Genomic DNA, 143633 nt, shown 5'->3' with positions numbered 1-143633 from the left:
TGTTTCCAGATTTTTAAATCGATAGGTGCTAAAGCTGCTACTACCATCGGTAGCTTACAAGACCGGGTGAGATTTATTTTCCACCTGTAATTAGATATCGTTCGTCTAGCTACCAGCCTAGGTGGGTAGCTTCGTAGCTAGTTAACACGACTAGCCAACACTCATAATTAATCAAACGTCGTTACGCAAGCTAGCAAGCACACGTTAAGTACTGCTTCAGCATGACGTGAAAAAATGTTTTTTTGTTTTTTAGCATACCTAACATTACTTATTTGTCTGTCACTATGCAGTTAGCTAACGTATTACTAGAGCACAGCGCATGAGGGAGGAATACCAACAACCTGCTAGTTAGCGCACCAGACTGTTAGCTAAACTAACGCTAGCTAACGTTGGCTAGCTTGATAGAGACTCGGGCCGCCAGTCAACAGAACTGACGGCAAAATATCTCGATAACTTATAAGGAAAACCAGCTCACGACTCAGCAAGTTCACGTCATCATGTTAATATCGTGGAAGTCACACAGGTGCCCACAGGTGTAGCACAAATATTTGACGCCATAAAAATAACAACCCACGCCACAAGCTACTCGCTCCGTACCTTCACAGTCCGCTGAAAATTCCCTTCCTTGAAATACGCATGCGTGGGTTTCCATGCAGACGGTGACTTGTTGGTCATGTTTGCCTACACAGAACTGAGGAGCTGAAGTTGCCGTGTTTCAAGTTACTCTAGAAAGGTTACAATTCCTGAAGAAATTGTGTGAGCTTGCTTTGCTGAAAATCATTACCAGAATACTTGAAGTAAGGATAAAGTAAGGAATAAAGTCTGCCACTGTCCTCAAGCCTCAATGCATTTCAATGAGGCCACATAGCTCAGAAAAAGTGCAATAGGAGCAAAATGATAAAAAGAAAAGCTTAGATATGAATATTAGTTTTTTTTTTTTTTTTTAGATTTGAATATGAGTGCAAGGAGGAGTTGATGAAGATTTGTGTGCGATTATGTGTAATTCCGTTGAAAATTGTGGCCTCTGTGACGATCTAAAAACGTGTATCAAAACTGTAAAATCACCAACTTCAGCTAGAGTGGGCAGCCCATTCATGTGTATGTGGAGCGTGACTGTCAAAAATGCCAATACTGAGAGACTGAAACATGTGATTCCAAAATTTTTTTTAGGTAGAGAGTAGACAAATAGCTAAACGTTTTGATGTCAGGGAGTGTCAAGTTAGAAAAGTGCAAAAATGCTGCAAAACCAAGTGCCACGCTCTAGGATCTGAACTTTCTACAATGCTTTCCTATGAGGAAAAATTTCTCACAAAAAGTTGAATATTTCAAATTTTTTTGAATATTTCAAAAAATCTGAATACAAGCAACAATGTCTGGAACTAGCCAGTAATTTTGGTGTAAAAAGTTTGAATGTAGTGCAAAAACTGTAGGACTAATTAGAGCTTGAAAAATTGGGCGGAAAGTGCAGATAATAAAACAAGACCAGGGTAAAACCTAGTATATGGTTGCTCTAAACACACGTGATCTGGCCAATGGTGTAACTTCATAACTTGGCCGACCAATGGTGTAACGTCATCACTCAGTCAGTCAGTCACTCACTCAGAGACATTTACGTTTGTAGAGCTGGCCGCGCTGTTGCGGTCCAGCCAAAAATATGAAAGATATCAAGAGTGGGCTTGCCTTGGAAAAGTAGGTTCTTTTCGGGTTTAGAGGGATTTCTTAATCACATTCTGAAGCTACATTATGTCAGAAATAGCTATGCATGCCATGAAGAATAAAAGTCTCAAGTTCACAATGTGCTATATTACAAACAATTACAAAAAAGAGGTAAAAGATCTTTTTAACTGATCAAATTAACAGCCGAGATGAACCACTAGGCTTCTAATTGGTGAAAGTATGGACCCATGGCCACTAAAACTAACCATTTGGTAGATAATGAAGAATTAAAAAACAAAGCAAATGACTATGAGCCAAACCTGCATTGTGTTAATATTTCCCTTAAATAAGTTTAATATTAAGATAAAAGGGGAAAAAAATCACCAGAATGCTGTTGGAGTTCTTCATCTCAGTGATTCTTTCTGACAATTGTTCCTCAACATACCATCACACATTAACTGACAATTTTCAAAATCCAGTCACAATCCATTATGGACAATGGTGAGACTTGCATTTAAACTTAAACCTTTGTATTTATATAGTTGTGCAGGATATATGTAGAACTGCATGCCTAAGCAATTTTCCTCAGTAAATCTACTTGCTCAGGTGTTTGCATGTGAGCTCTCCCTTGGCTGGACTGTGGAGTGACAGAACAAGCTTCAGAGCTCGGATCAAGCTTCAGTTGCATTAGATATACCTGCAGCTGCACGTGCCAAGTTCACATAAATACATAAAAAACCTTATACACAAAAAAGAGGTATACACTTACCTACACACAACCTTCATAGGCAGAACATAACGCCTTCATTAAATATTTATGTCAACGCAAACACTTGTGGCAGCTAACGCAGTACTATGTTACTATCTGTCAGGCGTCACTGTCATCCAAATGATAATGGCATGATAATTGTTGTGCACGATATGCCGATTAGTGCTTCTAATAGAAGCAGCTCTGTTTTCTTTGGGTGGATGCATAAACTGGGATTTTGTTGGACGAATTGCAGGTAACTGTTTAGGTACTATGTCTGGAAATAATTAGCTGCACCTCCATTTGTGTTGCTGGAGGCCAGAAGTTGAGAAACTAGCTCCCCACACTGACTGCAGCCACTGACTGCAGTAATGCCATCCTACCACCAGAGCGAGACAGAACATCACAAGGCTTCACCCTTCACAGATCTTTAGCACTACCAGTACATGTGCGACTGGAATGCTGTAAGGGTAACCTCCTCGTATTGTCCAATGTCTTTTTACTGGATGGACAGGGACCGATACATTGGCATCAGTCTTCTCGTACGAATCAGGGCAAGATAGCTAAAAAGCTCATTTCTCAGAAAGTGCCCTGGCTGTTGGCTTTGAAACGTCATAGCCAACTAATCTGCCAAAATAATTTTCTTATCCCCACCAGGGAACTGGTTGCACGTGATTACTACAGAAGCCACTTGAGGGCAGTGTTGGGATTGTTTTAAGATTCTTTCTAGGGCTAAAAATCCTTTACAATTACGAAGTAAACGAGATACATACCTACGTATTTTAGTATTTCGCCACTTATTGTTTTGTAGGTTCAGTGAAAACCTAAATAGCGCGATAAGTACAAAAATAGAGTGCAACACATTTTTTGTGCATGTTATGCACATATAGCGAGTGTACGCGTTCAAAAAGTGCCTACATCAGCCATTCTGTTTGCTTAAAGGTTTTAAAAACGCGTTCAATAGATCATACCTTATGGAACTGGAGGTTAATCTTGCTACTTTATGCTCCACAGTCCGAATCGTAAAATTGGTGCATTACAGCTAGCAATATATTATGAAAACACCCTCCTTAATTTTTATGTTGCTTTTAAATATTATACTTGGGCATATAAAATTAAGAAATTAGGCAGTAAAACCTATTTAAAATGCAATACGACGGATTCATATTCTAAAGAGTCGCTGACAGACCATTTATGCGCGTGCATTTAAGTTGCCTCTTCAGGAGCTCGGCGACTGTCATAACTCAGTCGCGAATCCTATTTCCCCGGTACTTATGCTAATCAACTGACTTGCACTCTTCCCATTGGAGAGAGACTGTTCGTCCCTCCTGTTACATCAGGCAAAGGGGCTTATAACGCTAAAGCGGAGCATATATGACGCAGTTACCAGACGCTTGGGTGAGGAGGAATGCAGTCCAGTACCTCTGCTGCGCAGAGCTGGCAAGTTGCTTTGTGAGCGAAAAGTCACATCAGCATTTTTCCCTCTTACAGCCTCCGTTTGCTGTTAAGGGGTCTTTTCCTTTATTTGGATCTGACGGGACTCTGCATAGGTTAAGCTACTTCAGCTGACGTGTTTCGCTGTCGGTTATTATACTGCTTGGGCATTGAAATAGTCATTGTGACGCAGGGATTCGTAGGGTATAAGATTTTAAAAGAGTTAAAAGAAAGATGACGACGGAACTCAACGTGGATCTGGGGCTGCAGAACAGCCATTTGGGACTGGGCTGCGTTAACAACTTTGACCTAATGAAGTTCGACGTGAAGAAGGAGTCTCTTGTCGGGCTGGAGCGTTCTTCTACGCGGGAGTGCAACCGACTTACGTCCACGGGCTCCGTGTCCTCCACCCCGGCCAGCACACCCTGCAGTTCGATACCTTCCTCGCCGAGCTTCAGTCCAACGGATCAGTCTACGCAGCTGGAGGAGCTGTACTGGATGCCCGGGGGCGGCTATAACCAGCATATTGATGCGCTGATGTTGGGTCTCACACCAGAGGACGCAGTGGAAGCTTTGTTTGGCGCCGGGGCCCACGGGCAGCTACCACCTGCCCACACCCAGCAGCACCTCCAGCGAGCGGATTTCGAAGGCTATAGAGTGGCAAGCAATCTCCACGGTCACGGCCATGCCCCACAGCACCACCAGCATCCGTATCTGGGGATTCCCAATCACTCAGACGTTCTGTCGGGTCACCCAGGCCAGCCTCACCCTCACCACAACCAGAGCCCCAACAGCCCTTCTCCAAGTTCACCCGAGCCGCTCCATCAGTTCCACCACCATCAGGGCCACGGCGGGGTCACTGATACCGGCCTGGATGATCGCTTCTCAGATGACCAGCTGGTGTCCATGACCGTGCGGGAGCTCAATCGGCAGCTGCGTGGATGCGCCAAAGATGAGGTTGCCCGTCTGAAGCAGAAGCGACGGACCCTGAAGAACCGGGGCTATGCGCAGTCCTGCCGCTTCAAGCGCGTGCGACAGAAGCATGTTCTGGAGCACGAGAAGACTAGCCTGGTAACTCAGGTGGAGCAGCTGAAGCAGGAGCTCACCCGGCTGGTCCACGAGAGAGACGCCTACAAACTCAAGTGCGAGAAACTGACCGGTGTGAACGAGTTTCGTGAGGCAGGGTCCACAAGTGACGACCCGTCCTCACCCGAGTTCTTTGTCTGAACACTTAGGCTATGTTTTTTGTCTGAACACGTTCGTTCAAAAAAGATTCAGAAGAGAATGATGATGATTATGACCGGTGCTAAGGTCAACTGTATTATCAGCAAATACTTTAAAATTAATAATCGCATATATTTTAATATCTCAATTCAGCTGTTATCTGGTATAGGCCCTGTCGTTGAAAACGTTCCATTAACAGCGGCGTATCCTTAGGTTATCGTTGCCCAGTGTGGAAAGAATGTTTATTTTTATCATTGGGCACATAATTAATATGGACCTGGACATTCGCATACCTGTGCAAGCCATTGGAAGCTGGGCGTGATGTTGGTCAAATTTCCCAAACAGAAAACAACGTGACTTGCACCGTCAGCGTCACTCTACATTTCCCTCCTAATACTACGGACTGCACATGTGCCTTGCTTGCAAATAGCTAGATGAATTTGGGATTTTTTTGTGGAATCTCGTTAGGTTTATAGGCCAAATCTTTAAATTGCGTTAACATACTAATCATGCATGCTGGACATGTATGGGGGAAAAAAACATATTTTGTATTAGTTTTATCATTTATCTGGAACGCATGCAAGTGTAGGCGAGTTGATCTCAGATCATATTGTGTCGGGGTTATAGAATTATATTTTAATCTTTGTTCATGTAGCTAGTAGGCCTATATGTAGCCTAGCTTGAAAATGTAGCCTACATTTTAAAGTGGGCAAACTCGTTTGTGGTCTGATATTTTTATTGCACCAAATTAGGCCAAGTCTGTATTGTTAGGCATATTAATACAAAATATATAGCCTATGCGGCGCTAAAAGATCAAATGCAGTTATATATGTATAGGTTATTGTCGCCACTTATAGCCTACATTTACGCTCCATAGACTGGAATGTTTTTTCTCTCTCTATCTCTCAAAACAGCTGATAGACTAAAAGAGCTGTTTCGTATATCCCAGTTTTGTTTGAGATATAGGCTATTTTAATTTAAACTTTTCTCTCATGACACATTGGTTAGACGCGGGGCGGTATATACCAATGAATTTTTTTCTGTCTGTAAGGACATTTACTGCGTAACGCATCTTTTGTTATAGAATCGTAGTGTCAGTATCCAGACCTCAAATTTCAAGGACATATCACTTGGTGAATTATCAGTAATACGAGCCTTGGTGTCAGTGCGGTTCGCAGTGAATGGTGAACAAAGCTCCCTTGGCTGAAGTTGAACACACAGACTAGGCTACTTCTTTTTATGTACAAGTATCGTTGTTCCCTTTTTCTGCTGGTCAGTTGGAAATGATTCTGTATTTGAAAGTCTGATATTAAAATATACATGACGTAGGCTTACGTTTATATTTTATGATTATTCTATTTGTTGTTTTATTACTCGGGGGTTCTGGTTCTGCTGGCCAGACACCTACAGTAGACTTATTTTTTATTTTTTATTTTTAATTTTTAAAAATGTTTTAAATGAACATATTTTCCAAGTATTGACGAGTTGTGTTTTTAACCATCACTGGTTTGCCACTGATTCAACTGTGTTGAAATCAGGTCTGAGCTGCAGCTGCGGTCGTTGTTTTTAATTCGATTTATTTTAAAAGGGAAGCAACTTGTGTTTTATATGAATGGGAAAGGGGATAATCGAACGTTGCTTGTGATGATTTATTGTGATTCAGACTGGTTTCTGTTGCATTTCATGTTTTATTGCTTTTTTTTTTGGGGGGGGGGGGATTTCACATTTTAAATATTAAAGCCATTGAAATGTCATTTGTCTGTCTGTTTGTATTTTTGTATTTTTGCTGTTCTTTCACTGGCATCATCGTGTCAGCCCGGAGAATTAACCAAGCTTTTCTGAACAATTGAATAGCCTAGTCAACCTCGCGCTGCTGGAAAGCTCACGAGTCCCCTGCCCCCACCATCGCACACGTGACACTAATATGCTGACAAAGACATTGGTTGCGGAAGCGTCAAGGGAAGCTACGCAGTTTTAAAGTAAGTTAAAGTTCAGCGATCACCGAGCCACACCAAGTACTGTTTCGCCTCGTGACGAGCGTCTATTTCAGCATGCTGCTGGACAGCATGAACGCGTTATAATACAGCCCGAGAAATCTTTCTGTATTACTGCGTTTCTGTATTACTGTATTATGTGCGTAATTTATTACTGACATTGTCCTTAAACCCTTAAATTTTTTCAGTTTAAATTTTCTTTACAGCATTTGGGACAATACATTTGTGGAAAGCCATAGTCATCCTCACACCACAGAAGTGAGCTGTTTTATGTTTCTTTATTACACAGAAGAGTAATAGTGTGCGTCCTCACATCACAATGGTAGCCTATTTGCTGAGCTGTAGATCCGCTCAGAAAGCACATCTGGCAAGCATATAGCCTATGACAGATCTCATGTCATACTCATTCTCAAACGCACTGTTTGGGGTTTATCTCACAAATATGTTATCTTATGTCACTTCAGATTAATCTGGTAATTTAAAATATATTCATAATTTCTTTATTTTACCCTTTTCAACAAGTTATGTCAACTAAGAACTCAATTATCATTTGGAGAATAACTGAGGGTAGGGAATGCATGGGATTGGGTAGTCATTCAGATATAGGAAAGGTGATTAGGTAGCCAGATGCACATAGCCAGTGTTAGGGGAATTTGAAAAGACAACTGGGTTTACTCTTTTGAAAAGTGTCATTGGGTCTTTAATAATTACAGTGAATCAGGACCTCATCTGATATTATTTGTGTCTGTCACTGCTTTGCTGTGTTGGTATAAATGCATATGCATGTACAGTATGTACATGTGTGTGTGGAAAAAGAAATACCCTTGTTTGATTAATGTATTGCTATTTATATTTTGAACTGTCAAAAATCTGCATCAAATTGAGATATTTACAATAAATAGTGAAAACGGGAGCAGAGTGTGTTTTTTCTGTATTACTTTTCTATATTACATTTATTGATATGTTTATCATTTTCTTGAAGACCTGGATCAAATATGTATTTGAAGAAGTTCAATCACATGATGGAAGTATATGTTCTGAATATTTAGTGAAAATAGATGTTTCTTTTAAGTGTCTTGTAATTAGGAATTTTGCTAGTGTCTAAAGGATTGAAGAATTTCAGATATATTATTTTGCAGTGGCACGTGTCCTATGAAGTCAAGTTTGTTCTGTGTGCGTGGTGCTTCTTCTCAAATGTGGTGGACCAGTTCCGCACGTTGCGCTCAGTTCCTGGTTTGGGCACGTGCCCTGCACTGGGCTGACTTGCAGAGGGTCCTGGGACTGTGACCTCATCTCTCTATAGTAGAGGTTGACAAACCCGCCAAGACCACTTCCCTACTCCCCTTGATTAATCCATCATACATTTTGTTTATTTTAATATTTTATTTAGGCACACATTAAGCATATTGTAGAAAGAGGATACTGTGTTAATACCCCTTAATCTATGTGTGAGAAAAACCCTGCCGGTGCTTATTTGCAGGGCTCCTGTCTAGCGTAGTGGAAAAAGGTTTGATCACCCCCTTCCCCCACCTATATTTTCCCATAGGCAGTTTAATAAAATATGTCCTTTATGTCCTTTCATGCATTCTGGTCTACTCTGCTTTAGCTTCACTTGTGTGAGTTTATCTGGTAATCATATATATATATATATATATATATATATATATATATATATATGTAGTGCACATGTGAACATGTCACTGTGTAACCCTGCTGGTTGCTCTAAGGTTGAGCACTGTTCAGAGTATAGAATGCATTATGTCCATTCTGCTTCCCAACCCTTGTTTTTATACTTTGAGAGGGTGTGGGGGTGGAACTTTCCGGACCACTGGGTGCTTTGCAGGGAGAGGCCAGGAGGTGGTGGAGGACATGGCTTCGTCAGTTAGGTGCCTTGGCCTATCCCAGTTCCCTCAGTCCTGTTAGCAGTAAATGTTCAGGCACATTTGGAGGCCCTTTCAGAGATTCCTTTGAAGAGTGCTTCCTCCTTTTATTTTTTACTTTTTTTACTGCAGGATGTAGTTGTGTGTCGCTGGGAGATGGTGACAGTAACATTGTGGTGGGGGACAGGATTCCTGGAAATGAGAATGTATGAGTGAAAGGTAACCAGCTGGAATAAATTCCACCCCACCCTCTCTCTCTCTCTCTCTCTCTCTCTCTCTCCTTCCTGTGTAAAAAACCTTTCAGCCCTTTCTGTCTCTCAGTTGTCAGCTGCGCCATGATGCTGAAAGTGCAGGAAAGACAGCAGCAGCTTGTGCACACAGTGTGAGTATTTATCCATATCTATCACATGGAATTACAGCCATGGCTTTTATGAAGGGTCATCATGGTAAACCCTGCCATCTGCTGTAAGTTGTGAGGGTTTTACCTCCCCACACACCAGAGAGAGCCCAGATAGGAGCACTTCCACAATAATAATGATTCTAAAGGTCCTCTTCCCGTCAAAAGCACGAAAGCAGGAAAGCAAAATGTATGAAAGCAGCAAAGACAAAAAAAAATGAAATGTGTGTGTGTGCGCACGCATGTGTGCATGTGCACATGTGTGGTCCTTGCTCAGATTCAATGCTGAAGTGTATCTGCAAGAGACGAGATCCAATAAATCCAAAGGAAATCTGAGGGCATTAATAAAATAAAGCTGTTGTTTGTTTGCTCACACTTGCACACACATACAAATACACTCACACATGCTCATACAAACACACATACCCATGTCAACACACACTTGCCCATACATGCACATAATGTAAACACACATACATACAGACACATCAATGTACATCCATACATACATGCATACAGTACATAGAGACATGCACACACCCTGTTTGAATCACCAGTGACTGGGTCACTCCTTTAAGGCTGAACTTTGACCCCATATGACAGCTTCCTTACTGTTTAACAGACAGCTGAACTGCGGGGGAGTGGCGAGGGAAAATAAGAATAAAGCATAGAGAAGGTAATATTGAGACAAAGAGGGGAGAGAAAGAAAGAAGGAGCAGAGGCAGAGAGAGAGGGAGTGAGGGAGGGAGAGATAGTCACTTATGTAAGGTAGCTGTGTAAAGCATATACATCTGTTAGCTGCGTCATGTGTAAAATTTCTCAGGCTAGAGATTTTCCAGGTGCAAAGAGAGAGATGTACTATAGGAGAAACAGTTGTACTTGTGCTATCAGTGTGCACTGACAAGGACAGGACAGTTTCACATTTACTTCTGAGCTATTTGCAAGAGACAGCATGTAGACATTGGCTTCATCTATCAAGTAAGTTCTCATTATTAATTGTTAATTTAATATGCAACATTCATCAACATTCTCATTACAAAGAAAATTGCAACAGTACCTGTCTTTAACATAGGTTTGTTGTTTTTCAGGACCTGGCTAATAACCCCTTATAAACACTTTCATAAATTATATTTTATTAAATTATATAACTTTTTAGAGTTTCATAAATTTTCTCGAACATCATAAACCATTAGTCCTACACTCATTTGCAAAGGCTAGTTGGTGTTTGCTTTAGAGCAGGGACTGCAGCATGTGTTACGGATTTGGTCATTGCTTAGTGGGCCTTTATTATATTAAGTTTATAAAAGTCCTATAGAAAATCTGAGGAAGAAGACATAGGTTGTGCCTTTGAGTACCCTGTGTTGCCTCACAGAGGAGAGGTCTGAGTGAGAGGAAGGCCAGTGATTCACAATTGCATGGTTTCCTGTTTCACTGCTGCATGGTTTCCTGTCCAGCTCTCATGATGATGTCATAAGACTCTTGCAGTTCCACACTGATTCACCGCTGCATGGTCTTCTGCTAAGATCCAGTGATAATAACATCAGAATGAGATGTTGGTGTCACTACATTTCCAGTAAAAAAAAAGAAAACAGAAAGCAACTCCACCAACAGAGTATATTTGTAGGAAGAAACAGAACAACCCCAACGGCGATGGGCGGATACTTTCTGACAATACATCTGGGAGCCCTTTTTTGATGAAGGGACTATAGCCAGAGCTTTTGCTCATAATATATACATTCTGGGGTTGATCATGTTATTACATAAATCAGTAATACAGTACAGGGAAATTCACTAAGAATTTAGACTGGAAAAAATTTCACCTAAAAATGGAAGGATTCTTACATAAATTCTTATATACATTGGCAGCGCAAGAGTGCCAAGTGACTCTCTGCCTCATTTTGAATATATATTTTTCTGTGGTCTGTACAGTAGTGTTTATTAGGAGTGCATTTCTTACCCAAGCCCTTAGTGATCAGTCTTAGAAATTCAAAAATCTTCCATTGCGTGCTGTATTTTATCAATAAATTTAGTTAAATTTCAATACCCATTTTTCTGTTTTCTTGGCCTTTGTGTCCATTTGCCATTAAAACAGTCTCCTAACATGAATCTATGATAAAATAACATACAGAGAAAGTTTGTACTGAAAAAAAAAATAACACCTGATGCATATATAGGTCTTATATAGTGGATTATAGGCCTACATATACAGTACTAAATAATAAAAATCAGAGGGCACTCAAAAAAAGTTTAGACCCCTGCAAAATTTCCTCATCTAATGGGTGCATCCCTGTTTTTATTGAAAGCTAAATTTTCATTATTTTACTTTTGTAAAGCAGTTCATGTTACAGCAGGACATGAATGGTGTCATATACTGTAAATGTTACTATATTTATTATAAGTAACAGGCCCAGATTGGATGTCTGATGTTGCACTGTGTAAATATGTGGCCCATGCATGCAAGTACAGCTTAGTGATGTGATGGACATCTAACCTACGACTGTAGGACCACTGTTCTGTGCCTGAAGGGAGGACATGAGTTTGGAGTAAAGACAGAATCTTATCTACTTCTTTGTCTTCTCAATCTATGTATAACTTCCTCTTTTTGGGTTTTATTCATTCTGCAAAACCAAGAAAGAGAGCGGAAAATTACAGAATCAAAACTCACTGCGGGTTTTTCCTCTTTCTCTTTTCTGTTGAAAGAAAGAAACGCAAGCCTGCTTTTTGACTCATCAAACACGGGTTACTCTTGAACTCTGAAAGCGGCCCCTGCCACACTCAGAATTGTATGGAAAGGGTGTTGAAGCAGAAATATGAAGAAAATGCGGGATGCATTGTTTAATGATTGCCATCAATGTGTCAGCTGTGAGATAGTGGAACCAACTGATGCATTTTTTTGCAATAAACTCTTTATTGTAGATTTTGTCAGGGGTGCATAGATACAACAAAAAAGCAGGTAGAAGTCCATGTCTCATTTAAATTATAAAGTATAAAAGTACAATAATATCATTGTTTCTGTGCCATAATGCATAGTTCTGCACCCTCTCATATATTTCCCACCCACCCCTCTGCCCTCATAATATACCCACTTAAAAAATACATAATTCAGCCAATGCACAAATGTACCTGTATAGCTCAACACACCAAATCCACAATGTTAAAGTACCATACAAAACTATACACAAACATTAGAAATAAAATTTTATATATACTAGAATAAGTTTGATAACATAATCACAAGTGTAATTAATGTGTATGCAAGTATGTGTACACGAGGAGAACAAAAAACTAAAGGGGAGGAGCCCATAACATAAGGAAGACTTCAGACTTTTACAGAAACATGCAACAACCAAAAATGAACAAAACAACAAAAGGTAAGAAGAAATTGAGAGGAATTGAGTAGATAGATATCCTCCCCATTTCAGAGAGAATTACTCTGTCTAATGGAGAAGACTAAAAGCAAGTCTCTCATTGGCTGCAATTCTGCTGAGCAAGATACCACTGTCTCAAATAGGGTGCCTGATCTGTCTTCCATAGTTGGTTAAGTAGCCTCCTATGCAATATAATCACGGTAATTATGTCTTTGGACTCCAAGCACAAAATGCATGACAATATGCCAGTGAGAATGTACATTGTGATTCCATAAAACTCTTTGAATACACATCTTATACAGTATATGTTTTTTCCTGCCGAATTAGACTCCCTCTACACCACATCACACTCTAACTCTCCCTAAATACTCTGTGATTTAATGATTCTGCTAGCAATCTGACTATTGCCTGAGTGATTTAGTTGTTTATATAAGGATGACTCTACTTACTGTAATACTCAGTGATTCACTTTGGACTCTCGATTGTCCTAAGACTCAATGATTCAGTGGGGACTCAAATTTACCATTGGTGCATTATTGCATATTTATTAAAGCTGCATATTTACCTTTGGTGCACAATTGCATATTTATTAAGGCTGCATATTTACCTTTGGCCCAGTAATTTTCCCCTGGCAGGGCAGGACCAGCTGGAACTGTCTGTTTTCTTTTCCTGTCAGTTCATGCACTCCAGTAGTCCAAAGCTACTTCCTCTTTCACTTCTGGTCAACTGACCATTTGCAAATCTTACAGATTTGGGGGGGCTGGGGGTGCATTTTTTAAACTCATGATATTAGGCCTGGCCTGTGCCAGAGTTTCGATAGCACGGAAAGGTTGTGACTAATGCAGTGGTTTGGTGGCTCTGACGTTACTGCGGCTCTATGGTGTTGCAATGGGGTGGAGGTGGGTGGAGGGGGTGTAGGCGCGGGTGCTGGGGGGAAGGCAGGGGTGGGTGCATGTGTGTCAGAATTGGTGAGGGTGTATGGACCAGACTTCCGGCCCACCCGCATCACATGAGGCTTACGAAATCAGACCACAGTGTGCATGGCGTATGATCTCTGACAGGACTTGTAATTGACCATACACGGCCTCTTAAACATCAAGCTTGGGTCCCTGTCCCTGGTCCTGGAGAGTCTAATGGTCTGCTTCTGGTTTTCATTTTCACCTGTGTCAGAGCAACCCCATGTTTACCTCATATTTACCCAGAGCAGGACAACTCGGCATATGCAGAATGAGCTTTACAACTGATGGTTCCAGCACCCACATCTGTAAATCTGGGCCCCTATTAGTGTAACTGGTGGTTATTTTTCATCAGTGGCTCTGTACTGAATAATTCCCTCATGGATGTCTCACTCGGATAGCAGTTCCATGGCAGTGGTCCCCAGGCCAGAGGAGAATAAAGGTGCTGTGAAGTGAGAGGTTTGGATGATCCATGAAGCAGGTGTTTGGATTATCTGTGGAGCAGGTGTTTGGATGAACTGTGAAGCACATGTTTGGATGATCTATGTAGTGAGTGTTTGGTGATCTGTGAAGTGGGTGTTTTGATGACATACCCTTACCTGACCACTGCCACTTTTACACAGACACACAGGGGGGTTGCAAGGGACCCCTTTCCATGGCAAAATAAGACTGTTGCAGCCACCTTGAAAGCCAGCTCACTGCACTCTGTTTTCAGATCCTTTATGGAAATGTACCCAGCAACAACAAAATGTCAATTTTTTGTAGAATACGACAATATTATCTGTATATTTGCCCAAAGATTTTTAAGTGTTGCATAATGGTTTCCAAAATCTGATAATATTCCAAATATTGTATCCGTAAATATCGTTGCAAATTTTAATAATTAAAGAGCTTAGTTTATTTGCAGGTGTTTTTGATGAGATTGGAAGAAGGTAACGCAGAACAGATATCTCCCTGTGGTGATTTTGAGAGTTGCTGTTCTCATTTTGTCATTTTCCAGAGTGTTCTCTTACTTTCCTGGCCCCTCCCCCTGCAAGAAACAGCCAATACCTGAAAGTATCTCAGCTGTTTGATCTGTGACTCACCAGTGCTACCAATGCATACAGCGATATCTGACTAGACAGGAGGAGCCAATCAAATCTACTAACATAGCCAGAGGGTGCAGGTGAAGACTGCTTAAATGTAAATCTCTCTGTCAACCCAACAGCCTGTAAATGCATGCAAGGATTTTCCCACATTTTGTAGAGTCCCGAGGCCCTGAAATCCTTCCAGCCCAGACATGACTCCCTGCTTGGCTCACTCTTGGTTCTAGGTCAAATGAAGGCCTGTGATCTCTGGATTTCCTGGATGTCCACTGAACATTATGGTGCCTTTTTTATTGAAATAAATAAACAAATACACACACACATATACATACATACATACATACATTCATAAATGAATCAGAATCATGAATTGTCATTTATTTTGGCTTTACTGGAAAAGCTCTCAATGTTCAATGGATATGCCATTCCAGCACTTGCATTTTGAACTACTTTCAGAAACTTGTTTTGAACATACATTTTTCATGTTTTTCTCATGACTAAATGATCCTGGACCCAATATCCTGGGTGTGTTAGGTTGGATATTCTTGTGAAGAGTCATGGATTTTGGACTGTGGTTAGCATGTGTCTCTGGTGGTGTTCTAAAAGCACACCTTCTAGCTCCTTTTTCTCCCTGAGCTGTGGATGACCTAGTGCTATCATCGCCCAACACCAGCACTGGAACAGTATGTTTGATCACCGACTGCCAGGGTTTGATAAGAAAACCACAAAAAGTGTTTTTATCACTCCTTCAGTCTGTCTTAAAGTTCAGCCAGATTACAGCCAGTGGACTTTGGAGGCACAGCAAAGTCCCTGGAGAGAAGTTTACCCACATCAAATAGCACACCCAGCTAGAGCCTCTTATAACATACGTAATTAACTGGGAACACTTCAGGAACATTGGGGGGCACTGGTGGTTGATAATGTTATGACAAGAACATTCCACAATTTTGAGAACCTTGAGAATTTATTGTTCCAAACAAGTTCTGTTAAAGTCACATAAAATTTTACCTTGGGGTGATGCAGACAAGTGCCTTTACAAGCGTTAAAAACAGCCACTAAGACCAGCTTTTCTAAAATTTACAGGATAGTGATATCACTGAACATGCCACATAGTATTCAACCAGTGACAACTTACATAATTATTGAAATGCAAGTGGTTTAGGATGCATTTCAAATTATGATACTTTCCATTTGGCTTAATCCATATTTAGATAAGTTCAATTGAATTCTCCCCATGCCGTCAGCTTTGTAAAAGCAGGAAAATAAGTGTCCAGCTCCCACATCGTCAGGAATATTTAAGCCCTCGGTGCCAGCTGTCAGCCCTCCAGAGTTCCATTCAGGTAATCTCAGCGACGCCCCACAGCAAGAAAGCACCTATCAGACCACCGCTACTGCCAGCTGTCAGTTCTCCAGATTTTTAAAAATGGCACTACAGCAGCCTGCTAGTGGCTGGGCCACAACGTGGGTTTTGTAGAGGTGATTTGTTGAATGTTGGAGGAACAACAGCTATGCCTAGGGGGCTGCTAGTTGTCACTATATGTTTGCTGGTTGGGCTGGCATGAAAGTAGAAAAAATATGCCTTTACTAAGATGCAGACAGTTGAAACCATTGACCCTCTTGGGCATAAAAGTGGTGTTTAAGACCATTCTCATGTGATAATCTAACAATAGATAACCGAAGACCATCCTACTGCACAGGCTCAATGATACCTGCATCATCCACTCAAACAGTGCTCTTCTCTGGAGTCTCTATCAACAAAGCACACCCATTGGCCTGTCAAATCATAGCCCTGTTTTCCCATGATCAGCCAATCATCAGCATTCATAAGCTAGCCCAGGCAGAGGCAGCTCTAGTTCGTCAGGACCTAAAGGTGGAGACAGCACAATTTGACCTGGTGCCCTCTCAGAGCAGTCTGGATAAGCCACACATGGCCTGGGAGAGTAGACTCAGTGTAGGTGTGCTCAGGCTGGCTGCTGTGTAATACGCATCTGGTGAGTTTGATGTTCTAGGCGAGTTTGGCTCTACCTGTGAGGAACCCTGTCCTGCTGGGGATAAATGTTCTAACTCAACCACCATCACATGCAGCATCCACCTGAGTGAGGCATAGCAGCTACTTTAACCTGAACACTCATCATAAAATAATAATAATGAAAGGGTGGGTGCCGGTTCTGCATTGAGAACAATGAGGACCTGGATGAGTCAGTCATGACTGACCACATTTTAGAGAGGCCTATGATCATAATGGCTGGCCAGTGGAAGCCCCCTGCAGGTTGACAGGTAGACAACCACACATGTCCATTCAAGGTACAGCCAATCACAGTATTGCTTTATGTTGCCAGATAATTTGGCATTCACAGTAATCACTTCTGCAGAAAGCATATGTCATCATTATATGTAGCTCTGTCAGTATGTCTTCAGACCCCATAGACAAGTTTATAGAGAGTCTGCTCAAACTCAATAAATACCTATTTTTCCTGGCTTTCTCTTATCTTTGATGTTCACAGCACTCATTAGTGCAGAACAGAATGTGAGACTCTGAAGATGACCACACACTTTCTTCCCTTGCTTTGATGGTTCCATCTTCACTGCCTCTGACCCAGTTTCCAACAACCTGGCTGATCATAGACATTCACAGAGGTAGTACAGAGAATCACAGAACCAGAAGAAATGATCATAGAACCTGGCCGAAGGAGATTATCACAGAACAAGGCCAGAGGAGATGATCACAAAGTCAGGGTCATCTGATTAAGGTCACACAAGCAAACATTTTATTGCTTTACAATGGGCTTGATCCTGACCCAAACAGTAAGGAAAGTTCCAAACAGGTCCACTCCATTGTTTCTCTCTGAATCTCTTTCTCTCTTTTCACCCTATTTCTCTGTCTGTTTTATTCAATTTCTAAATGTTCTAAAGCCCAGACTATGCAACCTATCCAGAGACAAAGGTAGATGAATCTAGCAGACCACACCACTGCTGGCAACTGGTGGAGGAATCTGTACAAATTCCCAAGCCAAAGAGCTGTGGGGTACGGCAACAGACACTTCTCTGTGAAGGATTGCAAACTAACAGGCACATGGCACTAGGGTGGCAGTGACATTCCAGTTTGTTTTTTCAGTGGTTCAGTGAAGGAGCATCATTCATCAGTCAAAAGCTGTCTCTTTCTCTTTTTCTTACCCATTTCTCTCTCTCTCTCTCTCTCTCTCTCTCTCTCTCTCTCTCTGATTATTTGATTTGGTTTGACTTCTTTGGATTCTGTTGGTGTTTGGTCTTGCCAAGATAGTTGAATTGTGGGTTTCGTTTTCTTTTTATTGTTCAATAAAGGACCATTAAAAGTTTCACTTCTTCACTCATGCTGTCTTGCTCTGTCCTGCTTTTTTCTTGCTTGGGTCTGGTCTGTGCAAATCTGGACAGTGGGGGAATTCCTAGCGGTGCGTCCCATCTGTGTTCATTGGAATTTGCCAGGATGTTGACTCAGTTTCCCCTGCTCTCTCTCTTCCTCTCTCTTGCTCTCTCTCTCTCTCTCTCTTTCCTGCTCTCTCTTTTTCTCTCATTCTCTCCAAAGACACTAGTACGTAGCAGGATTAACCCCTCCCCACAGCAATTTCCTCAGAGGAAAGTGTCCAGCAACAGTGAGCTGTTATGAGCCCAGAGAACTCAGTCTGCCAGAAGATAAAGCACACAACGGCAGAAACAAGACAGAGGTTAGACATGTATTTCTGTACTCAAGCACAAACCTTCAGAATAAAGTTTTGTTAAAGTTCACAATTTGTTTAATAATGTTTTTATAAAGCATCAAAAATAGTAACATACATGCATGCAAGAATTAATAATTGAGTTTGTTAACATTTCTCCTTTAAAACATTAGGAAGTTACATTTTCATTGAGGTATTTAGCAGACACTCATATCCAGAGTGATTTACATAAGTGCATACATATAGTTTGAGACAACATGTCTGTGTTGATGCTAAGCCAATACAAATTTATAAATTGATACATTAATAAAGCATTAAAGAAACTGACAGTACCTTAGTCCATGTAACATGCACTGTATATCAAATTCATGTTATTTCAGGCACCCTGATTCTGCAGCGTTACTAAGCTATGTATAGGTGGCAGTCTGACATGGCTGTTAAGCTGCAGGTTCAAATCCCAGGTGGGGTACTGCCTCTGTACCATTGAACAAGGTGCTTTACTTGAAGTATATTAGGCAACTTTATATATGGATAATATATAAAAGCAATTAAAAACAACTTACCAAAGTAATGTGCCAGGAGGATTTGAGTTTGTTCCAGTTTTAAATGGAATATTTTTAACATCCATGCACATGTTTTCAGCACATTGTCACAAATATGATACTGAAAAGTTCAGTTAAAAAAAAAACATGAATTTACATATCCAAAATTCCTATAGAAAATGGGAAATGTGTCATGCGAAAGACACGCCTGACAGTATTCACAGAAATCCAAAAAAAGAACCGCCCGGTTGCATGCTGTTCTCATGTTAAATAGCAGTGGTATCATACGTGTCAAAGATTATAAAAACCTTCAAACTGGAAAATTGCGTACACACTAAAGTCATTGGGACAACCTGTAGCCACAACCTGGGTCAAGGTACTGGATCAAGGGTCATGCAGGGTCAAGAGAATGCAGAGATCGAGATCTCATTAGCAGACAGAGGCGAAGCAGAACCCATAACATACTTTAGCCCTAAAACTAGAGCATGCTGCAGCCCTGAACATAAAATACACGGTATCTCTGAACTGAAAACACACTGAAACTCTAAATCCAGAACTAAAGACCTCTGAGATCGCCATGAAAAAAAAAAAAAAAACAATTAACAGATTCTGGGGAATCTAATAAAAAGGCTTTTGGCTAATTAAATTCCGGAGAGGGAGTGTATTTAAATCGCCTGCTCCTCGCTGAAGGTTGGCTCATTGCTGTGCTGCAGCTTTCATTTGCTTATTCTTATTCATTTTTATTGAATTCACCACATGCCAAATTTCACAAGCACACCCTGAAGTATATGCTTCCAGTGAACTGTCACTCTTAGACACTAGTGCTGCACATAGTGATCCAGCTAAAAGAGCTGGAAGAGTGATGAGAGGGTTGTGGGTAATAATGACAGAGACTCTGGGTGATTTGTAAGAATGTGTTAAAAATGTACATTTGAGGATACTAATTTTTTAAGGGTTTTCGTTTGTAAAGCTCTAAAATTCCCTCCATACAAAAATAAAACTGTGTAAGGAGCTCCCAGAGAAGGGGTGTCAGAAGGAAAGTTACATCATTTAATTTTATTTATATTTATATTCACACAAATTAGCATGACTATCTCATTAAACTTTCTGATTTTAATTCCTATATGTAATTTACACTCATAAATTGTTACACATCTGATCTTGTAATATCAGGGAATGATAGCATTTAAGCTGACAGACTAACCAGGCCCCCTTCAAATTGGCAGGTCCTGTACCCCGAAAATAATAGCAGAGATCCTGAATTAGATGTTTTTCCTCTTGAGTAGAGAGCGAAGCTTACAGTTCAAATCTCAGATATTTACTGACTCTGGGGTTCATGGGGATGAGTGCACACTATTATATGTTTCCTGTTCACGTGAAAGTTGCTCTGGCTGATAGAGATTGCACTGCACTCTTACCCTGTCTGAAGGATAGGTGACGTCTGGCCTCGGTGATCCAAAGGGCATGAGAGCAGGCTGATAATGATTGTTTTGGGTTGGACTGTGAAGCTTGGTTTGGGAGTTTGAGTTCGGTATGCCATGTGTTCTCTCCCTACAAAAGCCAGCAGCCAGAAGGCTGACGGGCCCTTTTAAATGGTTTCCCCTGAGGAAAGTTTGAAAAGCAAAAAAATATCCCAGAGCATTATATATGAGGTAATAATCTGTTATGAATATGACAGTTATTAATATAACATAACGCATTTTATACTTCTCTTTACTTTTAAAACTTACCCATTTTTATTACATCTATGTTACCTTTAATTTGAGAACTTAAATATTAGAACTGATGATAAATCAGTTTGCTTTAATATGTAGGGAACCAGTGTGATTTGTACAGTTTCAGTATTTAACATTGTGCAACCAGGATTACTAAAAAAAGATTTCAAATTACTATGAAGCTTTCCAGTGGACATGTTCCTGAACGGCACAGTTGAGTAATGGGGTAATGTTCAGGAAGATGAGACTCATTAATTTATTTTTGCCTTTCGGGGAAAAATGTACTTTTTCAGCCTCTAAGGGCGAGATGTATGAACATGCGGGAATTGAAATGCTGAAATAAAAAAAGACAACCAGTCACAGACATAGGTCTCATTTCAGGTGTGTGAATAGAGCACAGATGCATGCTTGTGTTTTTTCTCTTTTTTGGGGGGGAAGGGGGGGGGGGGAGAGAAGTGTAGAATCTCATCACTTTGTTACTTAAAAACTGAGGTTGTATTAAGGTTCTCCTTTCAAAAAAAGGGCCTTGCCCATATAAAAACTTTCAATAAAATTGCACAGCCCTGACTTCAGGTTAGAAGTGCTTAAGCAGGTGTTAAGCAGAATTCTATTGCTTTATGAATAGTTACTGGAATCATGTAAATACTTCAGGGGGTTTCAGTATCTCCTTAATTGAGAAACTGGCACAAGGCCTGTTGATAAATCAATAAAAAAAACAGTCAATACAGAGATTACACTGATTGGGTGACTTCGAAAAAACATACCCAGAGCACAATATTTTTGGAAAGTTCTGATGAATCCATTCAAAATACACTTATCAGACCAACAAGAACTGTCAGTAGATATAAATATATACTCTTGTGCTCAGCTCTGATTACTGGGCTTATTCAATCAAAACATAGGAGACATTTTCAGACAATCCCTTACATACCCTTACCTAAACTTGCCAGGCTAGTTTCCCACAGGGCATAATCCATGTGCCTCCTATCCCTCAGCTGTTACCTCTCATCAGTCAGCTACAGTATCTCCACCTTTATTTTCGGTGTTACTCCATTTTAACTTGTCTTCTCTTCCTTATTTCATAAATGTCCAAATGGGGAGGGGGTTCAACATCATCGGCCAATGGCCAGGTGTGGTTCCCTCTCCAGACTCCGAGCCCAAGATAAATTAAATCAGATGTACAAATGCAATTAGCAGCATTTAATAAAACCCCTTTATATCTGCATACCCATTGTATGGAAATTGGTTCTGCCAAAGCCGGGTTAAATAGCATTGAGCCAGGAGCCAATGACAGGCTCACCAGGCCAGTGGACATGTATTTGACAGTCCCGCAGGGCTAAAAAAATATTGCCAACTTTGTTATTCTATGCAGAAAATATTTTGTTCACAAGACACTGTACAAGCTGAAGAGAAAGCATAATTTTTGCAGGTCTGCGCTCCCTGATTTCTGCCCTGAGTGGCACGTGTTCTGTTCAGGCTTGTGCAGGCTGAGTGGTTAACCACTCAAGGTTGAGGCCCATCTGCTTTTCAAAGGCTCTACGCATTGGTCCAACCTGTTTGTTTGAGTGAGGTAAGCCATATTTCTCTTTTAAATAGGAGCTTTCACCAAGCCAGTGTAACATAGTTACTATGCTGTGCATCATGCCAAACAGCATCCTTTAGATGTGACTATATGAGTAATATATCATGTCTGTGTAAACTCTGGCTGTAATGTGGCTCAGACCTAAGGGATAATCGGTAATGCCTAGGGGCAAAGAGGAAAGCACAAAAGGACAAGGTGGGGAACTCCCAGTTAGTGCAGTCAGGTTTGTCTTCAGTGCCTGAAGCGGGGGCGGTTGGGGGGTGGGGGTGGGGGGGGGGGTTGGATACATCCATGACTCTCAGGTTCCCAGCCTAGAGCCATGAAACTTTTCTTCTGACTATCAGTTAGAAAAACACACACATATACACATGCACACACACACATGCACGCGAACACCCACACATGCACGCGCACACACACACGCACACATGCACACACACACACACACACAAAGCTGTTTCTCATATGAGGATAGGAATATTAACGCAAGTGACATGATGACAAGGGAACACTTACTGAAACTGCACTGTTTATGTTTCTGTTCTTAATCTTTCTTTTGGAAAGGAGATGAATGCAATTCTTCATGTTTCCCCACAAAATAAGCCGTTTCCACAATGAAACAGCTTCCACACCCCAGAAGAGTGGTCATGTGATCCTCACAAATGAGATCTGACCCAATACCTGTTGAGCTTCATTTGACACAAAATCATGGAGGACCTAGAGAAATTAAAGACGATGATGTGTACTTTATGTGGCAAATCCCACTTATCAAATGCTCAATGAAGTATTGCAATATTTCAGTCAGGACAACTCACATATTTAGATGAAATGTTTTAATGATATGTGAGCTCATTTTTTATTTTGGTTATAAATGGATCTGCTTCAGGTATTAGGATACACGCACCACTGTGCACTACCCTATCTAACAGGGAGCACAATACATCACCCATACTAAACTACATCTGCTGGCTTTCCTCAATGGTCTTTGGGATAATATATTTCAACAAGAGTTGAGGGAGCCAGCAGTCATACTACGTTGTTTTTGTGGACAATGTCAGTGTCCACCAGTCTGCTGTGGTGCACTGACAATCCTAGATTCTGTGATCTGTTTCTTTTCCTAACTACTAAACCTCATAGCGGAGTGTTTCTCAGCATGGGGGTGGAAGATATATGAAAGAAAATCATATGAATGGGAAGACTAGGCAATGGATGAGGCCTGTGGGGACATTACTGTGGAGCCTTGCTAGGGGTGGATAGAGCATATGAAGGGGCACTTCCCCCACTGCCTGGCCAGGGCTAACATTGCCTGTGATGTAGGCGAAAACCTCTGGTCTGACTCAGCCCAATGGCAGGATGCTGAGGCAGAGTGAATGTAACCTTTTTAACAATAGATATCCTGTATTTCACTTGAATAGTTTGCAATTATTTCTACTTTAAGTAAAAAAAATGTGTGTAAGCAGTTGTGAAAAATTGCAATATAGGAATGCCAATACCATAACAATCATTGATGGATACACAGTATAATAATAAAATATCCCATTATCACATCAAATGACAATAATTTTGATGAGTTTAAATCAGTTGATGCACCATCTTTTTGAAAGCAAACATATGAATGATCACATTAACCCTGAAGAATGCATCACCACTCTTATCCAGAGTCACTTACATAAGTGCACACTAAAAGATTAAAGCAGTGAAGAGCTGCTTCCATATCATTAGGGTCGCATACTGAGTGCACTGAAGTAAATACTTCTCTCTCTGGCCTGCAGTCAGTACTCCTGGTCTGAGCTGCAGTCTGGAGGAGGAGAGCAGAGCAGACAGTGCAGGACAGAGAGGAAATCAAACCCAGACTACTTCCCTTCCATGGAATAATAGGGAGAAATACATACGCACATATACATGCAGAGGTGTTCTCTCTCTCTCATCACTTCAGCCCAAAGTCCCTGAATGGTTGCCAATCCTAAAATCTCCGACAGTTTGCTAGGATACCACTCATGAGCAGAGCCCGCTATTATGGCAACATCTGGTATGAAGGCAAATCATTACATGAAACACTTAAAACAGCCCTACCAATGGGGTCACACCAGAAAACAGTATATCCTAAATCAGGTCATGGTTAGACAAAGAGGGTGAATATATTTATTGACCATATTTTACCCCTTTTTTCAAGAAGGGTGGGGCGGGTTACAAAAAAACTGTATTTTCTCATTAGGTGAGTCTCAGGGTCTGAATTCTTGGAAGTCCTGGTTCACAGACACACCGGGTACTGTAAATACCTTCTTCTATCAATGTGGTGAGTTTGCGCTCTGCACGACATTTACTTATGCAATGCACTTAAGAGGTGTTGTCAAGAAAACAAGTGAAGTTCCCCAGATTTAGAACTGCAACTTTCTGACAATAGCCTTCTATACCCCAGCCACTAGGGGGAAATCTATTACCAAATGCGCACAGGTCTATGTTAAGACATTTTGGCATAATGGTTTCAGAAACCAGTACATTACTTGTATGCAGGTATGTTTTTCTTCTAAACAAAAAACATATATAACTTTAAACATTTGCCCAAGTTGTACAGCTTGGAGCCAAAACAACAATGAACACAAGATGTGGTAGAACACAATCATGTTCAACAATTGTAAAAATGATCTTTGTTGGTATTTCATGCCAACTTCTGTTCTCAATTATTTAATTAGCCCCAATCATTTACTTAAACTGACATGATGTCACAAGCTACACCTGACCTCTTCATGCTTCATAAAAATGTGCAATATTTAAAAGTAATTTCTTTATCTCTCTATCTGGTGGTGCTCCATATTAAATCACCTGTCAGACACACAAGCCTTTTCTCAGGGATGCCTGTGAGTCTCCACACTCTCTTGTCACAAACTAGACATAAGTTTGACACACTGTGAATATGTAAGTCACACCGCAGCTCACACACACTCATATCTGTATACATACATGACACACGCACATTTCACAAGCCCATGCACACATACACACACGCACACACACACACATATTTCACAAGCCCATGCACACACACACACACACGCACATTTCACAAGCCCATGCACACATACACACACACGCACACACACTTACACACACAAATTTCACAAGCTTGTACACACAGATATGCATACACACAGATTGCAGGGAGCAGTGTACAGTTAACACAGGATTCTGATTTGTGGTGGTTTATAAGCTCTGAGTTTGGGATTTTTTCCCAGTTAGCTCACCTGACAGGGCCTGAATAAGCCAATCAGAGAGCAGCACAAAATCCAAAACAGAACTAAGTAAAAATGCATAATCAAACAAAACTAGACCAGAAAGTAAAAACAAAAACAAATTGCATAATCAAACATATCCATACAATCTAGCATGTACTTACTCAAGAGGCAGAGAAAAAGACAGAGACAGAAACAACTTTGTAAAAGCTGACAAAGCCCTTTAAACTCATCCTGCAAACAGTATATATGCAAGGAGTGAATGCCAGACAGGAAAATGTGCATCCAATTCCTAACATAGCCTCGTGCACCCTATGCTGGAAAAAACGGTCTCCACAGCAACACGTATTGATAAGGTGCAGGCCACATCGATTTCCTGTAGCCACTTTGCTAACACGCAGGAGGGCGCAAAGACCATTTCCTGAAAGAGGACACAGTGCAGGTCAATATCAGAATGCAGAAAAAAGATGCACAAGAGAAGATTTGCATATGGCCACAGATGCATCTTTTCTGGAGAATAGAGAGAGCCATCAGGTCAGAATAGACTATAGACTGTAAAAGAAAAAACATTTGGTACAATTAGGAACAATTAATTTTCTTAAATTGAATGCACTGAATAACACTGCCAACTCAGGAAAAGGAAACAGAAGAGCACAACGAGGCAAGCAGTTTCTCTGTGTCAATGAGCAGCATGAAACCCTGAATAAGTCATCCAGGAAAGAGTTAAATGCTTTCTCCACGTTTTCAGGGCTAATGAATTGCAGTTCTTTAGATTATGACTTGGCTGAGCTCTCCACAGGAAAATGGAGAGAGCATCTGAGTCTTGGCTAGATGTGGCTTTAGACAGCCCTGCCAAGCCCATTTTGGCAGCAGTGCAAGTAAAAAAAAAAGCTCTGCCATAATGGCTACTGTTAACTGCACTTCAGAAAAAAAACTTTCCCACTTGTTTAATGGTTTTTGTGTGAGAGCTGATGACACAGCTGTAATAACGGGTTATGTCCCAATGACTTATATCCTGTGCTGTTACCAAAACGCTTTATGACCCTCTATCACAAACACACAACACACACGTACATGCACATACATGCATGCACACACGTACATACACACACAATGCTGTCACACACGCACATACACAACACAGACGCAAAAATGAATGTATGCATTATTCATAATGAATGGTGTCTGAATTGAATAGCATGAAATCAAAGAAAAAAAAAGCCTAGTGCAATAATTTCATACAGAGCAATAATAGTTGCACTGATGGGGATGGGCGGGGAAATGGCTTTCTGGTTAGTGTAAATTAATTTAAAGGCCTGTTGCCCTGAGCTATGGTTCCAAGAATTGCGGTGTCTGAAATAAACCACTGATCTCAGCAAATTCACAATTTACAGTCTTCAGCTGTCCCCCCATCTCTCTCTCTCTCTCTCTCTCTCTCTCTCTATCTATCTCATATTTCAAAAATAATATTTACTTTACTTCAAATATGCATTTAATATACCACATCCATTATAAAATTTGTGTTCAGCTGATCTATATGGAATCCTCTGTACCACTGTTCGTTATGACAGGCAGCTCCATAATATGTATTAAAATGTGAATTGTTCATATACAGAATTATATATCATTATGACAGGCAGCTTAATATTCTTTAAATATTTTGCTGTTGTTTGGTTTACTTTGCTCATACCCTGAGGATTGTTGAGATTCTAGCAGAACTGACTCAATTTCCTCTGCATCTGAACTACGTGGAGAACTTCTTACTCAGAAAACCTGCAGTCTGCGTTATCACTGGCACAAACCAAGATCCTGTCAGATCTTAAGATCTATAGGATCCTGAAGGACCATAGGACCTTTGTAGGATCCTGTAGGATCATAAAACCCTTGCAGGAACCTGTAGGATCTTAGGACTGTTGTGTATTTAAATTCTGACCCAGGGACTTGAATGAAGATTTTACAAAGAGTCTGTGCCCAGTCTTGTGCTTCACAGGTCAACTCGTGTACAGTGCAGTATTTATCCATCATTCACACTGCCGCATCACCGTGTCTGGAGCGTTCGTAGCACACTTACATCAAAAATCTTAATTTATATTACATTAACAATTCATATCCCAGTCAATTTAACCAGTATTCAGAAGAAAATTCATCTTTTGTATAATTGCAGAATTTGGACAGTACCATGCTTAGATGTAATTTTCAGGAATCAGCAGTCTTTTCAAATGCCTGAAACAAAAAAATGCACAAATAACAGTACCCTCATCACCTCTTCATGAGCAGATGTCTGGTTGCTCTTCCTGCTAAATAATATTCATACAGGCTACTGAAGCAGGCTCAGTCTGTTACCCTGCAGCCTCCCCATCCTAAATTAACCTCCAGCTCCACATCCTAAATCAGTCTCCATTGATCCACATGCCCGTTTCCTCCCAGCATTGATCTCTTTGGCTCTCAGGGTCCTTTCAAACAATTCTACAGAGCATCCACATACAGGTAGTCCTACCATTCCCTTTCTCTTTCGGCTGTGCAGGTTTTACCTGGGAGGACTTCACTGACAGTATGGCTTTGCTAAAAAGCTAGCGCTAGTGCATGGTGCGGTGCCTTCCCTCCCTTCACCTCCCTCCCACCTTTTGCTGCTGCTCACACTTCCAGTTGTTACAGAACAGATGAGTGATGGGTCAGTAAGTAGGCCTACCGTTAGCTAGTGATAACTAAATAGCTTTCAAGCTTAGATATGTGGAATCAAAGGCTTTGTTTATTCGGAGTTTGAGACCGCTGTCCAGTCTAATGTTAGTGTACAGCAGTTCAGTGCTACAGTATTATTACGCATTGAATAATCAGCAGGTTTATCTATATGATGGTGACGCCTAGCTTATGTTGCTCTCTTTCGTGTTGTCTGGTAATCTAATGTTAACTCATTGCATGGGCCAACCTGCACTAACCTAGCGATGAGGAATGAATATTAATGAGAGCAGGAAACACGCCCACCCTGTCCTTATCTGCTGAACAGGCCACGATAATCCAATAGTGTTTATTACAAATGAATGGTTAGAACTGGGATAAAAACTTGTAATAAATATTAAGACAATCAATTGTCACTTCGGGGGAATATAACCACAATTTGAATTCAGTTTCCTGGACCTTTAATAACAACGCCGAAGAGAGATGACCGATCACTCTCAGCTCTTTGTAAGGGGACCCGGCTGCCCCCTTGCGCATGACAACTCATGGGACACTGTGTCGGAGGAGTGCGCACACGACAGTCTGTAAAGATGACGCAGCCATATTAAAGTGTAGTTTTCACCAATCTCTTCCTTCTCCACTCATGCAGAGAAAGAGAGAGAGAGAGAGTCACGGGGGCTGACCGCGGGCTGGTTTCCTCACCGTATGCTGAAAGCACACATTAACAGAGAGAGAAGCACAAATCCACCAGAGTCAGCGTTTCCCAAGGCCCTGAGAACAGGCTGCAGCTGCAACGAAGTGACCGTGACACACGCTCCTCACTCATACACACACAGCAAAACCCCCAATTCCCATAACGTACACACACACACACACACACACACACACACAGGTCTAGCAAGTCTTCTCAAGTCCACTCCACTAAGACTGCCCTGTTCTTCACATATTTATGCATAATTCCATGTCACTTCTGAACGCCCTTCACTGGCTTCTGCTGGCTCTCCGTACTAAATTAAATCTATTTTATTTTTATTTTAGTGGCCTGGGGCGACAACAAGGTCACACAGACAGCAGACACTGACCTGTAGTTCACCCCTTAGACTCCTGCACAGTCCTGATGCTGCCTTGTCCCATGTGTCAGTGTAAGAGTTTTCTACCTCTGTGTCTTGAGTTCACATCACTATATCCTGTTAAAGGTCTGTGTTGTTTCATGTAGCCATGCCAAGGACCATAACCACAGAGAGCAGGGTATATGCTGTGGGGATAGGGGGGGTGGGGGGGTGGGGGGGGGGGGCAGTCTCCAGTGAGCTTCATTACTGAGGTCTCTCCAGACATCACTGCCTCTGGCTCACTGTAAAACATCAGTGGTCAAAGGTCAGTATGGGGGTACAAACAAATCACTTTCACTGGTCCAAACTCCATTCTCTACTACCCTTTCTCCCTCTCTGACTATCTTGCCTTCTTTCCCTCCCCCTTGCTCTTAAACAAATGAATATCCATGTTCTACTGAATATGTGTTCACCTGTATACATTTCTCTTAGTCTTGGTCTTTCAAGGCACTTAGCTCATGTTCATAGATCTACCTCTGCTTATTCCACACATTTGCTATGTAGAATATTAACTTTTTTGTAGCAACAGCTACAAATCTTACACATTCTAAAGTGAAACACCTGCCCATGCTGCCAGTACCATTAGCTAGTGACATACCCGTTCAGATTGACCAATTAGGCTGATCGGCTTATTCACCAATTAGAAGCCTGAAAGGCGCCAAGTGGAAAGATTGATGAATAAGAGGAGAGATTGCTTTGATAATTAACAAATGGAGAAATCATTAAGTGAACTTATTAACCGTAAAAACGTGCCCCCTCTCCTGGGAAAACAGATAGAAGTCTATTCCAACATGATTGTCGTCATCATCACCACCAAGAGAGTAAGCCAATGAACCTTCTCTTTCTTTCTTTTTTATATTGTTCAGTTTTACTGTATGTTTTTGAGTGGTCAGGGTTTTTATGAAGACTTACTGGCCTTACAATGGCAAGTATCAGCTCCACACCTATTACCAGAATACAGAGATTTCTACCTGTCTTTAGTTTAGTGTATCTCATTTTTTAACTGTGTAGGGCAGTTGTGTCAGGGACAAAGCACCACCAGAAGAGATACAGCTCAGGCAGAGAGAAACAGCACAATCAAAAAGATACAGAACAAGTAGAGGGACAACACAGCCAGACGGACACTGCACGAGCAGGCACAGCACAGACAGGGAGAAACTGCATGAGCAGGGACAGCACAGACAGGGAGAAACTGCATGAGCAGGGACAGCACAGACAGGGAGAAACTGCACCAGCAGGAACCGCACAGACAGGAGAAATGGCACAAGCAGAGCACAGCAGCAGCAGCAGAGACAAAACAGATGCAGCAGTGGCAGTGAGGTGGCACAGGATCCTGCAGACCCAGCAGGTTTCCGGGACTTTCCATCCCGGATGGTTTCCAGCAGAAGTCAGCAGATCCGCCGTCCTGCTCCAATGTGTGTGCACCCTCAGGGCTGGGGGGAGGTCACACTCAAACGCACACGCACATACACACATAATCTCAAGCAAACAGCACACACACTTGCACATACACACAGACAAACACAAACACAAAACTGAGCGTGTGTATACAATGTATCCAATGACTATAACCAAACTATAACTTAACCAAATCTATAACTTAAACCATAATCATAAGTGAACTGTAACCAAAACCAAACAGAAACTCATGCCTCGCACATGAGTAGCGTTGGAGCAGGATCCAATAATCTGGCACTGGGCTGTCAAAGAAAATTTTCTTTGTTTTTCTCCCATATAAACACAAACGGACGTACCCCTGACTAGCCTTGGACAAAAGGCTGAAAACCCTCAGGGATGGGGGAGACTCAGATGCAATTCACGGGAAGGATTAGCCAGGGCACTCGGGCCAAATACGCCCACAGGGACTACTGTGAGTGGAACAGCGATTGTATTTTGCTCGTTTTGTGGTTTCTCAAGCAGCGTAACAACAGATAAAGTCACGCTGGTCAGCAGGTCCTCTGAGTGTGACTCACTGGCCCATTTACCTTAAGTCAATGTCATCACTGCCAGCTGGCACAACAACAGAGCAGTAATCAGCCAGCAATGTACACCGGCAGACCGCCAATCTACAGCCTACAGTATAATATACACAATCAGGCCATCAATCTTGGTGTGTGGTAGAGATTATGCCACAGGTGTGTGCGTGTGTATGTGTGCATGTGTGTGCATGTGTATACTTATGTCTGTCTATAGAATAATAATAATATTAATACTAATGATAGCATCAAATGTCATCAGATTATATTTAAACAGTGCTTTTATCTCAATAGGACTTGGTAGACAGCATGGAAGACTCACCTCACCTTCCATCGATGCGTAGCCCCTTCAGTCCCCATCGTGACCTGATGGAATTCAGTAGCACTCCCCGGCTCTGACGAAAGTGATTTAAGAGGCCACATTTTGATTTTCAGGGGTAGCTCAGGGACATTGCCAATAGGCATTCTTCAGATGGTGAGTCAGTGGTTAAATTAACACCATTGAGGGGGCAGAATACACTCCATGATAGGACATATATGTGAGCAAAATAAATCATTTGGCAAGAATTTTTGAAGGGCGGGGAGTTGATTTTATTGACATCGAATGGGTATTAAAAACTGTGATTGATTGGAACACACTCAGCTCCATAGTGGAGAACCATTGGATGCACAGAATTTGTATGGATTCGCCTATTTGCACAATGGGCCTATTTCATATTTCCAGGTTGCCAAAGTGGAAGGAACGGAAAGACATTACTTTCTTCTGACAGCTTAGTGTTGCTTAGTTAAGCTTCTTGAGGGAGAACACAACACAAAAAGCTTGCAGTGCTCCTCGCTACTCAATCTCCAAAAGGAAACAACCCTTTCAGTCCTTTTTAGTCTTAACATTTTCAAAATACTAAATATTGTATTTTATTTTGAAACACTTTGGAGCCAGCATTATGTAGTTTATATTGATGCATATATTTTACTTCTGGATTATTTTGTATTATATGTCAAAGTACATTCTGTGTTTTTACCTGTCTGTTTACCCCATACAGGCCACACATTACTACAAGAGTAGAATCACATCTCTCACTGAGTACAGCTACTACCCAGTAGGTGCCTGGTGGAAAACCTACAGAGCTGATTAGATAACGGATATCTCCCTGACCTGCTTTAACCTATCTTACTCCAGGTAGATAAAGCAAACTGTGTATATCTGTTGCAGGATACTGGTCATAGCCAGCTTATATCATAGCGTAGACTCCCAGCCAGCCCTGTATAGGTCGCAGGGCATTCAGACCAACTGAAACATTCTGAAGCCACACAAACTTCTTTTTATTTTACCCACTCCCTCTTTCTTTCTCTTCCCTTCTCTCTTGCCATCCTCTCTCCTCTGCTTTCTCTTCCCTCTCTCAGGCTGTTCCTGTATTTTCAGCATGTAAAAACATCAGGGCTGTTTTGCAGTTCTCCTCAGGCCAAATCCAGATCAGATTCCTAGGCCTCACTGAGATGTGAGGGCAGCATTCTCCTGATTAACTTTCATGAGATGGCTGATCATTTTGGGAGCGGTATGTGACAGCCCTAGCTGTTATCTGACTTGAGGTCAAGGGAGGCCTATGTGTCACCCGAGCTGAACCTGTTTTTATTAGCAGAATGGCTCTGAGATATCTTTCAATTTTATAGCAGGCCTGATAAAGTACAAACTTAATTTTCAAGATTTAGTAGAGTAATGCAAGATTTAACCCAAAGATACATAAGCACATCAGATTAACTCTCTCTCCCTCTCTCTCTCTCTCTGTCTCTGTCTCTCTCTCTCTCTCTCTCTTTCACACACACACACACACACTCTCTGTCTCTCTTTCAGGCACACACATGCACACACACACACACACACACAAACACAAGATATCTGTGTGATAACTCCACTATGCTAAGCTCACAATTATAACCTCACTGTGCTAACACCACTGGGCTAACCTCACTGTGGTAACCCTTTCTGTACAAACTCCACTGTGCTACCACTGCTGCGATAAACCCTATGAACTCACTGCGCTAACCATACAGAATGGAGAACAGGACCAGCTAAACACCACTCCCCTTGCTGAAACTACTTCATCTCCCTGAAACACTGATGTCGCGTGCTGCCTCCTTAGACTGCAGCTCTAGGATCATCTATCCAGAGCCAGATCTGTGCATGAAATATACACATTCTTAGCCCCCAAATTATAGCCAGATGTCTGAGGGGGCCAGTGGGCTGTATCTTCCAGACAGTCACAGACTTCGTTTTTAAAACTGTGCTGACGTTCACCTGGTGCATAACCCGAAACAAAATGAAAAACATACCACAACTACTAAAATAAAATAACACGATAATTACGGCACTGAGAAAAACAAGTCAGCTCACGCCACAGGACGACAGTTCTTCTCTGGATATAATTTACCAAGAATGTGAGCAACTGTTAGTGATCTGAGCGAGCAATATGCCAATTTGGGGAGAGGGCTCGCTGAAAACAGCAAACCCACATCCTGCTCACACTCAAACTTCCCCCATTTCCCAGAATATGGATGAGATCCTGCACTCCAAAAGCCACGCCCATTCTCCCCAGACCCTGAGTGACCTCTGCTGTTCTGTAGCATTGCTCTTGTAGAGCATTTTTAGGCCGGAAAGGATGATATGAGTCGTGAATGCAGCACTTGTACGTTGTATCTTATTATATTGTTACATATTACATAGATGCAATTTCCATCATGTGTCATTTTGCAGATACTCTTAAAGGCAGTTCATTCTTTAAGATATATTATTTAGCAAAATGGCAGAATACTGGTCTTGATTGCTGTCAAAGCTGGCGTCAGTACCGGCGCTGATGCAGTTAGATTTTGTAAACATGAGCTTTCACAGCTGGACATACTGTACGCAGCTGGTGTTTACTGAAGCAATTTCAGTAAATTGCATTGGTCAAGGGTATAATGGCAGTGCCACAATTTATTGCCATTTTGAATTTTTTTTTTTTTTGTTTTTACTGGTTCACTTGTTGCCTGCAAGCCAGCGAGCTTTGGAGCCAGCTGTGTGTAGTGTGTGCAGCTGGATGGGCTTAATCACTGGGAGGTGAATCATACACATTTCAATAAAATCAATGGTATATAACATGCACCCCCCCCCCCCCCCACCTCCCCCGAGCATGTAGAGGTGCGGCTGAGGCCCAACTGGGCCAAACACAGTTTCTGAGCACTGTCGGCTCAGCATGAGCTGGGCATGAGCAACGACTGAACAATCAGCACTGTGTGTGCGTGTGTGTGTGCGTGTGCGTGTGTGCATGTGTGTGTGTATGTTTGTGTATGTGTGTGTGTGCGTATGTATGTATGTGTGTGCGTGAGTGCGTGTGTGTGTGCGTGTGCGTGTGTGTGTGTGTGTGCGCGTGTATGTGTGCCTGGGTGCATGAGTGTGTGCGTATTTATGTATGTGTGTGTGTGTGTGTGTGTGTGCGTGTGTGTGCGTGTGCGTGTGTATGTATGGGTGGAGTTGCCTTTAAGCATTACTCTATGAAAAAAAATTATGTAGAATTACTCAGACTTTCCTATATTACATGCATTCAAATGAATGCACCCACATTGCCAGAAATGTTGATCTGATATAGTGAGATACAGTTCTGTGGTAATAGCACAGTAACTACATTTGTAAGTAGTGTGATTGCTAGGCAGGTTACATTGTTACATGGTACTAACCACTATAAAAACCTATTTGTGGATTTATTGGAGGTATTGTTTTCTGCTGCAGGTATAAGTAAATCCCCACATCACAATCATGAGCATTTGCAAGGTAATTGCTTGTTAATATGCCCACAATCATCAGATAAATGGTCTATTTCAAACATGCTGGGTTCAACATTCAAATGTTGAAATACAGTTTGTTAGTGTGCGTGTGTGTGGGCCTGTGACTGTGTTTGTGTATGTGTTTTGATAGATGTGTATGTGAATGTTCTCTCAATGAATATCACACACAGAAAACAGGTAATAATCTGAAACAAAGGGACGTACCACATAGTGAGGATATTTCAGATCGTATCATGTGCTGTCCTCGATAATTTGCACTTTTAATGGCTCCCATTTCCAACATTTCTGACAGAACATAATCAATACCTGAGCTTGATGCTGGCTGCCAAGCTATGCCCATCTATTCATTTCAAACAAGTGCACTTAGCAGGAGTCTGGCAAGGAAATGCATTACAAAATGGATGACATGTACACTAGGCTGGATTCATTTTTAATGTTCTCTTCTCTCTCTCTTTAAAGCTGAGTTGGAGATGTTGTATGTCATCATGTAGAAGTAACCACCTAAATCATTTATCTTGTTTCTCTCCATGATTGCTTACTTCTACTGAGAAGACAATTGTTTGTGTCACACAAGGCTTTGTTACATAGACCTTCACTAGCTTCACCATGACTGCAATTTCAGCAGTTGTACAGTTTCTCTGTAACTACTCTGTTTGTGCTACAGCAGTGCAGCTTCAATAATAGCCACATAGCTTTTCCTGTTCTCACTCTAGGAGCCAAGGCGCATGTGGTTACCATTAGCAAAAAAAAAAAAAACTTGTCTATGTGTTCTGTCCCAGAGTGCATGAGATCACTCTATGACAGCTCACCTAGCAGTTATAATCTGTCATACAATCAGCCAATCCATCAATCACTTTGTCAGTCAACCAATTGATCAATGATAAATCAGCCATCCAGTTAATCCACCAATCTTTATTTTCTGTACAACAGCATTTATAAACAGAAAAAAAATTTTGCACACATATGGACCTACTTGTATATACACACACATACCATCCCCCAAGCTGCCATACTATGTCTCATACATGGGTGGGATTTTCAGTAACAGAGCTTCTGATTGGCCAGTCAATTTCCACAATGATACCAAGAGCACGTGATACATGTCTAACTGCAGCCTCATGAATACTGAAGACAAGGAAAAGGGAGGAATTAAAAGTTGAAGTGGGAGATATAGGGGGAGGGGAGGGCTGCTGATGCAGCAGTTGAAGAAAACTATTAATAACATGCAGGTAGCACAGAATACTGCCTCCTTACCCTCAGCTTGCATCGTCTCTTCTCTGCCTCTGCTGGAACTAAATATTCACACATCATCCTACTGATAAAATAAGCGGAAAACCCTTATCCAAGAAAACTCACAAACCTTGCGTTACTCCCTCTCCGTTTTGATGTCTGATGATGATGATGATGATGATGATGAGTAGTAGTAGTTGTGGTGGAAATATTTTTATTATAAAGGAGATAAATCAAACACAGATGATTGCAAATGAGAAAGATGCTGTGAACAACATATCTGAAAGACACTGGCTGATGCATATTTCTACATTTACATGACATTTATATGGCAGATGCTTTTTTCCAAAGTAACGTACAATACGTGCATACCAAAGGTCATTGGAACAACTACAAGACACTGGTCCAATAACGTACAATACTCATTTCATAATGGTTATTCATAGCCATGAACTCATTAAGTCCAGTTCACAGAGTAAACATTATCCTCTGACCTAGCCTATGCTAAGTCAAACTAGGAGGCCTGACAACATCAAGATAATGATACAAAGTACAATATAAGTGCTGGATGGAGATACATGGAACAAGAAAGTGGCACAGGACGAAGGCCCCAATACAGATCCCTGTGGGACTCCTGTAACAATGGGATGAGGAGCAGAGACAGACCCCATCTGCAAGGTAAGAAGCAAACCAAGAGAGGTCAGTCCCAGAAACACCCGTCTCAGCCAAAGTGGAGATGAGTAGTTTGTGCCTGACCGTGTCAAGTGCCTCTGTCACAGGCAGTCTCTGTTGAGTGCCTGGATTGGAAGCCAGGCTGGTGAGGGTCAAGCAGGTTGTTATGAGAGAGAAAAGAGGATAGTTATTTAAGTACTGCTTGTTCAAGCATTTGGATATGCAATATTTTGGAAATCTAACTTTTGGATGACCTCTTTCCATTTTTTCAGCTTTATTATTTTGTTCTTATTTTCTCAGAAAACACCATGTTAAACACACAGATCAGCACACAGATCAGGAAATGACGTGCTTGCAGTACTGGGAAAGCTGGGTAGAAAGCGCCCTCTGCTGGCTGAGGGTGCCTGGGGCTGGGGAGAGCCATAGTGCAAAAGACTGCGGTTGTGCAATAAAAATACAAGCTAAAACACAAACAGACAGGGTTGAACAAAGGAAGCATTTATTTTTGGGGTTTGAAGGAATTTAAAAAATGGACTGGAAGGTTAACTCTGCATAGGGATTCATAGAAAGTGCAAAATTCACATATGAAGAATAATGTATAACCCTGTTTCAGAGGCTGCTTCCTCTTCAACTTTGCCCTCATCGTAAGTGGCCAGCTAAGCTGTTTATCACTCCATGAACAAAATCCACAACCAACAGACTGAAGTCTTAGTCCAATTCCAGTGCAGGAGCTCAAGCTCCATTCAGGTAATCCGCCTAAAAAAAGGTCTGCACCAAAAACAGGTCTCTTCTCCTCTGGTTATCTTTCTCTGCACCCACTATCCACCCTTACCCAAACTGGTACTCACAGCGAGAGAATTCACCTGCACTCTTCCCATGGGGTGATGTGCAATACCCCCAGTTAACCAGTGGATAGAGCCAACAAGACATACTGCCCCTCAAACGGCAGTCCACTGTACACAATACATACAGCGCCCTCCCGAAGTATGGGAAAGGCAGAGTGAAATGTATTCTTTTTGGTAAGGCATTTGGATTTGAGATCAAAATATTAATGAGACAAAAGTACATACAATCAGGTTTTCATTTTATCTAGTACCATGTGTATGTTTTGTCATTTTACAGAAACAGCTGCTGTTGAGTTGAGTTCCCCCATTTTCAGCAGTGTAAATTTACATTGGATGACTCATAAGTGTTAACTGTTGCTCAGGTGTTTCTCTTTGCATGTATTGTTCACACATAGTCTTGGCTTTAGCCTTTGTTTTCATCTATGGAGATTGCATTTGGAGTCAGAGGCATACACCATCAGGAAGACCGGAGGACTAACTATGGCTGAAAAACAACTAATTTGAAAAGCTGAAAAATAAACACTGTACAGTTTGGCCAAAGAGGACAAATGCAGTTGATGAATCCTAAGAACTGTGAAGAGAAACCCTGAAACAACGGTCAGTGACATCACCAGCAGGCTCCAGGGAGCAGGGGTATAAATGCCACAAGCCACCACAAGTAGAAGGCTTCAATAGCAGAATTATAGAGGCCACGCTGCGAGATGCAAACCTCTTATCAGCAACAAGAATTCAAAAGCCAGATTAGAATTTGCCAAAAATAATACAGAGATGGGGCTGAAGAGTTCTGGAACAAAGTATTATGGACTGATGAGACCAAAATAAACCTTCACTAAAGCAATGGATGGCTAAAAGATAGGAAGGAAGGAACAGCCCATGATCCAAAGCATACTAGATCATCCGTGAAACCTGGAGGAGGTAGTGTCATGGCTCAATAGAGTAGATCTGTAACAACATGCACTTACTTCTGTTCGTTAGTGAACATTGCATGGATCCCCAGGATTGTGTGCGATTCAGATGAAACGGATGGGTGATTTGAGATCCATCCATTCATCCATTATCTATACCACTTGTCCTGGTCAGGGTTGCGCGGTGTTGGGGGGGCTGGAAGCTATCCAGTGATTTGGGATACAAGACTAAGGATGCAGAGGAATCCTCTTTACTCATGTTGGCACAGGTGTGAAGCCTGATGTTACACCTGCAGCTGCTCAACAGCACTGCAGGCAAGGTTGGGCCAATGTCTATGCAGCTCCGGGGTCACAGTGTACAAAGTTAAGAAGCACAGATCCAGGTCCAGGTTCACTGCCTGCTGTGTCTCACTGCCAGTGCAGCAGGACACCATCGCAACCTTGAGGAAGTTTAAACTCATAACTCGCCCACGCCCTTGTGATCTGACACCTGGTTGTTCTGTACCAAGGCAAAACAACCCCACTTCTCTTTATCAAGTCGTCCAGGCACCAGTAACACGTGAATGGCAACATACATGCTATAATTAATCACGAGAGCCCAACCTCCATCAATAAATATATCCTGCACCAAAACACACACACAGATGATAAACTGCTCAAACGAACAGATTGATTTTCCTGTAGATTAATTAAGTAATTATTAGTCTACCATGTTTTCAATGGTCTCTAATGAAGAGTGGCCCCACCACCTTGATTGACTGTCCTTTTGAAAAGGTTTCGTTAAATGATTGCTGAACAGCCTGGTCATCACTTACACATTTTATTATCCTTTTTTAAATCACAATTTTTTCAAGCTTGGCATGATAAAATCTCTCTGATGAGATTTAAAGACATGACATGACAATTAACACATTTTGATTGAGGTTCCAAAAACACAAACATTTTTTGGAAAAGCTTGTCATTAAACGTGATGAGTAAAATCTCTCAAAAACCTGCACCCACCCAGATGTGACCAGTCTCTCGCCACTGCCAAACAGTTCCAAATTTTGTAGTGTGACAATATAATTCTTTATATTCCAACATCCATATGTACAGAACAGCATCTCAGAACAGGGGCAGCTTTACAGACTGAGAGAGAGAAGAAAAAAACAAAAATATAAAGCACCACCACACATAGTACAGAGTTGAGAAGTAATACACAGCAGAGTTGACAAAACAGCATTGCTCTTAAACCATTAGTACACTGTTTGTGCTTTCTTTTCTCCTGCCACTCTTATATTTACAGAATACAGAAATTAGATTTGAGGTTAAAAATCCTGGGAGGTCGAATAAAATGTAAAACAAAAAGAGTTTTTAAAAATAATAAAAATAAGATAAAAAAACAAAACAAAAACATTTGCACGCTTACCTCATTGTTAGGTTTTCCAAGACCAAAATGGTTCTGTTTATGTTTGGTTTAAGTAAAGTGCACAGCACACACACTGGTGTAACAGCAGGAAGATAGAGTTACATTATAATCCCACCCCTTTAAACAGCAGCCAAGCTGGGAGGAGGCAGAGGAATAATGCCAACGGTAAATACAGTGCAGTGTTCCATGTCACGTTAGGCACTAGTGAATGACTCAACACCAGTTACACAAGGACCTGATGGGGCTCCATCCAGACCTGAGTCAAAAAATAACACGAAATGCTTTAATCCTTTAAACACAAAATTTCCTGCAGGTTACTTGCCTTTTTTCCTAGAAACATCTATTTTCACCCAATATTCAGAACAAATTCTTATTTCGTATGACTGTGCGCTTTTGGTTAGTGACACGCCCCTATTGAAAATTCTCGCTGACCTTACGGGAAAATTTTCACGTTTCACCAGCATGTCACCAAGCGTTGGTGTGGGGGTGCGGTTCTCACTGGAGACAGCGCTGGCGTCTCCAGGGGTTCATGAGCGTGCCGTCTATGCCCATGGGCAGGTTGGCTGAGTGGTCCGGCGGCTGGCCCTTGCGAGCGCGGTGCAGGCGTGGGCTGAGTGCCAGGTTGGTGAGGTCCACCAGCTCGCGCCGGTGGGACAGCAGCGCCACCATGTGGTCCAGCTTCGTGCGGATGGTGGTGTAATGGAACTGCCGCTCCTTGGTCAGCTTGTGGAAGCAGTCCCGCAGGTTACCGTCAGGGGGCGGCGGCTGCCGGACGGGCAGGCGTGGCTGGGTGTTAGGGGCGCAGCCAGCGTCGCTCCGGGCAACGGCACCAGGGGAAGGGAAGGGCAGACGAGGGCGTTTGGGCGGTGCTTCCGGGTCAGTCTGCATGCAGTGGTCGGCCGTGTGAGTGCAGGTCTGCGTGGAGGTGTGGCAGGAGGGGGGGGCCGGGACATCCAACACAGGAGGCTCCTCCCCTTCCATGAGCGTGTCCATGGGCATGGCAGCAGGGATCCCATCAACCAGCACCTCCCTCATGTGCTCCTGCTCCATCCAGTCCTCGCCGAGGGTGGAGGAGTCCGACAGAGCGCTGCTCTTCCGGCTGCGCCCCTCAGTCCCGCTGCTGTGCACCTGCACCCGGTTGGGGGTGCTGGTCAGCCTGCTGAGCTCGGGCTGCAGCTCCAGGGGAATGGGGGGCGGAGCCGCGGCAGGCGGTTTGAGGAGGAGGTGCTCGTAGATGCCGCTGTTCCGGGCGCTTCCGTGGCTCGCCCGTGCGCTGATGGGCAGCGACTGGGCGTAGAGAATGCGGAATTCCTCGTCAAAGTGCTCCGTGACCTGACCCGACAGCTCGATCAGATTACTGCTGTTCAGTTTACCGTCTGTCCAGTTAAACCTAAAGGCAGGAGTGATACGGCATGGGCACATGGTTTTTAAATGTAGTTTTTTTCCCCCAATAGATTTTACTTTTTATATTCTGTGTTTATAAGAACATAAGGATAGATAATTATGAGAACAGGCCATTCAGCCCCTCGAGGCTCATAATTTACCTAAAGACAAGAGAGTTTGCTGCTAAATAAATGTCATGTATTGAACATAATGTATATATAGTAAGTTACCATTTTCTGGTATGTTTGGTGATCCACCTCAACCCATTCCCAAACCCACCAGGGGGTCTTTACCCTCAATTTTGGAAACCTACAGGTTAAATCCCATCATTGCACATTATCCAAACTGAAACCTCACCTAATGGGCAGCACTTTGTGGTTGAATAGCCAGGAAGCTGTCCTGTGTACTGCACACATTTTGCAGTTGTAAATTCTGCTTCAAAGCATTAAAGTCATTATTGTGCGTACCTGTACGAGCCTGTGGCCACCCGGTTTCCGTCAATGAGCATGAACCGCTCGTGCACCTTCCCCGTGATCCTGGCTCCGGAGCGTAAGAAGTAGGTGGCCCCAGTTATGGTGCGCACCCGCATTTGCTGCAGTAGAGTAATTCAGCATTAAAACACAGGTTCATTGCCACATAAAAGCAGCACCAGGCACACTTCAGCCCAGCTCTAGCAGAAAGGGACAGACGCATACACAAATACACTACGTGGTCACCGAAGAAACAACATTTCATCTAAAATTATGAGCATTAATATGGAGTTGGTCCACCTATTGCAGCCATAACAACTTCTTCTGGGGAAGCTTTATACTAGATGTTGGTGCATTGCTGCAGGGATTTCTTTCCATTTGGTCAGAAGAGCATTAGTGAGGTCGGGCACTGATTGGGCAATTTGGCGATTAGCCCTGGCTCGCAGTTGGCTTTCCAATGAATCCCAAAGGTTTTGGATGGGGTTGAGGTCAGGGCTCTGTGCAGGCCAGTCACGTTTTTCCACACCGTTCTCAACATAGCCATTTATATATGGACCACGCTGTGTGCTTGGGGGCATTGTCATGCTAAAATAGGAAAGGGCCTTCCCCAAACTGTTGAGGAAGCACAGGATCATCTAGAATGTGACTGTATGCTGTAGCATTAAGATGTGCCTTCACTGGAACTAAGGGCATAGCCCAAACCACAAAAAACAGACCCAGACCAAGGGGTGTCTACATACTTTGGGTCATATAGTGTAATCCTTAACTGGCTAACTTCAAAAAAAGGACTAACCCAAAGAACTGAGCACTCAGGCACATGAATGAGGCAAGACAATCATTCACTCTCTCTCCCTCTAAGGACTCCTTTCATACAGGTTTTCACAAGTCTTAACTTTAGAAATGGAAAGAGGAAACAGCCTACATACTACTCCCATAGATTCACTTCTTTGCTAACTCGGACAGCGTTTCCCTCCCCATCTTGGTGAAGATAACTGCAGGCTGATGCATAGGTTGACCCACATTTCAGCACAAAATAAAAGGAATGAGGCGTGCTGAAGAGTTGCATGCAGGCAGGATCTCTTTGCACCTTTGCTTCCTATCACTGAGCTCGCATGTAGCCCAAGCCCTGCATCTACAGATGTGCAGATGTGTAGGCGACTGTTCCACATTTGCTTGGGATACAGTAGATCAACACTGGCAGTGTGAAAAGTTATCATGAAATGCTAGCAGCCACGTGGTCAGTCAGGTATCTGTGTCCACGTGACTGCCACTGAATACCTGAATAAAGCACCCAAGCTGAATTTCTGCAGTAAGGAGGCCACCCATGAAGGTAGAGTGTGTGAAATTGAAGCCGTGTAAGTCAGCTTTGATGCATTGGTGGATGTAGGTGAGTACAGTTCAGTGTGAAGATGAGCACAGGTGGATGTAGGTGAGTACAGTTCAGTGTGAAGATGAGCACAGGTGGATGTAGGTGAGTACAGTTCAGTGTGAAGATGAGCACAGGTGGATGTAGGTGAGTACAGTTCAGTGTGAAGATGAGCACAGGTGGATGTAGGTGAGTACAGTTCAGTGTGAAGATGAGCACAGGTGGATGTAGGTGAGTACAGTTCAGTGTGAAGATGAGCACAGGTGGATGTAGGTGAGTACAGTTCAGTGTGAAGATGAGCACAGGTGGATGTAGGTGAGTACAGGAGGGCACAGATGAGTAAAGGCGAGTCTGCTCATACCCGCATTTCATCCAGGTGCAGATTGAGGTTCTGGCACATCTGCAGGAAGGAGGGGACACAGGATTGGTCTAGCAGGATGTACACGGGAACCCTGCGCTGGGTACAGGCCTCCCGCAAGTCCCTGAAGATGTCCAGGTCTGTGAGGGAGTCTGTCACCACGGCGATCACCTGCAAACATTTCCCAGGTAGCCTGTCAACTACAGAGCTTTTATGTAGTTGTAGTCCTGTGTGGTTTCAGCCATCAGGGCCTGAATTCAAACAGATCTATGATATTCAAGTGCGTAGCACACACAGGTGTAAAAACAGAGTTACATTGCAACCCTACACCATTAAAGGGAAATTCCACTGTAGTATGAACTTTTACTTGCAGAAGAGTAGCTTTTCTGTTGATTAACAAGAGTTCTCAGCCAGCTCTCTATCTGTAGTTAGTGCAGAGATTTAGCCCCAAACTACCAAGCATGCTCCAGGTACCTGCTTTACTAAAGACTACAACAGCCAGGCACTTACAGTCCATGGTGGGTGTCAGACAACGTTTACCAGTCACAGGTTACCACTCCTACTGAATACAAACAGAGAGGGTAACGTCACTTGCTACCAAGCTAGCCACTAAAGAAAGAAAATCTAACTAGGTTTGTGTGTTCAGTTTCAGTTTACTTTACCGCCTTAAGTTCTACTGAAAAGAAAATACCGCTGCAGTGGGGCAAACTGCATGGGTTTAATACGATTAACTGATATATGCAGATGACCCAGTGAGCACAAGCCCTAATATAAATGGAATCTAGACGTCTAGAGGGGTGTAAATCTAGGTTGAGAGATGTTTTGACATGCTTTGATGCCCGGAGGTCTAGTTGTGCCAAAGGCCAAGACCAAGACCTATGGGGAAGCTGCCTTCAGTGTTTATGGTCCTTGTCTTTGGAACAGTGCGCCAGAAGATCTGAGGACATCAATTCATTGACATTTAAATGAAATCTTTAAAGTTATCCTACGTAGGATTTTGCCTTTCCGTGTAGACTCCGTGTTTGTAAACCCCACTCACACCTCCTTAGTCCTCAACCCCACCCACACCTCCATTGAAGACACACCCTCAAGCGCTTCAAGCAAAATGTCAAGCAAAAAGGTGAGGTGGTCAGAGCTATTCACAATACCATTTTTAGCAACATGAATGATTCCATATAGATGGTAACAGTAATTATGCAGTGTTATAGCGACCCTTACACTGAGTGCACCCCTTAGCGCGTAGGACCATCCTATGGTAGCCTAGCTACTCAGTGGGCCGGTGCAGCTATTTTCTGTTTTTCCTTGTTTGGTATTTAGCTATTCTATACCCTTTTTCACGAAGCAGGATTGCCTGCTTACGAGTTAGATGGATAACTGCACTGACTAAAACTCGGAACCCTCGCAAATCTTGAACACGAAATGAAAAATAGAGCTGTTCTGGGTTTTACTCCACTCAGTTATCCAGCTAACCCGGCAATCCTGCTTCATGACAATGAAATCAGATGCAAGTACAGTCCCATCTCTGCCTCCACCGTGATGAATCACACCATATTTTAGAGTTCAGGTGAATTACAGCCTCTGATTGGGATGGCTATATTTGAGAAATGAAGAGCGTGTTGGCGCGAGTTCGTGGATACATTTTCTGTTGCTGGGGGCTTTATTTTTATTTTCTTTTTTTCCTAAAACACGTTCTTGTCATTCCTGAGGTTAGCCTTTGCAGCACCGCAGCTCTGGCAGTGAGGGCTTTGTACCGTAATTGAGTTACGTTTTATTTTTTATACAGCACATGAATGTCAGCAGTTATCGAATGGGCTCACTTCACTGACCGTCGACCCCCTCTCCCCCCGAATCCCCTGTACTGAGAGGCAGTTGAGCGAACTCCAGCTCAGCGGTTCGTCACTCGACTACTTGCAGATACTTGTGCGTGATCACAAGCAAAACATTTCACCCTCAGGGAGTTTTATCTACATTGAGTTGGAATTTACTTTTGGGCAATGGGGCGTGTTTTTCTGTAGGAAACAACAAGATTGACGTATTCAGCTGACTCATCTACGAAAATTCTATCAAGGGCAGGACTCGTGTGGCCGCATACTGTAGCTACATTTAAACTTTGTACATTGCCTTTTTCAAATAGGGATATATAGCTTCCTGGTGCTTTTTAAATTATATATATATATATATATATATATATATATATATAATATATATATATATATATTGTTTTAACATATCTCTTCGATTAGGTCATAGTTTTTTGCATGCAATCAGGGTAAGTAGCCTACGCTGCTCGAGCGTTGCAACGTGTCCAAACTGTGAACCTAAGCCAGACTTCCTCACCATCACGTTACACCGAGTGATCTCTGTTGTGGTCAAATGAGACAACGATTCGTCTTCATATCATTATCGGAAATAGCAAATAGTAGCCTACGGTGATATGATATAGCTACATATGTTGAGTTGTGGATAGATTTTTAGATTTGTGCAATGCCTGCTCACGCGCACACACACAAACAATATTCACATTTTAATTCTAAACAGATAAATCGGCTACCATAAATTGGCAAATAAATTCGCTTATTTAGAAGGCAAAATAAAAATTAACATAATTCAGTCCATTTCATCTCTTACCTCTTTTGCACTTTTGATCATTCTTCTCGCAGCTTCCTTGCAGCTGTAAATGCACTCGCCGTAGCTAGGCTGAAAGTGGGCAACAACCCTGGTGACTCCCCGGTAAGAACCTGCGGTGAACGCCGGCCATCCTATTTCCAGAAGCGGCGGCTCAACGTCCGACACCTCGGGGAAGTAAGTGACGGAGGAGCAATCCATCGAGCTAGTCATGGATTGTTCCAACCCGGTGTCCTCCCCCAACAGAGACACGCATCGTGGCACCACCGCAGCGATACTGATGCGTTGAATTTCCTCGTCGGAGAGAAAATTGGGTATCCTCTCCTTTTTTAAGAAATCTAAGTAAGCGTTTACCCCACCTGCGACCAGCTCCTCCAAAGCAAGCCGGTGCCGTTCGTTGTACAGCTCCTGAATGTTAATGTCACCTCGCATAAACGCCCTTAACCCTGGCGAATCATCCAAGCACTGCGATAAAGCCATTGCACTACACCGATAAACGCGTCCCTCACGCCACAAGAATATCCTGTTTTATGAATTCTGACACAGGAAAAATGCAGCTAACTAAAGCATTTGTATTTTGCGTCCCATTCAGCACCGTCACACGGGTAGTCCGTATTGGCTGACATAAAACTGACAGGATGAATCTGCCACGCCTGCGACCGCCCCGTCCGCACACCGGCGAATCTTATTGGGCCACAGTTTGAATTTGGATGCAAACAAACCAGGGCTCCTCCTTTAGTTTGCCGAATATCGGTGGGTTTGCCTTACCTGAAATAACTCGTTGTATTTTCAGTTTAACGTATAATACTCAGGTAAGGCGTTATATGACGCAATACTGTTTTCAAATATTTTTTATTGTTCTTTATTTCCCTGTCATGGCTAGACTACATCGTTGTTTGCGCTTTTCCTCCGACGAGCTAATATGCAATTTATCAGCGTGAACAAGTTTAAACTGTAAATCTGCATATATTGCAGATACATGGGTAGGAACAGTGAAGTTAGCCATTTTTTCTACATACTTAAGGCGTTCAGATTTGAGATCAAATGATAGATATGACCAAAAAAAGTACAAACTGGTTTAGTTGCTTCGTGTTCACATGAGTATATGTTGTACTATTTCTTTTTTACAGAAACAGCCGTTTTTGTGTTACGTTACGTTGTGTTAACTCACAAAGGTGAGTTAAAATTTAGTCTAAATGTTAGTTGCATAGCCCTTAAATGCAATAACTGCATCGTGTCAATAACCCATTGACAAATTGTTTGGTATCTTCTTTGGAAATGATTTTCCAGGTCTTCACTGCAGTCCCTTGCAGTTGACCCTTAGGAGGGTTTCTGTCTTCGGTCTACTCTTCAGCAAGTGAAATGCAGGTTCAATTGGACTTAAATCAGGTGACTGACATAGCCATTCCAATACTTTCCACTTTTTCCCATTGATGCTTTTGTTGCATAGGCAGTGCATTTGGGGTTAATGTCTTGCCGCTGGGGGCAGCACTGGCCCATGACATTGTAAGAATTTCTTTATGTATAGCCAGACAAAATCTGTTCACTTCCGAATTCATCCTACTACAGCCATCCTCAATAAAGATGACTGAGCCTGTTCCTGAAGCAGCCAAACATGCCCAAGCCATGACACTACATTCTCCATATTTCACAGATGAGGGAGGGTTTTTTGGATCACAGGCTGTTCCTTCCATTCTCCACACTTTCATCTTTCCTTCACTTTGGTAAAGGTTTATTTTGGTCTCATAAATAATACATCTCATAATATAATTTTGTTCCAGAGCTCCTTTAGCAAAAAATACAAATCTGGCCTTTCTATCCTTGCTGCTGATGAGGTTTGCAACTTAAAATCATTTGAAGAAATGGGAACTTAGTCATAGAAAGTCAATGTACCTAATTGTATGTACTTGTATGACATTTGGAAATGCATTCAACCTTAGAACTGTGCATTTGCAATACAGAGCTCTTATGTTAAACTGTAGTAATGTAATTGAAACATTTTGTTGGTTTACCAAGCTCTGTATAGTCTGCTTCAAGGTGTTATAAAATGTTGAAGGCTGAAAATTTAATTGAGGCAAAAAGATTTAACATGAAATTGATGGCAATGTGGTCACAATCTCAAATATTGGTCAATACATTAGAGAAGCTAAAGGAAAGGATAAGCAATTTAAAGGGGCAGTTCACCCAAAATATGTATATACATACACAAACACAGTTGCAAGAAACATTGTGAACTAGTATACATCCAGGAACTTTTCACATACTCAAAATGAACATTACACAGAAATACGACACTCATTTTACATCACAATTAAAATAAAACGGGTTGCCTCAGCAAGGTCTTTTGAGATTGCTGGCGCCGCAAGGCTAGCCTGTGAAGCAACCAAAAGCGATGGAGAGCATAGCAGGATAACCAATCAGATTAAAGATCTGCCATGCAAATTGTCCCCCATTCCAATTTTGTTTTCCCATTCCATAGTTCTGTCAAGGAGGACTCATTATTGCAGTCTTGAGATTTCCAATATATACAATTTAAATACATTTAAAAACAGTGTCAGAAATTGAAAACCGATTGTGGAACAAGGGAGCAGTGGCAACTACTGTGACACTGGAAAATAGCATCCATCTGGGAGTTCATAAAAATATTCTTTCACCACCAAAAATTTGTATTCGGTCATAGCAAGATGAAGCCAACAGGAGCCTGAAGGTAGGCCAATACAGCTGGGAAAAACCACTGCTCACTGAATAGCAAAATAATTGTGTAATTATACCACGTCATTCTATCACTATCTGCAACTAAATATGGAATATACAAATCCTACTTTTAGTTTTACACAAAGATGTTCCCTTCAAGATTCTGTGGTCATGTGTTAAACCAGTGGTGTCAAACTCGTGCCATGGAGGGCCGTGTGGATGCAGGTTTTCATTCCAGCCTCAGATCTTGATTATACAATTAGTTAAATTATTTGCTGAATTAGGGATGCAGGTTTGTGCACAACGGTGACCCGACCTCTATGGTGACCCGCATTGTCTAAATAATTCTTATATTCTGTGCTTCAATGCAGTTACACATATGGCTGAATGAGTAATTGGACTCAATTAAGGCAGCATTAATTGGTTGGAATGAAAACCTGCATACACACGGCCCTCCATGGCACGAGTTTGACACCACTGTGTTAAACAATCCATTTGTGAATTACATTTAGATGTGTACCACCTTGAAAAATGCAAAACTGTTGTGACAGTGATCAATGCAGAAATGCATGAACATGTGGTAGAAGCAACATACGGAGTAGTGTTTGCAAGAAGGCAAATAGGGCAGGTGAAGGCTTAAAAACCAGAGTAACAAGACTTCGATGCATTTATTTTAAAAACACCAGCAGTACAAATGATAGACATGGCTCACCTTCTCTCCCCCTGTTCCTACTGACTCAAATAGTTGAGCTAATCAGTTGCACCTGGTTACAATCAAGTTACATTAAACAACTAATTAAATTAGTAATTAAACTGAATCAATTAAACAATTAAACGAGTGAAGGGCCACTCCTTCACATTTCCTCCCCCCTCTCCAGTCTTGCAAACTGGTTTGCAAGAGGGGCAGGTGCTTCCCAAGCAGTCAATTTAAAACATTGCATTCCACCAAGAATTGTCCATAAGGAGGAGAAAAAAAAAAAAAAAACTGGGTAGCTCCTCCCAGATTGTCGAGGATAGCCCTCCGATTAGGGACACCTGGTAGCTCCTCCCTCTGGCATCAATCATTCTGCAGGGCCAGGACACCACCTCCCATTGGGCTATGGGCTCCTCATACTGGTTTTCAGAGTTACGGTCCCACAGGACTCCAGACCATTACCTGTTCCGACAGAGGCAGCCACAGCTCCCCACCCAATCATTGCTCTGTCTGGGGTCTCCCTGGTCCATCTTCAGCCCCACCTGGATCCTCCCTCGGAACACCTCGATGTGAAATGCAGCGCCCTGCTTCTCGGTATAACAGCTCAGTATAAAAATCTTTTAAAAGCAGGTCACCCCACAGGGATAGGGCCTAAATCCAACTTCTGACCCCAAATGTAAAAAAAGACTTAAACAACTGAGTAAAGCAAGACTTGTAAAAAGGACTAAATTTATTTTAAAAACACCAGCAGTACACATGTTAGTGGCTCACCTTCCTTCCCCCCTCTCCCTACTGACACTCTTAAATAGTTGAGCCAATCAGTTGCACCTGGTTACAATCACAAATTAAATTAAACAATTAAATAATCAATTAAACAATAAATACACAATCAATTAAAATTAAATTGAATCAATTAAACAATTAACAAACTAGTGAAGGGCCTCTCCTTCACAGGGCACTCTAGAATACTGGTAACCCAGGAGACGATACCTTCTGAATATGTGCAGGCGCAGCACGTACAAAAAAATCCCAATGCCTACTCACATAGCTATGCCCAGAACACACCCAGCAATACATGACATCTAAAAATTAATAGCCTACAGAATAATAATAATAGCCTACATAAACATGATTAATAAAATGCCAAACACAGAAATCGGAGTGAAACTCAAAAATACATTTTATTTCTGACACTGCACATATCTGTAATTTGTTATGTTGAGGACGATTACCCCATGACTGCATACATGTAAATCAGCGGTTACTTGAGAATATCTTTCACATAACTGTGAAAACAAAGTGTAACTTAGCTATGCGAGATGTAGCCATTGGCCATTCTTATTTAAATGCTGACACACAGATGGCTATCTGTATATTTACGGTTTCAAAATCAAGTGATAAAAATAAAACGTTTAGCAGCTCCGGATAGATGAATCGAAACTCCTTGATGTAGGATAGCCTACATAACCGCTTGCTCAACGACAGAGCGGGCTCCTTTGGAAATGAATTTACTCTGCTGCCTTGTGACCCTGTTTCACTTGGTTTTAAAAATGCGTTTCGGTGATCTGAACACAAGTGGACAGCCGAGACATATCGCTGTTCACACCTGTGTCTATCATGCGTCTCCAAGGTGTCCAGCTGACCACTTGTGTTCAGATTTCGTTACTGCCTACGTCACTTCCGCTAGAAGGTCAAAAGTAGAGACTAGTCTGTCGCCAGACAAGCACCAGATTTGTTTCGCACGGGCTAGCTAAGAAAACAAAAATGTTTCAAAAACTAATATACATGTACGGGCTATTCCAACTGTTGAGCTTGGCAGGACAAAGTCCTGTTTTTTTTACAAAGTCCTGCCAAGCTCATGCATTGATGACGTATTTTCCTGTTGCGTCCTTGTCGGGAACGCATCAGGACGCATTAGCGTTTACACTACAAAAGTGGTCAAATGCGTCCCAAATAACCTCGGCAAATGGTTTGAGTGATCGGGTCACAATGCGTCTTGGTGGTCGTTTACACTTGTATTTAGCGCTGTCCACTTGTGATCCGATCGCCCAAGACGCATTTTAAAACCAAGTGTAAACAGGGTCTCTGTCATATCCCGGATCCTGCCGGTGATAATGACATCGTTGACTACCCTGTAAACCCAATCAGGACGGTGAACCCAAAGAAACAGAATTGATACTTAAATACCTGGTCTTTCCACGAGGCATAGGTCTTGAAGGCTGTCCTCCACGGCGACTGCTTCTCTCCCCGCTAAGAACGGTTCTTATGGCATAATAGACCTACAAAATTCTCCTTTTCAAATCCTGAAAAACATTGCTGGCTGATCCGCTGTTTGTCTTCTTCCGTTTCTTGTTATTTCCGTTGTTTCTTAAAACTGCAGAAATAATATATGCTAGCTCATATTCGCAGTGATTTTACCATAGAGTGGCAGCCAATAGCAACGTGATTGTGTGCATTGCACGGACGATAACTGGGGCCCAACCTCACGTAGGCCTAACAGCCAATCAGAAAACACGCTGTTCGTGCTCTCATCCAACAATAAGTGTTCATTCTTAGATTCCGTTGGTATTTATCGCTACTCTTGCCCTTGAAACATAAAAGCTTGGAAACGTAACAGCGCCACCCTGAGTCGGAATATTGAATGTTTTGTTTTATGGATAAACGTGGAGAATCTCTTACCCCGATTGACCTTCCCGCTCTCGACCAGATCTCTGTGTGTGTGCGCTTGGGCACAATGTGCGATTATTACTTAATACGCTCCAATTTGGTGGCTGAGAAATACCATTGTCATGTATGCTGTCGACATCAGTTTAAATTGAAGGACCTGTTACGCCAATATATATGCCTATATATGCAGAGGCACATGATTAATTATCAGATTGTCTAATAGGGAAAATGATAGCGACTGAAAGTTCTGAATTGGCCACAACTAAAACATTTTACATGCGTTACGAAACAGCTAGTGAGAAGGCCTATATTCGACTATTTCCGAAATTGCGGCGCCTTCGTTTCCAGGATGATAAGCTTAAATAAAAGTTGCCTATTGCGCGGGACAGCTCCCTCTACATAAATATTAGGAAATGAATCAATTGAGAAACCCCTTGCACCAAACGGAAACGGAATGTAGACTATCAGGATTTCAGAACTATTGGCAAGACATAATTATTTTGAGGTTGGCTACCTGTCTTCAGTTAAAATGCGGTAAAGCAATGAAACGAGTGCTAAAAAAGCACTATAGATACCTTAAAACATCCATATATTAGTTTTTACCAACGAGACAGACAAGAGGGATGGGATGAAATGATTGTGTGCGTTTTCAGCTCCCATTTGTCAGTAACAAGGCAAACGCTAATCGCTTTCGTAGGCTATTTATAGGCCTACATTAATAGCCTACGGACATACGAAAATATTAACGTAATAATGTGGCATAATGTAGCGAAAGGAGGACTGCTGTGTTTATTGTATTCATCATGTCGTACATTTTAAGATAGAAGGGAACACCCCCCCCCCCCCCCCCCGTGACGTCAAACTATGTACATCTGGGATGTGTTTGCGTGACATGACCACAGGACGACCACTATTGTAAGCGGTTGAAACTGAAACAGTCATTCAAAGACAATAGCAAAAAAAGTGGTATCTGTAGCGGTATGGCTTAATCACAGGTTGACTGCGGCACAACGCTAACGGCCATTAGTACCCCGATATCCAAACGAAAAGACACGAGAAAGTGATAACCACTGGAAGTGGTGCTATTGTGGTGGGAGTGCTGAAACGCGTCCCAAGCCCACACAAGCTTTCACTGGCGGTGACGCTTTGGATCACGTGGTCCTGGATACGCACGCCGTATATCTTTTCCGTTCTCGTTCGGCTGGTCATGTCGACTCGACATAAACAAGACCAAAGGGGCCATTGTACTGGTTGTGGTCACTGCCGAGTTTATACCAGTGCAGCCGGCGCAGTCGGAGAAACAGGTTCGACTTTCTGGTCGCAACAGGCATTGATTGGAGTTTCTTACTGATGTTATTTACATGCATATTTATTGTGGATGGTTTAAAACATTTTCGGTCCCAGATCATCTAGCTACAAGGTAAGCGTACTTTTCTAGTTGTTCATTCCGTGTGCCCACATTGTGTAGCGACTGCGTCTCTTCTCAAAGTTGCTTTAGCTGCTTGGCCAGCTAGCTGCCCTATCCTGTTTACCTATACGACGCAGCAGACAGACAGGGCAGTTTACATGAAGTCGCCAATGTATAAAATGGCGACAGTAGTTGGGGGGCGCGGAGTAAAAAATTTGGGGGAGGCGAGTAGTCTTTCCCTGTTCTTGAGATATATCGCAGTGCCATCAAGACTAGCCAACAAGTCCAGAAGCAAGTGACTTGGTAGTGGAATCTGCCAGGAAAGGGTTAACGTACCAGTTTTGTTACAGTTTCACGAATTTACACAGGCTTCTATTTGCTTTGTTGCACACCGCCTCGTGCTGTTTCAGTGGTTACAAAATTTCATTTTTAACGTCAGAGGGGTCCCCGACCAGTCCTGCATCCCCGGAATTGAATGTAAATTGTCTTTATGTTCAATAGATTTTTATGTTCAATAGATTTCAGAAATAAACATTTGGTACGGCGGGGTGATTTGGAGCAGAATGGTGATTACTGAACTAGGTAGCCCGACCGTGTCGATAAAACCCAAAGCCTCTAGCAAGCGATTTTGTGTACCAACTTGAAGGTGCGGAGTGACCCTTTTTACTTACAATCTTGTAACCGTTAGTTAATGTAACGGCTTTACTTTCGCCACAATGTCTTCTGATCCTTCGGATACCAAATCCCACGCTTCTCTTATTTTGTGCGATGCATTCTGCTGGTATAGGTACTTGACCAGCGTTTTTGTTGGAAATTTTTTTAAATACCGAAGACATCTCTGAAGTTTATGATAAATAGCTTTAGCGTCTGGTATGGTTGATTTGATTTTGTGTTCTGGGAAACCAGCGGTAACATTCATGAGAACACATAGTTTCCCGAAGCGGGTGGATATTCGCAGCTTTACTCTCAGCCATGCAGTGAACCCTGAGAGCTCAGTGTTATAAAATCAATCTCCTCCAATAGCTTTTTAAAGTATTGGTGTCGAAGATTAACAGTAGTTCTGTACCTGGGTTATTTTGGAGGTTGCAACAAAAATATGAATCACAGTATGTGAATTTTCCGAATACGAGTTTCCCCAAGTCTCTAACATTTTTCCAAGAACCGTTGCCGCCTTTTGTGAATGTTTAAAAAAAAAAGAAAAGAAAAAAAAAACCATTGGAGCTCCTGCAATCGCGCTTGGCACTAAGCCAACTCGACGCTACTGTTCAACACGCATATATGTATGTAGTGATCCGGTCCCCCTTCTTCTCTTATGAGATAGCCATGACGGATCTGCCACTATACACCCCTGCCCAAGGCGCAGTAACCACCCACCCCCTCCCCGCCCCATTTGGAGTTCTTAATTTTGCCTTGCTTTACTGTGCACAGGTTGTTTTTTTGGGGGGTGGGGGGTGGGAGGGGTATTGAAAGGCAGGCTGAGTTCCACTGGGCTTTGGACACCGTTTCCCAAAGAACATGTTCCTCCTTGCTTCTTTTTTGAGGTAAAGGAAGATGGCCAGGTCTGCTTGCCTTTTATCTGCATATGCCCAGAACCAGAGTAATGCACAGTGCAGTTTGTGGCAACAGCCAAGCCTGTTTGCATGCATGGCAACAGCCCCAAAGCCCCAGAGACTGGAGGGCATTCTGTGTCTTAGAGATCATAGTCACAAAGTTTGCCTTTACATTGGTAAAGTCCACACACCGTGAGTTAGTTCTGAGGAATTTGTCCTTTGTCATCTTTTTTGTGTAGTCTTTACTCTGGGTCGACACGGACAGAGTAGAATTTTGCAGAATCCCGGCCATTTAATGCCAACTAGATCCCTTTCCCGGCAGTCAAGAACAGCATCACGAAGGCACGCCTGATCAATGGTGTGACCGAGCTTTGTATTTGTGAGAATGTTTAATCTGTGTGTTCGCTTTTCAGTCTTATTTCTTTTTTTGTAGCTTAACTTTCACTCTGTCATTTATCTCTGCAGTTTTAATTGGAATGAGGGGTGGGTGTTGTTCTTGCACAGTATTTGCCCCCCCACACACGCAAACACACACACACGCGCGCGCGCACCCACACACACACACACACACACACACACACACACATACACCCCAGCTGTAATTTCAGTGCAAAACCCTTCACTGAAGTAGAAGAAAAGAAAGGGGGCGGGCTGCCCCCCCAGGCCCTGCAGGAGTTTGGCATAGTGGTGCTTCAGTGGGTAAGAGGCTGTGATGTCAGCCATTTTAGGTTGGACAGCAAAATGTGTGGTGCGTCGCCATTTTTCTTTCTTTCTCTTTCTTTCTCTCTTTCTCCCTTTTTTATTATTTTTTTTTCCTGTTCTCATTTTAACAACTGTGCTGAGGGCCTGGCGAGCTGGGTAAAGAAGGGGTACTCTTCTCATCCGATGCTACTTTGCGAAGAGGCTTGGCTTTTGTACCTCGGATTTCAGCCGGTCGGATAAAGATTTAAAATAAAGGACGAAGGCCTTGATTAAATGAGTAGGTATTCTGGCAGTGTTTGGGTGAAGGGAGAGGGGAAGGGAGAGAAAGTGAGAGAGAGAGAGAGTGAGTGAGTGCGTGTGTTAATCTGATGTGCTTATGTATCTTTGGATTCAATCTTGCATTGCTTTGATGCCCCTTGTATTAGAACGTCTTAGAATAGTCCATTCGTTATGCAGGAATATCGAAATAAAATAAAAGTTAAAAAAACAATATCCAGTGTCAAACCAAAAACGGCAACAAAATAAATAAACCCTAGTCACAAATCATCAGCACAATTCCTTTGATTGACCTCAACCCCCCACCCTCCATCATGGAAATGAGGGAGAGATTTTTAAGTATGGTGGTATGGAGAGGAATGGCAGGGGTGGAAGCCTGCCCTTTTGGGCCCCACACACTCAGGGAGCCTCTTGTCCAGGGCCCACAGTCCAGGAGTCTGGAATTGTCCAGCAGTGACCACGCCTTGAAGGTGTGTGTAAACGGCATTTCCACCTGTCTTTGTAAAGAGCTGGTTCATTATACTCTTCCCTACAGTATAGCGGGCACTAGACTGGCTCATTATACCATTTCCGACAGTACAGCTGGAACCCGGCCTGCACATTATACCCTTTCCTACAGTATAGCTGGCACCAAACTGGCTCATTATACCCTTTCTTACAGTATAGGTGGCACCAGGCTGGTTCATTATACCCTTTCCTACTGTAGAGCTAGAACCAGGCTGGCTCATTATACCACTCTAGAGCTTGAACAAGACTGCTTCATCATATTCTGTTCCACAGTAAAGCTGGAACCCTGATTAAAGGTCTTTAAACAAATTACATTTGAAGAGGGACTCTGAGCATTTCAGTCTCTAATCTGAGTTTAATTTCAGCCAGGATATTAAGAGAGAGTTTTTACTAAAGTATTTATGATTCAGAAAGTGATTAACAAGACCTAGTTTAAATTGACTGTGTCTGGACAGAGAGCAGAAGTGGAAATGATTAGAAGTATGTTTCTCTCTGGTTCTGGAAGGTTCTGCTGTCCACTGAAAGAGGCTCATGCATGGGGTCAGGATTAGCTCTACCACAATCTACCTTTTTAGTAATTTTATGAGTTCCTGAAAGACCAGGAACTCCATAGAATTTGTAGCTGGTTGTCCCCTAAGGCCATGCTCAGGGACAGTGGCTTTGAGTCCCCAAGGTTGTGTTTAACCTTGCTTCTCAGTCACCTGCGATCTTCTGCACCTGTTGTACTTGAAACGTACCCAATTGCCCTGAGCTGTCACACAGGGAAAGATGGGTGTACAGACTAGCGGTGGACATGGGTTAAAGATGCTTTACTTCAAAGGGCCGCTGTGTAAGTGCTTTGCTAATGAGCAATGTCTAAATAAAGGGAAGCTGTACAGATGGGTATCTTATGGGAACACATGCACATAGTTGTAAGGGTAATCAGGCATTGAGGAAAAATAAAATGATGTCAAATAGCAGGACTGTGGATATGTAGCATGGCCACTTTCCTGTCATTATCTCCGCCAGGTGAGAGCCTGGAGGGGATTATGCGTTTGGTCGCGTGTGTGTGCGTGTGTGTATCTATCTGCAGCTAATCTCGCATACTACTGGGTCGATCAGCCTAATACTTGTTGTGCATGCTGACAGCAGGCCAAGGACCTGAATTCTCGAATATTTTGCAAATCGGTCAACGACAAGTATTTTATTTGAATTAATTTCCATAATTGTCCATTGAAATACATTGAGTGCTAACTCCTCACTCCTCCTAACCGGCCGGTAGGGGCCGCAAGTGATCAACAACTGCTTCCGTTTGGAATGAAAGACCAGCAATGTAAAAAGTCAATTTCAACGTTAAAATGGACGTTAATGTTTGAAGCTGTGGCAATTATTTTGTTGGCATTTTCACACTGAAATTGATATTTTACATCGCTGGTCTTTTGGAATTGTTCCTGTTCAGATTTGAAACGAAAGTGCAAGAGTATAACGTCAACGTTAGCTCTGTCTAACACATCGTGGCTGATATGAACGAAATTAGCTAACATGTCACCACCTTTTCGCGTTACTTCACTGAATCGGCGTTTTTGGGATTTTCAGTGGCACATGGTAAAAACTGGTAGGTATTGTATTTGTCTGGTTGCATTGATTGTGCAGCCTCTATTGTTGGATCAGCAAAGCTAACCTGGGGGAGATCCTGACTCTACTGAGTGCACTCTTCTAGTTGAGTAAAGCGGTTATTTCATTGTTCTTGTTAAGAGCAGCAACTCTATTTGCCAACATGGGGGGAAAAAACTTCAGCATTCAGTTTGGCTGATCCTCATTGCTGTAATCTGTGTAATGGACACATCTGACATGTCTCATATTACTGCAGTAGGCTTTGTGATTATTTTGTCTCTGTTGGCTTTTTTTTTTTTTTTGGTCCACATTATTAAATAGTCTGTCAGGCTTTGTTATATACCCCCTGCTGACTGTCACTTTTACAGTTATTTTTAAATTCATAACCTGTCTGTGTTTTGTGAGAAATAGTGTCTGTACAACTATCTGAGTATGTGGCAGCGTCAGTCTGAAAGAGTGTCTGTGTTTGATGTGAGAAGAGAATCTGTCCATCCTTTCCTCTGTTGGTGCACACACTCTTACAACCTAGTATCCCACAATCCCACAGTTTTGGAAGGGCTGGGTTTAGGTGCTGTCCCTGTAAATGCAGAAACTTAAGCAGCCTGTGGCTTAAAACTGAATTGGGCATTTCAGCCTTGGACCTTTTCAAATATCAGACAGTGGAGTGTGTTACGTATTTATTGAAACTGCTGTTTTAAATGCCTTTTCCCCTGACCAGCCAGGACTAATTGGAGTTTTGAGAGCACTAATTTTTAATAAGCCAAGTTAAATTAGGAGAAGAGAGGGGTGCGTGCTTCAGCTCCAAGGCCGTCCAGTTTCCACGGAAACAACTTGCACCACTCAAGCAGATAAATTATTCAACCAAGGAAGGGTGGTGCTTTTTGTGTGCCTGTGTGTCCTATTAAACATCCAGCTCCGTTTTTCTGTGCACAGCACAGTTTCATGCATACAGGTTATGTGTAATTCCATGCTTTATTCAGCCTATATTTATCATCCGTGGATCATTAACGATTTTTCGCGTCGGCATTTTTCCCACAGAATGAGTGGCACGTTTGTGCTGCCACTGTCCAGACTCCACCAGCAGTTGTGCACTGACGAATGTCTTGAGTGTGGCTTTGACAGTGAGCTGCCGCTTTATTGCCGTGCTGAAACCAAAGTGAAAAACATCGCTACTTGTTTAGCCAAGTAGCCTACGCGGACGCAAAGTAAAACCTCACCCTGGATTTATCGCCTATCCCTAAAGCACAGATTTACTTCTAACGTCAACCGGAGCACATGGAACCCGAATGAACACCGTTCACTCGTAGCCTATTTTTCTTCTTTGCATCGGGGCCTCCCAGATTTTCCAAACCGGCCTTTTATCTTCGAGACGATTAATTTTTATTTAAAAAAATAATAAAACATTTTCGTAGCATTTATTTATTAACCATAATTCTAAAATCACACAGCTTTTAAATATTCAACGTTTTTTAATCTTAGTTATTCAGGACAAGTACACAATTAAACTATATAAAGGAGCCACAGAGCTCTGTGGTGTTTTTTTCCTGTTCCTGTTGCTAACAGTGTAGTTCAGTTACTCGATATGAGATGTGTTCAAATTTCAAATTTGTTGACATGCGTGTGCATACATTATGGGTAAAAGGAGCTTTCAAAACTATGCGCTATCCATTTCTTAAGATCTGAGAAGAAACGTAGTGTTGCACGTTGATTTTCGGCGTCTGTAGTTTGTACTGTAAGGTTCGCATACCATAGCTCCTCGGTCACGGCTCTCCCGCAGCCGACTAGTTCAAACGGGACTTTGGGTTGGCTGAAAGGGGCAGATGCAGGGCTGGTGACGTGAGACGGCTTTTGTTCAAACCTTGGACGGAAATACGAGGTCTTATTGAAACGCCGCTGCATTCAGCTCGTCCCCGGAGCATCGCCGTCTCGTGTTCAACCACGTCTGGCGCGCCGATAAAGCGTTCTCTTTTCAGAACATGACCTCGTTCTATTTCTCAGCAAGTTGGACGTTTATTATTCGAAACTAGATGTGCAGACAAGGAGATCCTATTAGTGCAACCTCAGTGTTTTGGCTGTTTGGTCTTTTTTTTGACGCTGCCGCACCAGATACCCGTGGGTTGAGCGGAGTAAAATAGGCCCACTAAATACGCGTTAACGCTGACTGGATCTGTTGGGATTATTCGAGTACTTCTTGTACTGTGGGATAGTTCAACTATCATTATATAAAATTAAAAAAACATAAAATATAGAAATTAGTAATAAATAGTGGAGATCAGTGTTGTTAATGTATAGTCATTTTTGATAACATCAATGTAAGGTACGCTGGGAACATGAAACCATTTCATGTGTACTGTGGCAGTGCACTTCACTCCCCTCCCCTTCAGAAAAAAAAGAAAAACCGTCAGCCAGTCTGTGTCACACATGCAGTATTTTGATGGACTTCAGATGAGGCTTTTGTTTAACAGGCACTCTGGAGCGGTCAAACATCCTTGCACAATAATGAATGCATTCAGAGTAAGGGACTGTGTTGGATAGGTGCAAAGTAAGGGACCGTGTGTAACTGTGCAGCCTACCCTCAAGTCCAGAGTACAGTGCAGTAATCTCGGTCTTGCACGTGTCCATAACGGCAGCACTGATGCGGAAGATCCTACCTGAGTGAACACATTAAGGGGACGCATGGACACGCATTATATCATGCATGCTGTCACATATATATATGCAATCACTTTGTGTGTGTGTGTAGACACGTACCCAAACATGCGTTGGTGCACGCTCATGTTCCCCCACACTCAAACGGCAGTTACCTCTGGGTTCGGACAACTGGACGAGGCCTTACCGTGACCCCTCCTCAGTACACACCCCGGCGCGGCCATCCAGGATTAGCGCGTAAGATGGCGCTGACCTACATTTTTGAGCAGAGGAGTGGCACTGGAGGCTGACTCATTAGCACAGAATTTATGAGTTTAAAATCCTACCCCCCCTCCCCCCCCCATAGTGGTGGTGGAACCTGGCCCTTAACCTGATGTGCTCAGGATTCAGTCAATGGTGTGGTTGGGCTTCAATGTCATTCCAAAAGTGCATGTAGGAAGGTACGCCCATATTAACCAGGCACAGACCAACGGACAGTAGTGTGGTTATGTATAGGAAAGGTTTTTGTTTGGTTGCCATTCTCAAAAAACCCATTCTGGCAGGGACCTTGGTCAGGGTGAGTGGAAGTGGCGTCCGTTCCCTAGAGCAGTGCGCCACTCCTGAAGTACTTCTCAATACATGCAGATGTGCGAAAGGACAAAATGTGATTCGCACAAAACGCCCTAAAATGAGCACACAAAAATAATGATTCACTGCTGTTGCTGTGATTTTGGGTGTCTGTCTGTCTGTGTTTGAAAGAGTGAACAAAGCTGCACCCTGGTAGAGCACATGATGGTGATACCTCTTATTTTTTCTTTTCTCTCTGGCAAAGGCTTGGGGATGCTTCAAAACTGGACAAATAACCAAAGTGTACAATGCTCACTTGCCCAGTTAATCTTTGTTGTGAAGTACCTGAATGAAAAGACAATTTTGTGCACACTGACCAACTACATTTTTAGGCAAGCTGGAAGCATTTCACAAACAGCAATGTGAAGTTGGAGAAGGAATGCTGCAAGGTAACCAAATAGTAGCCAAAAAGGTGCTGTTTGCAAAGAGGAGGAAGTGCAAATATATCAAGAAGGAGGATTAAGTTTGCCAGTCAAAAATATGAGAAGGTAAACTGGCAAACAAGTGGGAGTGCAAGGCACTCTTAATGGTGAGGTTAAAAGCCTTTATTTTAAGATGGCAGGAAGAATTAAAATAAAAATGTGCTGGACCTATATGTTGCAGCTCTCAAAATTACGGTCAGTGTTTTCTCTAAAAATAGAGGTATGGAGATTGCATTCATGATCCTTATGTAATTCTCAAATTAATAAAAGTTTATTTCAGAAAGATTATATTCATATTCATCATTGCTAAATAAAATGTGTAGGGCGCATACTGCTCACCACAGGAAGTTGTCCAAAGCTTCAAGTCCTTCATCTATAGTCCTTTGTATAAGGAGACTCAACATCCATAGCAACCAAAAAACAGTCCCTGATATTCCTGAGGTCTTCCATCTTATTTGATACATACGTAGGGTCCTGAAAGTAAGAATGTGAAGTTGAAACAAAATGATTTATACAAAAAAGTCAACAAATTGAGATGCTGGTTCTGATTTGGAATAACAATAATACAGTAAATATTAATATGGTTCTGATGTTGAGAACAGTGATGGTGGCAATGGAGCAGGATCCATCCTGAAGAATGAAGTCTGGTGTACACATTGTACTGAAACATGAGAAGTTATTGATTTTATTAATTTTTTCAAAGCTGTTCTTCAGTGGCTTTTTGAGCGCTGCTCTCTCTCTCTCTCTCTCTCTCTCACTCACTGTCTCTATGTCTATCTCTCTCTCTCACCTGTGATTTGTAGCCCCACACAGGGCTTGTAAACAGCAGGTATAAAATCGTATTACAGGCAGAGCGCAGTGGAGCTGGGCTCCCCAGGGTTGTTTACTGCAGAATGTAAATGGATAAGGAGAAACGAGCATGGCGTTATCCCAAGGCCAGCATTAGATTCAACCTGATTTTGGGCAGCTGGATACCACCATATTTGCATAGACCAATTTTAGGGTCAGGGTATCATTGTTTATAACATCAACATGTTTTGTCATTGTTTTATTCAGTAAATTATTAGAAATGCTCCATTTTTATTGCTATTGTCACCTGTAGGTTTTGATGATCATTTGCCCAGTCGAATCCTCATTACTTGTTTGAACATTCAGGCCCACTCTTTGCTAATTTTCATATTTTCCTGGGAAGCATGTTTGTGTCTCTGTAAAAGGTGTTTTGTAAATGAAATAACTGATTAGAATTTATTTTCTTTTTTAAATCTCATGCATAGGTTTCCAGTCAGCTGCTAAAATCATCCCTTGCGCAGTGGAGGGTGTCCCCAAAAAGTCAAGGAGGAGCATGAGTCACTTGGGTCACTGCAACCTCATCACTGCTGTTCATCACACCTGAGGCCCCCCTTCAACCTGGCAGTCACCCCGTGCACATTTTAACCTCTCCAGTCATGGCCAGCAAGAGGAAATCCACAATCCCATGCATGATCCCCCCAAAAACCACACGTCCCCCCCAGGACCGGGACTCCAGCCCCACCGACCCTCCGCCACCCACTACCAAAAATGGGGCATCCCGGGAAGGGAGGGAGGAGGAGGAAGAGGCCATACCCGCTGCTGTAACCACCATCGTGAGAGTGCCGGGCTCAAAGGAGTGCAGCCAGTCCTCCTGGCCTGAAGAGGATGCTGTTCCGCAACAGGGAGGGGACTCCTACACCTGCCCGCCTTGTCGCTTTGAGTCCCGGGACCTCAACCTGTTCCTGGACCACGTGTACAGTGGCCACCCCGAATTCCGCGCCGACCCCACCTTCCACTGCACAAACTGTGGAGTTTCCTGTCCTAAATTTGAGGGGCTTGCACTGCACAATGCACGAGCGCACCCCACCTTGGGCGCAGCGGGCAGCCCCACTAGCGCTGCCCTGCAGGTGAGGCGACAGGAGCGGCGAATTCGGGTGGAGCAGAGCCTGATCACCGGGGAGGGGACAAGGGAGGCGGAGATCTCCATCACAAAAACGCCGATCATGAAGAGGCTGAGGGGGAAGTCGGAGCACAAGCGCATCGTGGTGTCCCACATGGGGGCAGCGGAGGAGCCGGGCCCAGAGGTAGGGAGAAAGGACCCCCAAATGACCATGCCCCCCCCTGCCATCCTGACCTCCCCTACCAGCGTCACTCACAATGGGACGGTCCCCAAGGCCCTGCCCCCTCTCCCGTCAGCCATACAGATCGTGAATGGCTCGAGCGCACTGCCCCTGCTCAAGACGGCCATCAGCCAGGTGGTGACGGTGGTGCAGAACCGCACCCCGCACCAGTCTGCCCCCATCACCGTCTCCTCCTCTTCGTCTTCCTCCTCCTCCAGCCCCTCCTCCAGGAACCTGCCCAAAGTGATGATCCCGCTTAGCAGCATCCCCACCTACAACGCCGCCATGGACTCCAGCAGTTTCCTCAAGACCTCCTTCAGCAAGTTCCCGTACCCGACCAAGGCGGAGCTCTGCTACCTGACCGTGGTCACAAAGTACCCTGAGGAGCAGATAAAGATCTGGTTCACTGCCCAGCGGCTCAAGCAGGGCATCAGCTGGTCCCCGGAGGAGATTGAGGACTCCCGTCGCAAGATGTTCAACACCATCATCCAGGCGCCATCCGCTGGCCAATCGCAGTCTCCGCAGGCGCGCCACACCCACCAGGGCCCTTCCCACCACACTATCACTGTCCTGCCCACGGCGCTAGGTTCAGGGGGGGTCCCCCATATCCTGCAGGGCAGCCTGGTGGGGCAGGGGGGTATGATAGTCACCCAGCCCATGATCACTAATGGCCTGCAGGTGAGCAGCGCCCCTGTGACCCTGGCCGTGACGCCCCGCCCCCAGCCCCGTCCCCAGACACAGGCCCGGCCGGCCACAGCAGTGGGGGCTGATAAGAGTGGAGCTGTAGGGAGCAGCAGTCGGGTCCCTGGATCAGCCGTTACCAGTGGCAACAGCATCACCAGCAGCAATAGCCTTAACAGCATCATCACCAGCAGCATCTGCAGTAACAGCACCAGCAACGGTAGCACCAGCAACAGTAGCACTGGCAGTGGGAGTGCCAGCAACAACACTAGCAATGCCAGCAAAGCCAGCGAAAACACTGCCGCCAGTAAAAGCAATGGCGATGGCTGCAGCAAAACGGGCGACTCGGCAGCCATGGTTCCAGCTGCACCCATCCTCAGGGGGGCACCCAGCTCTCGAACCCTCCCCAGCAGCTTCCTGGACCCCAGCTTCTACAAGAGCAAGAAGTCTGCAGAGCAGCTGGGGACGCTGAAGCAGAGCTTTGTGCGCTGCGAGTTCCCCGGGCAGGACGAAGTGGAGCGGCTCACCAAGCTCACCGGCCTGACCGTGCGCGAGGTGCGCAAGTGGTTCAGCGACCGCCGCTATCACAACCGCAACCTGAAGGGCCCGCGGTCAAGCACGGGAGGGGTGCCCTTCACTGGGGGCACCCTCCTCGACCTCACTGACAGCCCCTCCTCCTCTGGGAGCCCCCAGTCGCCCCTAGCGACGGCGACTGTGGCCACAGCGAGTGCGGCGCGGCGGGCGCCACCATCTCAGATGGCGGATTTTACTGCCGTGCGCTACAAGGAGCGGGACCCCCAGCAGGTGCGCGCCCTGGAGGCGAGCTACGCCCTGGACCCCCTGCCGTCCACTGAGGAGGTGGACCGACTGCGCGCCGAAACCAAGATGACCCGGCGTGAGATCGACGGCTGGTTCTCTGAACGCCGCAAGAGGGCCACGCCAAAAAGCAAGAGTGGGGAGGGAGAGCAGGAGGAGGAGGAGGATGAAGAAGAGGATGATGATGATGGGGGAGAAGGGAAGAGCGACCCGGACGACCCCTTGCTGGGGACGTCATCACAGCAGTGCACCAAGGAGAATGAGCTCAAGGTCAACCCCAAGGTCAACCCCATCAAAATCAATCTAAAGATGCTGAAGGTAGGCAGAGAAACTGAAACTTATCACAGTAAATATCATGATTTTAAAATTTGAATTTTAACCTTAAACATTCTGAAGATACAAATTGTCTTCAAGTAGTGATTTAACGTGATATGAAGACTTTTTCGGAAAGTTATAGTTCTATTTTATTACCCGTAGACACAAAATGGGGGGAAGTGTGCAATAATAGATGTGTGTGTACTCTTATGCTAGTTAAGCATTTGTTATTATAAGTCCATTGCATGAATAATAGTGTCCAATAACTACTAGCTTATATGACTGTAAGATCACATGTAGCTAGATTGTCAAGTATTACCTTAACTTGGGTTGTTAAGTGTCAACAGTGTTATCTTGCAATGGAATAAAATTGCCATGATATTTGTTTTGTATTCAATCAAACAAGACTTGAAGCACTTCAATATGGAAAAATCCAGGTAACAGAAGACTGAATACTGTGGTGCCTGGGCTGGAGGCAGGAGCTTTTTTTAAAGAGCAGAACTTACCCTTTTAAATATTTTCACAATAATCACTAGTTAGTTCTTTTAATACAACTAATGAAATATGGTCAATAAGTTTTAAAGGAAATACGTTTTAAAATAATTTAATGAATAGAGGAATATCATGGTGGAAGGTTTTTAGAATGAAACATCTCAATAATGTAGTTCTTTCCCAGTGCTATCTTAATATTTTGGGCATCTGGTATGTATAAAACGTTTTATGTAATAATGAAGGACAGAGATAAACATCGGTAAGTCATATAAGCAGTTCAGAGTAAACACTATTTCAACTGCAAGCAGTAGAATTAACCATCCAAAATTTTTTTGTTACAGTATTCCAGACAATAAATTAATAACTTAGCAGGTATTTGGTGGTGTTCTGATGTGTTGAATGATTATTTTTTTACAGACATCATGCATATAGTACTGTAGCTTTGTAAAACTACAGTACAATATGCATGATGAATTTTTGAAATGATTAACAATGTTGCCTCCGCTTCCTGAAGAAGACATGTACAGTCAACCAAAAGTTTCTTCATTCAGACTTGCGTTCATTCTGGCTTTCTTTAAGGTCTTGTTGCACAACATACCTTTTTACCCTGAATTCAAGTTGCTCACCTCATATTGCGTTAAAGGAAAGAAACCCATAAATCAGTGGACCGGCAAGTACTAGAATGTTGATGCATAATTTAACATTTCTATATAATACTGAAACGATAAGACACCCTTGACACAGGTTTTCCTGCCAATTCGTATTTGTTGGAATGAAACCTAAACCTCAGCATTCAAACTGCAGTCCATATTTGGATTTCATGTTCACAGTTTCAGTTGTTTTGGCTCTGAACTCCACCACGTTGATTGTGAAATGAAATGGGTATGTGGTTAACGTGGTCCGTTTTCCTGTGCTTCCTGAAGGTGACCAAGCCCGAGCCCGAGTCTGGAGCGCACTCCGAGCGCGAGTCCGACAGCCCTAAATCTCCGCCCCCGTTCACTTCCGGCCGCGGGAAGAAGACGGCGGAGCAGCTGCACCTGCTCCGGCAGGTCTTCGCGCGCACCCATTGGCCGAGCAGCCTGCAGTACGACCAGCTGATCGCCCGCACCGGCCTGCCACGCCCCGAGGTGGTGCGCTGGTTCGGAGACAGCCGCTACGTCTACAAGAACGGCCAGCTGAAGTGGCTGGAGAGCTACCAGCGTGCAGCAGCCGCTGAAGAGAAAGAGGGGGAGGAGAAGAACGACAAGGAGGAGGAGGAAGGAGAGGAGGAGGGAAAGGGAGACACTACAGCACCGAAGGACCGGGGGAAGCCGAATAAGGAGGAGGCCCCGGGAGCAGAGGGACTGGTGGAGTCCAGCAGACCTGGCACAGAGGGGCGGAGCCAGCGGGTGCACCAGGCACAGGAGAGCAGGAGGGCTGAGGAGGAGGAGGAGGAGCTGGAGGAAGAGGAGGAGCAGGACCAAGGTGCTGTGAAGAAGGAAGGGGAGCAGACCAGGAGCAGTCCAGCCTGTGAGGAGGGGGAGAAGGGGTCTGCTTCGGTCCCTGTGGTCCAGTTTGCCAAGCCCAGCCCCAATGGCTCTTCACGGGACGGGTCCCCAGGAAAAGCCCGCCCACCAGAACCCGAACCACGAGCTGAATCTTACGGTGTGTGAAGGCGGTGCAGGCAGAGGGCACTGCGAATAACCCATGAAAAGTGACCCAGAACTCTGCCTACACTGTGCCTCTACATTACATTTAGAGTTAGAGGGACAGGGGAGGGAGGAGGCCGGGTGATTTCACAGCTGTAACACTTTCATATTCAAACAGTTCTTATCCAGCATTACAGACATTATAGATGGAATGACCTGTGGGAGCTTGAGGCAAGGGAAGCACAGAAATCACTGTGTGCACACAACGTCTGTCTTTCACAATGACGTTGAAAAGATAGGAACATAATATTAACATGTTAAATTGCTTGATTGACAAGGACAAGTATACGCACGTAGATAATGACATGGTTCTTGTGCATGGATGCCAATGTTCATATACTTTATTTTTCCACTTAGTCATAAGGAGTAAATTATCAACTTTTAGGAGTGTTGTTGGCAAGTTGTTGTATCATGCTATGAGTGCTCGCCTTTCCATTATCTTCAGGTAGTAAAAGTACCATATTGTTATTTTTGGGTGTATTTTTCCTTTAAAGCAGACTTATGAGAAAAATCTGTTTTTGTGTTATTTTACTGTTAACCTGGACTGTAGTCTTCTTTTCGCTTATAGGTTAAAATAGGTGTTCAGATAAAAATAATTAAAAGAAAGGCTTTCAAAAATGATCTTAATGCCTCATGATTTTTAACTGGCTTCATTTTAAAATAATTGTGATGTACTGTATATATTTATTGATCATGGGGGGGATTAGCAGTTTCCTTATATTTATGCCTTGCTGTAATACTATTGTTCTATGCCTGTGTTATGCCTAATTTAACGTTGCTCACTTTTACAGTTTGTGCGCATCTGTGTTTCAGGACTCTGAGGTGAGGACGGAGTGTGGCCGGATGACGCTGGTTGCCAGGGAAACGAGGGGCGGCTGGTTTTCTGAAAGCATCGGGGGCTGGAGGGGGGGTGTTTAATATGACAGCAGCTGTGCATGTGATGGGATTCGTAGACTGACTTAAATCCCGAAAGAAAAAAAAGCCCCTCCCTCACCATCCTTCCCACCATCATCTGCCCAAAAAAGCTGGGGGAAAAAAACAAACAGGAAAAAATAGAAGCAGGGCACCGAGCTCTGTTGACGATTGGGGTGGCTTTTGTCAGACCAAGCCAACATTTGGGAGCACATGGAAAGGGGGAAGCCAGCCTACATGAAAGAGAATACACGCACACACGTCGTATGAATCTTGCCAGTCACATCAGTGCTGCCCAAGGGATTATGGGAAATGATGTTGGGATGTGGACCTCTGGTTAGAAGATGTGATAGGAAATGTAGCGCTACAGAGAAGGGGGGCGTGAGTAAAGGAAAGAGCGAGAAGACGTTTTGTTTGTTGTATTTCTTACTTTTATAGCAAACAGTACATCAGCACAGCCTTGAATTCTATTTCTTCTATTTCTCTTATCTCAGATTTGTAAAGATTTAGGTTTATAACGTTTTTCCTTCTGTAATCAATTACTGTCAGTCCAGATATATTTGTGTATGTATTTAGCGGATCACTCCATCAGTATCGATTTTTGCACTATGTACCCAGTGGGACGGTTATGCTGAAATCGCGTTAACCGAAGGGAGCCTTTGATTGTACACTAAACAAGCGGCAGGCGATCAGTGTTACACTGTTACAGAGGTCACTCACCAATGCACACTCACACACATCACCTTATAACCAGCCATCCAGCTGTCATAAAAACGATTAGACTAACACAGACGTAGAGACGTTTTGAATAGTGTATTTAACACATACGAGTGATAAAACGTGTTACTCCAGCAAACTGGCAATGCGGAATAACGTATTGCAGATGCAGAATCAAGGACACGATGGTCAAGCAAAGCCAACTAGCGGCTAATGACCTGCATTCTGTCAACTAATCGAGAGCTAACATTAAACCGCTTTTTCATCAACAGCCAAACAAATTCAGTAAATCAGCATTTTTCAGTTTCTTCTGAAAATTGTGAAACTATTACACTTGAAACAGAAGGAGCTTTGCTGTCAACACCATGCATCAAGTGGCCTTTAAAAAAACTGAGCATGTTGGAGCTAAAATGCTCACTGTTTCTGTCTGGTTCGCAAAATTTGCAAATATTCCTGGACTTACAGAACTCTTATAACTGTGTAAGACAATTTGTCAAACTGCAGTTTTACCAGAATTATTCATACCTAGCCGTGCTTTTTCATTTTTTCGTCTGGATCTTTGCAAAATAAATGAAATGCAACAATTTTGTCACTGTGTGCACTACAGTATTTTAGATATCCTTTGTTTGTCTTTGCCTGCACCCAACACCTTAAAATATTTGTGTAGCTTTTGAACAGCACAAAAATAGAAACCACATGGGGAGTAACGTACTGAGCAACACTTTGCTAACTTAGAGAGGGGGGGTGGAAACAGCAGCGGTAATGTAAATACAGGCCTAAATGAAATGGACACAAATAGTATCCTAGTACCAAGTACAACTGGAATTCCTTACTGTTGAGATCCAGTTATATACCCTGAATCATTCGGATAGACATACAACAGAGCGATTTGCATAAATCATTAGGATGTAAATGAGCCCCACCCCCCTTTGAACAGAGTATGCCAGTCTTCTGTTGGGTTCATTATCTGAAGATGAGGTTTAGGAAGAAAACAGTTCCTTCGCCCACGTCTTCCGATAATTCACCTTGGCATCTAGCTTAATTTGTCACATTAATTAATAATCACATATTCAATTGCACTCAAACCCGCAACACTACGATGTAAAATTTGCTTTTACGTTCTTTCATAAATTATGATTGAGTATGGGGACATCTGTTGGCCGAAGACCGCATGTGCTCTTTTCGTCGTATAAAGATCACGAATGTCAAATCCGCGTCTTATCCAGCAAGTCCAAACAAGTCCACAGTATAAAGGACAAAAGTTTCTTTTTCCCTCGATTTATTTCCGTTATAACAACTAACATTGTGCATGGAACTAGTGCAGCTTTTAATTTGAGTTCAAGTCAGTTTGCCAGGTTTCTCGCGACTCATCTCAGCCCTCCAGAATTCAGTAGCAAAATTAGGAAAACGTCAGTTAGCAGCAAAGCAACTATCAAACATATGAAACTGATCGAGGTCCACAACGAGCGTGAATCCACTGAGCAAGATCGTAGTCTTCCTCACGCAACAGGAAAACTCATTCAGGTTGAAATACACAAAGAGTCAACACATCAGAAGTTGTAGGGTTTTATTCTTAAATAACCTACAAGGAGAAATAAAGAAAAAAATAAAAACAAATTAAAATATTGGAAGCTATGGCAGGAGAGGTTGATAAACTGGTAAAAGTATGTTCAATGAAATGCAGGATCAACACTTGCCCACGCTAAGAATCCTTCCAACAAAAAAGGGGGGGGGGGGGAGGGGGGTTAAGAGGAGAAAAAATAAAATGTGATATTTCCCTCAATCTTTACAGTTACAAAAAAGTCCTAAAATGGTAACATTTAATTTTTTTCTCCATTTTTTGGCAAAAGTTTATATCCTCCAATAGGTTTCATCTGACCTTTTGTAAGAAAAAAAAAGTTTCTTCACTCCTACCCAACAGTACATTAACTTAGCAATTTCTTCAAGTAACAGATATGGGAGTTCATTCCGCTTGAAAAAGTCAAAAATAAAAGGGTTGAAACTGAATGGAGATTCCAAACTATGCAGAAGGACGATCACAGGATTTGGGCTACACAAAGTACAAATATTGGTTCACATTTACACCGAAGGAAAAAAAGTCCCTGATAGAAACTGCAGAACAAAACAAATGAAAATTCACATTCTTTCTGCCAAGAGTAATATAAATATGGTTTTACCATCTTCTACATCCCAGCATCCTCATTCATCTCATGGACTGAACTCCACACAATTCAAAGTTTAGATAAAATGAACATTTCTTACCTTTATTTCATTTTTAAACACATCACGCGCTCAGCCAAACACACAGCGTTTACGGTCAGTTCATCACTGAGTGGGGCTCGAATCTTGCTTTCTTACAAGGCGTGGGTGTATCGTAAGGACATCATTAATTTACCACTTTTCTATTAAAATATAGAATCCATCAGTAATCGGAAGGGCTAAAAATGGAGAATAAAATCATAAAACGATTAAAAAATAAAAGCAGTTTTGTTGACTACAGTAGCTACAGGACCACAGAGTTCAAAGGTGGCAGGGACAGCATCAGGTCCCAGAGGGGTCAGTCATAATGTGGGGGAGGGGACAGAGACCACTGTACAGTGACACGGTAACCTCTCTCCTTTGTTTTTTAAACCCCTTTTTACTCCTCCATCTCTGTCCTTCAGGCTCGCTCGCCACTGGAATCAGTTATGCGCTAAAAAAATATTAAAATTCAATGGAAAGAATTAAAATCGCAAATGGGGTTTAGAACTCGTAATCTTCCTCTGCCATGTCAATGGCCCAGGCAAACTTCTCCCTCTGTGTTTTGTTGTAGATTTTCTCAATGGGAACATTCCACTTTTTACACCTGAAAAAAAGGGGAGAGAGAGGGAGGGAGCGTAAATGATAGATTTTCCACGAGAGGTTGTAAGGTCGACAGCTTGCCAAGGCACAATCTATAACCACTTCAACTGAGCTTTAGTGTCAAACTGCTGCTGGTGTGGGGTCCTGGAAACTGCACTCTGTGGGTAAATGGCTGTCAGCACAAACGCAGTACAAAAGAAGAGCTCACTCATTTCAATTTGACCTAAACCCAGAATTTCCAGTTAATGGGAAACATTTAAGGATGTCATCTTTTTTTCCAAAGATGAATTCAGAACCGCAAATGTCTCTGGGACCCACAAATGTTTGGCTTTCTTGCTGGACATCTTCTGCTATCAGCTGTGTGTGCCTACGACATACACTAGTCCTCTACCTCGGGATGAGACAGGTTCTGAAAATGTATTTACACATTCAGTGCGAGTCCTGGAGTATTTTTAGGCACAACATGAAGCAAAACCTCCTAGCTGTGCCAATACGATAGAAGACAGGTTTGAGTCCCAGATCACTTCTATGAAAAGGGAACCATCCACACTTATCCCATTAGAGAAGCAAGTCAAGTCCATCTTAGGTTAACATTTAAAAAAAAAAAATGAATGGACAACAAGGTGTGTCCTTCAGCCAGTTAAATGTATTCAATCAAACAGAAAGCGGTTTCCAAGCATAGCCAGAATTGGCACACATGGTTACCCTCTCCACTCTTACCAGGCCACGGAGATGCGGGGGTCCAGGTAGTTGAGTTTGGAGGTGCCCAGGGCAATCTGCTTGTTCTCCTCGCGATCGGTGGCTTGCACCTCCAGCTTCATCAGCTGCTCCTCTATCCTCTGCACAGCCTTCTTCTTAGACTCTACCATTCTGCGGGGGTGGGGGGGTTTACATTTCAGAATTTCAGACAGGGGCCCTCAGCTCAGGGCCAGCTTGGGGGGGGGGTGGGGGGCAGGGGGGCTGTGCCATTAACTGCTTCAAGTGATTCACAATAACAATTAAAGGCAGCAGACTCTGCCAGGTCTCCAGGACCAGGGTGCTGGTGAAAAGGAATCCCTGATGAAGATGGCACCGAGAATGATGACATCCTGGCTATTAATACTTTGTAACAAGACAATTATAAAAGTAAAAAAAATAAATATATAAACATATTTTCTGAGAGTTGACAAGGGTGGCCTCTAAACTGATTGACGGTACTCATATTGGCGTGTAATTGGCTCAGTCATCTTTTAGCCAGGCCTCGCCCCCACCCCCTCCTGGCCGGTTACTCACTTTTTGGACTTCTCGTCTCTCCGTACTTTGGCGTCCGCCTTGGCACTCTTCAGCTCCCGCTTGGCATCAAGTAGCTGGTGCTTCTTGGCGTCAATCTGAACGCGATTGGGAATGGGCAAGGGGGGGGGGGGCATAATATAGTCCCTTAAAACCAGCTTGCACAGCAGTGTGAATGCAAAGAGCTACAACCATGTGACACCTCAAACCTTAGTCTGCAGGTTCTGCATGGACTTCTCGAAGGTCTTGGGAGGGGCCCTCTGGTGGTTGCACAGGATGGCCACGGCGCGGTTAGCTCGGTTATAGGACAGGATTTTAGCCGGGATGTTCTCTTCGGCTGGAGACCAGGGGGAATCAACAATGCTCTGTTAAAACCAGCTTTCTATGCCTGCCTTGGGGTTAGCAACACTACAACATATTGAAAGTTGTCCACTTAACAGAGAATGCGTTTATAAACGAAAGTTTAAATTTGCTCGCCTACAAAAACTGAGATAGTTCAAGTTTTCATTTGCTTTGTGAGAGAGCAATGATTCTCAAGCTCTTATTGTTATTTTCTTCTTCCATAATATTTCCTTATTTTAACATGACACTGGTTTGGTTCTTTACTATGGTGTCCCTCCGTTTTGAGGTGTCCATATTTTCAGCAATGGACCCCCCTGATTTTACCAGTCTAAAATGCAAGCTTGCAGAGGCTCCCTGCGATAGTTAGAAATGCACCGTCAGAGTCTTCAAAGCAAATGATTGCTTAGAAAAAGTGACAGTGTGCATATGGTAGCTCCACCCACTTTTAATTTTATGGAGAATACAAGGGCGCATGCAATCTGTAAGTCAATGATTTCAACCAATCCTTGTGCACTGGCTGTGGACACGTTTAATGGTGACTGCCAACTTACAGCAGCTCCCCCTCATTTTTTAGCTGGTGAAGCCACAGTCTGCACCCCTAGCCTGAAGCCCTGTGCGAAGCATCGACGTGCCGAACTGAGGCTAGCGTCTTTGACTCACGGCTGGTCAGCTCTTTCAGCTGCTGCTGCAGGGTGATGGAGGCGTTGTAGGTACGGAACACTTTGGCCGTCAGCCCGTCCATCAGCTCCTGGAGGTGCTTGTTCAGGATGGAGGTCTGAATGAGGGGGAGAGGGGGTTGGGGGGCAGGATATGGGAACAGGGTCACCAATCAGGGTCACAGTGTATTTTAAAAGAGAAGGCTCGAGGTCAGTTTGCAGTAGGTCATCCACTGCATAAAAAAGTAGATATATATGCAATTTTTTCTGTATATCATGGATTTGCATTAGAGACAAATTATGACCAACTTCATTAAAAGGTGAAATACCTGATGTGCATTCTTTTGTTTGACAATTTGTCTGAAATATAGCCAAGTGCCACAGGAATATGATTGTTTGAGAACGTGGCAAGTATTTTTTATTCAAATATATAATTATAGCTGCAAATATCATATTTCCTAATAGTTGAAATCTACTCCCCGTCCCCCCATTTTCTGAAATGCTAAGTATTTCTGAGCAGACGTTCACTGAAATGTTTTTCTCCATTATGTTAGACAGGAAAATGAGTAATATCAATGACTCGTCTCTTATTTTACATGACATTAAGCTGTTCTTTCATATTCAAATATTTCATATTCAGCACTGAACATTTGCCATTTGAACTGTCAATTTTTTTGTCAGCGCGTATGCGTAGTGAATATCCTGGGAGAACATGGCTGCCATTCAACATCCACCTGGGTGCTACAAACTGTGGTGGTGATTACGGTGAGCATCTCCCATTCTACAGGGCTTAGAGACCGTAAATGCCACCACACGCACATACATACATGCCTGAATGGCTGTGATGTCAGGGTGGCACATATGAAAGCTTGTGTTGAAAGTGTTCCATCTGAATGCCATTTAGGTGGCAGTGGGACATTTAGAGACTCACATTGAGGCGGTCAAACAGGTCATCCTCCGGTTGCTTGTTCTCCATGAACAGCTGTAGGTTTTTAAAGACCTATGGGACAAGAACAAGAAACAAGATCAGCCCGTCCTCGACTGTGACCGAGATTTCCCCACAAGTGGCGAAACAAAATGTCCCCCTGTATTCTGCTGACCCAGGAACAAATGTGAACCAAGAATGTTGACTCTCTGTATTGAGCCAGAGAAGAGTAGCACAAATCTAAGACAACAGTAACACAGCATTAGCCGTCTAATCACAGTGTTGGAAGAATAACAGCTTAGTATAGCAAAGAACATGCAGTTGTACAGTGCTGCAATACTGCAAAAGATGCTTTTTTGATGCTTTAAAAAATGTGACCAGAATTGCCATATTAACAGTGATGACTTGTTTTAACCAATCAAGGTTTTGCTGCTGGACTAGTCCGTTTGAATGATTAAAAAGATTCTGTGATTAACATTCCACTGGATGCGTGAACTTCAGCCACAGAAAGCCCTCACTAAAAATGGACGCTCTGAACGGAGAGCCTGATCTCTCACCCTCTTCTCCACCGGGACCTTGTTGTAGTAACGGATGGAGTCCTTTCCCAGGAAGTCGAACTCCACCACGAACTCCTGGCCGTCCTTCTCGGGGTAGAGTTTGATGTGCTCCACGCGCAGCGAGCAGCAGCCCACAGTGTCGGCGGTCTCGCCCTCCTCCTTCTCGTTTCCGGCTCTCAGGGCCAGCTGAATGAGAACGCGAACGTGTTCAGGAACGACGACCGCCAAGAGAAGCGCAACTGCCGACTTTTACATTCAGGCAATTAAGCACAAACACTTATCCAGAGCAACACGGTGCGGTTTTCAAGTTTTACATGCAACCCATTTATACAGCTGGATATTCACTGAAGCGATTCAGGTGAAGCATCTTACCCAAGGGGACAGCAGCATTGCCCCACCTGAGAATCAAACCTGCAACCTTTGAGTCACAAGCTCGAGGGTCTCTATTCTTTTAAACAGTATATCATGGGCATCTAGAAGACACTTTTCCAGAGCAAACCACAGTGCAAACAGAAGTGCAAAGGTCAAGGATCCAAGTGCAGTAATTCCAGAGACTATAGTATCCCCCTCTTGGGAGAGATGGAAATGCAAGAAGTTCAGACTGACTGACAGCTGAATTACCCTTTAGAACATCAAGCGATGCTACGCTATATGAACAGAGGCAGAGACTGCCAGGCTCCCAAAAACAGAAAAAAGAAGTCACACCTAATCGGGTGATATGGCCAGTCCCACACGGTATTGCCCGTACACTTCCTTCTATTCAGTGTCCCATAACACCTGTGTAGGTGTAACTAAAATAAACTATTTTCTTTTCCAGCTATTACGCTGTCATTCAACACCGGTGATATGGGGTCCCGTTTGAGTTACAGATACAGAACACGCGTTTCCGTCCCTGCTGACCTAGCTGCCAATGAGCACATATACTGAAACACAACCCTGGCAGACAGAGCACGCTGCCTTCCATTCATCATCGACCCAATCATTTTATGTATCCACAATAATTAAGGTTGTGAAACATGTTTTGTAATATGTTTTATTATTATTCTAGAATTTTCCAAATGAGCTGGGCTCCAAGCACCGGCATGCAGTTGTAGACACGCAGACAGCCTCACCTTGTCGATGAAGTACAGAGCGACGGACCTCTGCCTGATCCGCATCTCTTTGGATTTCCAGTCTTCCCGGTACTGCGCCCGGATCTGGCTCACACTCTTCTTCAGCCTCCGTGCCGTCTCGTACTTCTGCCAGTCCTTCTCTCCCTGTGGCACACGCACACGAACACACCCGCAGGAATGTGAATCGCAGGCAGACAGGATTGTGAGGTGTGCTACGGTGCCGCTGGTCAGATTTGCCAGATTACTACACAGCAGAAAAACCCCACTCTGCCCCCCCAACCCCCTGCAGACAGCCGTGCCCACCTTGATGCGGGAGCTGGGGTTCAGCATGATGTACTTGATGGATCCCTGGATGTTTTCTGTCCAGGACACCAGCCATGTCACCTTGTTGTCATGGCGAACCTCTTTCCACTTTGTACCTGGCGGTGGCTTGGGGTGTTTGGAGTCCCTGGTGGGGGGTGGAGGTGGCATTTGGTGTTAAAGTTGAACACCCGTTCACAGAACACATGCTTTTCAATACCTGGCCTCTCACACGCATACGCACCACTTACTGCTTAATACTTCTATGTTTTTGTCCTCTCCAGCACAAAACGTTGCAATGTCTTGTAATTTGAGATGTGGCCCTCCGCGCACACATACAAGCATGCTAGCACACACGCTAATCATAGCCAATGAGCGTGGTAAGCGTGAAAGCCTAAACCAATCGTCGGAGGCCAGCTCATCGGCGTGCCCGGTGCGATAGCTGATCTGGGCTCGGCGCGTGGGGCTCACTTGCTGCAGTTGATGATGATGTCCTCGGGCCGGATGCGGCGTTTGAGCATGCCCATTTTGGGGTGGTCCCCCCGGCCGCGGAACAGGCCCGGCGGCTCGATGCGGAAGTTGGCGATGCGCTCCTTGTGGTTGTCCATCACGCAGAACCCGTACTCCTGCAGGAGCCGCTCGTTCTCCTCCTTCAATCTCTGCCCAGGACAGGAAGCCAGGGCGGAAAATGTTCAAATGATCAATCCACTTCCTGTCAGTCACACTACGCAAACCGGGTCCAAGAAAATGTCCCTGACTGGGAAGAGTGACTTGGCGAACAACAAAAGAAGCTGGCAAACCCACATAATGAGGAGCTTTACCACAGGCTAGGAAAACAACAATAAAATTAACAGATTAAGTTATTTTATGGAGTAATTTGACAAAATGTGTAATTACCACCATAAAACCCTGACTAATCTTTGGTCCTGAAATTCAGTTATCTTATTGGATTCGTCAGCCGCACTGCTCGCAACCCCCTCCTCACTGAAGGAGGTGTGGCCTCATGCTGGCCAATAGGATTGCAGAATTTTCTGAGGTAGAAAATCCAAGTTCAGAAAGTAAAAGTCCTCCCCAGTATTTAGTTCCAGTCCCCTGGATTTGCCAATTAGCACAATTCATCAGCCAGAAGATAAAACTATGGGTGAAAGAAACACGTGGCAGGACTTTTACTTTCTGACCCCTGGACTTCCCACCTCTGAGCACTCATGTGGTGGGTGGGGTCAGACTCACCAGCTTCTGCTCTTTGGACATCTGCTTCCTGGCCTCCGACTGCACTTTGAAGTAGTCGTTCAACTCGTTGAAATCACACTTGTTCAGGTCTGTAATTTTTCCCTTTTCCTCTGATGTCATTTCCTGTTGGGGGGGGGGGGGGGGCAGACAATATTTGTGAAGCTGCCCTTGAGATCATGTCAACAGGTATAGAGAATAATGAAAATGGCAGTCAGGGGAAGGGGAGCCAGCGCTGGCCAGGGAGCCTACCTTCCTCCAGTCTTTGAAGAAGTTTTTGCGGAAGATGTCCTTGGTGGTGTACTCGTGGTCCAGCATTTTGGCGAAGAAGGTAGCTACTTCCTCTGCCTTCTCACTCAGTTTGAAGTGCTTTCCTGGGGGGAAGATGGGTTCAGACAGAGGTCAATAAACCAGTCCACAACAGGCCAATCACATTTGCTCTAGGGCTGCAGGGTAGAACAGGTAAAATTAAAACTGCTGAGAAGCCAGCACACCTTAATGCCCTATCCTGACCTGGAAGTAGCCCTGTTCTGTGGAGTGACAACATGAGGTTTCCTGACATAAAGCAGGGGAGGAAAATTTAAAAAAGAAAGAAAAAAAAAAAAAACAGCCGATTTTGTTCAATATGTGCACCCTACCCTCTCCGCTGGTCTCCATCTGCCAGACCCCATAATAATCAGATTCTGGTGCAGTACTGCTTTTCCACAAAATGTTTTTGCATCTATACTGATGCTATCCAACCTAACTGAGCACATTGCAGAGCACCTTGTATGTGTTGCTTCAGAAAAAATACATTTAAAATGGAGAAAACGGGCATCGCTGGACCAGAACATGCCAAGACAGACAGTTTCATCAGCCCTCAGGACTTACCATCGTAGTAAAATTTGACTTTGCTAGGCAGGGGCTCATAGGGTGGGGCGAAGACAGGACCTTTGTGCTCCAAGAACCTCCATTTAGAGCCATCAGTATACCTTTCTTCCTCCCACCTGCACAGAGAGGGAGAGAAAGAGGGAGAAAGAGAGGACAGGAGGTCAGTTCCGTGCATTCTCTATTTACAACTTTGTATTTATCATATAGGTCCATAACCTTGACTTACAATTTAATGCAACCCTTGCACGTTTCCTCAGTTTGATGAGTTGATTTTAGTGATCACTGAACTCAAACAGTTTTTGAAGAAATAAATGAGTCCTCAAACCTACATCACAAATCCCAGCTTCAGCATAAAGCCCTGTTCCATACAAGTTACTCCATCAGGACCTGAATGTCAAAATCACGTTCTGGTGTAGGAGGCAATAGCTATACAGCAGGGGTGCATGACTCTGGGCCTGAGGGCCGGTCTGCATGCATGGAGTTTCAGCTTTCGGAAAGCTCTATGAACTACGCAGTTTCACTCCTGTACTTAAAATCTTTAGGATACACTTGCAGTCTGTGGCTGTAGCTTGTGCTCGAATTGCATTCATATCGAACCGTCATTTGACAGCCCTATTGTACACCACTGACCTAAAGCCTAAAGGTGGCTAAGTGGTTAACCCTGGTGAGAACTGGTGGTTAAATGGTTAAGCAGTTATCACTGGTGAGATTTTGAGGCCGCGGAGAAAATCTACAGTTATATTGTTAAACCCCAGAAAGATTCAGCCCCCTGTGCAGGAGGTGCGACAAACTCCTCACCATTTCCACTTCTCCTCTGGCTCCTTCTTGCCTTTTTTCTTTCCATCGGCCACATCCCCTTTCTTATCTTTCCTTTTCTTCTTGGGTTTGATGTCCTGTGACAAAGTCAGTCAGACAGCAGACAATTAAAAAAGAACAGGGATCAGCAAAAGAACAGAGGAAAAGAAAAGTCTCGCCTCTCACCTCTTCATCCTCCAGTTTCCTCTTCTTTGCCTTCTTGTCATTTTCTACTTTGATTTTTTTGGGTGTGAACTCCAAACTGAAAAAAGACCACCAGGGAGAAAAATTGAAAGTACTCCACCTGAAGCTCAGGGTGAGAAACACTAAACCCAAAACATTAAACTCAAACTGCTTGGTGGCGGTAATCTCTGGTCCTACAACACCAGACACACTAAAGGCACTCCAAACATTTTGGCAATTGATTCAATGCCAAGACGGGGGGCATTCACTTAACAAGCCGGAGAGAGACCAAATGCAGATGCAATCTGTTTACAGACTGAGGCCTGAATAAACATACAGGTTACACACACTGGCTCATTCTCTAAGACAAAAGGAACGCGGTGCTCAGCAGACAAGCACCAAGTGAGAAGTGAGAGCACAAGCATGGAGCTCCATTTTCAGGCCGTATGACTAAATCCTAAATTACACTGACACATTCCCAGACGCCAGGCTTGTATCAGATGAGGACGGGCCTGTTAGTTAAGAGTGAACAATTTCTAAAGAAACGGGAACTTCTGTCAAAACAACATGGCCACATTTCCCTATTACACAATGTTAAAATCTACAGATGATAAACAAGAATTCATTTAAAATATTGCAAAACACTGTAGATAAAAACATTGTAATCCTGGGTCTTCCTTTATGTATTTGATAACTTAATAAATGTAAATATGTAAACATGTAACAATAAACCTTAGCATGTATAAATATCAATTAGCCTTCAGAATATGCAACTGACAACCTATGAACTGCATGTTGCTGCTGGCGAGACATCTTATTCAGCATCATCACTAAAAAAATCTTTACTTAAGAGCTTTGCAGCCTGTTCCCAAAAGACCTGGGAAGGGCTGTGATGTCAGCTTTAGCAAAAGCATGCACCGCACTAAACCACAGCTCTTAAATACCCTTAATACATTAAACAGGACATTAACAAGCCACTCAGCAAATGCCGTTGGTACACTCCCTTTTGTGACACGCATGCCGATACCCAGGGCATCTCAGGAGCGCCACATGTGGGAGAGGCACAAGGGAGAGGATTGGGGAAGGACTGAGAAAGATCCGGAAGGACCCAGAAGGATCCGGATGTACTCACTCATTGTCATCCCTTTCCCGCTTCAGCAGCTTTTCGTGTTTTGGGGAGTGGTAGAAGCCGTCGTTGTCTGGTTCTGATTTTACGCGGGGAGGACTGGTGTCAGAGAGAAGGGAGAGGAGAGGGATAAACGGTTTGAATTGTGGAAGCGTGTAATCTGTGAAATCACTGTGCCATGAAGGAACTGCACAAAACCCCAGTTTACTGAAGCCCCACAATGCTGGATCCACTGGGGCCCTAATGGGCATGTATGATATGGAATTCCTAGGGCCAATATCAATAACCGATTTTTGACTGGTCATATTGGCAGATACCTTGCTAGCTGTTTTACACCATAGCACAGATGCAAACTGAATCCAAGTTTCCACATTCATGGAAGAAGCAGAAGAGCGCAGACAATTTAGGAAGAAATAATGCAACAAAGTTAATTTTATAACAAATTACTTCAGCTAGCTTACATTTTTTACTAAGTAGAGGGTATGGGTTTAGAGGCTCGCTATAGGCTTGCTTGTGAGATTAACTGGATAAAATGATAAATAAAAAATAAATAGCAGCAAATCATTGCCTCTGTCATATGCATGTAGCATCATCATATCAGCCATAATCTGAACTTCGGAGCAACAACGATACGTTCGTTTAAAGACAATATTGGCCAATACTGATAAGACACCCATACTACTGTGCATCCCTAACCTCCAACCCTGGTCCTGGGGAGCCAGTCTTTTTGCTTTTACCTTAAAACCAGCCAAGAAACCAGGTAAGCTAACTGAATCTAACATTCTATTTATTGATAAATTCAGCTGTCAGTAAAAACCAGCAGGCTTTCAAAGACCAGGGCTCCGAACCCCAGGAAGAGACCATGTGGTGACGTTTGGCACAGTAAGAACTGGTATTATGTGACAATGGAAACAACAGCCACCTGGCAAAGCCGTTCTCCTTTTCTTTCTTGGGTTTTCCATCGAGGGACCGCATCTGTGGAAGAGGAAGAGATGGTGAGGATCTTCAGCTTCATCACCATGCTTTCCTTTCACATACAGGCTCTAAAACATCACTGCAAGTGGATGGGTTCATTAGAGGATCTGTCTTACATTTTTTCAGCTATGCAACATGTTGAGCACAGTGTTGATCTTACACTTACAGTGTTGATATTTACTGTATTATCTTAGTACATTTATTTTCCTCTAAGGCTGTGAGCCTAATGGTTCACAATGTGTTAGTTTGTCAAAATGAACATTTACAATGATTTCTAAAAAGTATATGTTTGCATGCTAAAATGGAAGTTAATGTCATAAAGTGTATATTACCCTTGCATAGAATTGTACTAGCATGATAAAATGTGAAAATACTGGAAATATGTACGCCAGCTTGTTTTCAAGTACGGTAGCATGATAAAAAGTATATTAACATGTTAGCATGTAAACTGTATGTGACCCACCTTTTCCTCTTTCCTCCTTTCTTTGTCTTTGTGTCTGTCCACTCCATCTTTCTGCTTCACTTTCTCTTTGTCTCTGTGCTTCTTTTCCAATAAGTCCTTGTGTTCGCTGGAGAAAAAAAAAGAAAAAAAAAAAGGAAAACGCGTACAGTCAGTTCACTTGAATGCATTCAGATCATATGAGCACATCAAAGTGTGCTACCAGCTCCTGCAGCAGACATGCCACCAAACACTGTGCTTGTTTTTACTGTGCCACCCCATCCCCCCATCTCCGCCCCAACACACACACACAAGAGGGGCGGGCTGATCCCCGATGGTCCCCAAATATTCTATTTCACTTGGGCTGCGCTGGTCCGAGCCAAGACACACAGGCAGCCGCTCGGCACAGAGAAGACCGAAGGCAAATTGTTTGCAGATGTTCTTTCAACAAAGAGGCGTAACTCTGTTTCAGGAGGGTCCTGGGACAGACCGGACCCGCAGGGCACAGGGGCCCCAAAGCACACTGCTGCCCATCGTGACCGGAAACATCACCCGCACACACGCATGCGCACACACACACCTACCTGTTGCTGTACTTTGATCTCTCCCTCTCCTTCTCCTTCTTGTGGTCTTTGTGCCGGTGTTCTTTGTCCTTGTGTTTGTCTTTGTGTTTGTGTGCATCTGTGGAAGGAAATGCACACAGTTTACACAACGCAAATCACCAGTAAATGTACGAAGAGGCGGGGACACAAAAACTACATCAGCAGAGCCGTGGTCTGAAACTGAGAACAAGCTCTCATTTCCTACGATAGTCTGGTGGGCAAAGGCACCAAACTCCACAACTCAGCTTGTCCACAACTCAGTGCACACGGCAGGTTTGGGAAAGACTGGAGAAATGAGCCAGCACAGTAAATAAAGTCAGGCAGTGCAATGCAGCCAAAGCCTGTGGCTGAGGGTCAATGGAAATCCAGATTAAAAGGGACTGGGGAAAGGGCGTGGTCCTGAGTGAGAAAAAGAGCGAGTGAGTGAGAGAAGGAGTGAGTAAGGACGGAGGAGAGGCTGCAAAGGGGTTTCTCCCGGTATAGAGCCTCATAGAGGAGAATCCAGGCCCTCCTGGGAGTGTGCGTGTGTAGGTGTGTGTGCACATGAATACCTGTGCTATTTTCTGTGCATGGGCCTACATATACATGCAACAATGTATGTGCATGCATCTGTACATGTATGTGTGTGTGTGTGCGGATGGCAGTGTAAGTGCAGTATAATGGGTAAGGAGTAATCTTGTAACCTAAAGGTCACAGGTTCGATTCCCAGGACACTGCTGTGTACCCTTGGGCAAATACTTAACCTGCATTGCTTCAGTATATGTCCAGCTGAATGAATGGATGCTATGTTAAAAAAGCTGTGTAAGTGGCTCTAGATATGAGCGTGTGCTAAATGCTCCAAATGTAATGTAGATATGTGGTGTATGTGCAGATATGCGCATACTACCATAGATGTCAGCAGATCCAACAGTGGACACAGTACTCATGCCCAAACAAGTGTTACAAACATAAGAAAAGCACACACTGTGCAGTACAGAGCAAACACACAATGGGCGTCAAAACAGCAAAACTGAAGTGTTTTCGGAGGGTGCTTCAATTGATGGGTGAAACTGACAAGCAGTCAGCGCTCCAAATGACCACAGGTAGCACGCCTGCGCATGCTAACAGGCACACGCAAGGGAGCGCGCCCAAAAAGCGCCGCTTCCCCTTTCCGCAGAACTCGCACACACCTGCACATACAAGCAGGTACACGCCATTGCTGTCCCACAAAATGCAAATTCACCAGAGCCCACCCGTTTCAACTCCTACGACTGCACAACAACCATGCAACCTTGAAATATCAGGACCACGCCCGAAAGAGCAGGGAGCCAGACCCTTTCAACAATAACCAAACTACTGCCAGCTCTTCAGTAAAAGCAGCCAGCCGTCACCACAAATCCATTGACAAAGCTTGATTTTCTTATTGAAGTAATTCTGGTTAAGTACCTTGCCCAAGGAGCCTAAGTTAACAGCACTCCACACCACCTGGGATTTGAGCTTGCAAACTCCTGAGTTGGAGGCCCAGTCTCTTTAAGCATTACAGTACACTGCTACCTTGAGATAAAGGTCTAGTTCAGGAACCACTGTACTGCAGCCCTGAGTGAGAAGCCCAGTTCCATAACCGATAAACTACATTGCAGCGAAGTTACAGGTCTAGTTCCCTAATCTCTGTGTTACATCGCTGCCACACAGAGCTAGACAGGGAGAGCTGAGAAGCACCTTGTGCTGCACACGGTGGCAAACCATCTGACGCTCCCCAGCATCATCAGCCGTGCAATGCTGTGCCCTGCTGTGCCGTTAGTGTGCGGCACTCAGTTCAGGACTGACAGCCGTGAGATGGCCGCTGGCTGCGTTGGGGAAGCAGCCCGGCCTGTAGGCCGAGCCTGGTGTGGAAGTGCCGGGCCTGGCTGTAGTCATAGTAGCCACAGTGCTACCTGGACACGACACACTCACGGCATGTGAGCATTTCCCTGCAGAATTCACCACGGCCAGACTGTCTGGCACACTCATGAAATGCTCTCCTAAAGGCTGTGTCCCCGACTCAGAACACGCTGTTCACGTACACACGCACACAGACACACACCATGGGCGTCAACCGATGCAAACCAACAGACAACCAGGGCAGGAGACCCAAAGAAACAATGGCAACTGTTACCAACACAGCCACACAAAAGTCCAGATCCCTTTAGCAAGATTCCACATAACCAGTAAGAGGAGCTATTTCAAACCAAATCTAAACACAACCTCAGCACAGCATCCCAACCATGTGACCCCTCCCCCAGTGGCTCAAATGCAGGGAGAGAGAGAAAATACTGCCCGTGGTCTACGTCCGAAGCTGCCGCACTACACTCTCACAGGAAGCAACGTTAAAACACACACATGCGCTACACAAGGCGCTCGTCAAATCCACAGCACAGCTTTTTACCCTTCAGTGGGTGGCAAGGTTTGGGACACTGTGACTGGAAAGAGTGGGTGGATTAGAGTAAGAATGAAAACTACAAGTTGTTCCTGTTTTACCAGCGAGAGAAAGAAACTGGAAAAAATCACAGCCAGCCTAAAGCTTCGAAGAACCACAGGACTCAGTCATGTGTGGATGAGTTTGGACCACAATGCTATTCCTACACAAGAACAAAATGATCTTCCACAGCCAAAATCCATATCTATTATACACCCGACTGCTCACTGCATTTAAGACTTACCTACACTCCAACTCCATTAAGTCAAGGGTAACATGCCTCTGCCCTGATGATAGCAAATAACTCCTAACCTCTGCACATCTGTAACATATCCACTACAACCAAGTCAAGGGAGCTGCCCAGTGCCTTACATGAGTGGGTGCCTATACTTCAACCACTTCACTGCAGGTTACACAGTAGGGCTCACAGACATCTCAATCTGTTGGACGAAGGCTGAAGAATGTTTCCTTTGTAAGACAGTAGACTTTCCTTTTTGGATGACAACCAGTTCTTCACTGGGAACATAAATGAAAAAAGGGCCAGAAAACTGCTTATTCTGGAGAGCAGGGGTGCATGAGTAAAGCCACAGAAATGTACGACGGAGAGACTCATCCGCCGGTCATATGAACTGCGCAGATTCATGTTCAAAGGGTATACATTATTTATAGTATAGAGAGAGACATTTTTTAAAAAGCCAAATGTATGATTACATGGAGTTAAGGGGGCGTACACGGCATTGCTCATGTTCTGCAAAGATCACACATGGTTTTCTTTCACAGTTACCATCAGAATAAGTAGCTGAAAGTGCAGCCGAGTATGTGTGTGTGTGTGTGTGTGTGTGTGTGAGAACACAGACGGTCACATTTCATTTTACATGACATTGCAGCACTGAGTGCAAGACAAAGGACAGCAAATGTAAAATGATCAAAAGCAGGGCGCTCTCGACTCCTTCAGGGTTAATGTCTACAGGTTTTAGAAGTTTCCTTTCTTTTCAATTAGCGGTCCATCCAGACCTTGCAAAACCAAGTCAGTGCGACTCGTTAGCCAATCGGTGACTAAAACTAAACACCAAGTGCTGAAATACTGAAACCGAGCAGACATGTTCCATGCCTGTATATCCCATAGACTAACATTAGGAGAAAACCACAAGTGAAAAGATAATACTGACCCAAGATCAGGGCCCGTATTCAGTGTCGAAAGTGCTGATCTAAGATCACTTTGGCCTTTAGGCACCTAATGGATAGGGTTAGAATATAGACAGGAAAAGCCTATTCCTGGATCAGCACTCTCGCTCCGAGATGCTTTATGAATACAGGCTGCGTACATTTGTGGGGAAAAAAATAACTAAAGGTTGTGTACCGACTTCCTGCCGCTGGACACCACACCCATATGATGATACTGGGGCCTGCGTCAGGGGGATTCAAATATTTTGTAATCCATGAAGGGAAAACATAGAAACCTTACCATTCAGCTATGAAGGAAGGAAGGAAGAGCATCGAGACAGGTGCCAACCATGTTACACCATCATATATGCCATAAAGCAATAGGGGGTGTCAGTAGAGGGGCCACTCCAATCACTCAAATGTTCCTCCACATAGACAGAGGAGCCTTTACTGCTTCAGGGAGAGACGTCCCTCTTCTCACCTGCCCCAGCAGCATGGAACTGTACCAGCCTATCGCAGTTAGAGAAACTCCCAGTGAGTCATTCCATGGGACATGGACTAGGCTGCTGGGCCTGTTCCTCAGAAACCCTTCATTTTTAACATACATACTCCTTATTTATCAGTAAAAAGACTAAAACTGAAGGTGCAACTCCACAGACCAAATAGTTATTGAGAAATAAATGATTAATGATTATCCAAAATCACCACCTGTTTTCTGAGACACCATTTTCAAATGTCTGTATCTCTATGAAAAATAGGGATAAGATCCTTATTCTATTTGTAAGATTACAAGGGCCACCAAAATAAGTTGTACATACCACAGAAAACTAATCTATGCAGACCAATGGTTTAAATTAAATATGTGGAAATGTATATCACCCTTAGATAATTATTTCATATTAAAACATTAAATTAAGTTTTATACTCTTATAATGTCTACTAGAATGTAATATATAGTATTTGACCAACTGAGTTCGCACTCAATTCTGGTTCAGAAAACAGAACAGAAAACAGAAAAACCATACTGGTGCAAAGGACTGCCCTGTTAATAAAAAATATATTTTAAAAAAAGCTCTTTCATATATAATTGTTTTGGGGATGGGAAAAAAAAAACCTCAGTATGCAAGATTACATTTCCTAGGGCCAACAGTTGTGAAATGTCAGCCTGTTGCCTGTGTCCAAAGAGTGTATTGCATCAAGATATGGTCCTTAATCAGGATTAAGAATACATTGATTTTCACCATGAATGAATTCCATAAAGATGATAATCTGGTGCACATAAACATTATATCACTGCGTTAATTGTGAATGTGTCATGAGTGTATAATTATACCCATATATGACTTCTCATTCTTAAATATTTTTGTTGATCTAATTTTCATATGCACTACATTCATAATTGGGACAAAATTGTACTTGTGTACTTTGCATTCTGTACAGGTTACTATAAATGAATTCAGATTTGTATTTCATTCATATCCTTACATAAATTTAGATAAGTGCTAACCCCCCAAAACAGGAGCCATTTTGGCACATCTTTAGACTCTTGTATCTGTCAAACTATGCATGATACCATGTCTAATATTCAGTTTTATTCATTTTAATACACAAAGACTGCCTGCAGGAAGTATGAGGAAAACTGGAACCATAAGCCTGTACTATACCGAAACCCTGGCTGAATTTTGATGGAGACCTGTGTGCGCGTAAACTACCAATGTTAAACATGATATTCCAGTGCTATACTTGCTTTAACATGCACACACTACACCTGTGTGTGCGTGTGTGTGTGTGTGCGCGCGCGTCCATAAAACTCTGTCCTGATACTGGCCTTCTCAACACTCCACAGGTATACTGCCTGTTGACAAACCACATCTAATCTAATTATTTGAATATAAAAATACATTTTTATTAGGTATAAATTCTAAAAACAAAGTGCTGCTTTTTCATTTCTTGAAACCAGTTCTTAAACACTTTCTACAGCAATTCTCAAACCATAATCTAAAATGAAATTCTTCCATCAGCCTACAGTAAACTAAGGCTGCAGAAAATTAATAACATTTGTAAAGAGGAAAACTGTTATCCATCTGTTCAAACCAATTTTCATAACTTCAATACCATCAGCATATGGCTCTAAGGTTTGATCTCTTAAACCATTTACTGGATATAGTGCTCCATATTTTAATTTATTTTTTAAATTATGCCAATTTATGCGCAAGGCTATTCTTTCTTGAAAGGCTCGTCTGGTAGTTATTTATGATGAAAAATGAATGAAAGGACTGTTCACCAGTAAGTATGTGCAAAGTTGTTAACCTGGGGAAATTGCTGGCTTCAGCCATCCTCTCATGACCTGTCCCTAGGCCTCAAGAGCCTAATGAAGTTGGAATCAGTCTACACTAGTCAAATGTACATTACAGATAACAAACAGCACCCCCATAAAAAGTATACATTTAGAAATTCTGTTAATCTAGCGGGGATATTTACAATTTCCACATAAAAGCTTTATTAAAATAAAACTTGTTACGAATTCTGAATGACTGAGGTGGTGCTACATTTTACATTTGAACCACCCCCACTTCCTCTCAAAAGAATAAATAAAAATTTTGAAGAGAAAAGAACTTAAATAATTAGTTCTGAGAAATAAAACGAAGTCTAAAAATATACATGTAACCTAACCGGGATGTAGTGTACGGTTTGCCCGATAAGAATTTTCTACATATTGATCAATTAAATGCTACATGCCTGTCTGTCAAAACAATAACGTGTATCTGGAACGCTATATCTTTGTTTTTTACAGTCAAAGAGAACACTGACCCTGTTCACACCCTGCCACAGGCAGACGTATCGGATCTCCCAGCTTCTCCATGCGTCGCCTCCATATCACGGCGATCTGCACTTTGTGTTCTCGGCACTCAGACTGCCAGGCGGAGAAAAAGAAAATGGCGCAGAGACTAAGTCCTCAACCCCCAAACCCCTACTTTTGGTACCAAATTACACCCATTTGGCCCCCTCCGCAAAGCGATCGAGTGCCGTTTTGGGAAAAATAATCTACGGCTCTATCGGAATCTGCATCCAACACGTAAATCGGAACAATTTAAGTACCATTTAAAAGCCCTTCATTTGAACAATAGGCGCTTGTGAGCGAGCGAGAAGGGACTTAGTCTCTGGGACGCCATTTCTGTCCTTAAAAACTAACTAGGTAGCTCGACTGCTTTCCACATAAGAGATCCGTATTGGGAGTGAAACACAAATATATTACCACTTTTATACAGAACAATGTCGGGCCCACGATAGACTTACCATTAACCCGAGATCCAGACTCGATCTGCAAAAGAAGAAGGTTAAACGTGTTTGTATTTTAACTAACCCAATGTAGCCAGCTAGCTACTTTAACTTTCAACTATCAAAGGTTTAGAAAATGGCTTTTCAGTAATAGTCCTAGAAGAAAATTCCATCAAACTACGTATAAAGTTATTGGAATACCGGCGCGATCTGAAACAAATGTTGCTATTTTGATCGCGTGCTTCAAACAATTCTAGCGTTTTGTTACATTTTCACTGGGTAGCCTACATAGCCCTACTGCTTGGGTGGCAATTTATACAAACTACAGATATCGCTGGATAAAGCGAGAGCTTACCAACCATGACACAAAACAATATCATTACTGTTACCTGTGAATCGTTGTGGGTATGGTCCCCACTCATTTCCGAGTTCCTTATTTTTGAAACAAAGTATGAAATTTTTAGGAGAAAATGCCGGCAAGGAGATATAACCAGAATGGAGACGGGAAGCAGTTGTGTAACAGACCAAGTCCCACTTTTTGTCTAGTACGCATGCTCCTGTTAGTTTAAATGGGTAAAAGAAATACGTATTGGCCTATTTAGTCCCTCCCCTTCCAAAGCGCACAGTTCCACACTGGGCCGTCTCGAGCGTGGGAGCTACTGCAAGCCATGTGGCGACAAAAGACTGTCCGCGTCTCTGTGCGTGGGGTCAACGCGAGTGACCGCATTGTTGCGCGTGGGGGTTTCCAAGAATCTTTCTTCTTTCGAAGAAGACCAGACAGAAGTAAAATGATTTTATGGTATATATAATAATGAATCATAATAAACTTCGTTGTTTAAAAACTAATGTTGATATTTTCTACCGTCCTGGCAGAACAACAGAAAAGGACAGCAACAAACATGTTAAAGATACATAGCACTTTTCTTTCTTTATGCTACAGCAAGAAATAGCCAAGCATAAGTAAAATATGTCTTCAATAGACTGTCCTTCCTTCATATCTTATTTTGCTGTTTTTTTTAAGGAAATGTACCGAACTTTAAATGCTATTTCTTTCTTTATAGCATGTGTTGCCTATTTGTACAGTACACTACATTGTATTGTGTCTGCTGCTTTTCTCTTTTCTCTTTTTGAAAAGCACTTTGAGTATGTGAAAGCACTGTATTAATAAAGTTATTACTGGTAATAGTATTAGTATTATCGAGAATGTAATTTATATAGTAATCAAAAGCTTCAAATCAGTAACCTAATATTTTCTGTGCTCTCCCTGTTTCAGAAAAAACAAAATTAACGCCAATCAGGTCAGCACTATTGGTTTGTTTTGTCATACGGATTAGATGGCGTTTCACTTGTAGGGATGAACTCCTTTTCTTTGGGGTGAAAGTATTGTCTTTAATAGGCCTACGAAAACGCAAAAACGAGGATAGCGCACAGAAACCGGAACTGTACTCTTGCTACTCTGTTCTGTACTCGCTTCTCACAAGTTTGAACTCTCGCTTCTCTGTTCTGTGTGCTCTGACTTCTCATGCTCGATTTACAGCGGATCATGTCGATGTCTGAATCTCATTCACTGGACTTGCGGACTCGTGGATTTATAGGCGCGTTTCTGTCGAGTTCATGAGGGTTTTAGGCTGTCTCATTGTCAAAATTGCTTTTTTTGCGAGGGCTCTTACACGGACGTCTACCTAATCTCTTATTAAATCCGCATCATTACAGTCTTAAACCGAGGGAATTACCCAAATTCAGTTCAGAACAATGACGTAGGACGTACCTGGAATTTATTGTAGGTAAGCAAGGGGCATAATTTGCATATAAAACTAAGAAAATATCCTTTCCGCGATGGACCGAATTGAGTAAATGCACCAGCTATCTCACCCGTTAGCCAAGTAGCGGCAACTGAAAACTTCAAGCACTTGCTGCTGTCAATACAGTTGGCATGTTATTTCAATCATTTCCCAGTGCTGTGCATGATATATTGCTTAATTTACTACATAGATTTTTTAAAAACACATGATCCGTAATCTTTTCCGTTTTTCGTGATTTTCAAAAGCTTTGCTATGATTGCTCGATTTTCATACTGTAGGCTAATTTCACGACACTGCTGAACCCACGATTAAAAAACAACATATTTACTTTCTTCACACTCGCACCCCTCTCATGTTATTTTCCTTTCAAAGGTCATGAGAATATATTTATGCTAGCTGTTCTGTAAAAAAAAAAAAAACTATATATATATATATATATATATATATATATATATATATATATATATATATGTTGGAAACACTCCTCGGTGCACCGTCTGGCAATTTACAGTTCCTACGTTCCCGGTTCAGGTCACAGGACTGAATTAGAACCTATATACGTTCGTATACGGTTCTGTGGTTCAGGTTGTGGATGTATAGAGGACCAACATGCCGGTATATATCTAGCTGTTTATTAATTTATTTATGTATAATTAGAGCTTTTTTCTGGTCCTCCATAGTGGATGACTCGCCTCTTTCTCTCGTCATATAAATTTGAGTAAGGCTGCAACTCCGTCTCACAGCAATGTGTCACGTATTGGGTGATTCCGGAAGTATTATAGTCTTATTTCACCCTTGTGTATACCCGTATACCCCCTCAAGCCCTTATCACTCGTGGACTCACCTGTTCCCGGAATAGGCCTCACCATTAAATCCCAGAGTCCAGATGGCTCCGTTTGGGGGCCGATATCACATTGTAAATTATACTGGTAGGATCCGACAGCGTCCTAGAGTCACAAAATGGAAACCCAATCATCTTACAGAGTGGGCGTTCACTTTATTTAGGCTTTTCCCATTCTTTTCCAGACGAAAATGAGTGAGTAGTAGCCAACCTAACTCTTACTAAAGAAAATTTTAAATAAAAAAATTATTGTCCTTGTCTGATAAATTTTGATAACAGTGCTGACAGTGGTGACATAGACAAAACAATCTCCAGCCATGCAATTTATTTATGTTTAGGTCCTTGTGCAAATTACTGGAGTCATCGTTTCAATATATTAACCTCTAATGTATCTTGAGCATGAAAGGAAATGTGGAAGTTCAATTGCAGTTCCACCAATAGCAACATTTTGACTGCAGGGAATATCAGCGAAAAGTAGCGAAAAAGCAAGCGATGAAACCGAATCGAACAATTCAATTTATTGGTTCTGGAGACCAACCACTGAGGACACGTATGTGAAGTTTGTTTTGTATTATATTTTTGCGTCTTTCACTCTAGCTCCCATTGTTTAAAATTTTCTAGGTCCCAGGCCGGACACCCATATACCCTACATTTAAATGATCTGAAGTATCACATCCTTTCTGGATTAAGTATTCTGGCTTTACAATTCGTTTCTTCATGAGGTAGTTTTTTGTTTTGCCTCTATGGACATATCCCATTGTTGCAAACCATTTGGCCAGTCACTTGGAAATTCAATTAACATGTGTAGAATGTACTTGAAACCAGTATAATTTTTAATTTGTGTGAGGCTTTTTAAGACTGGCCAAAGTAAATTGACGTTTTTTATTAGAAAGAAACAATACCCGTTAAGTAGGAATTTTTAGACATCAACACTTTTAATAGCAGGCCTAGATTTACAAGTTGGAATTAATGAATTAAAGCACACAGTGCTTTGTGTGTGTGAGAGTGACTTGGCCTTTTTGTAATTTTAAAACATGTTTTCTTCAGATATGATTTATTTTTTGTTATGAGTAAGTGATAATAGTAATGCATATAAATGTGGGCTATGAGAGACACATAAATACATGCAAACACACATACGTTCTAGCTGAAAGACACATAGGCATGAATTCAGTCATTTTTCATTTACTATGAATGACATAAATTAAAGTGTTTGGACTTGGTCAAGGCTTCAAGGGTTAGGCAGCTAAAGTTAATAGCCCAATGCTGCAGAAAGGCACATATGCTAATATTTTAATATAGAAATATATATAGATTCCCATTAAATTACAAACAAAAATTCACAAAGAAAATAGATTAATATTTTCCTAAGACAGAGGGATACAGGATTCCATTTCCTGTAGGCCCACAGCTTTGCCCCAGGCCTGTCTCATCAGCCATGTGTGTGAGCAGAAGTACTGTAGAACAGTGGGTCCCAACCTCGGTCCTGGAGTACCCCTGTGTATGCTGGTTTTTGTTCCAACCACAAATGCAATTCCAGAATTATAACAAGTTGTAAATTTTCCTTAATTATGTGCTTAATTTACCCTCTTCAACCACATTATGTCAGAAATAGCTAAGCATTCCATGAAGAATAAAATCCCCATGTTCACACTGTGCTTATTGTGCTATATTGCAAACAATGACATTAAAAGGTAAATTATTTTTAACTGATCAAATTAAAGACTGAAGTGAGTCAATAGGCTTCTAATTGGTCAAAGTGTGGACACCTGGCCACTAAAACTAATCATCTGGAAGATAATGAAGAGTTTAAAGACAAAGCAAATGATAACGAGCCAAACCTGCATTGTATCAATAAATTTCAGAAAATTAAACATGTTCCGCTACATGTTCAATAAGCTATTGATTAATCTCAGTCTTTCAATTGGTCAAAAAAGTTTGTTACCTCTTCTGTGTAATTGTTTGCAATAAAGCACAATAAGCACAATATGAACATGGTAACTTCATTGTTTATGGCTATTTTTGATGTGGCTTAAGTGGGTTAATAATCCCTCTAAACATAAAAAGAACCTAATTAAGAAAAATGCACAACTTGTTAAAATTTTGGTATTGCAGTTGTGGTTGGAACGAAAACCAGCATACACAGGGGCACTCCAGGGCTGAGGTTGGGAACCACTGCTGTAGAACAACTCAGCTGCAGTAAACATCTGCCGCCACAAGAGGGCCCTAATGATGCACCGGCTGTGCTCAAGAGATGCAGGTTCAGGTCCCCCTCACGCATGACAGGCAGGTGATAATGTATATGTCTCCCCAAAGCCCAACCCGTACATTATCACAGCATTAATCTCTGTTATCAGCTAATTATGGACTCAACTCTCTCATTCATGCAGTGTTCTGTCTGTGACTGAGAAGAATCTCATGTGACCGCTGTAATCATGTGTCTTTGGTTCTACTTCAGTTCAATAGGATATGTTTATCAACTGCAATCCTGCCCCTGCTAAACCATGTGAGGACACTGGGGTGTGAAACAAAACTTGTTTTACAAGAATAACATGACCATGGTTGTGATCAACTACCTTGCTGTAGCTGGGCAAGTATGCAAGGAATTTGGAACTGATTCTGAGGACAGAGAGGGGTATGTGTGTGTGTGTGTGTGTTGGGGGGAATGGTTTCACCCTTTGACACCACAGTACAAATAATTCCAAGAGTACAGGTTTCTGTTTCTGAAACACGATCACTGCCGTCACCTGAGATTCTACTGAGAGTCAAAGACCAAGCGTTTCATGACTAAGAGTTCAGCTCATAATTAACTTATAACAGAGATCCTGCATAGTTGTAAAGATTTTCCATTCCTGTGTTCTAGCATTTAATGTTAGACCCTGGGATATGACATAGTGAAAAACGAGCAGGACGATGCTAGAGATGGTTAAAAACTGAGGCTGCACTATCAAGAAACCCAGCAGGTTGCATTTTGTAATAGATTTGTGGTGCAAGCAGCATCTTTCTCATGTTTTATGTTGTGCAAGACACATTCCCTCAATAAGTTTACAAGCTAATTATCTTTGCTGTTCCTGCTTTAGAGCAGTCAGACTTACACAGACAAAAGGAGTTCATATGTAGGAGGGCTTTTGGCCTTATATTCTTAAGCATTATGTGTTTAGCTTTCTGACTGCCTGTGATGAAGGGGTATGGTCAGTCATTATTTATTTGGGGCAAAGTCTGTACATAATCGCCCATGATCTTTTGCAAGGTGCTGCCCACCTGGTGAGGGAAGAGGCAATGCCTTGCATGCAGAACAGCCAAGCCTCACAGACAGACACCTCTTAATCAATGCCCGTCAATTTCCCCACTGCTGCAGGTTAAAGAAGGCTTTTAGGTTTGAGGACAAATCCCTCACATCAACTGCTTCTGCCAGCATCCCCAAGCAAACGGCCTGCAATAACCAAAACAAACCATTTCCTCTGGGATTCCCAATCCATCAGCCAGGAACCGAGTAGTGCCCCAAAAGGAAAGGTGAGATCAGTAAGGTGAAGCCAAGCTGAACACGAACACTCACTCCAGATATTAGTGGGTATATGTTTTTAATCTTCAACAACAAAAATCCAGTTGCTCTCATCGTTAGTGTACATAGACTCAATCACACTTAAATATACCCAGAAACCCTCAGCTAAATTACAGTCATCAACAAGTGACAGACCGTGTACTGGCAATGATAAATGATAAAATCATTTGAGTAGAGGAAGGTAATCGGTTTATGACAAGAGCAGGGGAGAATGCAGCACATTTCCTGTCATCTTCATTTTACTTATTAAATCTTCTTTATTTCATCCTGCAAGCTGCAATACTGTACTAACCTTCATTTGTATAATTGGGCTATTCAACAGTCTTCATCTAATGAAAGAAAAATGTCACATTATTGTGGATATAGTGCATGTTTTTAACATTAACATCATACTGTCCTTCATCATTATTTTTGCATACCCTGTTTCAGTGTTTGAGCTAAAGCATAGATTCAGAGACACAAATCAGTGGAAAAGAGGGATGGCCAAGGAGGAGGCAAAGGAGTGCAGAGAACAGATCTCTTCAAAGGGTTAAAATTCATTTAAAGTTCACATTACAGTGAATGAGTTGTGGAACAAATGGCCGTGCTGCCCCCCACACATGCTGATTAGAGTGTGATCAGCTGGCCTTGGCTGACCGTGAGGGGGTGAGCATGCTGCTATCTGTGTCTCCTTCATCTGCTTTGGCATGACCAGCTCAGGCACGGCTAAAACACGCAGTTCCCAAAACAGTGGTGTGACTGATGGTGCTGACACGCAGCAACGTTGCCACAAGGTCACAGCACCATTGCCGCAGGAACGCTCTGCCCTGGCTGCGGGGGAGGGGGGTGGTCGTTGCAACAGATTGACCTTCACTTTGAGCGATCACTATAAGCACACATCAGCAAGTCTAACATTATTTTGTGGAATCATACCCAATACTTCTCATTAATCTCAGTGAGCATTGAACTAGTGATATTTTAAATATTGGGAAAAGGAAATCATTTTAATTTGTTACTCAAAGTTAAAGAACCAAGGACCATGTTTTAATTGGGAGGGGGACTGGTTAAGTCCATCGGAAAAAAGGGACTATTTTTCTGTTAAGAAACGTGTAAAGTCAGAGTAAAAGCAGACATTGTTTGTGGTTATACTGACTGGAGAGTTATCTGTGCCGGTGATGTTTGGCAATTTGGTATGGTCATCTGTGATGGAGCAATTTGGTGATCTGGCAGGGTCATCTTTGCTGGTAATGTTTGGTAATTTGGCACTGTTATCTGTGCTGGTGATGTCTGGTGATTTGACATGGTTATTTGTGCCGGTGATGTTCGGCGATTTGGCATGGTCACCTGTGATGGAGCCATTTGGTGATTTGGCAAGGTCACCTTTGCTGATGATGTTTTGTGATTTGGCATGGTTATCTGTGCTGGTGTTATTTGGCAATTTGGCTTGGCCACCTGTGATGGAAGCATTTGGTGATCTGGCAGGGTTATCTGTGCTGGCGATGTTAGGCGATTTGGTATGGTTATCTGTGCTGGTGATGTTTGTGGATTTGGTATGGTTATCTGTGCTGGGGATGTTTGGTGATTTGGTATGGTTATCTGTGCTGGGGATGTTTGGCGATTTGGTATGGTTATCTGTGCTGGGGATGTTTGGCGATTTGGTATGGTTATCTGTGCTGGTGATGTTTGGCGATTTGGTATGGTTATCTGTGCTGGGGATGTTTGATGATTTGGCATGGTTATCTGTGCTGGTGATGTTTGGTGATTTGGCACCGCCCTCTGTGCTGATAGGCGCTGATACAGGCACATGTAGGAGTCCTGCAGGAGCCTCTTCACCAGATCACCAGTGTTGCTGTGGTCAATAGCGAGGTCCTCCTCTGGCCGTGACAGGAAGTCACCCACTTCTGGGCATGCCTTCACCTCTGGAACACTGTAGCCATTCTGGTCATCACCTGAGGAGAGGAAAGAGGAATCCTGTAGTAGACTGCATGCACAACTACAAACTCCGTCTGTTTAAAAAACTTAAAAGGCTGTGTAAATAGGACTGTCTGAATGTTGTATGTTTAGAATGAATACCATTCATTCTTGACCTCCGTTTAGAATGACTGCTATGGACTCGGGGGTGGAATGGGGCAGGGGGAGGGGGAGGGACCTGGTGTCTCACCACAGCGGTCTGCCATGCTGTCGAAGAAGAGCCAGGAGCGGGGGGCGGGGCCAAACTTGACGAAGGAGACGTAGTGGCTAGTGTTGATACAGAGCACAGCGAACAGCTCCAGCACCTGCCTAGGAGTGGGGTCACCTGCAGGCAAGTCCGCTGGCACTGCCAGCTTCCTGGGGGTGTGGTCCTGCCGCAGAGGGTGGGAGTGCACCTGGGGTGGGGGGGAGGATGAGACGGGGGTGAGGGCTTATAGTTTAACCCGATGAACTTACACAAAATCCTTTCTGCCAGTAGCTGCTGTAGTTTTACCTACATGCTACAAGTGTAGTTTGAGCTGTTCTGCAGCTGTAGTTTTAGCTGTATTTTGAAGGTATAGTTTTAGCTTGTGTTCTGCAGCTGTGGTTTGTTGTGCAGGTGTAGTTTTTGCTGTGTTTTCTAAGTATAGTTTTCGCTATGTGCTGCAGGTGTAACTTTATCTGAATTGTGTAGTGTAGTGTGGTTTTACCTGTGTGCTGCAAGTGATGCAGTACTGTTTGATTCTGCCCGGTTGTAGTTTTCGATCCCTTAAGCACCCAACACACTCCACCTCTGCCCTCCTACCACAAAGGAAACACTCCCGAGTAGCTGAGAGAGAGAGAGAGAGAGAGAGAGAGGGTGTGTGTTCACTAAATATCAGCTCTCACTTACCTCTCAAACAGGGACTACACCCAACACATGAGGCACCTGTCTGAGAATAACAGCTGTAACACTTGTCCCTTACGGAATACACTTGCCTGATGTCCACTGTACCTATTTTTGTGTTTGCATTTAAAACAACCCTATACTCATATCTACTGTAAGCAGCATTTAGTTTAAAAAAATCCTAATACACCTAAAATTCCAGCAGTGTGTACCGTTATGCAGGAGGTCTGTAATATCCAGTTCTGTAGAGGGAAGGATTTGGGGGAACATTTTGTACCCTTTCCCAAATCTGGGCATCTGGACCATCAAACAGGCTGGGACCTGTGTCAGAAAGACAAAGGGATGAGTCTGTTCTTTCAATCTTTATACCTTCTGGCCATCTCTGTGTGTACAGGGAGCCTACTCTTCCAAGCGTTAAACCTTCTCTCTCTTGTACAGGAAGTGTGCTCTTCCAAACATTGAAGCTGCTCAGCAGGTGAAGTACTGCCTTTATACCTGGAGAAAAGTACTTAGCCTGAATCGCTTCAATAGGCATCCATCCGTAAAAGTTGACTGTATGTTGGTACTAATTGCCTAAAAAGTAAATGTAATATACATACAGTATATTAAATGTATAATGTAACATACAACACTTGCGGTCTTGCAGAACGTTATGATGAATGAAACTGAAGATGGAAGATGGTATAGGCTAGGTTTTGGGAAATACTGGGGGTAGAATAAAATAATAAAACATTTTAAACATTGAACAAGAAAACAACAAAAAAGTGATCAACAAAAAAGCATGCGATATCAGAGGCACTTAGTAAGTACACACTTTGAACAATACTGCGTTCTTATCTCTGATACGCAACCTGAAGCGGCCCCTCAGCCAAAAGCAGTCAAACACAAATAATAGCAGCTTGTTGCCTGGATGGAATTCACACCCAGTTTGTTCTCTTTTAATTAAAAAATATTGTCTACTGACGCATTAAGTGAATACATGTGCCGTGGCTTAATGTTTGGTCACAGGATGTGGATTTGTGTCGAAAGACATGCCATAGCACGACCTTGCATTAAACGTAGACTTCCTGTATAGGAGCATCCTGTGGTGACAAACCCACCTCTTCAAACTTGAGGTCACATGAGAGGAAGGAGGATTCCAGCAGCTGTTGCACTGTGGGTAGGGGGCCCATCTGCTCTTTCTCCAGAATGATCTGGAAGGTATAGGCATCCTGGGTTGTCTTGCTGCCCGACCTGCAGCGGAAAACATACCAACAATGCCTTCTCTACTTTCTACTTTCATTCTCAATTTGGGGTCTCGACTTGTATATGTAGGCAAGTAAAACCTCTTTTTACTCTGTGTTTCATTTATGCGTTCCACTTGAGACTACACCCGCATTCTATGCTGCAGTACACTTCGCTGAGAAATACACTCAAATCAGCCATGTGATTTTGTTCAGACTGTGTCGAAGGGGCGTGGCTTATCCGTGGAGGCCGCATGCAAGCAGCTTCATATCCCTCGGTCGCAAAGGAACTGTGTTCTCAGTACAGTTCAGTACTCAGTGAATTCAGTTCATTATACATTTCTTAATGAATACAGACATTTGCTCATATGAAGAGACGCGATGAGCACTGTGGGAGGTCAGAGGAGTGAAAAGACGCAGTGAGGAACAATGAGGAACAATGAAGAGGATGAGGAGCAGTGAGGAACAATGAAGAGGATGAGGAGCAGTGAGGAACAATGAAGAGGATGAGGAGCAGTCAGGAACAATGAAGAGGATGAGGAGCAGTGAGGAACAATGAAGAGGGTGAGGAGTGTAGTGAGCAGAAGACGGATGAGATGTAGTACAGTGAGGAGCAGTGAGGAGCAGTGAGGAACAATGAAGAGGCTGAGGAGTGTAGTGAGCAGAAGACGGATGAGATGTAGTACAGTGAGGAGCAGTGAGGAACAATGAGGAGCAATGATGAGTGTAAGGAGGACTGATCAGACCTTATTTTTAGGAGTGGCTCCACGTGAAGCACTTGCTGTAGAAGAAGAGTGATGAACTCTTCTGGGTCTGCAGGAAGGAGAAACAAACCGTGAGACTTTCCCAAAGAATAAAATCATAAAATCGATAACAATGAATTCAGGTTAAAATAATTCCACTTCCTGCTGTTCTCATAAATAAGCAAAAAATACATTGCCATCAATATTGCCTCACAAGAAGCACTTACCACATTATTACATACTATAACAACAAAATAAATTGAATGCTTTGTTTTAAAGATCTTCCCTACATACATAAATCAAGTAACATCCCAGTGAGTGACTACACTCATGGGGTCATAATATCTAAAACATATTAATAATTGACCTGAATTATGAAACCAGTGTTTTACTCTCACAGGTAAGGCAGGAGGGTGGGCGGAGTGTACCTTTCTCCTCTGTCATGAAGGAATTGCATCCCAACTGCTTCCGGAAACTCATCACTCCCTCAGCCGGAACAAAGCCTTGCCTGAGAGGGAGGAGCAGTGACTAAATACACACACGCTACACGCTGCTGTACATACACAGACACACACATTACACGCTGCTGTACATACACACGCATATTACACGCTACTGTACATACACAGACACACACACACACTACACGCTATTGTACATACACAGACACACACACACACTACACGCTATTGTACATACACAGATGCACGCACACTACACGCTACTGTACATAAACAGACACACACACACTACTGTACATACACACACACATGCACACTACATGCTACTGTACATACACACACATGCACACTACATGCTACTGTACATACACAGACGCACGCACATACACACACACACTACACGCTATTGTACATACACAGATGCACGCACACTACACGCTACTGTACATACACAGACACACACACATGCTACTGTACATACACAGACGCACGCACACTACACAGTACTGTACATGCACAGACACCCACACTTCACGCTACTGCACATACACAGATGCACGCACACTACACGCTGTTGTACATACACTGACACACGCAGACCAGCCTGCTTTGCTTGAGCGGGTAGTTTATATGTGGTACCTGCACAACTGAGTGCATGTGTAATACATGTGTGTTTACCGGTGCAGGCAGTTAATGTGCGATGCATGTGTTTACCTGTGCAAGTGCTTTATTCATGATAGGTGTGTTTACCTGTGCAGATGGTGCACATGGTACAGGTGTGTTTACCTGTGTAGATGGCGCATATGCGTGCAGGTGTGTCTACCCGTGTAGGTGGGGCACGTGTGGTGCAGGTGTGTTTAACTGTGCAGGAGGCGCACAGGTATTGCAGGTGCATTTACCTGCGGAGACGGTTGATGATGCGTTTCCTGAGTATGTGCAGTAGCTCTCCCCCTGTGTCTGCAGTGCAGTGGCACAGATTGTCCAGAGTCATGGAGGAGCTGAACAGACTGCACACACAAGGGTGGGGTCAGGGACTGACTGATGCTGTAGGCTGGTTGATTGACTGATTGATTGAATTTTATTTTATGGATGTGTGTGACCAGATGTCTATGTAGACCCAGCTTTGCAGGTAGTTGAGGGCTCACCTGAAGAGTGTAGCATCCAGGTAGCAGGAGTTGTAGTGCCCCTGGATGCCCTTCATGCGCCCCTCCAGCAGAGACAGGGCCTCCGATTCAGGGATAGGTGGGGCGTCTTCAGCCTCCTCCTCCACGGAAATGTCTAATGAAAGTGGAACCACAAGGGAAAAACGCTGAAACCACACCCTGCTGATTGCCCCGTAGTTCACCCTGGTTGGGTTATACTATGTTAATATGAGGAGAGAAATTTGCTTGTGCTTTTTGCCATGACATATAACACACAAAAGTCAATCTCCTGTCATGAATCCAATTGAACATGCGTTTCAGTTGCTGAAGAGAAGACTGAAGGTGAAAAGCCCCTGAAACCATGTTTTTATTTGTCCAATTACTTTTGCCCCCCTAAAATGGGGAAAATATGTATATAAATAGCTGTAATTCCATCACCCAATATGGATGGAAATGCCACCAAATTAAAGCTGACAGCCTGCACTTTAGCGTTTCATTTCAAATCCAATGTGCAGGACTGCAGAGCCAAAACAACTGAAATTGAGTCACTGTCCAAATACTTACGGACTGCACTACCGTGTGTAAATAAATAATGTATATTTAGCCATTATCCCTGATGTTTTAATTGGCATGAAAATAAGCCGTACAGAATCTGGCCTCACCTGAGGGTTTGTCACAGTACTGGGGGGGCACCTCCACAGCAGGCTGGGACTGGAACCTTCCGTCTGGCCTGCAGGCACCCAGGGGCACAAACAGGGCCCTGTTCCCCTCACAGGCGAAATAACGCTGTCCTCTAAACGTCCCATCAGTGCAGCCACTCACCTCATAGTCCTGCAGGAATTGAACACACCCTTGCAGTTAACTGATGTAGTTCTGCATGGATTAAACACGACTGAGGTTAACTTTGACAAAATATACCACAAATCGCTTATTTCAAATGTTACTGAAAAGAAGACATTATGAATAAAGATAAAAGTATATTATATATAGTATAATTATAGCATATTATGAATGTTATGCTGCTAGAGAAAACATCTTTAAGGCAATGGGGGTGGAGTCTATAAAAATTTGTTTATTTAAAAATGTTCTTAAACATCAGATTATCTTGGAAGGATACATTGCAAATAGAGAGATGGGGGAGGTTTGCTGAAGCTGAGTGTTGTGAGTGTTGGATTTGAAGGACGATTTGAATGAGCTCCCCTCACAGTCAATTTTAAACAATTTAGCAGCCAGTCACAATGTAGTGAAACTATAAAAAAGCTATGAAAACTTTCAGTTTGGCAGCCAGGATAAGCTTGATCCTTTTATACAGTTAGCCAAGAACACAAGACGATCCACTTATGGAAAAAGCTGAACATGGGACCAATGCCCCACGCAAAGGAAAAAATGTTTTGCTTGACCAGAAGTGCCTGGAGTGCTCAGGTATTTCTGCACTCACTGTGCAGCGGTTGTTCACCACACAAAAGGATCATTGGCTGCTGCAGAACATTTTTAACATTCAAAACCGGATTGGCTACTATACACCACTGAGAAAAGGGTAAATTCAGAAACAAGAGATAACATTTTGAAATACAGGACATGTTAGATTTTCAATGTGCAAAAATACGCATTCGTACATTAATTTCACAGGAGAACGGGGGAGGGGAGGATGAAATTAGACTGTATGGTTTGCTTACCAGCTCCAGCCCCGCCCAGTCATCTGTATGCTCTTCTGGGACCCCCATCCACCGCATCACCCCGTACACTGTGACCCCGCCCTCTGCCTCCACCTCCACCTCCACCATGGACCCCACCTCCAAGGGGCTCTGCAGGGCGGGGACCCGGCCCACCTTCTGAGGGCCTCCCCCCACCTGCCTACTGCGGGACCTCAAATTGGGGAGCGAGTGGATCCGAGAGATGGCCCGTGTGCTGATGCCTGTGGGTGTGGGAGAGGAACTACGTAAGCAGTCTGCCCTCCTGACCCAGGCGAGATCATTAAAACGGCTTTACCTGAGCGCCTCTGCAGCAGCACAGTCACACGCTCTCTGCATTCCTTCAACCTGCTTTTCCAGTTCCATGCAAAAAAGCAAACGGTCGCCATATACACAAGCATAACGAGCGTACACGCACGCACACAAATACAAACACTTATACAAGTGCTCACAAAAAGGCGTATACATAAACACGCAAATGCTCACACAAAAATACAAACACACATAAACACAAGCACAAACAAATGTGCACACGTGCATGCACTCACACACACATGGACAGATGCATTCATGCACACAAGAATGCACACAAACAGGCACGCACAGGCACACACACGTACACATGTACACACACAATGCTTTCTGAACATTACAGATGTAATTTGTCCGGAAAAGCCTGAAAATGTAACCAAATATAAACATGAGGAGCTGTCCTGACACTGCCTCACAGTAACACGCTGCCTCACACACTCTCACCCACTCACACACACTCACGCACACTAACACACTCTCACCCACTCACACACACTCACGCACACTAACACACTCTCACCCACTCACACACACTCACGCACACTCACACTGCCTCACACACTTTCACCCACTCACGCACACTCACACTGCCTCACACACTCTCACCCACACTCACACACTGCCTCACACACACTCACGCACACTCACACACTGCCTCACACACTCTCACCCACTCACACACACTCACGCACACTCACACACACTCACACTGCCTCATACACTCTCACCCACTCACACACACTCACGCACACTGCCTCACACACTCTCACCCACTCACACCGACTAACGCACACTCACGCACTGTCACATACAGGATGCTCCATAATGTTTGAGACAAATACATTTTTTTTCTTGTTTTGGCTCTGTGCTCCATGATTTTAGATTTGTAATTAAAAAATTCACATGTGGTTAAAGTGAACGTTCTCAGCTTTTATTCAAGGGTATTTTTTATACACACTGGTTTCACCATGTAGAAATTACACACTTTTTATACAGATACCCATTTTAGGGCACCATAGTATTTGGGACAAATTAATCTTATAAAAATGAATGTAGTGATGTTTAGTACTTTGTCGTATATCCTTTGCGTGCAATGACTGCTTAGAGTCTGTGACCCATAGATATCACCCGGTGGCCAGTCAAGTATTTTTCCCATTTTCAGCTTTGCAAAACTGCTTTCTTGTTTTTACAGTGTCTTTCTGACAATTGTCTTGCTGTAGAATGAAGCACTGTCCAGTGAGTTTGAATGAATTTTCTTGAAGTTCAACACCTAAGATGCTTCTCAACATGAATCAGACTTCATTCTGTTGCTGCTATCAGCAGTAACATCATCAATGAAGACAAGTGAGCCAGTGGCAGCCACGTTTCACAGGTGAGGGGTGCTTTGGATCTTGGGCTGTTCCTTTTGGCTTCCACATTTTCCTCTTTCCATCACTCTGATACAAATGAATCTTGGTCTTATCTGTCCACAAAACCTTTTTCCAGAACTCTACAGGTACTTTTAGGTACTTCTTAGTAAACTGTAACCTGGCCATCCTGTTTTTGTGGCTAACTGATGGTTTGCATCTTGCAGTCTAGCCTCTCTAATTCTGTTTGTGAAATCTTCTGTGGATAGTAGTCACTGACATATCCATGCCTGCCTCCTGAAGAGTGTTTCTCATCTATAAGTTTTTTTCCTTCATTATGGGGATAATTATTTCGAAAATCTGCACTTTAACTGCATGTGAATTGTATGATTCAAATGTAAAATTGAATTTGAATAGCCGAATCAAGAAAAAAAAGGCTTTGTCCCAAACATTATGGAACTCACTGTACACATACAAACACAGGCAATATGGTACCTTTGGGCCTGTTTGTTGTGGGGAAAAACTGGAGAAAGTCAGAATTTGGTGACAACAGAACAGCACTTGTGCATTTCACAAAGCATCTCAAACCCCTCTCACAACCCGCTAGTTGAGCTGGCCCACAGTTTGGGAAGCGCATACTGATGGCTTCACACCCACAGTTTGGGAAGCGCATACTGATGGGTTCACACCCAGTTTGGGAAGTGCATACTGATGGGTTCACACCCAGTTTGAGAAGCGCATACTGATGGTGCTGGGATGGGGCACCATGTAACAAGTGTCATAAAAGGGGGGATTTAGAGTGAAATGTACAGCGTGGTGGTAGTTAGTCTAGGTATAGTCTGAAGAGATGAGTCTTCAGGCCACGGCGGAAGATGGGTAGTGAGGGGGAGGTTCGAAGAGGGACAGGGAGTTTGTTCCACCACTGGGGAGCTAGGATGGAGAAGCTCTGTGATCGCTTTGGTCGGGTGGGAGGGGATACAAGGCACCCTGCTGCTGCAGGGCGGAGTGGTCGAGCAGGCACATAGGATCGAATCATGTCTTGCAAGTAGATGGGGGCTGTTCTGTTTGGGAAGCGCAAGCTGATAGGTTCAGACCCAGTTTGGGAAGCGCATGCTGATGGGTCCAGACCCACAGTTTGGGAAGCGCATGCTGATGGGTCCAGACCCACAGTTTGGGAAGTGCATGCTGATGGGTCCAGACAAGTGGTTTTGGAAGCGCAAGCTGTACAGATAAGTAAATGGAACAGAAATATCACTTTCAGCACAGGAACACCAGACTCACCTTCTGACGGCCTGTCTCCGTCCCTCGGCCTTTCTCTCTCAGTAGAGAATTTTTGGGGTTTGGGGGTATAATTGGGGAGCACCTGAATGATGTCCCCAGCACTGACAAGGGGAAGTGGAGCCTGTTTCTTGGGGGATGACTTTTGATCCGTGTCCTATGCCAAAGTTCAGTGAGAAACAGAAATTGACGGTTACCATGGTGAATCTCCATGTTCTCAGGGTAGCTGTGTCTACATGGGGGCGTTACACAGTTTACATGAAAGATGTGTGTTAACCTTAAGCTGTTAATACTGTGTAATTTCCCAGACACAGTAACATCAGTATTGTCAATATGTTAATATGAGAGCAGTATGGCAGCTACCAAGCAGGTTTTTCCATTGTGCTTATAGCAAAGTACACCCTCAGTGAAGGGAAGGGAAGCTAAACAACTTGAAGGGTGATTCATCCAACAAAGTGTTTTAGCACCTGAACAGAACCTACAGCCTTCCTGAACCAGGGCTGAGCAGCAATGCTGGTGAAAAATCAAATGGACAGGAAAACATCGTTGAGTGAAAACTGCAGTTCTCTATACTGGTGTCTATGAATACAGTGGAACAGAGGATTTCCTTGTATGACATGTCTGGTTAATACTTTTGTGATTTATTTTCTTTCCTTACAGTCAAAGACTGAATGATGCCAAATGTATAATCACACACTCACACGAACACTCACTTTCCAAGAAAAACAAATGGATGGACAGTATAAAAATGTATGTAATGGGACATTCCTAAATCCAGTTAGTTTTGCATAAACAGAAGAGGCAGCCACACACTGGTCTCTTATTTAGCACTGAACATCACAAAGGGCAGGAAAACCATTTGCTGTCAATCGCTGAGCCCTGATAACCAATCACAAGACACTGCTCTCCTGCTGCATAACTCAACATATCACATGAGGATATGCACCAAAACTCCAGAAAAGGTGAACTAGTACCTGCACAAAGTAGTAATTTTTTAGTAATGAATGTGAAGCTGATTTATCGTACCGCACCTGGTGGAGACCTGTATAGTCGAAGTGTGATTGTCATGATCATGTTCAGCAGCAACAGTGTGTGGGTACAGTTTACCCTCATGGTTTGCACAGCTTTTCGAGGTGCGTACGCCCTCATTTTTTTCTTACCAGAAGCTCCACCTCAAACCCCAGCATGAGCAGGTCGCTGGGGTTTTCCCGCCTCCCGATCTTCATTAAGTTCTTGACCAGCCCTGGCTGGAGGCCTCTCTTGTGCTTCACCATCACCAGGTCGTCCTGGGCAAGGTCACAGATGGCGGCAAACAGCTGCGGGTTACACAGGAGCTCCAGTCTCTTGTGCGGGGGCAAGACGAAGAGCAGGAGCTGTGCCTGATGGCGCGAGAGCGGGTAGGTGTCCTCGCACTTCACCACCCCGGCCCCCTTACAGCTGCCTGAGCTGCCGTACAGCTGGCACACGAGCTCCCCTCGCGGAGTCTCTGCCTCTAACCAGCCGATGGAGCCCTTGGACGCCCCCTTCTGGCTGCTTCTGGCCTTTCCCCTGGTGACGATAAAGAACCTGTCCTTCCGTCCCTCTTTGCGCTCCATAACCACCACTAGCCGCGGCTCCACCTTCAACTGTTGGACCGTCCGTGCGGTTGCCTCAAAGCTCCGAGTAGGCAGTGTGACAGCAGGCATCCTGTCGGTGGAAGATCCTCCGCGTTATCTCAGAGACAGTAATGTCACCGCCAATCGCGATTAGGCTACTGCGAAAACACCAAGCATGTGCCTTGCAAAACGCCCTCATCTCCTCCAAACCTGTGTGGTCAGTTACAGACAAGTCCGCCACAATGTAGCCTACACTTATCTGATTAAATAGTTAAATCACATGTCACCCTCCGAAGAGAAGAAAAATCTTGTAGAGGGGATGTAGCGTCAAAAAGTATGATAGCTGTTTAACGTTAAAAGACTTTGAGTAGTCTAAAACGGCATTTTTCAGTAAAGCAAACTCAGGAAATGAACAAAGTATATGTATACATATACATAGTCTCAAAGTAGGCTACTATTCAGCTTTGACTTATCTTTGATTTGGTAAATACAAATCCTAATATAGCCATAAGCACGCGATTCCTTCTAAAATTATTCCGGTTTCCGACCCCCACGTTCCGTGTTATAGTGCTTAAAATATAACTTATTATTCGGTCATGATTACAACAGCTGTGGTATTAATGCTTTTTTGCATTTAATGTTAAAAATATAGATATTCGGGTAGCTCAATTCAATTTGTTAGCCAACGTTTGTTAGTCCACGTTACAAACGTCATCAGGTGACACGTAGACACTTTTATGAGGTATAAATGGATGTAGGCTACTTACCGTTTGCCTACAGCATAGCTTCACGGTTTCCCCCAACACCTACTGGTATTGCGCTGCCATCTGTTTGGCTGGAAAAGTTGGACCTACAGTAAGCGCTGGTTTCAGGAAGTTGAAGCGAAGTGTTCTATTTGAACTATCTGTGAACTGACTGAAACTAACGTCAGCGATGTACTCCAAGGGGCGCTCGGGGCGTGTGCGTAGGCTAGAAGTCGTATTGTTCTGTAGTAGTGTTAGTGTTTGTGGGATGTTCCAAACGCAAGAATGGCGAAACCCATCTGAGATAAACTCACCACTTTCCCCTTTCTTGCAAATCAGATAGTGCTCTGTTGAGAAGACACTCCCATTTACTTGACCGCAGCCACAGATGAATGCATGCAGTGTGGTTATGCTGCGCGGTTCTTATATAATTTGTCAAATAATTTATCTGAAGAAAAGCACGTTTTGGTGCAAAAAAGTTACTTACACATACTGTAGCCTATATCATTTCACTTTTAACCCCCCCCTTCATGACACTCATGATACCTCATGATATTCCAGCACTTTTTGGGAATTTGTATTTGTCCTAATATTGTAGCTTGTTCTTCTCCCTAGTTTGGCTTGGCATAAATTAGGTCAGAATAGTGTTCACTGTGTGAACTAAACTGTGTTCTTGGCTAGAAATAGCTGTACGAAATGAGTATCGTATCTTATTGAACCTGTGTTTTGTAGCTGTCCATGACCATGAAATGCACTTTTGTACATTGTTTTGGATAAAAGTATCTGCCAAATATATGTAATGTAATGTAACATACAAAGCATTATCTGTAAGTCATTGCAAGTACTGATAACAAAATTAGAGGAACAATATTGGCTATAATTAGTTCACACAAGGTGTATTCCAAGGCAAAGCTACCCAATGTTGCCTAAATTATTTTAAGTAATTTGGCCCTGTGTGTACAAGCATACAAGCACATTAATGGGACAAACATATGTATGGATAGGTTTGACCGATTCAATATTTATTTAATAGGCCTCAATATTTCATTTTTATCTGTATTCATGTTTATCTGTTTCCACTCATAGTTTGGTTGTAGGAGCATGGAATGTCTGGATTGAGCAATCTCAGGATGTTCTGGCTACTGGAACACTGACCAGAATGCTAATTAACTGTGTGAAGATTATAGGTGCTCATGCCAGAATGGCCTCTAGTTTCATATTTGTTTTAGCAAATTGTCTGTATGCTTGTATGTGGTAGTGCATGCATGTACACATTGCTTAATAAGTATGCATCACTTTGTACTAACAACCTAAATTGGGCCAGATGTTTCCCATTTTCAATCTACCTGTTTTCAATCGCATGAATGCAAAATAAATATCACCGACTTTGTAAGCATTCGCTACTTAAGCATAAACAGAATTAACTGTTGAATAACATTAAAGTTGTGCTGTACAGCAGTTATGGTACTCTTATGTTTCTCTCATGTTTGCTCTTACAAGTCTTTGTCAGGCTTTTTTGTCCTGTGAGATCAGACAAGGTTTTCTTCTGATCACTTGTAGCACTCTGTGTACGTCTGAAACTTGTGTGTGCACCTTGGCTCTGTTTTTGGGCTTGGTGCTTTATCACTAATTCTGTTCTGTTCTGTCCCTACGGCCTTGCTCTTGCTCTGCACCCCACAATATAGTGACCTTGTGAGTTTTGCTCCGATAAGATTACATGCCCAACCACTTCCTGAAACAGAGATCTGGGACAGAGTGCCCTGTTCACTTGCCTTTGACAAGCAGCTAATGCATAACACACAAAGTGTCTGACAAGCAGCTAATACACAGAGTCTGAAGAGAGCCTGCACCAGCCCCTGTTCGTCAATGTGTGAGCTGGGGTCTGATCTCAACATGGACACTTCCACAATCAGGCCTCTCCACGTGGACCCCTCCTGTTCACCCATGACTTTTGTGGCTTACTTTTGTGAGTTCTCTGGATGGGGGGGCTGGGCTGGTCTTCAGGAGTACAGCATCTGGAACTTCTCCTGGGGTAGGAAAATCCTTAGGGGAGAGAGTGGGGTTTTGTAATGTGGAAGTGCTGAGGGGTGAAATGGAAGGGCCTGATAGAGTGTAGGGGGTGGGGTTTTGGGAAGGGGCGAGGGGGTCTGTCATGGCCTGGTGGGGTGGCATGTTCAGGGTTATTGGGTCTGGCCATGTAATGGTGCCTCCTGGTGGCCTGGCAGGGGAGTCATTTCAGGGGCCCTGTGGGAAGACTATTGCCATGGTAACCATGGTTGTGGTAATGGTGCAGTGGGGGTGGTGGGGCAGGTCATACTGCTGGCTTACCCTGCAGTTGCTCACAAACAGGACAACCAGCAAAGGCCGAAAGGTTTTTAAGCACACTCTACCTCTGTGCCCATCAGACCAGAGTCAAATCCAACACACAACAAACATATGTTACTTTTTTTGTTAATGTTACCTTAATGGCTGTAATACATTGTGGTGAAGTAACAGTATTATCAACTATGTGTCTGTTTCTGCCCTTTTGCTCAGTGTTAAGGGTTGAGTAACAAAAACCAGCAGCAAACTGGACCAAGGTTTGGGAACCCAGCAGACCCTGGGGATAGGGACCCCTGACTTAGACTGTATTTAGCTAAAGATGAGCCTGGGCACATCGGTTTATTAACAGCAATTGTATGAAACCTATATTGTATGACACACCCACCCCAAACACACAAATACCTACTTGCTGTAGTGCAGGGGTGCAGGCAAGGCTGTTTACCTGACTCTGTCTCAGGTTCTGATTAGCTTGTGTGTGGGGAGAAGTCCCAGTTTCCCAACTGGAGAAGCTTGGACAGCTCTGGAGAGTTGGGTCATCAAGCAGACAGCACTCAAAATATGCATTTAAAAAAAGTGCTGTCACTATGCACCTCCCACTAATCACAGGCCAGACCACATCCAGATAATCTACTTTTTAATAAACTCTCCACTTGCTGTAATATCCAAAAACATGCTCTCAATTTCTTATCATCTGGGTTAGCTTCCTTTTCGTAAAGAACAGTGTACATAACATGACTGAACACTGTGCAACAAGTAAAAAAAATACCAACAAAAAATTACAAAGATTAAATGGCTGGTTATAATCAGGGAAGAGGTGATGTGACATTCACACATTCCCTTCAATAATTGTACCATTTTCAGGAGGAAAAGTGGGCAAGATATAGATTGTCAGATATATAGTTTTTAGATAATCCTCTTTGAGAGACAGAATATAATCTGATTTGGCAAACCGCCTCAGAGTTCACGTGGTCACATGTGATTGAGTCGTGTGCTCTGTTTGACCACAGGAATGCTCTTTCTCTATTCCGCTCTCCTCTCCACAAACATCACAGGAAACATCCTTGAAGCAATTAAAAGTCATGTTGTACAGTTTATCTCTACACAAACCTGGGGTGTCCAGGAGTTTTCTCTCTTCTTGAAAGTTTTATAACTTCATTACCTTCAAGAGGCAACAGAGAACACCCAAACTGTTGGGTGGCTAAAGAATGCACGATGAGGATTTCTTTTGATTTCTCATTTGAATGCAATCTATGACATTTAATTGAAATCACTGAGTGAAAATCTTAATGTCTATATAGATAATAGTTGTTGAGGCCTGTCAGTTGAAACGTACATTTTTAGAAGAAGTTCCAGTTTCATGCAGGAACCAACGCAGTGCAATTTGAATTTTACTACATGGAAAATATTTTGCCTGAAGGTGGAGATTCCAACTGGCTGGATTTAACAATTATTAATCTATTAATCTACAAATATCACCTCTGTTGTTGGAAGCTGTCATGGTTTTGGCTGATGCCACCATTTCTTTTCCTTTCTGCGCCTTTTCTTCAGTTATTACGGCCATTGGTTTTTTTATGCACCTTTTCTTCAGTTATTACGGTATTGAGTTGATTGAATTATACACGTGCAAATTTCCTTTTACGATTTGCACCTGTTGGTGTTCTATTTAAACCCTGAGCAAGCCGATAAGCTTTGCTTCAGTGTCACTTATGTTGCACGAGAGCCGGTATTCTGTCAAGCGAGGGTAAAGGTAAAGGTAAAGGTAAGGTAAAGGTAAAGGTAAAGGTAAAGGTAAAGGTAAAGGTAAAGGTAAAGGTAAAGGTAAAGGTAAAGGTAAAGGTAAAGGTAAAGGTAAAGGTAAAGGTAAAGGTAAAGGTAAAGGTAAAGGTAAGGTAAAGGTAAAGGTAAAGGTAAAGGTAAAGGTAAAGGTAAAGGTAAGGTAAGGTAAAGGTAAAGGTAAAGGTAAAGGTAAAGGTAAAGGTAAAGGTAAAGGTAAAGGTAAAGGTAAAGGTAAAGGTAAAGGTAAAGGTAAAGGTAAAGGTAAAGGTAAAGGTAAAGGTAAAGGTAAAGGTAAAGGTAAAGGTAAAGGTAAAGGTAAAGGTAAAGGTAAAGGTAAAGGTAAAGGGAGCTGCGATATTGGATTGTTGTGGCTATAAAATTAGCACAACAGTCTTTAGCTTTTTTAGATTGCTGGCAACAAGTTAGTGCCACAATCTAAGCTCAGTATTCTTTCTTTAGGGTTTTACTTTTTCAGCCTCGGTTCGAGGTCTGTTTTCTTTGAGTTGCCCCGTTTTCTGCTCCGGCAGTTTTGTTTTATTTTCATACTCCTTAAGCCTTAGTTCTTTTTTACCCAGTACGTGGGTTGTGTAGAGCTTTTCTTTGGATACTTCCTAAGGAGTATTGTTTTCCTTCCTTGTCTCTTGAGACTTTGGCATTTTACTCTGGTTAATAGCTAAGAACCCTGTTCCAGTGGCGTGGTTCCCAAAACTCCAACTCCCTCACAGAAGCAGAAGTGAACTTGCATTTTTGTATAGGTATTCCATAGCTGAGCTGGATTACCACTTAACATATTCATGTTTGATCATGTTATAAAGAAGCTGAAACCATGTACCTTCCGATTATAGCATGGTGCCCTTCCACACCTCGCCCATTCAGCGCAGCGATGCTCCCCTGATCATTAAGTAATGCATAGACCTCTTGCAACTAAAGGAAATGTGGGCGTTTTTAACTTTAAGTAGACCATTTTTGGTGCTTAACATCAGCCGGTTAACATCTTTTGTGGTGGACATTCAAGGGTTGATATCTGTTGCTGCTATCTGGGGAATCTGAACCTTGCATCTGGGCCTGGTGTTTCTTGGTGTTTGGTGTGTGCAGGGTTCGATTTTTTTCTTACAGCTCATCTGCAATTTTTACATTTTCGCCCCTGGCTTTTTGGAATATTTGGCAGTCTTTTTGTTTTTTAAATTTTATCTTAGTTTTCTTGGGACTACCTTCAGAGAAATAAGCTGTGGTTTGGTATTTTACTCGTCTTGTAACCTGTCCATGTTCATTCATTCATGTTCATGCATTCATTTCCAATTTGATGCATAGAACATATTTTTGTTATCTTATAAAATCTGATCATCTGAGTATCCCCTGTTGCACCCATCAGCCCTGCCCCAGCCCAGATAAAGGAGCCACTGGATCCATGCACAGTTGGGTTAATCCTGAATACTTACTGATATGTTTCCCCCCCCTTAATTTCAGAAAAGATGGAACTATACACATCAGGGACTGCCATCCACCAAGGTACAAGGGAAAACCATGAACAACAACATAAGGCAGGTGCAAAAAACTATTACTAATAAAAACATATCAGAGAAATTGACTGGATACAGAACACTTTATTTAAAATCTGTTTGGGGTATTGGGGAGAATGGTTAGGGAGGGGATATTATGAGAGGGAAAACAGTGCTCAACATCACTTCTTTAAATTCCGGTGATATTTACTGCATTCAGTTTGTCAAGTCTTTTAAGCTGCCATGTTTTCAAGCTACAAACTGATAGGGAAAATCCTCAAATTCACTGCCTCCCACCCACAAAAAAATGTGCTAACATACACTCTAAGTAAACAGTTTTGTAACAGAGTGTAAAAGATACAAATGGTTTTTTTTTAAATTATTCCCCTCATTTGCGCCTGCCTGCCTTTCGTGTCAATGATATGATTGTTTTTGCCCCTAGAGGGCACTACATGCCACTTTCCACACGCTTTTCACATTCATGCACAAGAGGAGCTGATAAGATAAATTAGGGGATCTCACTGATGTACCCCATACCCCCTCAAACATTACTTCCCTCTCCCTCTCTTTGTTCCACAATGTACCTCCGGTGACTTTTTTCTGAACGTTTTCAAACACTAATTCAGGGGGGAAGGAAGCCAAAGTCCCAGGCAAGTAGCTGTAAGACAGTGTGGGAAACACCACTGGGCCTCACACACCTAAATACAGTATCTCTAAATGAACCAGGTACATAACAAGCTCATAGCTTACAATGTACTTCATAGTCACTGACTGGATAGCTGCCAGTAGCAAAACTGGGCAATGGTGGTATGTTACTGTGAAAAGAGAAAGTTAGAAGGATTTATCCTTGATAAAATTAAATAAATGCTCCAGTCTAATTCTTGTTCAGTCTTCCCCTTTGAAATGCAGCCTTATGCCTTCATAAAAATGTGACTCATTATCTTGCAAAAAGCACCCGAATTGGCCACATCGCACTACAGTATAACACTGCATGCTTGAGCATGCTCATCCACAGTATGTGTTTCTATCATCCTCTGAAGTAATGTTGCAATCAACTGAAATTTGGGAGCATACACGTAACTTGGGCGTGCCTGTCTTTGGATAAATAAAAATTTCCTTCACAATTTAATACACGTGGCAGATCATGCATGTGAAATTTGGTGAGAAGCGAGAAGTACAACAAAAAGTTTGCTTTTCAAAAAATTCCAAATGGCGAAAAATCCACTATGGGGGCAGACTTTATGGGTTATATGAATAAATTTGTTAAGGATGAGGAGCTACACGTGTGGAAGAAATTTGGGACATGTACAGTACGTGAAATAGAGTGACTGTTATTATTTTTAGGTTATGTCAGACATAATTATTAGAAAATTGCCATTTTGAAATGGTGATGTAGAGCCACCTAGAGTGCTAGTGGGAGAAAATGTAACATACATGATCTACGTGGGTCCCTTTTCAATTTTTATATGTAGAAAATTTGAAAAGAGACTGGATTTAAAGGGGCTGCAGTGAAATATATTTTCCACAATTTTTGTAAATTCATATATTTGTATCTTCATATGTATATTCATGTCGTTAAGAATCTGACTGAGGGGGACATGCTTCTCAGGACTCTTGGAGGGAAGTTTTCTGAGGGTTTCTGACACATTTTGTATAAGTTGGCCATATGGAGCCAATGTAAATGACTATTTTCCAAAAAGCACCCGCTGCAGTCCATATTGCACTATAGCACTGTTAGCCAGTACATCCTCATTCACAATATGGCTATCATCCCTAGAAATATCATTACAATTAACATAAAATTTAAGGCCATGTGCATATTTTGGGTGAGGTCAGCCACAAGTACATTCCAGCAGCTGTCTTTGGACATATCAAAATTACCTTCACAATTTAATACAGGAATGTGCTGTAGATCATGCATGCCAAATTTTCTGAGAATTTCACAAACATTGTAGAAGTATGGAAAAGCTTGTTCTGCAAAAGAAATTTGAATGGCTGGTAACCGGACATGCCTACCAACTTTTGTGAGGAAAAGGGGTGAAAATTTAACAAGAATTAGCAAGATTTAGCAAGAAAGGAAGACACCAGAAGGAAGAAGAATAGGGGTGCTACGCACCCTTGGTGCTTGGCCCCCTAAATTACTGATATAGCCATATATCTTCTGAAAAGCATCAGCCCCACCGATTCTTAAAGAGAGGAGAAAGGAGAGATTCATCGTATCATCATTCTCATAAATGTGGAAACAAAAACAAAAAATTTGATCCTGATTAATTGCCTCCCCTCCCACACACACATATACTCCTTATTGAGCAGAGGAAAAAAAGCTCAAGCTTTTGACTCACAAAAACCATAAAACAGTACGCAAATGTACACCTATAAACCATACTTTACATAATGTAGTGCATATTAATATACTTCAGCACCATAGTAATTGGTTTTTATATTTATATTATTAAATGTGAATAGATATTTAGATGGAGTTATGAGTGTGTGCATGGATAAGGTTATGAGGAAGAGGAGGGTTGGTCACTAGCCATCCACAAAGAAACCATTGGAAGCCTGAGTCAAACAATTTTATTGGATGAAGAGGACCACAGGTTAACCAACAGCATGAGGGCATATCAGTGGAGGTGAGGGTGGTATCCAGTAACCAGCCCTAAATTCCCACAGCCTGTAAGACAACTGTAACACTGACTGAAACAGATGGGACAAGCCTCAAACAGGAAGAGTGTCTCCAGGTTGTCATGACAGTTTAATTACTGGTGCTTAGATACTGTAGAAATGCAGCCCAGCCTGCCAGTGCACCCGTCCTATCACAGGGTATTATGAGGGCCATGGTGGCAGACCGTTATTTTTGAGTCAAAATCAGAATTGACACCCGAATATGACACCCCTCCTTACCCTTGACCAGCCCTGACTACCACCCCCCCCCCCCATATGTTATTAATGTTTCACTGCATAAAGGATTCTGTACTAATCAAACTTCACTGTGATAAAATACTGGCTTGTTGCTAAAGGGCAGACCGATCTAATCAGAAGACATTTTAAAGGGTGAGAGAAGCAAAGCTTTAAGGAAAGGCCTTTGAGGTCAGACTTCCATTGGCCATCTGTCCCCACATGACAACCTGACAAGTCATAATGAGTCTGAGCTATGCTATATTTTTAGAACCTGGAAAAAAAAGGGAGGTAACACACGTTTAACCTGTTTTATTGCGTTAAGATTATTGCTGCTGGTTTTGTTGCATGAGACACTGTGAGATATGAAGAGAAATAAACACATTCACACCAACACACACATGCATGCACGCACACATAAAACCTCATTTTCAGAAGGTCTATTGTAACCCCCTTGTAACCCCTCTGTTCTCTGCATATGGGCCAGTCTGTCCACAGCAGGTTTGGGATGCAGCTATAACACACATCAAACACTGTGCTTTTCTGTAGCATAGGGGCGGCAAAGAGCACTCCTCCTACTCCTTAAAACAACACACACATACATACATGTACTCATACGAGTGAACACGCACAATGAAATCAACCCAGAAGTATCACGTTTCAGCCATGCTGCAGGCCATGGAGGTAAGTTTGTCCTTGAACTCTGTAATGCGCTCCTGCCGGAAATCTTCTTCAGCTACTGTTAACCGAACACCGCTCCGTCTCTCTCCACTCACTCTCCTTAGTTTAATAATGTTGCGTATCAACAGGAAAGCACTGATAGGCTGTCCTACCCATTTGTGCTTCCTAATGGGTAAACATGGCAGTGAGCAGCAGAAGGGTCAATTCTTTATCAGAAGCATGCTATCATTTGTAAACGTAATGCTTCATTTCCCACCTTAAGAGCAAACAACGAACACCATCCCTGGAGTGCGGTAAAAACAGCACGACCGGATGGATTTACAGGGGCGGGTGTGTGTGTGTGTGTGTGTGTGTGTGTGTGTGTGGTGGGGGCAGAAGGAGAAAAGAGGGTGTAGGGGAGCAGTACAGTGAGGATGGGTAATGACAGAGGGTTGTCATTAGTGATGGGAGAGTGAGATTTCAGAAACCCCACAGTAGGAGGAGTTAAAATGGGCTGTCAGTCATGGATTTGTTTAAAACCTATATATATATATATATATATATATATATATTGTTTTTTTCCAGTTACCAAATGTTATCATTTGATTGTGTCAAATCAGTAAGTGACTGATCACATATACCAGTCCGTAACTTTTGGTTTTGGGAAACCTGACTCTCCCATCAGCAGGCGATAGAATGGATGGGGATGGTGGACAAGTGAAGAGGGGGGCAGCAGGGTGTGGGTGGATGGGATGGGGTCTTGGGGTAATAATGCCCTGGGTGTGTGTAAAAGCTGCTGAGCGCGCTCAGTGGTTGCAGGTGCGCGAGCCGGGCTGGTGCAGGAAGGTCCCGTGCCCGCGGCCGGCGCACCGCGGGGGCTGGTTCCGGGCGGCGTTTTGGCGCTGGCCGCGGTTTCGGCCCAGGTGTCGGCGGTCGGAACGAGCCTTGGCCCGCTGAACCCGGCCCACCTGGGTCACTTTGGCTAGAGCCCCCAGCTGAGAGGTAGTCCCATGGGTCACCCGCCCCAGCACCCTGCTCCGCACCTTGGGAAGGGGCTGCTCTATCACCCTGCAGTGAAAAATGGGTGTTCAGACCTTCCCCAGTGTCCCATTACAGCCATGAAAAAGCATATTATTGCAATATACCGCTGATTATTAATATTTCCACAGAGAGTAAGGTGTGCGGTTTGAGTGTGTATGTACTTATTGTATGTCGCTTTGGATAAAAGCGTCTGCAAAATAAATGCAAAGTAATGTAATGTATGAATGGCCTCCTCATACATGAACATTTTATTTCTTTACTTGAGACCAGGAACAAAGGACCCCAAATGTTTGCGATGTCAGGGCTGTGTTAGATCTTGTAAACTGTCAATGTTGTCAATGTCAAAAAAACATCTTTGTACAAGCTGCTTTGGAGTTACTTCAAGTATATTCAATTCCTTTAAAAAACAAACTCACAAAAGCTCATCATATACCATCCATTATAATATCGGCAGGTCATCAGAAACTTCTGTAGACATCCTGGGTCCAATATATGTTCAAAATACTTTAACTATTTATAAACTCTTGCAATACTTATACTCTTTAATACTTTAAAATTTCACAACTTTTCTACAGATCAATTAAAAATTGACAAAAGAACCTGTTGCTAGCCAAAATATATAATCATGAGAGAATTATTTTATTCTAAATATTAATTAATATTTCTATGCGTTTTTAAAAATTCAGTAATCTGCAGCAATTGGTAATTCAACAGTAATCTGGTGCTTTGCTGATAGGGTTAGGGTTAGGGTTAGTCTAAAGGTTACAATTTTTTTGTTCCAATTACTTGACTCAGATTTGGTGTGGCACTGCAATGACTTTTTAAACATTACTGCTCCTGTTTCTATAAAAGCAACAGAAAATGTATCACCTCTTTATGTGGCATGAAAGCTTTGAAAGACACAGAGGGTTCTTATTTATATCTAATTTTGACATTTTTGCCATGTACTTTGTGTTGTTGCAGAACTTGTATTTTTTCCTGTTATGAAGTACAGAGGTGTAGAGAGGGCAGAACAGAGAATACAGAAGAGCAGCCAAAAGAGGGAATGGGAATGAAAGACAGGGAAGGGGGAGAGAAGGAGAGAAATGGGGTGAGACTTGAGGAGAGAGAGACAGAAGGAGAGTGTGAGGGGGAGAGCTGGGAGAGAGAGAGATTTCAGTGCAAGGTTTCTGCATGAAACAGACATGTAACAGTGAAATTGTAGCGCAAGAGGACAACCCTCACCGCACACTGCTGGTTAGGTTGGCCACGCCCTCCTTGGTAGCAGCCTGGTCACCATGGGAACCATAGATGGACAAGCTGGGGAGCTCCACAAGGATGTCCTCCAGGGGACTGGTATCTGTGATTGTGGCACCCTCTAGGGGAGGAGACAAAGACAACAAAGTTTCATCCAACCAGAAGCACTTCACCACTACAATATAAGGTATGTACACACAGGCGGGATAGGTGGAGTGTGGGTTGTAAAAGCTTCATCTTTCTCTGTCTTTTATTATTATTATTATTATTATTATTAATCATGGACAAATTCAGGACTGAGTGAGGAGGGAACCTAGGCTGAATTTATAAATGGACCGTCAAATCTGTGGAGGAGTCCGTATGGTGACCAATTTCATTTCCAGCCATGGCACTTTCTGTACCGCGATCCTTTCTCTATCTGTAACACTGTCTGTTTTCCCATATCTGAATGAAGTGAAAAATATACATATTCACATGGAGGATGAATTGTCTGAATTGCCTCTTTAAAAAATAAATTAAATACTTCTGGCTTAATGTGGAGTGCAGAGCCTCCAGAGCCTGTCACAAGCCTCTCAGGCACTCTGTGCTGTAAGATGCTTTGACTGCAACTGAGATGAAACACGCAGCTACTTTGGAGTTTCTCTGCTCAACCTGGTTTCAGGGATCTAATGGGATGCAGTTCTGCTCCAGAACATACACGCGGTTCTCCTGTGAGGGAATGCAGTGTAACCCCCATTAATTAGGCTCCCTAGGCCCAGCTAATGCAAAGCATTTCAACAACTTTCAGGATAACATTCCAGTTAGATTCCCAATTAGTTGTGACTCAGATAATGATTTGAAAAAAACATTCCTCCAAACAGTCTTTGAAAACATTTTTTGTTGCAACAAGTCCTATGCCACAGAATAAAAAATTAAAAAACATTCTGGGAATTCCACACCTGGCCCCACCCTCTCACCAGGCATACTGACGAGCAGCCACCCCTCCTCATCCGCCTCCAGAATGCTTGGTTTTGGCCCCTTGAAATCCTTGGATGAGTCCTCCACCTCTCCAAAAAACAGGCTGCTAATTCGTTGGAACATGGTGAGCGAGCAGGTGTAGGTTTAAAAGAGGAAACCGTTGGCTCTGTTTGTAAGCAGAGGGTCAGATAGCGTGTCCGTCTTTGGCCCCTGGTTTCTCCTCTCGGCCTCTTGGTGCAAGCCGCTCCTCAAACTAACGGCAGAAATCACAATGGGGTGGGCAGGGCTTTCACTGTGCAAAAGAGAGGCTTCGTCTGTGTGCGTCTCAGGAACAAAGACCTGGTCGAATCAGAGACAGGAAAATAGATAAAACAGATTAAAGTTTGATGTGTAATAGGACCTACCTGCTGTAGGTCTTGCTTAGTACTGAAGCTAAGCAGGGCTGGGTCCTGAGATTTTAAGTGGGATCACATCTATGAAAGAATGCTCCAAATTCCTCTTCTCTCTCTTTCTCTCTCTCCTCGGCACATCTCTGATCCTCATGTTGACAAATGGCCATAACAAACTCCAAAGGCAATCAAAAGCCTGGAATCAAGGCTAGATACTAAAAGCTCTCATCCTGAAAAAAATGTCCCAAACATTGTGGTGCTTCTTTGTTTATGTGTGTGTGTGTGTGTGTGTGTGCGCATCTGTGTAAGGGTGTGTGCCTTTGTGTCTGCATGAGTGCATGTATGTGCACACATACATTTGTGTGTGCATTCTGTGTGTGTTTCTGGAACATGGTGTGTATGGGTATGGTTGTGCCTGTGCCACAATGGCCAGTGCATCTTCCTTCAGAAACTGTTTGCTCTGCAAATGCCTTGGTTTTATAATGATTAAACCGCACCATCTGTTTGAAGTAGAAATATCAAGTTATGTTGTGGAAGTAGGAAGTATTTCAGTCTTTAAATAAAGACTCAAAAGTTCCCTCCATAGTATCTCTTTAGAGTCGTTTGTTTATAAACAACAGCCTGAAAATCAGGCTAGTCTCCATGTCTCCCCTGCAGTATTATATGACTAATTGTTAGTTAAGGCATGATATAAAAACAACTATTGATTGAAAGATAATATTTCAGGTCTTTTTCTGTTTCATAAGAAGGACTCTAAATGGTTGTCTTTTGTCTTGAGGTACTCTAAGCAAAACTTTAGGGAACAAAATGTGTTATTTTATTTAAGGGAAAAAACAGTACCTATTTCCACTGGAAAAGGCCATGTCAAAGCTTACAAATCCTGAAGAGAGCACGTTTGAAAACAGTTTGAAGCTTTAAATCTCCAACTGCATTGGCTATTCTTGTTTCGTGTTATTTTAATAGTCCAGTGCAATATGCCACATATAATAGACCGTAAAAATGTTTTCTTCTTCTTCCTGTCTTCTTCACATAAGAGTGCTTTGGAAACCTGTGAAGCTCTAATGTTCATATTTTTCTCGCTTTCTCAAGGTATCTTATCAGTAAGCTTTGGATTGCTCCCTTTTGCTTTTGATTTTCCTTTTGGTTTGAATAGCGCCTTCTTTCGAATTTTTCATTAATTTGACCCAGTGAGCACGCAATGCCCAGATGACAACAATTCCATGTTGGTTTTATATATGAAAGGGAGGATGAAATGGTTGGTCTACAGGAAGGCGAGTAGTTTGGTAATGTAGGACTAGAACACCCAGTCACCGAACTACCGAGCCAACGACGAGGGTCTTTGCAAACAAAAACAAAACCCTTAAATTTCTATGTCATATGATAATTAGCTGTGATGTCAGCCATTTGCCCACGTCTAGCTAGGTTAATGAAAATGAAAAAATAAGATAAAGATGTTGCGTTAGTTAAAATGAATAAATACATGCCAAGAGGTAAGACGCAAATTAGCGCAAACGAGCGTCCACTGAAATGGCCATAGCATAGCTCTGCAATTCAATAGCCCATGAACCCGAATAAGCTCTTTCCTTATTAGGAGCAGAGGGGGAGGGGTTTATGCAGCCCGCCCCAAGGTGAACACGGTTTGGGGAAGCTGTGTTTACATTTGAAATACATCTAGAGGATTTTTCCACGACCGACTAAAAGCCAAGCAAATAGAGTAAAGGCTAAACATAGCCGATGTCTAAATGAAAGTAATATGTCTGGAATCAGTCACTGTAGAAGATTTGAGGCAATAACAGTCGAAAGGAAGACTGACGGACGTGAAGAGATGATTATCAGCCCAGATACAAATTTCCGTCAAATAGAACGGCCATTGAAATCTGACTACCACCAATAAATTTAATCCAGATTTTGTTATAGGCTATAAAAGAAATAATGGAATAGTGCTAACAGCATTCGACACCAGGTTAGTTTGTTGAATTTGGTTGCATTGTAACGGAGATTTTTTCCAATACGCGTCGCTGTGCTGTAGCGGATAATAATATTCAGTGGTTGCTTGCACTCCGTAGAATGCAATATTTTATATGTAAGGTAGCAGGTTCATCGTAAGCAGATGCTACTTTTCTCCAAAAATATGCATATACTTTAAAATTTTGAAGGTTTTATGTCGCATAAATATGTTTTCAGGATGAAGAGAGACAAGCAAGGTCATTACCGAAACGCCTCTGTGCACTTTTACGAGCGATAGATCCATTTGGCCTACTTACCCGCCTTTGATGTGTAATTCAAGTTGTAAACGCGTCGAATAAGCAAACAGATATTAATACGTTTTTAGTAGGCTACTATAAGTACAACTTTGGGTAGTCCAAATACGAGGTAGTTATTAAACTCTTATAGAATGTATCTAAGTCTTTCTTCTCAGAAGAAGGTATCCGTGTAAAACGTAGCTTTACAGGTGCGTGTTTATAACTAAATAAACAGTTTACACTTGTTTTTCCCTGTAGATATTTTTTCAGCCCCGCTCCCACTTCTTGGATCAGTAGAATACAACAAACAGCTGATCGTGGCATCACAATACTCGCAATAACGCTCTGCCCCTTCCCATTCGATCTGGGTAAACCAATCACGAATTTACACAAGCATAGGGGGCGGGGACTGACGCTTCTCCCTGTGGATGGAGCTGAACGGGTGCCTTTAGCACGAAAGTAGTTCAACTTAGTAAAGCATGTAGAGGTCACAGATGTAATGAACGTCCACGAATATATTAAAGTGCCACAGAACCACAAATGTAATACACAGCTACAATTGAAGTCGATTACTTTTATTAATTTAAATTTATGAAAACTAGTGCTAGTACACAAGTTGGCGTTTTTTGAGGTCACACCCATGACCTCTATAATAAGGTCTAATATGGACACTTTTTTCCGTGGCTTCTTTGTCTGTATTAGAGAGGTTCTACTGTATTATGTAATTGAAGCATATCAACGGATCCTGGGTGGGAGGGGGGTTGTATTCAGTTCTTTTGGCAGTGGTGTGCAGCCCTTGACTTTGTGAAACCCTTACCCATTTTCAGACCAAAATATGCACATTTCCCAGCCCAATTGTAAAAACATCTGATCACACAGCACATATCAACAGTTTCTTCCAAAATCCATTCCCAATTTATACCCAATTTCAGACCACATGGCTTTAAAACCATACCATTTTGTGTCACAGGTACCTATATAGCTCATATGAGGGAGTAAATCCCCCCTCCACCAGACAACTGATTCAGGGAATCATGAAGTCATCAGTGAATACCCCTAACAGTACAAATGTGGCTTATCCTTTATTACATTTGTGACCTGTGGCTGAACTGATGTTATACCTGTTATGTTTGTCAGAGAACACGTTTGTTGAATAAACGTTCCACTTTTTACAATTGTTGCTCATGCTTTATTGCATTTGTGGTCAACTCTGCATTACATGTGTGACCTTTATTCCATTTGTAGACATTTATTACATTTCTAAACTCTAGAGCGGGAATTAAGAATTTGTACTTTAACTCTGACAGATCCTTCAGCCTATGTATTTTTGTGTTTTCGAGTGAGGTTTTCTCACAAGAAATCCTTACTAAAGGTACCAGCAATAGTGTTTATATACGACCATGTGATATGTTTATTGTCACCCAGCATAAGCTTGGGAATGGCTTATATTAATTATTAATGAACCTTCCAAAATCATCCTAAGAACAATATACTTGTTGCCATTAATTACAATCTGTGCACAGGCATCAATGGGTGTGGAAGAATAACTCAGTTATATTTCAAAGTAAAATGCAAATCTGCAAATACAGTTCATTTTTATTCACCAATTACAAATGGGAGAACAACTACATTTTCATTTGTATCGGCCTTATGGCGTGAAATGTTGGTTGGCCTTCAAACATGCAAAGTAAGATAATGTAAGTCTATTATTTCCTTTTTATCATCAATCATGCAGATAAAAAAAGAAAATAGTTCTTCAAATGTACACATTTGATGGTTCCCATTTGCAGTTTAATTATGACAGGGTTGTGACATGGATGTATGGAAAATGAAAAGTCAAATGGATTTAGGATTTGAATTTGAATTATGTCATGAATTTTGCCCACATAAAATGAAAACGATATGTAATTGCCGATTTACATTTTAATTTGAATTATGATGGGATAATCTTTCCATAAACGCGATCTTCCAGTAATGCCCATGGCATTTTCCAGTGAGCCGATTAGTCAGGGATCAGTGCCTTTATATGGGTTGAACACTCAGCCTGAACAAAACTGCTCTGCAGCATAAGTCACCATGGCGATTTAGCCCAATCGAAAGAGAGCAACTTTCATGAAACCAGAAACTAAGGATTAAGTCCAAACTTAGCCCACTTAGCCTGCTTTATGATACAGGCCCCCTGGGCTGAGGAATGACTCTGGTAGGTATGTAAAATAGATATTGCATATTATTCTTGCACAACTGAAGCTAAGTGCAGTACACTATACTGCAGTGTCCACATGTTATGATGACCTACAAGTAGTGAGCAAAAAAGGAAACACCAGTGTATTGTCACTGTAATAGGGTGTTGGGTCACCATGCGTGGTAATTATAGTCTGTATGAAATGCAAGGTATACAGTATTCTGCCAGTGTCTGAATTCTTCAGGAGAGATATGACATTTTTCTACAGAAAAAGTCAATCAACTCATATATGGTTTATGGAAGTGTTGAACAGTCTTTTTTACTTAAAGTGTAATTTTGTTTTACGTAATTGTATATCCGTTAGATAATTGCTGTTTATGCGTGTTAATGATTCAAATAAATTTTTTTACCAGGTCTGCCATCAACCTGGAGGCCAGACTCCGATTGGTGATGAGGGACTGTAAACACAGGCACTTTGTTGTACATGTCATACTCTGTTTTTTAAAGAAAGTTTGGCATTCTGATACAGGCAACGTTGAAGTGACACACACTTTTATTATCAGATTATTATTATCCATTCACTTACCAAGGGCCCATCTTAGCCAAGGCAAACTGTATAACTAATGCGTAAATAAAGCCTTTATCCTGTTCCAGTGGTTGTTCTGTGTTACAGGCTGTTCTATATGAATGTTCCAGTTGCACATGCTTTGTTCTGTGATGTGCACTCAGTATGTCTCTGATAGCCTTGTGAGTTGCTGTGGATAAGTAAATGCACAATAACAGCAGTGACACCAGTACACCAGCTTTCTATGGACAACTTAGATTCCCTGGATTTATTTCCCAGGAAAGGGATTAGTGATTGCTGTAATCTGTAAATAACATATAATTAATAATAATTTTTAAAACTTGTGTACCAAATATAGCCTATTGAATGCACAATCTCTGAATTACAAACTTAATTTTTCTGTCAGGATTGAAATACCGTATCAGTAATAACTAAAGAACTGCACCAACAAATAGTGCCTCTCTTTTAAATAATTCACTGTCATTCAGCACATTTCTAATAGTTATAAAGTATTGGATTTCATGTTATGCATTTGCCATTAGTTACTGCAGTTTTTATGGAGTCTTAGCACACACACACACACACTCACACACACACTAGGAGGGCTACAGTCACACACTGATTACAGCAATGGTTCAATAATCTGCCACCATCTAGTGGTGATTAACAGTATTAAAATGAATTTTGAGACCCATTATCTGAAATAACTGGCGAGTAATATTTACAATCAACTGAGCTCGCAGCTTACTCAGCTCTGCAGGACATAACCAAATTATGCAGAATCTTCAACAATAATTTCATCTTCTGGTTTTAATGGGAGCAGACATTAGCGAGCACATTTCAGCACATTTTCTAAGCACAGAAAATAACCACTGTATAATGTCAAATCCCGACCAGTCAATCAACTGCTCAATGACAACAGTTAGACACAACTGTAACTCAAATCAACAAGAACAAGGTCACCTATGCACAAGAGCTGGGTAAAAACTAAGAACGTGTGACATACTACTGATGGAATCGAAAGGTAGAACTACAAAAGATTTTCTAGAGCTGTTCTGTCAGAACAAGGAACACTGGGAAGATTCTGTACTGCTATCAGGAGGTATTTATTGTACAGGGAGCTGTAAATGCGTGGAGCAGTTTGCCAGACCATGTAACAGAGGCAGAGATCATCAGGGTGTTCAAAGTCAAGATTGACACAGTATTGGATACTCTCTATCTTAAATCAATGACCACAGGAACTCTTACAGGTGTTCCCCAGGTTTCAGTCCTTTGTCCTTTCTAATTCTCTCTCCATACCATGTCTCTTGCTCTTGGCTTTGTCATCTTCTTCCATAGCCTGTCTTATCATTTACATGCTGATGATGATACCACAAAAGCATTCCTGCAGCCAGGACTAACTTTTTCTAAATCAGTTTGCTTCGCTGTATTTTCCCATCATAAATGTAAATCGATTTTTCTAATCCGTACATTTCCAATGAGAATGAATGACGGAACGAGCCTGGTAATCCGAAAACAAGCTGCCTACAGTGGTAATAATTTTACACACAATGCGTTTTCAGTCGGCATTCCCATCGACAAATGTGCGACAAGAAGCATGATGAAACCTGACAGGTTTATCATTGCCTGTCACGTCCTCGTGCGCTACGATTGTGGTGGATCGTTTAGTAGGGGGCGGCTGTTATCAAAGAGAGTGGAGCAGACGCTCATGACCGCTGCACGTACTGCTATATCTATCTTGAATCAAAGTGTACTCACGCATATTCTGTTGGAAGTTCACATTGCGTCCAGTCCGGCACCTAGGGCACGCTTATTCTTAGACCGGGTTGAGTCCTTCACGACTCAGTTTCTCAATGAGCAGATCCTGCCCTGAATTCCAAAAAGGAAAGTTGGAATGGTGAACAAACCTTTAAGAAAACTTTAAAAGATAGAGAATGCCCCGCTCTTTCCTGGTGAAGAAGTATTTCAGAAGCAAAAAGCCAAATTACAGCGAACCTGAATCCCAGAGTGGTAAGTCAGTTATTTTGTTTTTATTGGGGCAAGAAGAATTAAGAATGTAGCGTATTCTGCCATCTTTAACGTTCTGGCGTGTACATCGCCTTCTTCTACTGTTCTTGATTTGTATTGGGGTTTGCGTATGGCGCCTTTTAAATCACGCAACTTTTTGAACGAGTGTTTATAAATTGACAGTTATTCCTAACAGTTTGACCATTTAAACCAGACGGTTAAAATTGCTGTTGGAAACGCGTCCGAACTTCCGAAGAGTAGACACTGGGTTCATAAATTGGTTAAGTCAATAGCTCGACATGTCACCAATTTGTAAGGTGCTCTGCAAAACGCCCAGATGTCAATGACAGAGCTTCAAATTGAATATAACGAGTGAAACTGGTACTAATACAAGGGATGTAGGCGGTTACTGGTCTGTACAGAGCCATTTTTCTTATGCATTCTGTGAACGGAATCCCTTTAGTTTTTTTGGAAATGATTCTGAAAACAGCAGTTGAACATGCAGTGAGATGTGAGAGAGAAATTGTTTTATATAGCACCCTTTACAGTCTCAACTCTTTGCTGTGAATTGAGGAGCTAGTACCAATGTGTTGTGGGCAGCCTAGGTGTTGCCAACAGCCAGTTTGTGACACTTGCTGCACATCAGATTAGAGTAATGGAGAGGGAGAGAAGTTACCTGGTTATTAGGTGTTCGGTTGTGAGAGTCAGGTATGGAATCTTGCAGGACATCAATGAGCTCCCCTGTTCTTTGTGGGAAGTGCTTTAGTGGCCCTGTCAATCAAGACCTTGGTATGAGCTTCGCTTTGGATAAAAGCGCTATATAAATGCAGTCCATTTACCATTTATGACATCTCGGCTGACAGATGGTTGCCTCCCGCAGCACAGTGTCCCACCCAGTAAGGCTCTTGGGTGTTTTATGAGGCTGGTGTGAGGACACCACTTCTGATCAATATGAGGGGCCCCTTGCACCACAGTGTGGTGCTGTGGCTTAGGGGTTCGTACAGTAAGAGGTGAAACATTCTCCCTTCTACCTCACAGACCTTGTCCTGTCGGAGAGGTCCCCTCTGGCTGAGCTGCAGACTGGGGCTAACAGTGCCTCTATCGGCTTGGTGTGGAACCTCAACCTCCTGCCTGACCTCTTTGCCTGGGCATCTTCCCCATCCCCCTGCACCTCTCCCTGCCCCTCCCTTTGCCCCTCCCCCTCGGGGCCCCTGGACCTGAGCCCCATCTCCAGGAGCGGCAGCGGGGGAGAGGATGAGGGGCGCACATCAGACCCCTGCAGCCCCGAGCCCACCGGCCACTACTGCTGTCCCCACTGCAACAGGAGCTACAGTGCCCCCGCCGCCTTGTCCCGCCACCGGCTGTCCCACCCCCCAATCCCCCGGCCAACCTTCTGCTGCAAGCACTGCCCCAAACAGTACGGCAGCCTGGGTGCACTAAAGATGCACATCCGCTCCCACACCCTGCCCTGCGTTTGCCCTACCTGCGGCAAGGCCTTCTCCCGGCCCTGGCTCCTGCGCGGACACATGCGCACGCACACGGGTCAGTACTGCGCACGCACACCGGTCAGTACTGCACACATACAACAGGATGTACTGCACGTGCACACCGGTCAGTACTGCACACATACAACAGGATGTACTGCACATGCACACCGGTCAGTACTGCAAACGCACACCGGTCAGTACTGTACAGGTACAACAGGATATACTGCACATGCACACCGGTCAGTACTGCACACGCACACTGGTCAGTACTGTGCATGCACACTGGTCAGTACTGCGCACGCACACCGGTCAGTACTGCACACCTACAACAGGAGGTACTGCACATACACACCGGTCAGTACTGCACACGCACACCAGTCAGTACTGCACAGGTACAACAGGATGTACTGCACATGCACACCGGTCAGTACTGTGCACGCACACCTGTCAGTACTGCACAGGTCCAACAGAATGTACTGCACGTGCACACCGGTCAGTACTGCGCACGTACAACAGGAGGTACTGCACATGCACACCGGTCAGTACTGTACAGGTACAACAGGATATACTGCACATGCACACCAGTCAGTACTGCACACGCACACCGGTCAGTACTGCGCATGCACACTGGTCAGTACTGCACACGTACAACAGGACGTACTGCATATGCACACCTCTCTCTCTCTCTCTCTCTCTCTCTCTCTCTGCCCGCCTCATTCTCGCCCTCTCCCTCCCCTCAGGTGAGCGCCCGTTCTCCTGCCCCCACTGTGAGCGAGCCTTCGCAGACCGCTCTAATCTGCGGGCACACCTGCAGACGCATGCGCAGGTGAAGCGGTACCACTGCAGTGCCTGCCCTCGCAGTTTCGGCCGCATGTCCCTGCTGCACAAGCACAGCCTGGCTGGCTGCGGCCCCGGCCCCTGACCTTTCAACACAAGCACAGCCTGGCTGGCTGCAGCCCCGGCCCCTGACCTTTCAACACAAGCACAGCCTGGCTGGCTGCAGCCCGCCTGACTTCAACCAAGCACGCTGGCGGTGCAGCCCTGGCCCCTGACCTTTCAACACAAGCACAGCCTGGCTGCTGGCCCTGGCCCTGACCTTTCAACACAAGCACAGCCTGGCTGGCTGCAGCCCGGCCCTGACCTTTCAACACAAGCACAGCCTGGCTGGCTGCGGCCCCGGCCCCTGACCTTTCAACACAAGCACAGCCTGGCTGGCTGCGGCCCCGGCCCCTGACCTTTCAACACAAGCACAGCCTGGCTGCGCGCCCGGCCTGACCTTTCAACACAAGCACAGCCTGGCTGGCTGCGGCCCCGACCTTCACACACCACTGGCTGGCTGCAGCCCCGGCCCCTGACCTTTCAACACAAGCACAGCCTGGCTGGCTGCGGCCCCGGCCCCTGACCTTCCAAACTCCACCCCAACACCACATACCGACCTGTCCAATATTTCATTCCACTTTCTTGCGTGAAATGAATGTTCCTTTGTGGGTGTGGCCCAGTATAATATGAGACCCGGAGACGTGGTACCGCGCAGCTCCTGTTACCAAGTACCAAGCAGAAATGGAAAAGATCTAAGGAGTTGACCATCTGGTTGCTGAAGCCTAATGGTGTTCTCTTTGCATTTGTTTTTATCTAATGGGTGCTGTTCTCTTCAGGGTGGATTATGCTGTTGCTTAGTCTGGGTGGGGCTTTTGACACAGGATGCATATGTGACTACAGTGGCTGGGCCCACTGCCATGTTAGCTTGCCTGATGGACAATTGACACACGTGTGACCGCTGTGATGGGACATGCTTGTAACTTCCATGCCCTGGCCTGCTGTGGCCTGAGGCAGCCGCTTTCAGGGATGGGGGGGCTCTGCTAACATTAAGCAGGTGTGTTATTTTACCGGGAAGCCACATTAAGATACAGAATCTCCATGTGGGAGCTGGCCAAGGGGACAGATTTAAAAGGAGATTTAAAAGGATTTAGCATCTCAGAGACATCATACAAGCAGTAAATACTGGCAGAAAAAGAGAAAACCATGAATAAAATAATGGCAGACCCCTAATCTTCCCCAGCCCCCCAAACAAACAAACAGGAGCACAGAGAATGTTGGGTGGGGTGTATGTGTGTCAGGGGCACAGATCCTCCCCATCTGGTTATGTCTGAAAGCCTCCTCAACTCTGAATGGATCGACTTCGGATTCAAAGACAGCTGAGACAGATTGTGTTCCCGCCTGTCTTTGGGGGGAAAAAAGTTCATATCAAAAACATACTTATTTTTTGCTTAATTGTAGTGATGGCCGAGCTCAGAGGGGCTGATATTTCAATACTGTTAAGTCCAGTTGCTCCAGTACAGCACAATGGCAGGTTTCCATAAGTATTCATATTTAAAAGCGAGTGTATTTAAATCAGTTGCACAGTTGCGAGGCTCACAAATAAGGGAGAGGAGAGGGAGGACAAACCAGTGCCATTGTTTGAAGTGCCTCTGTATCAAAACCAATTAGCCTGAACAGTTTGCTCCTATTTCGACTGTATGCCAGGCTGTGCTGTACTTGTAGTCCAGTATTAGCGTTCATCCTGAAGGATAACAAGATGGAATCATGGAATATGACCTTCCAAAGACATCACATGGTTGAAGGGTTTTGTCTCTTGTCTGCGTGACAGTCAACTCTCTCTCAGTTTACAAGATGCTGTGTGTTGTGGGGGGGGGGGGTGGATGTGTGTTTTCATGTGAAGGAATGTGTGTGTGTTAGTGTGCATTTGGCATATTTGCTTGTGTATGCATGTACAGGTGTGGCTCTGTTAACATTTTTTACTCATAGACCCATGAGAGACTGAGCTATACTGTTCTCTCTTTATTCACCTGATTATGTTTGATCATAGCTGTGCAACATTCAATAAAATAGTCTGTAAAAAATAAACAAATAACAAGACAGTTGTGTCTGTTATAAAAGGGATAAAAGTGAGAAACAGTTTTTAGAATATTTGTCAGAATTATTTGCGTAGCGGATTTGCATATCCACAGTAATTTACATAGCATTTTGTTTTTACATATCATCTATTTATTGGGCTGAATTTGTAAGGGTTTCAGATTGACAGGCTTGCTCTGGGGTACAACGGCAGGTGCTCCACCCAAGACTACCCTGCAGACTCAGAATGCAAAAAGTTCTGCCTTTATACTCCTGTCCCTTGAGTTTTTTCTGATACCTAAATGAAGTAACACTGCAGAATGATGTTACATGAACTAATATAACAAATCATTGAGTGATATAGTTACAAGACATATTGTACAGTAATATACACTATTATTCATAAATGGAATAGTTAACCCACTCACCCTTCATACATTAGTAAAGAGAGAGAATAACATGACCAATTCTTAACCGATACAGCAACAAGCAACAAGCCATTAAGTAAACTTAAATATGTAACTGAAAATTGCTATCGTTATACCCAGTATTAGAATGAGTTGGTGAACACACACTCGCAAACTCACAAAATGATGAGGATCTACCAGTCTGAGGATGTGTTATGTTAACCACAGAAGTAGGCCTGGAACCTTCCAGATATTTTTTTGCAGTAGGGAACACATTTCTACTGGACCCTGCTGTCAGAGGGAACCTTCAGCAAGAGGAAATGGAGAAGAAAACCATTTTGGATTAAAAGACTGTATGTTGGAGGTAGTGTGAGTGCATGTGTATGTGTATAACTTTAGAAAGGATTGTGGTAGCATGTCCAATAATAGGGATGCTCATTGTAAACTATAGTAAATATATTTGGCGGTGAGAGCTAAAAGTGTAATGTCTTCCTAAAGTCAACACAGTAGAGCTCACAGTCCTGTGTGCACCTGCAGCTGCACCTGCACCTGTTCATAGCCCCACCTGAGAGCTGGTGTGTAGCGCTGAGTCACCAGCGGTCATTTTACTAACAGGCTCAGCCGCTTCATTTGAGTACCCATCCTGCTTCACAGCTTCATGTTTTTTAGATGACAAGCAGTCACATATCTGCAGTTAGCCTACTCGCTCACTTGGAAAGCCGGGTCACACCAGTAGTCCTGTCCCATTGCAGCAGCATCAGAGGCTCTTTGCTGGGTGAGACCTCAGCCTCAGATCTCCATCATCATTCTTATTGCCCTATCTTCGGCATTCGACATTAGCAGCCACCCACCTTGACTGGTGTACCACAGGCCTCAGTGCTTAGTCCTCTCCTTTCTTATTCATTTTATTCCTTCAACACCAAAGTTCAGGCATGTATCACGGCATGCCTTTGACATTGCTGACTGGATTTCCACCCACCACCTGAAGCTCAACCTGTGGAAGACAGAACCGTTTCCCCAGCAAAGGGGTCCTTACAGATTAATGTTTCAGTCACTGTCAATGAGTCCACAGCGTCTCCTTCCCAATCAGATTTTGTTTACCGTGGTGTGAACCTGGATGACCACCTGACCACCTGCGCACATTGTAGCAAACACCAGGTTCTGCCGGGGTTCCCTTCTCCCTAACATCAGGAGAAACGGTTCCTTCCCCACCTATGAGGCCTGCTTGTACAAGCCCTTATAATCTTGTCTGGACTACTGTAATGCCTTGCTGGCTGGCTTACTGGCTTACTGTTTTCTTCAAATGTCCCTGAACTCACCTTTTTTTGTCTATACCTCAATTTTTTAATGTAATAAAAAATCAACCCTTTTCTCCCTTTACCTAGTAGGTCTTGAGTCATGTATATTACTTTACATTACAGGCATTTAGCAGTCACTCTTATCCAGAGCGACTTAAACATTTTACATAGCATTTACATTGCATCCATTCATACAGCTGGATATATACTGAAGCAATGCAAGTTAAGTACCATGTTCAAGGGTACGACGACAGTGTCCTACCTGGGGAAAACCTTAAAAATCCATCTCCTCCTAGACTCTAACTGACTTCCATGAAAGTTGGGATACAGTATCTACTTGCATATATCTAAAATCTGTATTTAAAAGCATTCCTGTAATCAGCCAATGAATTTGTATATACGTGTTGGTTTTTATCAAAAAGCTAATCTCCAGATTTGATAAAATGTGAGGAAACTTGGTGTGTCTTTTGACTCCTCCATCCTGTGTTATTGATACCTCCATTGTGAAAACAGCCGTAAATAACCGACCTCATTAAGCCACAGGGTAGTGCAATAGAGCTCAATGATTTTTAATAAATGGAAAAATTCACTGAAAAAGACATTTTTATGTCAGTTCAGGTCAAGCAGAGCAGACTACTTAACTATATTATATTGTATGGACCATAAATAAGTTTGCATATCAAATGATATTGTCTCTCTTAAAAGCCATAAATGTAAAAACTAGATGCCTGAAAATAGATGTTGCCTTTCATTTGAACTCAGAAAATTACAATGAATCACCAGTTTACAGATGCACAAACATGGGTAAAGTATAGAGTTCAGTTAGAGTTCTTTCGGTATGAACACACTCTTTATGAAATGCATTTTGGCTAAAATTTAGAATAAAAGGGACTGGACTATTGAAAGTTAAATTATATATACACACAGTACCATGAAATTCTTCCCCCTCCTGATTTATTGAGTTTTTTTGTCACACTGAATGGTTTCAGATCTTCAGACAAAATCTAAAATTAGACAAAGGGAATCAGAGTACACGCAAAACACATTTAAAAAAATTTCATATATTTAATGAAAAAAGTTATCAAACACCCCTGTGAAAAAATAATTGCCCCCTTAAACTTAATAACTAGTTGCACCACCAATAACTGAAACTAAATGCTTCCTTTAAATTGATATCAGTCGTTCACATTGCTGTGTAGGGGTTTTAGCCCACTCTTCTTTGCAGAGCTGCTTTAATTCAGACACATTTGTAGGTTTTTGAACATGCACTGCTCATTTCAGGTCCTGCCACAGTATCTCTATTGGGTTCAAGTCACGACTTTGACTAGGCCTCTCCAAAATTTTTATTTGTTTGTTTTCACCCATCCAGATGCGGACTTGCTTTTGTCTTTTGGATCAAGCAATTCAGCTTCAGCTCACTGACAAATGACCAGACATTCTCCTTAAAAAGTTTCTGGTACACAGCAGAATTAATGGTTTCTTCAATAATGACAATTCATTCAGGTCTCGAGGCAGCAAAGGATCCCCACACTCTACCACCACCATGTTTGACTGTTGGTATGATGTTTGTACTCTGAAATGCTGTATTTGTTTTACACCAGACATAATGGTACCCATATCATTCAAAAAGTTTCACTTTTGACTCATCTGTCTATAGAACATCATCCCAGATGGCGTGGGGATCATCCAGATGCTTTTTTCTCGCAAATCTGAGATTAGCATTGCTATTTCTCTTGGTTACCACTGGTTTCTGCCTTGCTGCCCTACTATGAATTCGATTTTTGTCCAGTCAATTTTTTATTGTGGAGTCATGTCCATTGGCCTTACCTGTGGCTAGAAAGGCCTGCTGATCTTTGCATGGTCTTCTGGGATCTTTTTTGACTTCCCTGATGAGTTTTCCTTGTGCCCTTTTTTGGCAGGCTGGCTGTTACGTCCCGTAACTCACCCGTGTTAAATAACCAGGTGTAGGCTATGCTATCGGGAAACTACAACCCAGAAGCATAAAGTGATATATTAAAATTGCAAGAAGGTGGTTATTTACAGTAAAGCAGGGAGTTGAGAGCTATTAGTACTAAAGGAGCAGATATGTACAGATATTTCACAGGCAACACGATCACACCAAGCAGATAGATGTAACCCAGCATGATGGTCATCTGGCCTAAAGGTCCGTAAAAGCTCTTTACAGATGTTTCGAGTTTAAAAACTGGGGTATCGTTGACTATCGCTACAATAAGCACTTTCTACAACTAAGAAGTAGCACGAAGGTTAATATTGGCAATCTAACACGTTATAGAAAATGTCTTTAACAAGCTGTAGAAAATAGACAACGTGGACTGTAGGCAGTAGGCTAACCAAGACTAACGAAGACCAAGACTAACTTAAAAAGATGCACATAATAAATATATAGTCCTGCATCGTTCTAATTCTGTTTTTTCTGTTCAGCAACGGTCCCGGCCTCCTCACAACAGGCATCCATTGGTGTGGTTGCCAAGCGATGGTGTGAGTCGTCTCACAGGCGCATCTTTGGATCCGCATTTCAGCGACGGGACCGTGACGTCATTATGTCCGTCTGTAGGAGAGCCAGAAACAACGCAGCAGCAACAAAACACAAAGCCAAAAAAGATCGTAACTGTTCAGACTAATATATTTCAACAACTTTTTTTCTCTCCTGGGATTTCTGTTGATCATGACATAGTGCTTGTAGAACAGGGGTGCACAACAAGTGCCGATCCGTTTCAGGATTTTCTTAATTATTCAATTAGCTAAATCATATTTTGATCTGAAAATTGCATAAGCGCCAGCTACAGCTGAACACTGCAAGTGTATCCTAAAGAGTTTACTGTGTTCAAGTCCAGGAGTTGACCAGCCTAGTTTATAGAGCTGTCAAAAAACTAAAAGGTAACTGGTTGGAACAAAAACCAGCATGCACACCAGTCCCCCAGGACCGGAGTTGTGCACCCCTGTTGTAGAAACATAGTGGTACTTCACTCTGGTAGGTTTCAATATGACTGAAATATTAATTTAACAGGGCTGGTTGCAATCAAGCCTCGATATGTTCAATCAGCTGAATGTAATTATCAATTACATTTGGTTCATTGGTTGAAGAGGGCAATTATTTTTTCACATGGTGACATGGGTGTTTGATAACTTTTTTCATTAAATAAATGAAGTAATACTTTTAGAAATGTGTTTTGTGTTCACTCAGTTGTGTTGAAGATATTTTAAAGACTGTAAATAACAATTATTATTTAGAAAAAAAGTTTCATAAACAGTGCAGTTGCACCACTTGTCCACAAGACGTCAGGACAAGAACAAAAATGAACAACTTATAAACTGTCAAGCATATTCATGCAAGTGATGTTATTTCATTCTGTCTTTCTCTGTTCAGCCTGAAAATAGACAAATTTATTTATGGTTGCAATATACACTTATATACATATGTTGATTTCATACCTGAAAGCAGAATAATGGTAGTTGGTTATTCGTGGTTCTGAGGGCTTGGCCACCTTAATTGCTGCTTGCAGCCATATTATGTTGTTGTGTAACCCATACACAATTATGTGGGTGTGATCAGCAGTGACCCCAAGCAGAAAACCAACTTTAACATAACACTTCCATTTAATTGTTTATGTTACAGATATGACCATCTCAAAAGACTTTGACTAAATGTTGTCACATTTTAATACAATGAATCACATGGTCCTATCAGGAAAATATCTAATTTTTTAATTAATTGTCAATTTAATCAATTCCACAACATCTCTTCACTGACTTGAATTTAGAAACATTTGTTTAAAGGTATATCTAACGTTTTAAGGTAGACAAATAATAAATAAATTAAATAAATAAGACATCAAGAAATCTTGCAAAAAAGGGAAAAAGTAAAAGCATTGTTTTTCATCAAAAAATTACATGGACTATGAATTTGTCATTTGTCATTGGCAAGCGCATGGCTCCGCCAGAGAGCCAGCTGAGCCCAACCAACTGGAAAAGGACAATATAGAATGCTAGTGTTAGCTGTCGTGCTATCGTTCTATCATAGCTAACATTAGTCTACATGCATATTGAACTACACCGCACACAGCGAGTCCACATAAGACAAATCATACCACTAGCAATCTGTGTAGCTAATGTATTGCTATAACAGTGCAAAGTTGATATTTACAGTGGTAAAGCTAACCGCAAAGTGCCATCTGTTTTATATGTCCTTAAATAAGCATCATCTAATAAACTCATCTCCATCATTATTATTACACTTTCTTTGTGCAATAGTTAGTACAAAACAGACTGGGAACTCTGGGCTTGAGTGATTGGATTGCAAGTGCACAATATATTAGCATATAACAGGAATGTCACTTAGGTTATTTTGCTCTGTCATCTAAACCCTGTCACTAAATAGAAAGTAGAAAACAAGTTGGAGATCACGTTTTTGAGGAATAAAATAAGGGGTGCCACGTCAAGCAGGTAAACACAAGTGTTACGTCCCCGTTGTGGTCTAGGGGTGCAGGGGAGTAACAAAATGACTGATTATTAAAGATTAAAGTTTATTTACACAATTATCTATACAGTGAACAAACGGGAGGGGAAACACTGGGCAGTACCAAACAAAAGAAGATAACAAACAGAAATATAAGCTATTAACAATTCTAGAAATAAAAGAAACTAACTTACTGAAACCCAAAAATCTTCCGAACCTAACTAACTACTCTAACTATTCTAAACTGAACAAAAACATACAAGGGTGGTACACGCCCGTATCTATATATATACACAAGTGAAACTAACAGTGACAGTGAAGAAAACAAACACCTACTTAAATCCCACTCCCAATATATATATACAAAACCAGCAACCAAACCAAAGACGCAAATCCAAACTCAAAGTCTTTTCAGAAATTCAATCGTTTACACAAGTCAAAAAATAGCACTAAGTCACACGAGTATACTGAAGTGAACGAACATTCAAATCCAAGACACACCGAGGTGTAACTGAGTGTTAGGTATTTATAGGTGTGGGTCTGTTCCTCATTGGCCGCCCGGCAGGTCCACAGAAGAGGATTGGGGGGGAAACGGCGCACTCTTCCTTCTTCTTCACCAATGGGGAGTGACCCGTAGCAGACCTCACGGAATAATGAGACCGACAGAAACAAAAAACAAACCTGGCACGTAACATCAGTGTAAGAGGGTTAGTTATTTTTTTATTTTTTTGTGATCATTTTTCTTGATTTTTCACATAAAAAATACACATTAAAACACAACCAAGAAACAAAACCACAAAACACAACCCACAAAATAGCACAAATTATCATCACCACAGACTCAAACACATCTTGAAAATGTAATATATAGGTGTACAGCTCTAATTTATATATGGTTATACATATTTCCATCATATCCAGATAATCGCATGTTACAAATAGCCACAAAAATCTTATTGCTGCACTATTCTAGGTCTTGCTTCATTAATTTGAGCTGCTGAGCGCTTTAAGTTAAAAATACCTAGATAATTCGTAATCTATTCTAAATTAAATTCAAATGGTTCAGTAAACACAAACAAGGATCTGGGATTAAATGTATTCTGCATAATCCCTCTAAAACAGATTCCAGACGTTATAAATGATTGGACATTCCCATTACTTATGCGATGTCCATATTGCTCCCTACATTCTGTTATCATTAACATGGCTATTTTATCAACAGCATCACATCACTATGGAATTTTTGTGCGGTGTGAATATTTCCTGAAGTATAGATTGAATGTCAGTTTAAAAATATTTTTATACTAAATTGTTGTTGTTATAATTGCTGTTTATTTTACAGTTTGGAGTATGTCCACTTGAGTGAAACAACAAAATCATTAGTCTCATGTAAATTATTGGCATGGCATGAAAATAATTTATGTTACAGTTCAAACATTTCAGCTAATTTCTTCCCCAGCCTCAATCATTTCTAACAGACAATGACAAATAAAAAAAATTACTTGTTAGTTGATTAACATAAAATTAAAATGGTAAAAATAATCAAGAAAGCCTTTTGATTTTCTACAAAGTGAAAATGAAATGAAAATAAAATGAAATCCTCTTCTCCCAAAGCATTCCATAAAATATGTTTTTAGTATATTTGTTTTTCTATCATATTTGCTTTGCGAAACAATTGTTGAACACAATAAGATAAAACAGGAAAAAAATTGTATATTTAGTTCCTTCAACTTATTCCATGAAGATAATAGTTGTGATAGCCTTTCACCTTTATGTTACTCAAATACAAATGTATATTTTTACATTTTTCAAAAATGGTCATGTCGGCATTTGAAAAAATATTTTTGTGAGTGCCTAATGAATGCCAAATCATTTCCATATATTTTACCTTAGCCTTTTCTCTGCAGTGGTGTATAAAGAATGTATTATTGGCCATTGTATTTTTGCTTACTGCTGTTCTATCAAAATGCCCTGGGCGGATTATTATTTAGACAGCTTGCACTTGTATTTCTGACACCAATCGTTCATTGGTGACGATTCGGCAGAAATGTCCGTCTTCTTTGAATTCTTACGAAATATGTGGAGCACCGTCTCAGAAAAGACATTTGGGAGGAGCTGGGAGACCTATAGGGAGTCAGAACATAAATTAGATTCGATTTGATCTGGTTTTCAGATAGTTTGCAGTTGCAATCATTTACATGCTGGATTATTTTTGGTTGAATAAGTAATGGCAAAGCACAATTTGTATGTGTTAGGAGTCACATGAGGTTAGATTTACAAACTGTTAGGAATTGATGAGGACAACATGAGGGTTAGTTATGTCCTAATATATAAGACCACATAATTCAATGAAGATGCTTTTTTAGACATCCCTGTAAAGTTTATGTAAACAGACAGATCTTCCTTTCAGAGGTATCTTAAATTTAAATGGCTTACTTCCGTTCTTTCCAGTTTTTCGGCTGTACAATGGTTTTGCTTTGAGTAGAATTTCATGTGCTTAATTGGGTCTTCTCCCTTCTTTCCAGAAGCCAAGTTGATGATCTCATTGAAAATAAAAAAACAAAACATTCTTAACACCACATTTTTTTTTCAAGAATTTCAAGTAATTGTTTCCATGAATGAAAAAGAATCTCCCTGGACTCACTCTTACGGCAAACTCTTTCTCTTTTGCCTGGAAGAAAAAAAATTTATAAAATAAATTCCTGAGACCTGGCTTTGCAGGTTCTGTTCAATTGTACATTTGTAATGTATGGTGCTTATTTTCTACTGGAAGAAGACCCAGCACATGGT

At 42.8% G+C, this 143633-nt stretch overlaps 9 protein-coding genes across 16 annotated transcripts in view; 3 read left to right on the top strand and 6 right to left on the bottom strand.

Moving 5' to 3' along the window:
• Positions 1–719, bottom strand: part of LOC135238592 (spermatogenesis-associated protein 2-like) — a 6579-nt gene extending 5860 nt beyond the window's left edge. The window contains exon 1 of one of the 4 annotated variants that reach the window (XM_064306648.1): positions 598–719. The gene's annotated coding sequence lies outside the window, so the exon portion shown is untranslated. The other 3 variants (XM_064306650.1, XM_064306649.1, XM_064306647.1) reach the window with 3 other exon arrangements.
• A 3044-nt stretch (positions 720–3763) lies between these two features.
• Positions 3764–7969, top strand: mafbb (v-maf avian musculoaponeurotic fibrosarcoma oncogene homolog Bb). Its single transcript, XM_064306652.1, has one exon. The coding sequence runs from the start codon at positions 4073–4075 to the stop codon at positions 5063–5065; it is 993 nt and encodes a 330-aa protein (XP_064162722.1). The 5' UTR covers positions 3764–4072; the 3' UTR covers positions 5066–7969.
• A 31567-nt stretch (positions 7970–39536) lies between these two features.
• Positions 39537–47001, bottom strand: fam83d (family with sequence similarity 83 member D). Its single transcript, XM_064304900.1, has 4 exons — positions 46346–47001; positions 43721–43888; positions 41991–42115; positions 39537–41530 (listed from the first exon to the last, which is right to left on the bottom strand). Exons 1-4 carry the CDS (start codon positions 46820–46822, stop codon positions 40636–40638), a joined length of 1665 nt encoding a protein of 554 aa, XP_064160970.1. The 5' UTR covers positions 46823–47001; the 3' UTR covers positions 39537–40635.
• Positions 47002–53493: 6492 nt separating this feature from the next.
• On the top strand, positions 53494–70444 carry LOC135238196 (zinc fingers and homeoboxes protein 3-like). 2 transcript variants are annotated; one of them, XM_064305918.1, is made up of 4 exons: positions 53494–53701; positions 63385–66054; positions 67467–68187; positions 69045–70444. In XM_064305918.1, the coding sequence occupies exons 2-4, from the start codon at positions 63556–63558 to the stop codon at positions 69050–69052; spliced, it is 3228 nt and encodes a 1075-aa protein (XP_064161988.1). In that variant the 5' UTR covers positions 53494–53701; positions 63385–63555; the 3' UTR covers positions 69053–70444. The 2 variants fall into 2 exon arrangements, with proteins under 2 accessions (XP_064161988.1, XP_064161987.1); XM_064305917.1 differs by having other exon boundaries at positions 53494–53817.
• Positions 70445–71410: 966 nt separating this feature from the next.
• Positions 71411–91506, bottom strand: top1a (DNA topoisomerase Ia). 3 transcript variants are annotated; one of them, XM_064305919.1, is made up of 22 exons: positions 91346–91479; positions 90975–90999; positions 90489–90591; positions 84062–84158; positions 83502–83607; positions 82986–83038; positions 82070–82162; positions 80941–81016; positions 80758–80852; positions 79960–80075; positions 79342–79463; positions 79093–79215; positions 78334–78521; positions 77866–78010; positions 77563–77706; positions 76451–76636; positions 75900–75968; positions 74973–75087; positions 74180–74307; positions 73974–74068; positions 73422–73571; positions 71411–72705 (listed from the first exon to the last, which is right to left on the bottom strand). In XM_064305919.1, exons 2-22 carry the CDS (start codon positions 90975–90977, stop codon positions 72603–72605), a joined length of 2310 nt encoding a protein of 769 aa, XP_064161989.1. In that variant the 5' UTR covers positions 90978–90999; positions 91346–91479; the 3' UTR covers positions 71411–72602. The 3 variants fall into 3 exon arrangements, with proteins under 3 accessions (XP_064161989.1, XP_064161991.1, XP_064161990.1); XM_064305921.1 differs by lacking the exon at positions 90489–90591 and having other exon boundaries at positions 91346–91506; XM_064305920.1 differs by lacking the exons at positions 90975–90999; positions 91346–91479 and adding an exon at positions 90777–90794.
• Positions 91507–97163: 5657 nt separating this feature from the next.
• Positions 97164–110813, bottom strand: cyldb (cylindromatosis (turban tumor syndrome), b). Its single transcript, XM_064305168.1, has 14 exons — positions 110535–110813; positions 109333–109858; positions 108176–108329; positions 105222–105460; positions 104208–104376; positions 103549–103681; positions 103303–103410; positions 102371–102450; positions 101946–102012; positions 101077–101209; positions 100189–100297; positions 99801–99919; positions 99302–99506; positions 97164–99089 (listed from the first exon to the last, which is right to left on the bottom strand). The coding sequence occupies exons 2-14, from the start codon at positions 109855–109857 to the stop codon at positions 98284–98286; spliced, it is 2847 nt and encodes a 948-aa protein (XP_064161238.1). The 5' UTR covers position 109858; positions 110535–110813; the 3' UTR covers positions 97164–98283.
• Positions 110814–118658: 7845 nt separating this feature from the next.
• On the bottom strand, positions 118659–125868 carry LOC135237603 (tumor protein p53-inducible nuclear protein 2-like). 2 transcript variants are annotated; one of them, XM_064304898.1, is made up of 4 exons: positions 125550–125868; positions 122878–123235; positions 121928–122060; positions 118659–120730 (listed from the first exon to the last, which is right to left on the bottom strand). In XM_064304898.1, the coding sequence occupies exons 2-4, from the start codon at positions 123017–123019 to the stop codon at positions 120469–120471; spliced, it is 537 nt and encodes a 178-aa protein (XP_064160968.1). In that variant the 5' UTR covers positions 123020–123235; positions 125550–125868; the 3' UTR covers positions 118659–120468. The 2 variants fall into 2 exon arrangements, with proteins under 2 accessions (XP_064160968.1, XP_064160969.1); XM_064304899.1 differs by having other exon boundaries at positions 122896–123235; positions 125550–125866.
• Positions 125869–129629: 3761 nt separating this feature from the next.
• On the top strand, positions 129630–132769 carry snai1a (snail family zinc finger 1a). The gene is made up of 3 exons (XM_064305454.1): positions 129630–130285; positions 131321–131824; positions 132510–132769. Exons 1-3 carry the CDS (start codon positions 130210–130212, stop codon positions 132689–132691), a joined length of 762 nt encoding a protein of 253 aa, XP_064161524.1. The 5' UTR covers positions 129630–130209; the 3' UTR covers positions 132692–132769.
• An 8774-nt stretch (positions 132770–141543) lies between these two features.
• The window catches only part of LOC135237467 (deoxynucleoside triphosphate triphosphohydrolase SAMHD1-like), an 11895-nt gene continuing 9805 nt past the window's right edge, over positions 141544–143633 (bottom strand). Inside the window, exons 12-14 of the mRNA XM_064304624.1 lie at positions 143488–143514; positions 143280–143384; positions 141544–142967 (exon numbers count right to left, since the gene is read on the bottom strand). Coding sequence (XP_064160694.1) covers positions 142827–142967; positions 143280–143384; positions 143488–143514 — 273 coding nt within the window. The 3' untranslated portion in view covers positions 141544–142826. The remainder of the gene's footprint in view (positions 142968–143279; positions 143385–143487; positions 143515–143633) is intronic.

This window comes from Anguilla rostrata, chromosome 13, assembly GCF_018555375.3.
Source record: "Anguilla rostrata isolate EN2019 chromosome 13, ASM1855537v3, whole genome shotgun sequence".
Lineage (NCBI taxonomy): Eukaryota > Metazoa > Chordata > Actinopteri > Anguilliformes > Anguillidae > Anguilla > Anguilla rostrata.
Note: the sequence above shows the minus strand (reverse complement) of the source record. Positions and strands in the feature narration are given on the sequence as shown.

Excerpts from the sequence above, each read along its gene's own strand:
- mafbb (XM_064306652.1), top strand. The coding sequence starts at position 4,073 with ATGACGACGGAACTCAACGTGGATCTGGGGCTGCAGAACAGCCATTTG.
- fam83d (XM_064304900.1), bottom strand. The coding sequence starts at position 46,822 with ATGGCTTTATCGCAGTGCTTGGATGATTCGCCAGGGTTAAGGGCGTTT. Across the intron at positions 42,116-43,720 it reads TGCACCTGGATGAAATGCGG|CAAATGCGGGTGCGCACCAT; the intron begins GTATGAGCAGAC and ends ACTCTACTGCAG. Across the intron at positions 41,531-41,990 it reads GTGGCCACAGGCTCGTACAG|GTTTAACTGGACAGACGGTA; the intron begins GTACGCACAATA and ends TCCTGCCTTTAG.
- LOC135238196 (XM_064305918.1), top strand. The coding sequence starts at position 63,556 with ATGGCCAGCAAGAGGAAATCCACAATCCCATGCATGATCCCCCCAAAA. Across the intron at positions 66,055-67,466 it reads TCAATCTAAAGATGCTGAAG|GTGACCAAGCCCGAGCCCGA; the intron begins GTAGGCAGAGAA and ends TGCTTCCTGAAG.
- top1a (XM_064305919.1), bottom strand. Across the intron at positions 82,163-82,985 it reads AAGGAGAACGGCTTTGCCAG|TCCTCCCCGCGTAAAATCAG; the intron begins GTGGCTGTTGTT and ends CTCTGACACCAG. Across the intron at positions 80,076-80,757 it reads CCAGAGGAGAAGTGGAAATG|GTGGGAGGAAGAAAGGTATA; the intron begins GTGAGGAGTTTG and ends CTCTCTGTGCAG.
- cyldb (XM_064305168.1), bottom strand. The coding sequence starts at position 109,857 with ATGCCTGCTGTCACACTGCCTACTCGGAGCTTTGAGGCAACCGCACGG. Across the intron at positions 104,377-105,221 it reads ACTGGGCGGGGCTGGAGCTG|GACTATGAGGTGAGTGGCTG; the intron begins GTAAGCAAACCA and ends CAATTCCTGCAG. Across the intron at positions 103,682-104,207 it reads GTACTGTGACAAACCCTCAG|ACATTTCCGTGGAGGAGGAG; the intron begins GTGAGGCCAGAT and ends CACTTTCATTAG.
- LOC135237603 (XM_064304898.1), bottom strand. The coding sequence starts at position 123,019 with ATGTTCCAACGAATTAGCAGCCTGTTTTTTGGAGAGGTGGAGGACTCA. Across the intron at positions 122,061-122,877 it reads TGGTGAGAGGGTGGGGCCAG|AGGGTGCCACAATCACAGAT; the intron begins GTGTGGAATTCC and ends CTCCTCCCCTAG. Across the intron at positions 120,731-121,927 it reads AACCTAACCAGCAGTGTGCG|GGTGATAGAGCAGCCCCTTC; the intron begins GTGAGGGTTGTC and ends TTTTCACTGCAG.
- snai1a (XM_064305454.1), top strand. The coding sequence starts at position 130,210 with ATGCCCCGCTCTTTCCTGGTGAAGAAGTATTTCAGAAGCAAAAAGCCA. Across the intron at positions 130,286-131,320 it reads CGAACCTGAATCCCAGAGTG|ACCTTGTCCTGTCGGAGAGG; the intron begins GTAAGTCAGTTA and ends TCTACCTCACAG. Across the intron at positions 131,825-132,509 it reads ACACATGCGCACGCACACGG|GTGAGCGCCCGTTCTCCTGC; the intron begins GTCAGTACTGCG and ends CCCTCCCCTCAG.